Genomic DNA, 121,896 nt, shown 5'->3' on the forward strand with positions numbered 1-121,896 from the left:
TTCTAGGAGCTAGGAACGGGAAGGTGAACAAACAGACATGGGGAGCAGCCAAAGGCCAGCAGAGGAAAACTCCAAAGTAACCTGTGATGGAAAGGGCTGGAAGGAGACAGAGCTGTGATGGAGAGTAATGGTGGGGGAGAGACTCCAGAGGGGAAGCAGGGAAGGCCTTGACAGTATCTGATCCATACCAAGAACTCAATACATACACTTGATAAAGGGGTGCATATCGGCAGGACGTGCTGATGCATGGGAGGTGGAGGTATAGGAATGGAATCAAAGATGCCTCTCCTCCCTGGGTTTTGGTCTGAGAAGGTAGCGGGTGGTGGAGCCATTCGCTCAGCTGGGGCAGGCTGCTGGTGGAGCAGGTTGACCACCTGGGGGATGGGGCTGGCTTCACTCAGTTCAGCTGAGAAGACCTGTTTCTTCTGCTGATGCCTCAGTGAGGGTAGCCTACTGAACTTCTCAGAGCCCCTGTTTCCTCCCCCAGGGCTTAGCTGGATGTCTGGCAGACCGCTTAACCAGGGGAACCCTGATTTCCATGGCAGGCAGGATGGCTAGGTTTGTATAAATGACTTGCTCAGATGGCCTTGCCAAGAGGCAGTGTGGTACAGTGGCAAGGGGCTGGGCTCTGGCACCAGAGAGACCTGGGTTTGGATGTGCATCAGTTGCTGTCTAGCTGTGTGAGCTTTAAAAAGTCACTTTCCCTCTCTGAACCTCTCTCTTCATCTGTGAAATGAAAGCTGCTGGAAAGATGAAATGGGGTAGCAGGAACTTGGCAGAGGCCGGTTGCTTTCTTGAGATCCTGGTGCTGGGCTAGAAGCTTCATAAAAGCAGGGGGCTTGGGGACTGCGTCGCAAGATTGGTCCCTCATTCTCCATATTGCTACTTGGCATTTAAGAGACTCCATCCTCTGAGCCATCTGGGAAGGAGCCGCACCTGCCGCTTGGTCCATGGTCTTCATGGGGCAGGAGACCAGAGGAAGCTTCCTTCCAAACCACAGAGGATGTGGGAGGCCTCGCCTCTGCCCAGGGTTACCTTTGGGGAAGCGGCTCTCCCTGTGGTCATCTGGGCGGTCTGCGGGCTGGGCTGCAGTCATCTGTGGGCTAGGACCCATGGAGGAGATTCCCTTCTGGGGCTGTTGCTCCCTTGGGGGCCCACAGGAAGGACATAATATGCCTGGTCCTGCAACCAGGTAGGGTAGGGAGAACCCGGAGAAAGAAAACCAGGCACGGCTTTCTTGACATAAGAGAAGCCGTCTTTTGTGATCTAAGCCTGGCCACAATGCTTGCCCTAGAACAGGTCTCAGTAATTAATGATCTTAAGGGAACAAAAGAATAGACGACTGTTATCAGGCAAGAGAAGTAACAATAGCAAAGATTCAGTTGTAAAGACTCCCAGTTCTGTTTCAGTGGTGAAGATTAGCCTGAAATGCTCAACCACCAGATCAACTGGAACCTGAGGGATGATGATGTTGACCTTTTCTGACCCTCGTGACTTCAATCAACTAAAGCTTGGACTCCGTCGACCGCCCAAGCCCCTTTATGAATAGGTATGTACCCTTAGCTTAAAACTTCCCCAATTTTGCTGTTGGGGAGACACTGCTTTGGGAGAGATCCCAGTGTTCTCCTTACTTGCTGCAAAGAATAAATCCTTCCCTCTCCTGATCTTTGGCTTGGTTGTGTCTTTTGCCTCGACACCTACCAAGAGGTAAACCCAGTTTTCGGGTAACAGTCCGAGTGGCAAAAAGCTGGAGAATTCACTAATTTGTACTGGTTTATTCTAGAGCATTGCCAAACTTCTCAGTTTCTCTAGTTTCACTAGATTTTTGCAACAAAAGGGATTTTCTCACCTAGTGACAAACCCCATGACAAGATTATGGCTGTCTAGACACATAAGGTGCAGTTTCAGCAGTCTGTGTTGTATATAGTTTCCCGGGCAAGGAGGAGGCTGGAAGAGAATTTGAGTGTTGGGAGTCAGCAGCACACCCTCTGGCACCCAGCAGTCAGTGTGATGTGGGAGACGAGAAATGAGCATTTTTAGTCTTGCACAGATAATCCATCCTCTGAACAGGAGGTCTCTAACTCTGGCCAGCTGTGTTGGAAATACACCAATTTTCAAGTCCAGAGAGCTGGGAATTAATCACCTTTTTTCTTTTTTCCTGGCTGTGCTGCGTGGCTTGTGGGATCTTAGTTCCCTGACCAGGGATTGAACCCGGGCCCTCAGCAGTGAAAGCATGGAGTCTTAACCACTGGACCTCCAGTGAATTCCCAGGGAATTAATCACCTTTGTAGTAGGATTCAGCCTTCCACACAGTAGGTATTTGAGACAAATCAGTTAAATTGAGTTTATGGAGCATTTGCTCAACTGCAAGCTAGATGCTTTTCACATTTATTATTATTATTTTTTAAACTCATATATGTTAAGAATTTATTTTTAAAGTTTTTTTTTTTTAGCTTAAGTATAATTGACAACATCGTAAGATATTTAAAGGGTATGATGTGGACTTCCCTGGTGGCGAAGTGGTTAAGAATCCACCTACCAATACAGGGGACACGGGTTCGAGCCCTGGTCCGGGAAGATCCCACATACCGAGGAGCAACTAAGCCCACGTGCCACAACTACTGAGCCTGCGCTCTAGAGCCGGCGAGCCACAACTACTGAAGCCCGCACGCCTACAGCCCATGCTCCACAACAAGAGAAGCCACCGCAATGAGAAGCCCCCACTCGCTGCAACTAAAGAAAGCCCGCACACAGCTATGAAGACCCAATGCAGCCAAAAAAAAAAAAAAAAAAAGTGTGTGATGTGATGATTTGATATATCTATATACATTGTGAAGGGATTTTCCCTCATCAATTAAGACATCCACACCTCACATATTTACTTTTTTTTTTTCTTTTTGGTGAGAACTCACATTTATTCTTTTTTTTTTTTTTTTTCAAAGGATTTTCTTATTTATTTATTTATTTATTTATTTATTTTTTTGGCTGTGTTGGGTCTTCGGTTCGTGCGAGGGCTTTCTCCAGTTGCGGCAAGCGGGGGCCACTCTTCATCGCGGTGCGGGGACCGCTCTTCATCGCGGTGCGCGGGCCTTTCTCTATCGCGGCCCCTCCCGTCGCGGGGCACAGGCTCCAGACGCGCAGGCTCAGCAATTGTGGCTCACGGGCCCAGCTGCTCCGTGGCATGTGGGATCTTCCCAGACCAGGGCTCGAACCCGTGTCCCCTGCATTAGCAGGTAGATTCTCAACCACTGCGCCACCAGGGAAGCCCCTCACATTTATTCTTATGTAGACTTTACCCACAATTCTGAGAGGTAAATGCTCTTAATTCCCACTTTACAGATGTGAAAATAGAGGCTCAGAGGTTCAACAACTTGCACAAACACCGGGTAAGAAGGGATGGCTGGCTTCAGCCCTAGAGAAACTTGAAGCATTCCACAGGATGATTTTTGTGAGTGAAAGCACATTGTCTGGACAATATCAGAGAACAGAAGTAGCATAAAGGACAAAACACTGTCTTTCTCTGCTCAAGCCTGCAGTTTTATTAGGAAAGTCTTTGTGACTTGAAATAGAACATTTGCCTGCAATCCAATGAAAGATTAAATAAGCAGTAAGCTAAACTATCAGTTGATAACATATTCTAATTTAGCTCGAGTTTAAATGGGGTGAGTGACCTACAGTTGCAAACTTGACGTCTGATGAAGCTGATTTGAAGTGGCAACTCCCCAGCCTCTCATCAGAAGCTGGCTGGTGCAGAACTCATCTTTACAAGCCATTAAATTAGTCATGAGAAAAAAACCCATCTTTCTCCCTACAGGTCTAGTGATTAGAAGCAAAGTCAAATTACCCATGAATCCAAGGAATGCGACCTTCAGCGGGGCTGTCTGAAACCAATTAGGTGTGAATAGACCTGGAAGGCAGATTTCGCCCTACTGCCCTCCCAGCCCGGGTATGGAGGGCTCCCTGAGGGTTTTTCAGTTCTCACTTCCGAATCTGGAGCTTTAACATCTGAGGACTGTGTACTGTGTGGTCTTACTGAGGTGGCCGAGAATTTTGAGATGCTAACATAAGAGCAAAGACTGTGTTCTCTAAATTTCTAATAATTTAATGTTGGTTCCTTTTTTTTTGGTGAACTTGGCTCCTAGGTGGGAGGGGACAAATCTTGTTCATCTTTACCCCCGGCACCTCACCTCTCACAATGCCAGACACTAGTGCTTTTGAACCATCCCCTTTTCAAGCCAGAAATGCTCATTAAGATTCATTCTTGGTGAGTCAGATGTTTTTCTTAGCCTCCTGACACAAGAAGCCTGTTTCTAGGATGATCTCAATGCTACAACTTAAAAACAGCCTTGGAGTATTCCTAAGAGTGAAAATAGGGTCCACCCGAATGTGCGTTAACAGGGGAAATGGGTAAATAAGTAATGGTGCATCTACGCCACAGAGCAAGAAACCAGTGGTTAAAAAAGCTAAGGTTGAAAATTCACACACACACAGGTAGATCTTTAGTAGCACCAGAGGCCCTTGTATATCGTGGGGTAAAAGTAGAAAGCTGCTGTTATTCACAACAGCTAAAACATGGAAGCAACCGAAATGTCCATTAATGGATCAATGGATAAACAAAATATGACACGTACATACAATGGAATATTATTCAGCCTTAAAAAGGGAATTCTGACACGTGCTGCAACAGGGATGAACCTTGAGAACTTTATGCTAAGTGAAAGGTGTTACAAAAAAGACAAATACCATATAATTCCACTTATATGAGATAGAGTAGTCAAAGTCACAGAAATAGAAAGTAGAAGTATGGTGGCTAGAGGCTAGAGGAGAAGAAATGGGGAGTTAGTGTTTACTGGGCAGAATTTGAGTTTTGCAAGATGAAAAAAGCTCTGGAGATAGACTGGAGTGAGGGTTGTATGATAACGTGAATGTACTTAATACCACTGAAATCTCCATTGAAAAATGGCTGCGGTGGTAAATTTTGTGTGTATTTTACCACAGTGAAAAAAAAAAGACAAAATAGAAAGTTGCTAATATCAATATTTTGTACCTTATTTTTGAAGGGAAAAAAAAACTTTACATATGCTGTGCATTGTAATGACATAAAGGTCTGGAGGAAATGTGTGAACTGTCAACAGGGGATGTGAAACTTGGGGAGTTTGAGGGGTTTCCATTTTTAACTTGACAAACTTTTACACTGTTTGCTTTTTCAATGTTACCGCTTTTGTAGTAAGTGTCAGAGCCAAGGCAGCAGTGGTGGGAATTCATGCTTCCCGTGCGAGGTCTCTGGAGGTCATCTGTGGAACTAACTGGAGTTTATAGCTGTGCTGGAAGTATCTGTAACCTGGCCTCAATGAGACAGAAAAAGACTTACCAAGATTTGGTTTGAAGTAATTCTAATACTGAAAGCTGTAGAAACTGGGATGCCGTATAATGAATGACGAGCCGCTGTTTACCGAGCGCCCAGAAGTGCAGGCGTCCTCACACCAGGTGGCTGAGGGTGGCACAGCTAGGAATCCCATTTTACAGATGGGCAAATGGAGTAGCAAAGAGAAGGGACTTGCCCAGTGTCGTCCAGCTGGTGAACGGCAAAGCTGGGAACAAGCCCCAGGTCCTGCGTGACACCAATTCTATGCTTGTCCCCATCGTAGCCACCCCCAATGGTGGCTCAGTTCTGGAGCCCTGGCCCCCTCTTCAAGGACAAGGACTCCTCCTTCTGGCACCTTCACATCCCACTGCAGCAAGTACAAGGAACAGGCTTGCTTTTTTGTTAATTAAGTAGAATAATATTTATTTATTTATTAAAATTTTTATTATACATGCTGTATTTGTGGGAAATCGAGGCCTTTGAAGGAACTCAGATTAGATACAAATTACATTCAGCTGAGCTGGTTACAGTCATGTTTAGCATGGGAACACTTAAGCTGAAACTTTCTTTTCCTTATAGGTTGCCATCATTTTCTTGATTTCAGCAATAGCTTTCCCTGGATTCAGCCCCTTGAAAAAAGAGAAGAGAATCAATACCAAATGGTAAGTGAAACTGAATGGAAGAACCCCATGACCTTGGGCGACCCAGGACCTCCTGACCTAGCTGGTCAAAGCACGGTGATTACAAATCAAGTCCTTTAATACCCAGGGGTTTGGGCTAAGAGCTCTCTTCTGTTTCCACTCTTAGACGTTTGAAAACGGCCAGCTCTCTCTGGCAGGAGCCCTGTCTCACTGAATTCCTGCTGCTGAGGCTCACTGTGGCAGGTCAACGAGCCCAGGGAAGAGTCATCTCTTCTACGACTACAGTGTCAAAATCAGCCAGTTATCTCTGAAGGTTTCACATCATTACCATTATCATTCAATCATCATCACCAGAAATCTGCATCTGCAAGCCCTCAAAGGTATGTGGGAGAAAGGAGCCTCTGTTAACCTTCCTAAGCACCACTGGTTAAGTGGCCCACAACACTGGATTAGCTGCAGTTGGCCTCACAGCTGTACATCTGTCCTGCACGAGGTATGGCAATTAAACCCAGTGGGGGCCAGTCTCGTAGAAGCAGGAAGTGAGATCACCAAATATTTGGTAAAATTAGACAAGTACTCATCTGAGGCTAGTGAAGGGTCCCCTCGTTCAATTTAATTTAACTAATTAATTTATTTTATGTGGCTCTGCGCTGAGCGGCATGCGGAATCTTAGTTCCCGTGCCCCCCTGCAGTGGAAGCGTGGAGTCTTAACCACTGGACCGCCAGGGAAGTCCTGGGTCCCCTCATTTTAGAAGGACAACTTTAACTCTGAAATTAAAGTGTGGAAAGAAAGAAAAAGAAAAGAGATCTTCAGAGAGACAGAAAGGGAAAGAGAAAACACTCTTTAAAACACTGATATGGAAGGAACCCCGAAATGTGTTAAGTGAGAAAAGGCAGACACCGTGACAAAGGACACGTGGAACATTTGCGTGTAGCACAAACTATCCCTGGAAGGACACACAGGAAGCTGATAACACCACCAGGGAGGGGGCTGGGGCTGGGGCAGGAGGAAGGCCCTCCACAGTATTTCCTTTTGAACGCTGAGCCGTGTACGTACCTGCCGCATCAAAAGGAATTTAGAGTCAGCAACCAGACTGTACCCAGTCCCAGCGCGGGAAGGAGGCACTGGGAGGCGGGTGGCCCGCTTCTAGGCCTGCCCTGCCCCCAACCTGAGAGTGACCTTGGCAAGATGCCCCCACCCCCAACTCCCGCTCATGGGCTCAGCTTCCCCACCTGTAAAAGGGGCTGCACTTGACGATTTTTGAGGTCCCTTCTAGTTCAAACAATCTGAGCCTATGTCTAGCTTCACAGCCCCAGTGTCCATCCCTGCTTTACTGAAGGGGAGGGCAGGACAGAGAAGTCTGTCCTTGGTTGTCTGGTCTGTCTGCTGTCCTCTGCGATGCAAACATTCACGCCTAGGAGCGCACCGCAGGATCCTCTGCGGAGCTTTTGAAGGAATACACAAGCCAGGCCCCAGCCTTGGAGAGGCTGTCTTCTGACTGACCGGCTCAAACGGGCCCAGAACCCGTTTGTTTTGCTAAATAACAGAAGGTCCCATTAAGTGCTTACTATGCGCCAGGCACTGTCCTAAGCACTTCAGTGGCATAAGTGGCCTCAGAAGCCACAAGGCTCGCTGAGCAGAGCTGGGTAGAAATGCAGGCAGCAGGATGCAGAGCCTGAGCTCTCCCGCACTGTTCGGGACCCCACCAGGCCCCGTGGCCCACCCCAATGCCGATGTCACATGAGAAGCACTCTGGCAGGGGAAGGGGGGGGGACCTTGAAACACTGTGGAATTACCCAGTCTGGATTTCATGTTTGTTAAGATGTGCTGCCTTTTCTTTCTTTCTTTCTTTTTTAAGCTGCTAACTGGTCGTGCTAGAGTTTTCCATCTCGCTGCCTGCTTACTCACTGCACCTTTAAAATGAAATTGCTCTGCCCACGGTCTCTGCTCGAAGGGCAGCTCTGGCCGCTCCCCGCCCACTGACGGGACCAGGGCTGGCACCTGACGGTAGCTGGCCGGCCAGCTCTGACGTGGGCTGCGCCGTGGAAAGCTAAGCTGGGCCAAGGAGACTCCCTCCGAGGAATGTGAGCTGAGAAATGCGGCGAGAAGCCAGGCAGATGCTGAAGCCGCAGGCAGGGCGAGTATGAACAGGAAGCAGGAAGTATGAACAGGAAGAGGGAGTGAAAGCTAAGCAAGCAGGAGCTCCGAGACTGAGGAAAGACACGCAGAGGAGAAAGCACAGGCTGGCTGCCAGGGAGCCGAGCGGACCGGCAGCCATGTTGCCACACAGAGACCTTGGGGCCCGAGAGGGAACGTAGCCCTCACAGCTGCCTGTGCCCAGACGGCTTTCCCCCCGTGCTTCCCACAAAGTCAGGGCAAACCCAGGTTCCTGTTCATGGGTCCTCGTGGCATCCTTGACTCCCACCAGGCCCGTGTGAACCCGACTTGGAAACCCTTCTCAAGGGGGCCTGAGTGAGCCTGTGCCCCGCAACGAAGCGCCAACACCCGCAGGCTCACACGGAGGGGAGAGAGCGCTCTGCTCCCCGCCCGCTGCCTCCTCACGAGCACACGGCAGCGCTGGGCCGCGCGGGGCGCCACAGCCCGCGTACCTTGGGACAGGTATTCGTGCAGTTCATGATGGTGTGGCAGCGGTACAGAGAGAACGGGTCCTGCAGCTTGGCCAGGCGCTCCTCTGTGAAGTCGTCTCTGGAGTCGATCATCCAGCGATAGGCCTGGGGGAACCGGGGACTGGTGGGCTGAGCTGTCACCTTAACTGGCCAGAGCAGCGCTCTGGGTCAACTCAAAGCTCCAGGCGCGCAGAGGAACAGGAATTCTCAGCTTGGAGGCCATCTCCACACTTTACTTCTTGCCATCTTTCAAGGAAAGCCTCCCAACTCTTTTGTAACATCTCTTGATCACCTTGACTAATGAGCCCCACCAACTTTTGAACCACATGCACCTGGTCGCTTAATTATATACCATCAGGCATGGTCTTCTACTGATTTCGTGTTGCTCATTAGCTTCCTCCCTAGATCATGAATGAGTGAAGGCAGGGGCGGTATCCTTGACTCTCTTTCACTGCCTTCAGAGCACCTACCCACTGCCTTTGAGTGAACTGATAACAGACCTGCACAGAGAGAATATCTGTTCTACTTATTGATTCTTTTGATTAGCGTATCCGTCGCAGAAGCCTGAGATCAGCCAGCTGAAAGCTGATTAAGCTCCTGATCACCGGGCTGGCTCCAGCAGTGTTACCGACACCACTTTTACATTTCCCAACAACTCAGATCACTGGTACAAGCGCCAGCTACAAATGTACCTCATTACTCGATCTTTAATTTGGCCAGGAATCAATCAGTACAGCTGCTAACTGGTCACACAACCACAGAACTTCTCTTTTTGTGGGAAAATGAGAAACAAGAAGTTGTTTTTTTTTGAGTTGCTTCAGAGTCTATGAAAAGCACTGACCACAAATCTAAAAAGTATGAGCTTTCTGCGAACAATGACAGTGACTCTGTCTGCAGTGAACTACACATATAGTGAAAGACAATGAAAAACAATACTACTTTTTTTCCAAGCAACCCCTAAGCCCAGTACTGCAGGCCTTCACCAGCCTGGAAACAATTTCCAACCTTGCAGCTGGGTAACTGCTCCTCAACGAAATTTCTCTCTCCCGCTTCCACGGTAAAAATCCCCTGAGAGGGAGATGGGGAGCCTTCTGACGGACGCAGTCCGGGGAAAGCGGGCAAGTGGGCAGGGAAGAGCCAGCAGCACAGGGAAACATCTGAAACATCTGCAAGGCATGGTGTGCCAACCCGCAGCCACCGTCCCTTGGCATGACCCTCACCACACTAAATGAAGGCATTTTGCAAATGAAGCCCCAGATTTACTGAAAGCCAAGTGAAGGTGATGCAACCAAATACCATTGGTAATGGATGCCAAAGAAGGAAGCCATCACCCCTCAGAACATCTGGTTTCCATTTCTCTTACAGTAATGAAGGAGCACCTTACCTGCATAAGAACCGCAGGTCCCAAGTACTTGTCTCCATTCCACCAGTAGCTCGGGCAGCTGGTACTGCAGCAGGCGCAGAGAATGCACTCATAGAGCCCGTCCTGTGTGGGGAGAAAGGGCAATCAGGAGTCCACCATGGAAGAGATGGTCGTGTCCTGAGCTGATTAAATGTGAGGTCTGGGGTCGGTGCACGAACAAAGTGCCTATTCGCACGTGAGTTTTCTTGGCAAAATCCTAGGAGTGGTTTGCAGAGATTTATCAGATTCATAAAAAAGATCTTGGAATTGAAATTTAGACATTTGCTGGATTAGAGCCCAGAGTTCTTAAGTCCAAGTACAGTGTACTCATCCTTTAATAAATAACTCCTCACTTATCTTAAAAAAAAACAAAAACAAAAACATGGGAAGAACTTACCACCTTGCATGCAGTCTAGCAGCAATTAAAAAGGCCCTGAGTGCTGAGGCATCTAGCGTCTACACCAGTCTCTGCCCTGGCTCAGCAGACACCTCAAGTTTTCGATAGGAAGATCAACATCATCCTAAACAGCCAACCAGCACTGAGTACCATGTGCCTTACTGACTACCTCATTTGATTGTCACAATAATCCTGGGGTGAGTGCTATTAGATTCCCATTTTACAGGTAAGGAACTGAGGCTCAGACAAGTTAGGTCACTTGCCGAGGGTCACACAGCTGCAAACAGCAGAGCTGGGATGGGCCCCCAGGCGGCCTGACTCTGGAATCCCTCCTCTAACACTGCCACACTGACTCAACATGCCCAACCAGTTCTAACTGGACTTTCTGATTTGGGGAACAACAGAAACTGATTAAAAGTGGCAAAACAGGAGGGGACGCTGACATCTGAAGTGACAGCTGAAAACAGATGACACAGAGTTGATGGTCATGATTGTAACCACGAGTCTTCAACAAAAATTATGTTCTGTTCAGGCAGCTGGTGAGAGTGTAAACTGGCCCCACTGTCTAGAAAGCATAAGGTCACAGGATTAAGAGCCTTCACGATAGTCATATTCTTTACTTATAAAAGGGTAGTTGTCGATAGAGATTACCTTTGGGTGGTGGAATTATAGATTATTTGAAAATTAGTTCTCTTTTCCAATTACCTATAGTGAGCATTATGGCTTTTAAAATCACGAAAAAAAGTTAGGTTCAGCAATATTAATTGGAAGAAGTGAAAAATGCTAAATAAGCAAATGTTTGGTATTTATTTTAAATGAGTGAATTTTGACTACCTAGAAAACATGCTCAGGGGAACCCTCCAATCCCTAAAAATAGTACATCAAGGAGATGTTTATAAGCTACAAGCTTTCCTACCTGAGGAAAGCTGGGCCAGGGTGGCCAGTTCCAACCTGGACCCTGGGATGCGTCAGACTCCCTGGAGTTAGAAACTGGGGCAGAGCTATGTCCTGAGAACAAGAAACTCTTGGAAGAGAAGGCAGCTCTGCTTGCTCTGAATTACAACATCACCATGCTGACCCTCAACATCTCGATGACGACAGAGCTGGGCATTCTTACCAGGACCTTCCTTTCTTAATATTTTATGGGGAAGAGGAGAGGGGCTAAATGTTCCCCCAGACCTAAAAGGCAGAATTCATTTATTCATTCACACAACTCATATTTGTTGATAAGATAGCACATGCCAGGATCCTGGGATCCAGAAAGGGTATAAGACACAGCCCCTGCCCTTGAGGTGCGCTCAGTCTGCTCACGGACTGTCATGTAAACGAATGAAGTGGTGACCGAGACAGCACGAGTCCTTCCCTCGTGCAGGCATGATGTTGGGACCTATCTCCATCTGGTCCCCTTCCCACTTCTTCCTCTCCAAAGGACACCAAGTGTGCAGGGAGTGAGTGTGCGTGCCTCCTTCTTAGAGGAGGTAGAAGTGTACACGAGAAAGAGACTACAAGCTTGCTAATAACCCCTTCACTTTCAGAGACTTCATAGCCTGTACCCAGGGTAGCAACTCCAAGAGTAAGTGGGCCTGTCACAAGCCCACACCGCGTCACTAGACGTGTGGTGTCAGGAAAGCACAAAGTTCTAGTTCCAGTTTTGCTATCGCTTCTCTCACTCCCATGTGCAAACAGGGTGGTGGCAGCAGGACTGCAAACAGCCGGCATGTGTTTTATTTGCCCACAGGGTTAAAGAGTAACTCTGATTTAGCTGTCAACTTTTCAAGACCTGGCGATCTACATACTGGTTTCTTTTGAAAAAGACAAATATCCGGCAACATGGCAGCAGTGAGCCCCTCTAGGCAGAGCACTCCAGGGCCTTGGTCCTCTTTGGGCCCTTCATAGGTTCTCACTACCCACCCGGCCCCGAAAGGATGGGTGTCCAACCCTTAGACAGATGGTTCTGAAGTTCCTTTCCAGAAGACGCTGAATGGTCTGCATCATCTCATGCTGTGCACCCCCCATCCCCTCTGCCCCTAAGCCCCACTTCCTGGCAAACATCTTTGCAACAAAATTCCTCAAGTCAAGACAATGAACAGGGACTAATGACCAGTTTCTCACGATCTTCTATGGACTGCAGATACTGCTCCTTGCCTTCCTGGGATTCATCCTTCTTCTTTAAATAAGGCTCAATGGACTTGTACTGGGCATAGAAGTTGCTCAAATCCTGAGGTTGACAGGAAGAAGAAGAAATGGGTCAGATTCCACCACCACTCCTTAGCTTTCCTCCTTATCCCATTTTTGGGACACTGCCCTCTTTTCTGCCCTGTGACAGGCAGTAGTCAGACTCTCTTCCTTTGGCATGGATACGTGCAAAGATCACGAAAGGAGAAATGGTCACATGTAAGTGTGGTTAGGGAATTTCTCCTTCACCCACTTGGGAAACTTTCTCCCCAGATGCCCTTGAAAACACCCAGTCAGGGAAAGGGAAGGTGGCCAAATATAGGGAGGTAGAAATTAAAACACATAAGAACGGCTGCATTCCCAACTAATATTTGCCTCATGAATTCTTTGTTGTTATGGCCAAATTCTTCATTTCTGAAACTGTTCCAAGTCTAAAATTCTGTGCCCTGTTATTCCCAAACAATCCTCACCAAATGAGCTGCTGGATGATCTAGGCCATTTACCTTCTGCCATTCAAATTCCTTAACTAAACTCAAGACAGGAAAAAAAGCCTGCCCTGAAGAACTATAGCACAACACACATACCTCCTGCCCCCCTTAAAAAAAAAAAAAAGCGGGCGGGAGGTGCTGGGGAGGTGGGGAGAGAGACACACACACACGGGCAGGAACTCACAGGAACAAGATCCTTTATCACATACATATGTGGAAGAGGGTAGATTTTTGAAACTTTGTTGAGGTTGGTGTCAATCCTTCGGGTACAAGCGAGAGTGTTGCCTCCATTGATGTTCATGGCACAGGAGCCGCAGATGCCTGAGACACAGCACAGTTAACACTCCCCTACCCAGCTGCGGGCAGTCCAGCTGCAATCCTCCCTTCCGGACTGTCCTTGCTCTACCAGCAGGAGCAGCACTGACATGGAGTACACCTGTGCAGAGGTGCCCGCTGCCTTTTCTCCTTCCCATGCTTCTTAGAACGTAGATCTAACGGCTGTAGTTCCAAAAACCACGTTGTGAAACCAGGAGGCAACCCTGAGGTTGGAAGCTATCTGCTCAGGATGGCACTGGAGCACAGAGGAGCCTGGGGTGCTGCTGGCATCGCGGAGGGCCCATGCCAGTCCTAGCTCTTTGCTTCATATATTTTGAGAGAAAAACCAGCCTTTGTTTTCTTTTTTTAAGTCACTGTTATTTGAACTCAAACTCTATTTTTTTAAAACTTTTTTTTTATTTGGCCACACCACAAGGCTAGTGGGATCTTAGTTCCCTGACCAGGGATTGAATCCAGGCCCGCGGCAGTGAAAGCACAGAGTCCTAACCACTGGACCGCCAGGGAATTCCCTGGACTCAAACTCTTAACAGATATAACACCCCAAAATAAATCAACACTGTCTTGGTCATCTTCAAGTTGAGGCCTGGATACAGATTGTCCAGAGACAGCTCTCATTCTATTGTCTCCACAAAACCTATACTGGGGACATGAAACCCACAAAAGCTGCCTTAGCACTGACTTTTCAAGGAGAATGAGCTAATGTGAAACCAAACCAAAGTCAGCAAAATAAGGTGCTGACCAAGGACCCTGAAATGAGAATTTTCTTAGCCTGGACTCATTTCCTGTGTATGGACTTTCCTAGGTATTTCAGAGTTACAAATGACTACGCACTCTAAGCCCCTGCTACCACTTCTTCTGAAGCTGTTTTTTGAAGGTAGTTAGGCCGGAGAAATGTGGTTACTTGTGAAACTTGAACTGGGTTACCACTTTCTCTCCCCCTCCTGTTAATCTTAATAAAGGTATAACAGGACACAAATATCCATCTTAAGCAAATACTCCTATAGTTCCCCAAGAGATCGAATATTATCAGCACATTTATGTGTGCCTGGCATACAACAGAGCAGTATGCTTTTATAAGAAATGGTATACAATAATAATAATAAAAAAAAATCCAACGAAACTTCTCTTAAAAAGGTTCCCCTGGAAATTCTCTTCACAAACTACAAGGGAAACAAAAGTAGCCGCAATTAATATCATTCTGCCTCATTTTTAAATTTTTGCCCACATGGGCCACACCTTGTGCTCTTGGCTCTGAAAAAGTCTTATGGGGAAACTTACTGAAAAGCGTCTATTTCCTGTGTTGTCAGGACTTATGTGGGAAGGCTGGTACTTAATTACAGCAGAATGTTCCCTAAACAGCAGGATTCAGCCAAACTACCATACCCGTTAGCATCTGCTACATTGAATCCAATCCTGTAAGATTAGCTGAATCAAAACAGATGTCTTAGAAGTAGGACTTTAAATGCTTGAGATGTACAGCAGAACACAGATAAAGAGCGATGGGCCAATAGCTATAATGACTTTTTCTTTTATGGAAGGTTATTTTAGGGAGAAAGTTCGATCACGGCCCTTGGTCTTGGCCCCAGCTGTTTTGGTTTTATCCCAGGTTTTCCGAGCCCGGCCAGGGAGTGTATCACCTGAGAGTGCAATTCTGGAATCTGACAACTTTGGCTGAGTCCTGGCTCCCAACTCACCATCTCTGTGTCCTTTCAGAAGTGCCTTAACCTCCCTGGGCCTCAGTTTCTTCACATGTACGCTGAGTGTAAATGGTAACAGCACCTGTCTATCTCACGTAAAGTGCGCAGAATGGAGTCTGCCCAGTCTGTGTTCCACAGCCATCAGGATCAGTTAGCCATCATAGCACCCCGTGTGATTTTTCCCACACCTGAGAACCATCTGAATGATTACTTAGGAGTTTACTTTCAATCAACTCATTTTACCTTAAATTCATATTTAAAAATCATTTCTATCACTGTTACACTGTCATTAGTAATTATATTTTTCTAGTACATAAAATCAATACATAGCTATTAAGGAACGTCGGTATGCACACTGCCTGGAATCAGCAGCACACTGTAGGAATCGCTGTTTCCATCCAGAACATTCCTACTGACCACCTGCTCTGTGCACATGTAATGCTGGGAGCTGGGAGGGGACGCATGTCCCCCTTGTTGGACAAGTGTCAAGTGTGCACGAGCACCAGCGAGAAATTCCCCACTACCCCCCTAAAGAACGAGCTCCGCGGTGACCAGCTAGCATATCTGAGCTGGTCCTTGAAGGGTGCAGCAGCTCACAGGGACCGCCAGAAGCAGTAACCATGCAAGTGAAAGCTCCTGAAGGGAAGCAAACTTAGAAACCAGAACTTATACCACAGTTCAAATTTCCAACACTTCTGCCCAAGAAAAGGAAGTGTGACTTGTGGCAAGGTCACCTGGCAGAGCGCTGCAGCCATCGTCCAGGTATCCCCTGGTATCAGTTCTGGCCAGCCCAGGCCTCTTTTGGGAAACAGAACAAAAGTGTCCAAGCCTAACAACAGGGAAGGAAATGCTTACCTTCTCTGCAGGATCTTCGGAAGGTCAAGGTAGAATCAATTTCATTCTTAATCTTGATTAAAGCATCCAACACCATAGGACCACAGCTGACAAAAAAAGAAAAGAAAAGGAAAGAAAAAAACTCACAAAAATAACAAACAGACCCAGTTGTATTTATGTGAAGTTCAATCTCCCTACACTTTATCAGAATATGATCTGAGACAGCTGCATCTATTAGCTGCTCTTCTTATCCATGGCCTTCTCAGGTCACATTCAGAATTTTTTCCATAGTTTTATTTTTGCACATTCTTACACATTTTAAGTACAGCAGAGTTCTTACACATTTTAAGTGCCACACTGCATGTACATTTCTAGGAAATGGAAAGCTAAACACGAAGAGAAATATTTAGGTTAGGAGACAACTTCCATATACTGGCAGTTTTTATTTTTTCTTCTAAAGCTCCCTGAAAAGTTTTCCCAAATAATTTATTTCAAATTTTAGTTTTATTTTTTTGGACAAAAATAGTAAGTAGCTTTATATGCTTAGTTAACAGCTTCCCATCTACAAAGCACAGAGAGCAACGCCCACATCTCACAGGACTGCTGCAGGTGAATTAACATACAGGAAAATGAAACACTCAGAGCAGTGTCTGCCACATACATTCGGTCTCACTATGATTATTATCATGCAGAGACTGTGACTCTATGGAAATGGCTTATTCTCTCTGAGCCTCAGTCTCTTTATCTGTAAAATGGAATTATTATTTGTATCACAGGATTATTATGAAGATTAAATAAAAACATGCAACAACAAGGTCCTACTGTATAGCACAGCGAACTATATTCAATATCCTGTGATAAACTATAACGAAAAAGAATATGAAAAAGAATATATGTATAACAGAATATATGTATGTATAACTGAGTCACTTTGCTGTACAGCAGAAATTAACACTGTAAATCAACTATACTTCAATAAAATTAAAAAACAAAACAAAACATGCAATTGTCATAGCACCTGGCACAGAGAAGCGCTCAGCAAATCTATTTCCTGGTTGCCACCCCTACCCGCGGTCCTCTCAGTAATTTTCTATGAATGGGATTTAAAAAAATATGCGCCCCCCCCCTCCAATTTCCTTTGTCTATTTTTTTCCCCTCAGCTTTGAGATTACTGACAAATAATAGTGTGTAAATTTAAGGTGTATAACATGGTAATTTGATATATAGTGAAATGATTACCATAATAAGGTTGGTTAACATACCTGCATTATCTGTACGTATTTCTACCAACAATATGCTATACCCTTTTCACTGTACCTCTGCTAACACTGGGAATTGTAACCTTTGAAAACCTCTGCTATTCTGAGAATGGAGAAGTGTTATTACTGTCAGTGTTTTAATTTGAGATCTCTGAATACTACAGTGGTTGAATATTTGTCATAAATTCACTGAGCTTTCCTCACTTACCAGTTATTTACTGAAAGCCTGCTCTGTACCAGGTTCTGTTCTAGGTGCTAGAGATACACCAGAGGACAAAACAGATGCAAATTCCTGCCCGCACAGAGCGTTCATTCTAGTGGACTAATTCTATAGACTCATTCTGTCCATGTTCTTTGCCTCTTTGTTTACTGAAGTCTCGGGATTTTTTTTTTTTCTTTTAAAGATCTGAGCCTACCATCTTCTAAAACAAAAACTCTTCTGTTTTTCTGTACTAACTCCCAATACTTCACTTCTAGTCACCAAATGTGTGGGTGTCTTTCCCATGCCAAGCAATTCTGCAACACCAAGTGGGTGTCCCACAGTATAACTCAATTCTGCTACTATCAATCGGAGTGGCTCACAGAATTAAAAAAAAAAAGTTTACTGACTAGATTACTGGTTTATTATAAAAGGATCAACCCTGCAACAGCCAAATGGAAGAGACGCACAGGGCAAGGTATGTGGGAAGGGGAGGAGAGCTTCCATACCCTCTCCTGCAGGCCACTCTCCCAGCACCTCCTGGAGTTTACCAACCCAAGTTCTCTGAACCGTGTACTTCAAGGATTTTTATGAAGGCTTAATTACGTAGGGATGATTGACTATACCATTGGTCTCTGGTAACTGATTCAACCTCTACCTCCTCTCCCCTCCTGGGAGGTCAGGGGATGGGCTTAAAGTTCCAGCCCTCTAATCACATGGTTGGATTCCCTAGCAACCAGCCCCCATCCAGTGGTTATCTAGGGGCTTTTAAGAAATCACCGCATTAATATAAACTCAGGTGTGGTTGAAAAGGGCTTGTTATGAATAACAAAAGATATCCATTTCACCTTTATTATTTTCTGAAGCTATTTCAGGAACTGGGAACGAAAACAAAATATAACAAAAGATGACCCTACAGTTCTTATTCTTTAGGATTACAAGGGTTTTAGAAGACAGAAACCCAAGACCAAATATATATCACAGTATCACACATCTAATACATCTGTTGCTAATCTTGCTCCCGCCCTCAACCAGCAATTGGCTATCTGACTTCTGATTTTGGTAATCACATTTTTTTTTTCACTTTTATTTTTTTTAAAGGTCGCTCCACGCAGCATGTGGGATCCTAGTTCCCCGACCAGGGATCAAACCCGCGCCGCCTGCACTGACACCGCAGAGTCTTAACCACTGGCCCCCCAGGGAAACCGCCAGTAATCAAAATTTTAAAACACACATAAAATTTAAATGTTTACATTGTTAAAAGCTGACCACTTTTCCCCTTATGATACTATCCTCTTTTAAGTCTAAAAGACCACACTCCTTCCTGAGGTTTGATGAGTATTTTGAATTTTCTTCCATTTTAAAATTATTTCCCCCAAATTGCAAAAATTGCTAATCAACTGCCCCAAATCACTGACTGACTAAAAACCCTCTTTTGCTTCTGATTTGTGATACTCCCCTTCCAACCACCCCATTCTATACTAGAATTTTATATATAATGTAGTCTATTTTGGAACTCCTTTTATTTTGGCCATGCCGCGTGGCTTGTGGGATCTTAGTTCCCTGACCAGGGATTGAACGTGGGCCCTCGGCAGTGAAATCATGGAGTCCTAACCACTGGACTGGCAGGGGATTCCCTAGAACTTTTTTTATTCTAATGATCTGTCTATTCTTGTCCTGGCATGTTTTAAATTACGTACATCAATTCTATTTATTCATTTTCTTTAAGTTACAAAAGCTAGTATTTGCATTTTATAAAAATTAAATATAAATAGCTAAAAAGCTAAAGCTCTTCCTTTAAACTGTCTCATGCTAAATTTCATAATAGGTAGGCAATATTAAGAGTTTGGTATAAATTTTCTCAGACTTAAAAAAATGCAATATATATATATATAATAGTATCTTGCTTTTTTCATTAAAAACAACTCTGCCAAGGGACTGTAATTACGTAACCATTTTCCTATGGAAGAACACTTAGGTTGCTTAAAATCCTTCCCTGTTACACACAATGCTGCAAATAACATTTTGGTACATAGAAATCGATTGTTTTGGCTATTCTTTGTCCCTTGCACTTCCATATGAATTTTAGGATCAGCTTGTCAATTTCTGCAAAAAAGGGCTACTGGGGTTTGAGAGTGATTACAATGAATCTGTATATAAATTTGGGGGTGCACTGCCACCTTAAAAATATTAAGTCTTCCAACCCAGAAACATGAAATATCTTTCCATTTATTTAGGTCTTTGTTAGTTTCTTTCAACAATGTTCTATAGTTTTCAGTCTTGCATTTCTTTTGCCAAGTTTGTTCCTAAGTATTTTATTCTTTTTGATGTTACTGTAAATGGAATCATTTTCTTATTTTAGGATTGTTCATTGCTGGTGTACAGAAATACAATTGATTTTTATATACTTAACTTGTATCCTACAACTTTGCTGAACTAATTTATTGATTCTAATAATTTTTTGGTGTGAATTTGTTAGGATTTTCTATATACAAGGTCATGTGATCTGTGAAAAGACAGTTTCCTTTTTTTCTTTCTTGATAATTTGGGTTTAATTTTGTTTTTATTGCGCCTGACAAAATAGTTATTCAATTTGTTATTTTAATAAAATAAATTAAATGTAGGTTTAATGGCTGTTTCCTCCTTTTAAATCCTGAGCTCACAGCTTGAACTCCATTTGTTCATGCCTTTGGGAGCAGAACTCAAGAAACAGGAAATGGGCCCAGAGCCTCTGCTGGGAATTGAACTCAGCCTTTGTCATTCTTCTTATTCCAAATCAGGTAAAGAGTAGACTTTCTTCTGTAATAAAACATTTGGTGTCTACAGCTGTCTATAAAAATAATTTAGGCTTGGATTGAGTTCTGATTCACAAGGTTATGTTCGTTCAATTAAAATCACTACTGATGACAGAACTCAGTTCTCTTCAGGACCACCGCTAGATCAGAACCAGAAACTGTTGTTGGGTGTTGTTAAGTATTTATAAAATTTCAAATCAAAGCCAGGTTTTACAGATAAAAACACACATGAGCCCTCGGGGCACAAGCCAGCAGGTGAGAGTTTCCCTGGAGGCATGTGTGCAAGATTACTCCGATTGTGACCCTAACACAAACCGTAAAAGAGGGGCCGTTCTGCTTCCTGCTACTTCAAGAGCCCCCACCCCCACCCCACCCCCAGGTAAGAAGGTTTATACCTGTCTGCTGAACGTCCCGCAGCAAGACTTCTCCCCTGATTTGGGACACTGCAGAGCCCTAAGTCAAGTTTTGTGCTAAGGTGTGCAGCGTGGTTTTTAAAAGCAATATACAAATCCAGTGTTGACCACACTATTTCAGTATACTAGGGAGGTTCACCACACAGGAATCCTTTGGTAAGATAAATGAATCTGCTGCTTTTAGGGGCAGCTGCACAGTCCTCGAGGACGGGAGCCAGGCTGGTCTGAATCAATCAATGAAAACTCTGGCTGGTCAGCTGGCCCCCCTGATGAGTTTGAGGTGCAACTAAGATAAATAGCAACTAGAGAAGCAGCGATTCCATATATGTGTTAAGGTTATTTTATATCCTCACTCTTCCCATGGCTGTAATAATGGAGTGGATGAGACCGAGGTTAAATACAACCCCACTCAAATCCAAGTGACACGCCACCCCAGGCTGCCGTGAAGGAAGCTCTGCACACCCTGGCTTGGGGAAGGCTCGGCTGGTGGAGCCAAAGACACAGGGCGACCACCTGCTCTTCAGGGTTCTGATGACTCCACTCCGGAGTGGTGCATGAAGAGGTCCCCAAGCTCTGTCATGTCGACGTCTTCAGTGTTGTAGACATGCTGGCTCTCTCAGTTCTCAATGAAATCCCAGAGCCGCACTGAATTAAAGAACCTCACGGTGCCTTCAGAACTGAGCTGTTTCCGAGGTTTCTCTGGTTCCGCTAGCCGCCCATCAGGGTAAGCATGGCGGTAAAGGCATTTGCTTCCGAACGGGCAGGTCCCTTTGCCTTGCTCAAAGTATTTACAAACTTTTTTTCCCATTCCCTGTTTGAAAGCTTCAATCAACTCGTTCCTTTTATTCTGATCTTCTACCCAATACACACTTGGAATTACAAACTCTGATATCACATGGCACTCTGGACAAGACTTGATGATTGGGTTCTCAAACTGCTTGGCACACCTCCACTGCCGGATGCAGGACAGGCAATACGTGTGGTTGCAGTTGGAAAGGATCCCGAACCTCCGCTACGAGGCTGACGCCTTCTCGAGGATAACCTCCATGCACATGCTGCACACTTTGTCCTGACTGGCCTGGAAGGCAAAGGCCTTCTCCATCTCGTGTTCGAATGTTGACATGCAGATCTTCTCGTGAGCTTTCCTTTGCTCTGGGTCGAAGGGGTGCAGGACTTGTAACCTACAGATTTCACAAACTTCCCCATTCAGGTAGACACAAGCGTCCCCAAATCGGCACTCCCCGGCAGCTGCGTAGGGGCACAGCTGCTGCTCGCTGCTGTAGGAGATGCTAGCTTCTAAGTTGTCGCGACCACTCCTGATTGCTTCTAGGTAGGAATGCGGCTTCAGCTCTGGGCTGTTCTGCAGGTCGCTGCAGCCTCCGGGATTACTCACCACACTTGGGCAAGTCTTTTCTTTAGCCATGCCAGAGAGATTTCGGTCTCTAAGTACCAATGTCCTCTTTTCACGTTTCCCAGGCTCGTGTAAGTTAGTTTTCACGATTGATGCAGTGAGGTAAGAAGGAGGGTGAGGACTGTGGAAACCGAGGGAGGGCACCCCGTGGGGAACAGTGCCCATGGCCCCACCAGCTGCAGCAGAGGGCCTCGTGTGATCGTTATCTGCAACGAGTTCCGTAGGCGCAAGAGCCCTTCTGGTAGTATTTGCAGATGGTAGATGGCTTGCTGTTTGCCAAGTCATGTGAGAACAGGCACTGGTTTCCTTCCCGACACACACCACGCATAAAATACCTGCAAGTGACATGCTTGGTGCTCATGGCGGTCGGGTGGAAGGGCCCGAGAGTTTCCTTCTTACTTTCCAATTTCCTTTTCTTTCTTTTTCTTGCCTAATTTCCCTGGTTAAAGCCTTAAAATTCTGAATGGTTGATGCTAGTATAAAAAAATTATTTTTGCATATTGACCTTGTATCCTGCAACCTTGGTAAATTTACTTAGTATGTTCTTGTAGTTTTGTAGATTACTTGGAATTTTATATGTAAACAATCAAGTTATTTGTGACTAGAGACAATTTAATTCCCTCATTTTCGATCTTCATGTCTTTTATTTCTTTCATTTGCCTTTAATGCACTAGTTAGAATGTATAGTAAAATACTGAATAGAAGTGGAGAGTGGACATCTTTGTTTTGTTACAGGTCTTATGGATAAAGCATTCAATATTTCACAATTAAGCATGTTGTTAGCTGTAGCTTTTTCCATACATACTCTTTTTTTTAAAAAAAAGATTTATTTTTATTTATTTATTTACCTGTCTATCTATCTATCTTGGCTGTGCTGGGTCTTAGCTGCAGCATGCAAACTCTTAGTTGCGGCATGCATGCAGGATCTAGTTCCTTGACCAGGGATTGAACCCGGGCCCCCTGCATTGGGAGCGTGGAGTCTTACCCACTGGACCACCAGGGAAGTCCCTAGATACTCTTTATCTGGTTGAGGAAGTTTCCTTCTTTTTCAAATTTGCAGAGTTATGGCTTTTCCCCTTTATCCTTTATATGATGAATTACAATGATTGATTTTCCAGTGTTAAGCCAACTTCATATTCCTGAGATAAACTGAAACTTGGTCATTAAGGCATTATCCCTTATTATAGATTGCTAGATTTGAACTGCTAAAATTTCTTACGGATTTTTGTGTCTATGTTCACGAATGATACCAATTTGTAATTTTCGTTTTTGTAATGTCTTTGTTAGATTTTGGTATCAGGTTATGAGGGCCTCATAAAATGAACTAGGAAATGAATATTCCTTGTTTATTTTCTGAAAGAATATTGGTGTTAGACTTTTCTTAAATGTGTGATATGATTCACCAGTGAAGCCACCTGGGCCTGGATTTTTCCATGTGAAAATGTTTTTGATAACACATTTAATTTCTGTAACATAGAACTATTCATATTTTCTATTTCATCTTATGTCAATCTGGTAAGTTGTATTTTTTCAAGGAATTTGTCCATTTCATCAATTATTGAATTTGTCATAAAGTTATTCATAATACTCTCTTGGTATCATTTTAATATCCATGGGCTCTCTATCTTGATATTGGGATTTTGTTTTCTCTTATGTTTCTCCAGTCTGGCTAGGAGATGATCAAATTTGTTGTTTCCAAAAAAACCAACTTTTGGTTTTATTTTTTTCTACCAGCTGTCTTCCCCCCAGCCCCCATCCTATTTGCTATTTTTTTTTAAAAAAATATTTATTTATTTATTTATTTGGTTGTGCTGGGTCTTAGTTGTGGCTCGCAGGCTCCTTAGTTGCAGCATGCGGGCTCTTTAGTTGTGGCATGAGAACTCTTAGTTGCGGTATGCATGTGGGATCTAGTTCCCTGACCAGGGATTGAACCCGGGCCCCCTGCATTGGGAGCGTGGAGTCTTAACCACTGCACCACCAGGGAAGTCCCTGCTCTTATTTTTATTATTTCCTTTTTCTACTTGCTTTTGGTTTACCTTGCTCTTATTTTTCTGCCTTCTTAGGGTAGAATCTTAGATCACTGATTCTAAACCTTTCTTCTTTTAATGTATGCATTTGAAGCTATAAATTTCCCTCTAAGCACTGCTTTAGATGCATCTTGCGTATTTTGAAATGCTATATTTTCATTATCATTTAGTTCAATATCTTTTCTAATTTCCCTTGTGATTTCTGCTTTGATACCTAAATTATCTTGCTGTTACTGCTTTAAATTTTAATTCCACTGTGGTCAGAGATTATACCCTATAAGATTCCAACTTTTTGAAATTTATTGAAATTTGTTTTATGGCCCAGTATCTTAGTGAATATAGCATGTGCACTTAAAAAGAATGTGTATTTCATAATCACATTTATGATTGTTATGTCTTCCTGATAAAATGATCCCCTTATCATTATTAAATGTCCCCTCTTATTTCCAGTAGTGTTCTCTGCCTTGTAGTCTACTTTATCTAATATTACCATAGCCACTCTTTTTTATGTTTAATGCAGATTGCATGGATATTGTTTTCCAATCTTTCACTTTCAACCTATCTGTGTCTTTATATTTAAAGTGCACTTTGGGGGACCTCCCTGGCAGTCCAGTGGTTAAGGCTCCACACTTCCACTGCTGGGGGTGAGGGTTCGATCCCTGGTAGGGGAACTAAGATCCTGCATGCCCCACAGTGTGGCCAAAAAATTTTTAAAGTGCATTTTTTGTAAATAGCATGTGGTTGGGCTTCGCTTCTTTACTTATCCTGACAATCTTTGCCATTTAATTGGAGTGTTTAGTCCCTTTTCATTTGATGTACTTATTGATATGGTTGGATTTGGGTCTATCATTTTACTATCTGTCCCAACACTTTTCCCCTGTTCTCTCTTTTCTGCCTTCTTTTAAGTAGTATTTTTAGATTAAGTAAATATTTTCAGAATTCCATTTTGATATATTTAATTTATATATTCCAATTCCATTTTAGCTATATATCTCTCTGCATTAAAAAAAAAAAGGTTACTCTAGAATTATATGTCCTTAACTTTTCAGTCTATTTAGAGTTAATATTGTACCACTTCACGTAACAACATTCCAACCTCTATATAAGTTATATTTTATGTAAGACAATGTTATAATTTTGTTTTGTTTTTTTAAAATGTTATTATTTATTTATTTATTTAGGCTGTGCTGGGTCTTTTAGTTGTGGCATGTGGACTTCTTACTTGTGGCAGGCGAACTCTTAGTTGCGGCATGCCAACTCTTAGTTGCGGCATGCACGCGGGACCTAGTTCCCCGACCAGGGATCAAACTCAGGCCCTCCGGACTGGGAGTGTGGAGTCTTACTCAATGGACCATCAGGGAAGTCCCTATGATTTTGTTTTAAACAGTCATATCTATTTTAATAAAGTTAAGATGAAAAAATGGTTTTGTATTTATCATATATGGTGCCTTTCATTACTTTTCTAAGAGTTGAGTTTCCACCTGGCATTATTTTTCTTCAGCCTGAAAAACTTCCTTTTTCATGTGGCACAGGTCTCTGGCCCACCTAGTATTATTTTTCTTCAGCCTGAAAAACTTCCTCTTTCACGCAGTACAGGAAGCTATGACTTCTTTTACTTTTCGTTATCTGAAAATATCTTAATTTCATCTTCATCTTGAAGATCTTTTGCTGAATACGGAATTTCAGTTGACAGAGCTTTCCTTTTAGTAACTTAGAGAAGACATTCCACTGTCTTTTGGCTTCTGTAATTTCTGATGAGTAGTAAACAATCATTCATATCCCTGCATGCAATGTGTTTTTTTCTCATAGCTTTCAAGATTTTGTTTATCTTCAGTAATTTGATTATGATGTGCTTGTGTGGTTTTCTGTGTATCTACCCTGCTTGGAGTTCACTAAGATCCTATTTATTATTTATTTATTTATTTATTTATGTTGGGCTTGGAGTTCACTAAGATTCTTTTTTAAAAATTTATCTATCTATCTATCTATTTACTTATTTATGGCTGCATTGGGTCTTCGTTGCTCTGTGAGGGCTTTCTCTAGTTGCAGCGAGTGGGGGCTACTCTTCATTGCAGTGCATGGGCTTCTCATTGTGGTGGCTTCTCTTGTAGCAGAGCACAGGCTCTAGGCGTGCAGGCTTCAGTAGTTGTGGCACATGGGCTTAGTTGCTCTGCAGCATGTGGGATCTTCCTGGACCTGGGCTCAAACCCATGTCCCCTGCATTGGCAGGTGGATTCCTAACCACTGCGCCACCAGGGAAGCCCTCACTAAGATTCTTGAATATGTAAATTATGTTTTTCACAAGCTTGAGAAATTCTTGGCCATTACCTTTTCAAATATATTTTTTGCCCATTCCCCCACTCCACTCCTTCTGGGACTCCAATTCCACATGTGTTAGACCTTCTGATACTGTTTCATGGATCAATGAGGTTCTTTTTTAAAAATCTTTTTTTCCTTTTTGTCTTAAGAATAGACACTTCCTAGTAATTTACTTTCAGGTTCACCAAATCTTCCTACTGTCATTTCCAATCTGCTGTTAAGCCTATACAGTGAATTTTCTATTTCAGATATTGTATTTTTCAGTTCCAGATTTTCCATTGGTTCTTTTTAAATATCAATAGTTTCTCTCTGCTGAGATTTCCTATCCCATCATGAGCGTATCTTCCTTTATCTATGAACACAATTATAATTGCTTAAAGTCCTTTCTGCTAGTTCCCACAACTGGGTTGCTTCAAGGCTGGTCTCCACTGATTGTCTTTTCACTTTTCACTGTTTCTTTGTATGATTAGTAATTTTGGGTTGTATGCTGGACCTTATGAATAACATGCTGTAGTAACCCTGGACTGTATCATGCTTCTCAGAAGAGTGATTTTTTTTTTTTTTTTTTTTTTACACCTTCAGAGAATGTTTCACTAGAGAATTTCAAAGCACTCCCCAGCGCCTCACTTTCTGTAACTGGACAAACACAACACAATTATGAAACTGGATGGCAACAAATCTCAAATGGGCTGAACCAAAGGTGGAAACTCAGGATTATTAGTGCTTCTAAGACCCACAATTTATCCTCATTGGAAAACACGCCCTATGCAACGTGAAAAGTAAAGTTTCATATAACACATGATTTTACACCAGGCAGTCTCAGTGGTTAAAAATAAACAAATTCGTTAATATCTTAGCATTTAATATATGCAAAAATGTGAATTATTTAATAAACAAGCTAAAACACACTGTGTTTTGGATTTGAAAATGTGCTGTCAATTTGAAATCACACGTTCGACCTGTATCAGGAGACAAACCATCCTGCCTTATCAGGCCTGCATGTGGCAGAGTGAGCCCTGCCCCCTCACCACTCCACCCACCCCCCCAAAGAAGAGTCCAACCACAGCACAGCCAATATAATGATTAGACGTATCAAATGTAAACATTATTTTCCCTTTAAAGTATTCTCTAAATTTGGCCAAACTCAGTATTTAATATGAAAACCCTGCCTCACAGCAGTGATGCCTGCGGGACTACTTCTGGCATTCTCTTGCCTTATCAGATCACCCATAACAAAGACAGTCTAGAAAGAGGCCCGTTCCCTCTTTCAATTCAAAGGTTAGAATTGAAGTAAAGGCAGAGCAAAAGGAAACACACAAACACATCCTCAAACACACCCACACAAATTGGGGCAACTTTCACATCTGACATGACTGAATTTCATTCCAAGAAGGTTTTAATGAGAGCTTTGCTATTTAAAAAATTCAAGTAAAATGCTCAAGTAAGGATGTTTCAATGCAAGAGGAAACAGCAGCTACAATCTTAAAATTTTACTCCAAAATGGAATCAAGACCGACTCTGGCTGGTGGAGACCAGGAGGCAGGGACAGGCAGGTCCCATCCTCCCAAACCTGCACTGCTGAGAACCACAAGCTCCAGGCACTGCTAAGGGTATTTGATCTCCACCATAAACTTAAGGTGTAATGATTTTCCCTTTTCCTCTGAGAGATCAGTTGGAGAGGACATGACACAGGAATAACAGTTTTACGTTCTGGGTGAGAAAGTGCTATGTCGCACAGATTTGCTTAAAAAATTTGATTATGGCAAGCTTCAGGTAAAAATCATGTTAAAAGGGTCAATTTTTCATTTACATATAACCAATACATCTTATTTACATATACATGACCCAATTTTCATTCAGCTTTCTTCATATGAAGTCTACCTTTTAACTGGTATGTAACCGTTATATACTGTCTTTATAGAAAGACTAAATATCCTCTTATTCACAAGCAGTTCTGATGATAACAGTTTGTCTCCACATTGAGAACTGAATATAGTTAAAACCTCAATGAATAACAAAGATGAAGACCTAGTGTTAAATCTGTGGAGGGCCGCACCAGCTATTCAAGGAGTCAACAGCTGCATCTGAACACAAAGCAAGGATGACTGAAGACATGGACCACTGCTTAACGCTGCTACTGACACGAAATTCTTATACTGGATTCATTTTTTCTTTTCAAAAAACACTGATTTTCTAGTGATGTTTAACTTTAAAAAGTTATCTCAGTTCTTTAACCCTCAGAGGACTGCTATATTTAGGCTGCTAACCAAAAAAATATTCAAGAGCATTTACCTTTGTCCATAGTCTCCAAGGGTTAAAGTGCAGGAACTGTCTATAGCCTGGTATATAAGGCACCTTATTCCACTTTTTTCTTAAAAGAAACCTTTCCTTTGGTTTCTTGCAGTTTTTCAGTGAGCCTGTCCTTTGTCTCCTCCATCTTCTCTGTGAGGAGCTCCTTTGTCTCCTCCATCCTGTCCTGCAGATACTCCTTCACAGGAGGTGGCGTTGACATGCAGCCACGGCTGCGCAGATACTTCACAGTGAAAGCAGTCCCCCCCCCGGGTCACAGTGTATCACGTAGGCACTGCAATCTTCAACAGGGCATATGCTGTTAGTGCATTTCCACTCTGGGAATTTTTCAGAATGTTTGCTACGCTGTCAGGTAACCCAGTAAGTTCTAGAAAAGGAACGACATTCACTCCTTTTATGGCTGCATAATAAAACATTCCAAGCCAAACACTGGAAGTTATTAGATGCACTGGAATCAAAACTTTCCCATATTATCTAAATTTTTTTTAAAAAATAAATTTATTTTTATTTATTTATTTTATTTTTGGCTGTGTTGGGTCTTTGTTGCTGTGCGCGGACCTTCTCTAGTTGCAGCGAGAGGGGCCTACTCTTTGTTGCGGTGCGCCGGCTTTTCATTGTGGTGTCTTCTCTTTGTCTTAGAGCACGGGCTCTAGGTGCACAGGCTTCAGTTGTTGTGGCTCGCAGGCTCAGTAGTTGTGGCTCGCGTGCTCTAGAGCGCAGCAGGCTCAGTAGTTGTGGTGCACAGGCTCAGTAGTTGTGGCTTGCAAGCTTAGTTACTCCGCGGCATGTGGGATCTTCCCGGACCAGGGCTTGAACCTGTGTCCCCTGCATTGGCAGGCGGATTCTTAACCACTGCGCTACCAGGGAAGCCCTAAATGTTTTCTTAAATCGTTGATAAGGACCAACTGATCTGTCTTGTAAAGGATCAGGTTCTTCCTTTTTTTGGAGGGAGTTCCTGGGGATGTAGCACTGGATGACAGAACCCTCTTGGATAAAATATCCTGCTCCCACTGTTTAGGGTGAAGGACCCCTGGTTGGGGTGGATGAGCAATGAATGGCTTCCTTTCCTTTGCAACACTGGGTAGCAGGTAAGTGCAGCCATCGTTTCTGAGGGCCCGGTACCCAAACCACTCTGGATTCCGACGTATATAAAAGTAATGGTTCCTTTCTGTTTTGACAGTGTCCCCAAAGACCAGCTTTATCTGGTTCCATGCATGTCCTACGTGCCAGTCGGAATACAGTCTTTGGTACATTTCACTGCATTTTGAAGAAAGGGGATTGATGGATTTCAGCTTCTATAGAGACTCAGGACCTGAGGCTGCCGCCGCCGCTCCCTGCTGTGCGGCCACTTGGAGCCCCCCCACCCCGTATCCCTTCAGAGTGACCAGCTGAGTGTGGGTCAGGATGCCAGAAGCCGCGGGCTCAGGCGACCCAGCTTCCGGCCTGCCCACCCGACACACCAGCCCCACCAGCCACCCGCTCGCACCCGCTCTTGCCGGTGCCCTCAGCACGGCCTGATTTTTTTTTAAAGCAACAATTAGTATGGCTGAACTCAAGATCTGGGCACGGTTCGCAAACAGAATTTGGGGCTCCCCCTCTGTACTTCTTTCCAGGATTTCCCCCTCATTTTCTGGTGCTATGGTAGCTTCCAAATATATCATCTGGTTATTCAAGCTAGTGACCACACTAAGACTGTGGGGTTTTTTTGTTTTTGTTTTCAATAAATTTATTTATTTATTTATTTTGGCTGTGCGGGCTTTCTCTAGTTGCGGCGAGCGGGGGCTACTCTTTGTTGCGGTGCGCAGGCTTCTCACTGCGGTGGCTTCTCTTGTTGTGGAGCACGGGCTCTAGGCGCGTGGGCTTCAGTAGTTTTGGCACACGGACTCAGTAGTTGTGGCTCGCAGGCTCTAGAGCGCAGGCTCAGTAGCTGTGGCACACGGGCTTAGTTGCTCCACGGCATGTGGGATCTTCCTGGACCAGGGCTCAAACTCGTGTCCCCTGCATTGGCAGGCGGATTCTTAACCACTGCACCACCAGGGAAGTCCCTAGACTGTGATTTTTTTTTTAATCGAGTTTTAGCCCTTGCACTCCCACATCAACCAGGGCTTGCCCTCAGGTAAAAAAAAAACATGCAAAAAGTTTATTTATCCAAGCAACACTCTATACTTACAGGTGTCAACTCCCTTCCAGTGTCTGCCTGCTTTGGTCACTCTCCTGTGCCTTCAGGTCATTGCTTCTTATATTTATCTTATAAACCAGAGTGTACAGTTATTATTTGTTGAAAGGTTAGTATGAGGGAAACTATTCTGCCATTATTGGAAGTAAACGCAATCACTTTAAATTTTATCATTAAAAATAGTTATGAATTTAACTCTTCCAGTTTTTTTTTTTAAATTATTTATTTATTTATTTATTTATTTATGGCTGTGTTGGGTCTTCGTTTCTGTGCGAGGGCTTTCTCCGGTTGTGGCAAGCGGGGGCCACTCTTCATCGCGGTGCGCGGGCCTCTCACTATCGCGGCCTCTCTTGTTGCGGAGCACAGGCTCCAGACGCGCAGGCTCAGTAATTGTGGCTCACGGGCCCAGCCTCTCTGCGGCATGTGGGATCTTCCGGGACCAGGGCTCGAACCCGTGTCCCCTGCATTGGCAGGCGGATTCTTAACCACTGCGCCACCAGGGAAGCCCCAACTCTTCCAGTTTTTTTTTTTTTTTTTTTTTTAAAGGATTTTCTTATTTATTTATTTATTTATTTATTTATTTTTGGCTGTGTTGGGTCTTCGGTTCGTGCGAGGGCTTTCTCCAGTTGCGGCAAGCGGGGGCCACTCTTCATCGCGGTGCGGGGACCGCTCTTCATCGCGGTGCGCGGGCCTTTCTCTATCGCGGCCCCTCCCGTCACGGGGCACAGGCTCCAGACGCGCAGGCTCAGCAATTGTGGCTCACGGGCCCAGCTGCTCCGTGGCATGTGGGATCTTCCCAGACCAGGGCTCGAACCCGTGTCCCCTGCATTAGCAGGCAGATTCTCAACCACTGCGCCACCAGGGAAGCCCCAACTCTTCCAGTTTTAATCACATTCTCTAGTTTTAATTTGCAATGTTTTTATTTTCTAAGTATCTGATAATAATATTTTTATTATTCCTTAATCAAGTAGTTATTTAAAAGAGTGCTTTAAATTTCCAAGTAATTAGGGTTTTTTTGTTCTTGATATGAATTTTTAGTTTTATTGTATTATGGTCAGAAAATGTGGCCTGTACAATTTCCCTTTCTTTGAATTTTATTAATAATTTTTGGTTGCTGAATATTTGATAATTTTGTCTGAGAAGAAGATTATGTATCAATTAACTCTATCTTATTAAAAGAGTTTGTGTGTTGATAGAGTTTAAAAAAAGCATTTAAAGTACCTGTGGTTTTCAAATAACTTTTTTGGTGCCATGGAAGCTTTTGTTCAAAAGAAATACTTATTCATTTACAAATAAAACAGATCATAAAACAGAGCAGCTCTGGTTCTACTTGGGAGGTGGAGGTGTGGAGTGGTGGGAAGCTAGAGCCCAGCCCACTAGATTCTTCTTTCCTTCTGGCTACCTGTGGAGATTCTTTAAAGATGGAAGAGGGGGCTTCCCTGGTGGCTCAGTGGTTAAGAATCCTCCGGCCAATGCAGGGGACACGGGTTCGAGCCCTGGTCCGGGAAGATCCCACATGCCGCGGAGCAACTACGCCCGTGTGCCACAACTACTGAGCCTGTGCTCTAGAGCCCACATGACACAACTACTGAGCCCACGTGCCACAACTACTGAAGCCTGCGTGCCTAGAGCCCGTGCTCCGCAATAAGACAAGCCACTGCAATGAGAAGCCCATGCACCACAACGAAGACCCAATGCAGCCAAAAATAAATAAATAAAATTAAAAAAAAACAAGATGGAAGAGGAGTGGTTCAGGAGTGGTAATGTGAAGGACTCAACGTGCTGTTGTTGGCTTTGAAGATGTGGACTATGAGCCAAGGAATGCAGTTTCTCTAAAAACTGGGAATGGCTCTCAGCTTTCAGCCAACAAGAAAACAGGGACCTCGGTCTTACAACCATAAGGAACTGAATTCTGCCAACAGCTCGAAGGAGCAGAAAACGGATTCTCTAGTCTCCAGAAAGGAACAGAGCCTGCTGACACCTTGATTTTAGTCACGAAACCTTTACCAGACTTCTAACCTACAGAACTATAAGATAATAAGTCTATGTTGTTTTAAGCCACTAAGTTTGCAGCAATTATTACGACAGAAACAGAAAGCTAATACATAGGTATGGATCATTTTTAATATTTAAACTACACCCCTATCTTGTCCTATCACCATTCCAGCCAAGTTTACAGTGCTTATCATTATTATAGAATACATAGGTCCATATACATAAATTAACATAAAAACATTGAGTATTTTTAAATTGTTAATGTGTTAATGACTTCAGATACTATGCATAATGCTATCTCTGGCAGTGTTCCTAGAAACTGTTATACTTTGATTTGCGGGAAGGAAACGAATTTTGTAAAAGTTGTTCTTCTTGGTATTATGTTTTTGAATCAGGTATCTACCTTGTTGTTTTAAAAATAGATGATAAATTCCAGAGCCACTGGATAATCTGTTTTTAAACCTTCCAAGGATGGGAAAAGCATGTCCCTGAAATAGATCAAGAGCTCACCTTCATTTATCAAATACCTAGCTTTCACAGAGATACTCACTTATTCAAATCAATTTCGTAAGTTTGCATATGAGGTTTATCTCCAGTCTTGTCTGGGTCCCATCGATAGATGGCAAATTTCTTGATTCGGGGAGCTGTGGCTGCAGCTGTCTGGGCCCCACGGCAGGCCTGAAATTTACAAAGTTCATAAGAAGGAGAAAAAAAAATCATTAAAAATGCAAGATAAATCCTTCTGTTTAGTTGCCACTATAAACTGCAATACTGGATACAAACCCACACATTACTGACACAGTCTTCTTGGGATACGCAGTCATCCAATATCCAACACACAATACTAAGTACCTGTAATATGCCAGACATGGTGCTGGGGGCTGGTGAAATGGTGCTTAACAAAAGAGACATAGCCTTGGCCCTTATAGAATCTACTTTGTAGTGAGCAAGAAGATAAATGAAATATTCACAATAAAGTGTAGAGAGGGAAGAATGCAGCAGAGACTTGCACTAGTCTAAGTGGTCGGGGAAGGCTCTATAAATGATATTTAAGCCGAGGCTTGATGTATAGGGATGAAGGGGAAGGAGAACAGGGTGTTATAAACCTAGGAACAACACACGTAGAGGCCCGGGTTGGGGAGAGCACAGGCACCTGTGAGGACCGAGAGAAGTCCACTGTAAAGCAGGGTGACTTGACAAGGGATGGAAGAGTGGCAGACTCGAGGAACTTAAGAAAGACTTGTAAGTTTTGATTTTATCCTAAGAGCAATAAGAAGCTAATAAAAATTTATCAGGTAGGTGACACAATCATTTTTATTTTTGAGAAGAACATCACTGGCTTACAAGGGAAGAACTGTCACATGACATCTGGGGAAACCAGTTAGAAAGCCACTGCAGTTGTCAAAATGAGATGCTGGTGCTTTTCGATTAGGTGTCTTAGTCTGGGCCATTGTAAGAAAATACCGAAGGCTGGGTGGCTTAAACAACAATCATTTACTTCTCACAGTTTTGGAGGCTGGGAAGCCCAAGATCAAGGTGTCAGCAGATTCGATGTCTAGTGAGGACCTTCTTGGTTTGCAGAGAGCTACATTCCTGCTCTATCTTCACATGTTGGAAAGAGATCTCATATCTTTTCCTCTTTTTATAAAGGCATTAATCCCATCATACAGGTCCTACCCTCATGACCTAATTTAACCCTAATTCCCTCTCAAAGGCCCCATTTTCAAATACCACCACAGTGGGGATTAGGGCTTCCACATATGAATTTTGGGGGAACACAAGCATTCCGTCCATAGCATTATGGCAGGAAACAAGATAAAGAATATTGTATCTTAAAATAAATTTAGGGAACTAACAAACAGCTGAGACCTGCTCTCTCTGATGATTCTGTTCCATCTCCTGGGCACTTGCAGTCTCTGCCAGTGGGTTTCACACAGCGAGCCAAGGAATCCTAGAGTGCCACCCAGGGGCTGCTGGGATAGGATAAGGTTAAGAGGGTGGGCCTGACTTCCCTCACGCCTTCAACCACAACAGCCTCCCCATAAAAACATATTTGCAAAAAGAGTGCTGTTGCTCAAAAAAAAGTTTTATATTTAACTTTATACTCATTTAAAAAACCACTATTTATTATTGTCTGGCACCGAATTAAATGCTTTATATTAATTACTCCACTGAATCTTCATTTTAAAGACAAGAAAAATGAGGCTCAGAGACCAAGTGATGGGCCCGTGATTACAGAGCTGGTGAGTGGAGCCAGGATTGGAACCCAGGTCTGTCTGTCTGGCTCCAGAACCCACGTTCCTAAACACTGTACTATTCATTTGTGAATATTCTCAGGTCTCTTCTTGGTGCTGTTTTCTTCTCTTTATGTCTTAACTCCTTAAGAGCAGGTGTATTAGTTAGGGTTCTCCAGAGAAACAGAACCAATGGTGTGTACATATATATACACATATATGAAAAGAGACTTATTATAAGGAATTGGCTCACGTGATTACAGGGGATAACAAGTCTCAAGATCTGCAGTTGGTAAGCTGGAGAGCCAATGGTATAGTTCTAGTCCAAAGGCCAGCAGGCTCAAGACCCAGGAAGAGTCGTTATTTCAAGTCCAAAGGCAAGAAAAAAAATCAATGTCTTGGGCTTCCCTGGTGGAGCAGTGGTTGAGAATCTGCCTGCCAATGCAGGGGACATGGGTTCGAGCCCTGGCGTGGGAAGATCCCACATGCCGTGGAGCAACTAGACCTGTGAGCCACAATTACTGAGTCTGCGCGTCTGGAGCCTGTGCTCCGCAACAAGAGAGGCCGCGATAGTGAGAGGCCCGCGCACCGCGAAGAAGAGTGGCCCCCACTTGCCGCAACTAGAGAAAGCCCTCACACAGAAACGAAGACCCAACGCAGCCATAAATAAATAAATAAATAAACAAACAAACCAAAACCTGTGTGTGTAAATATTTAAAAAAAAAAAAAATCAATGTCTTAGTTTGAAAGCAGTCAGGCAGGAGGAACTTCCTCTTATTCGAAGGAGGGTCAGCCTTTTGTTCTACTGAGGCCTTCAGTTGATTGGATAAGGCTCATCCATGTTAGGGAGGGCAATCTGCATTACTCAGTCTATCAATTTTTTTTAATTTAATTAAAAAATTTTATTTTCTGGCTGCGCTGTGTGGCTTGTGGGATCTCAGTTCCCCGACTAGGGATTGAATGCCGGTCCTCGGCAGTGAAAGCGCGGAGTCCTAACCACTTACTGTATACAGTAAACCCCCTACATAAGAACCTTCAAGTTGCGGACTTTCAAAGGTGCGAACGTGCATCTGGTTCCAGCAAGGAACCATCTCCCACCTCCTCTCCCTCCTCCTGTCAGTAATTCTTCTGGCCTGTTCACTTGATGCCAGCCCCTGTATGCCAGCTGTTATACTGTACTACTGTACTTTTAAGGTACTGTACTGTAAGATTAAAAATGTTTTCTTTATCTTTCGTGTTTGTTTGTTTTTTATGTATTATTTGTGTGAAAAGTACTACAAACCTATTACAGTACAGTACCATATAGCCGATTGTGTTAGTTGGGTACCTAGGCTAACTTTGTTGGACTTCCGAACAAACTGGACTTCCGAACGCACTCTCGGAACGGAACTTGTTCGTACATAGGGGACTTAACTGTAATGCTAAGCTGCCCCCATCCCATAGTCCTTGAAGCCCTTCTGCATTTAGGCAGATGAAACAAGGTCTCAACAAGTCCTGCTGAGCTTCTACTGTGGTGATGAGGGATCCTGCCAGTCCAAAGAGCACTTATAAGTTGAAGATAGAAATATTCAGATGGTATTCCAGGCCAGCTAATTCTCTTATACACTGTTAAAGAAAGTAAAAACTCTTAAGGTTAATTGAGTAATTACAAGAAATGCAATGGAGTTTATTACTTGCTCGCAAAAACCGCCCCAAATTAAATGAAGCTGAAAATATCGGCTCTCAGTATAAAAGAAGAAAATGTATGAAGAAAATGAAAGTGAAGGTGAGGATGAAAGCTGTATTTTATCTTATCACCAAGCTGGCTAAGATCATTAATAAAAGGAAAGTCATTTCTACAAATGAACACTTTTCACTAGGGACTCCATTGTGAAATGACAGGAACGTTTGGCTAATGCCACCTTGTGGTGTTTAAGAGGAAGTGGAGGAAGTGAAAAGATTCCTGAAAATATTATTATTATTATTTTTTGGCCGTGCCGCATGGCTTTAGGGATCTTAGTTGCCCGGAACCTGCAACCTCGGCAGTGAAAGCGCGGAGTCCTAACCACTGGACCACCAGAGAATTCCCTCTTGAAGATATTAGCTCCAGAGGCCTTTTGCTTGCTTAACACACCCCCTTTTTTGTTTTTGTTAGATTTAATGAGGTATATTCATTACAATAAAATTCACTAATTTTAAGTGTATAATTTGATGAGTTTTGATAAAGTTGTATAACTTCTACCACAATTATGACAGAATATTTCCATTCAGAAAGTTCTCTAGTGTTTCTTTGCAGTCAGCACCCTCTCCCTACCACTGGCAACTGATCGGCTTTCTATCACTACAGATTTGCCTCTTATAGAATTTCATATACATGCCATGAGATAATACATCTTGAGTCTAGCTTCTTTCGCTCAACATGATGCTCTGAGAGTCATTCATATTGTTGCATATATCCACAGATTGATAGTTTTTTAAATTACACTTTTCATTTGGAAATAACTGTAGAATCACATGTATTTATAAGAAATAATACTGAGATCCCATGTACTCTTCACTCAATTTCCCCCAGTGGTAACACTGTACAAAACTACAGCACAATATCATAACCAGAATATTATCACTGATATAGTCCAGGTACAGAATATTATTTCCATCCCCGCAAAGACCCGCTCTTTTACAGCCATAGCCATGCCCCTCAGGCCTCCCATTCCTACTCCTTCACCCCTTGCAATCACTAATCTGTTACATTTCTGTAATTCTGTCATTTTAAGAATGTTATATAATGTAATCATCTCATATGTAATTTTGGGAGACTGGCTTTTTTCCCATTCAGCATAACTCTCTAGAGACTCAGCCAAGTTGTGTGCCTCAACAGTCATTTCTTTTTATTACCAAGTAGTGTTCCATGGTCTGATGCACCTCAGTTTGTTAAGCCATTCACCCACTGAAGGATATGCAGGTTGTTTCCAGGTTTGGGGCTATTATGAATAAAGTTTAATGAACATTTGTGGACAAGTTTCTGTGTGAACGTAAGTCTCCATTTCTCTGGGATAAATGCCCAGGAGTGTAATTGCTGGGTTGTATGGTAGTTATATGTTTAACTTTTTAAGAAACTGCTAAACTGTTTCCCAGAGTGGGCGGCTGCTATGCCTGAGGCAGTAGTAGGGGGAGAGGGATAAAATGCCTTTAAAAAATATACAGGGACTTCCCTGGTGGTGCAGTGGTTAAGAACCTGCCTGCCAATGCAGGGGACACAGGTTCGAGCCCTGGTCTGGGAAGATCCCACATGCCGCAGAACCACTAAGCCCATGAGCCACAACTACTGAGCCTGCGCTCTACAGCCTGCGAGCCACAACTACTGAGCCCGTGAGCCACAACAAGCCTGTGCGCCTAGAGCCCATGCTCTGCAACAAGAGAAGCCACCGCAATGAGAAGCCCTGAGAAGCCTGCGCACCGCTACAAAGAGTAGCCCCCGCTTGCCACAACTAGAGAAAGCCTGCGTTCAGCAACGAAGACCCAATGCAGCCAAAAAAAAAAAAAAAATTAAAACAAACAAACAAAAAAACCACACAACAGAGTATCTGAACGCGATAAAGCCCAACATAAGTTTTGGGGTACCCCAAAGTGTCACTAATTTTTTTCCAAAACAACTAATTTAAATTCATTTTGAGTTTTTTATACAACGTATTTTATACAACATTTGGTGGGGTAAGGGGGGGCTAACAGGAATGAAGAGAGAAGATACTGAAATCAAAATGGCCAGGGCAGGTTGTGGTTCTAAAAGTGATGGAACTTTGTTCATCTTGAGGGCTGAACTAAGAGTTAATCCACAGGATTTTTGGGAGCTGTGATTAAAAAAACATTCCCCAAAGAAATCTAAAAATTTGTTCTGTAGGTGTATGCAGTAGAAGTAATAATAATAGCTTTCATCACTCAGCCCTTACCACGTGCCAGATGTTGTACTAAATTATGTCTAATCTTTACAACATCTCTACGAGGAAAGTTTTTTATTCTTAATTAAAAAATGAGAAAAAGGTCATATAACAAAAGAGCCAGGATTCAAACATAGGTCATCTGACTCCAAAGTCCAACCTTTTAGCCGCTATATAGTGGTGAAAATGCAAATCCAAAACAGAACAGCACAAAAAGATAATTCCTCTCCCCCAAAAAATCCATAGAGCAAAAGTTTTTACTCTACTTAAACAATCAGCAAGATTTTAGGCAGTAGTTGGTCTAGATATAGTCATTGACTTATTTGTTCGACTACTATGCTTCAGGGACTGTTCTGGGCTTTGGGGGAGTCAAGGACCAAACAGACATACATCCCAGTCCTGTGCAGCTTACACAGTGATTGGAGGAGACGCACACAAATAAAACCTACAGTTTGTCAGGTGGTGATAAATGCCATGATGGGGGTGGAGGGAGGGGTAGAAGGGGAGTAGGGATCCTGGAGACAACTCTAAACGGGGTGGCCAGGGAAGACTTCACTGAAAAGCTGACACTTGAGCAAAGACCCGAAGCAGGTGAGTAAGCAAGCCACACATAAATCTAGGGGAAGAGCACAGAAGGCAGAGGGAGCACGGAGCACAAAGATCTTCAGGTGGGAATGTGTTTGAGGAGAAACGAGGCGCCGGTGGTAGCTGAGAATGGAGTGAGTGAGAGGGACAGGAACAGGAGAGGAAATCAGGACGTTAATGGAAGAACCAGACCACGCAGGGCCTTGGAAGGACTTTTGCTTCTACCCCGAGTAAGATGGGAAACTACTGGAAGGTTTTGAGGAGTGACAAAGACAAGTTTTGAAAGGATCACGTTGTCTCCTGTTTTGAGAACCAACTGTAGAGGTGCAAAGATGAAAGCAAGAAAAGCAGGAAGTAACTGCGATAATCAGCTAAGAGATGATGATGGCTTGAACAAGGCTGGTGGCTGTGGAAATGGTGAAAAGCGGTTAGTTTTTAAATAAACTTTAAGAAGGAACTGACAGATTTGCTTACAGGTTGGGAGTGAGGCAAAGAGCAAGGATGACTTGAAAGTTTTTGGCCCACGCCACGTGAAGGATGAAGTTGCCATCAACTGCGATGGGAGGGAAAGTTGGTGTGTGTGTGGCAGGGGAGTAGCAGGATTTTGGTTTTAGGCAAGCAAAGTTTATTAAATATCCATAAGGAAATTTTGAGAATATAGTTGGGTGGCCATCTGAATCTGAAGATTTGGGGTGAAGTCTGGGCTGGAGACATAAATTTAGGAGGTATCTAAAGCCCAAAGGAGTGTCTATAAAGACGAGGCCTAAGGACTGAGCCACAGCATTTAGAGTTTGGGGCAAAAAGGAGAAATCAGCAAAGGGAGACAGAAAGAACTGCCAATGTGCAAGGGGGAAAATCTGAAGGCTGGGATGTCCCGGGAGTCAGGCCAAAAAAAGTGTTTTGAGGAGGGAGTGAACAATATGCTTCAGAGAGCAAAGTACCATGAGAACTGAGGACTGACGTTGGATTTAACAAAGCCAAGGTCACTGGTGACCCTGACCCAAGTACTTTCCGTGAAGTGGTAAGCGTGAAAAGTCTGACTGGAATAGGTTCATGGGAAGATGTGGGGAGATGAACTGTGGTCAGCGAGTTTAGACACCTCTTGAGACATTTTTCTATAAAGATGAGTGGAGAACTGGGGTGGTGGCTGGATCTGGCTTTTTATTATTTTTTTTAAGACGGAAGAAATTACACCATGCTTGTGTGCTGCTGCTGCTGATCCAACAGAGAAGGAAAACCTGATAAGGCAGGGGAGAGGGGAGACTTTCTGGAGAGCTATCTTTGCCTTTTTTTTTTCCCATATGCATCTTGTGGGGTCTTAGTTCCCTGACCAGGGATTGAACCCAAGCCCCCTGCAATGGAAGTGTGGAGTCTTAACCACTGGACTGCCAGGGAATTCTCATGGAGAGCTATCTTTTTTTTTTTAACTTTAATTAATTAATTAATTAATTTATTTATTTATGGCTGTGTTGGGTCTTCGTTTCTGTGCGAGGGTTTTCTCTAGTTGCGGCAAGTGGGGGCCACTCCTCATCGCGGTGCGCAGGCCTCTCACTACTGCCACCTCTCTTGTTGTGGAGCACAGGCTCCAGACGTGCAGGCTCAGCAATTGTGGCTCACGGGCCTAGTCGCTCCGTGGCATGTGGGATCCTCCCAGACCAGGGCTCGAACCGGTGTCCCCTGCATTGGCAGGCAGATTCTCAATCACTGCGCCACCAGGGAAGCCCTGGGGCTACTCTTCATTGCAGTGCACGGGCTTCTCACTGTCGTGGCTTCTCTTGCTGCAGAGCATGGGCTCTAGGCGCGCAGGCTTCAGTAGTTGTGGCACGTGGGCTCAGTAGTTGTGGCGCATGGGCTTAGTTGCTCCGCGGCATGTAGGATCTTCCCGGGCCAGGGCTCGAACCCATGTCCCTTGCATTGGCAGGAGATTCTTAACCACTGAGCCACCAGGGAAGCCCTGGAGAGCTATCTTTGAACAAGCAGTGGGACAGAGAACACGAGTGAAGGGCAGCCACTGGAGTGCTGCTGGTTGTCCCACAGTAACAGGCAGAAAAGGAGAATATACAGGAGGAATTGGGGAGGTGGGCAAAAATTTGAGGGTTTTTTTTCTTTGTAGCCTGTCCAGAAATTTATACCACAAACCCATGACCAAGGTGGCGGGGGGGGGGGCGGTGGTCCTTCAAAAGCATTTCTACCTCAATCTACAAAACTAGTGAGTATTCAAGGCTTAGTGCACCTTTGTAGGAAATCTTGGATAAGATGAAACCCACAGTTTATAATTTAAGGGAAGAAGCAAGATCATCAACAACTGGACTGAATCTGGACGGAGGATGAGAAGGGTGAATTCTGCATCATGCTGAAGGCAGCTTGTTATGTCCCTAGGAAAGCTTCCTTAAGGAGCAGGCTTGGAGCTAGATAGATGTGTGAGTGGCATGGGTCCAAATCCAAACTCTACCACTTAGTAGCTGAATGTTCTTTGGCAAATTACTTAACCTTTCTGATTTTATTTCCTCTTTTGTAAGAAGGTTGGGAGTATTAAAATCTACCTCATAGGATTAACTAGAGGGCCAAGTTTCTAGCATGGCTCAGAAAATAAGTTCTGCTTTTCAGCACTGGCAACCGTATCAGTTCTTGTATTATTCTGATTGGCAGATAGGTATCCTAAGCCCTGCCGGTGCTAGGAGCAATGATATACACAACTGAAAGTAGGTGGTAATTGCCTTCAAAGAATACAGAGTCTAGACGAAGAAATGAGGCAACAACACAAACAACAGTTAATACGTTACAGTTAAATACTTACAGGCAGAACTGTGGTTCAGTGGTGCAAACTAAATAAAAGGAATTCAGAAGAGAAATCCTACTGTGTCCTAGACTCCTAGGAACCTGAATGTACCCAGAGCTAATACATCAAGCTCATTACTTTTTAGGTGGCTTTTGTGGGTATGAATGCATATTCCTACAAGGGGGTGCATGTGTGGGGGAATCTTCTATTTTCTCTGCCCTCAGGAGACCCTACAATGGCCTCACCTGGAATTACAACACTGACCTATGAAACCAGCCTTTTCTATAATTCATGCTTGGAAGAGGGACCTGAGCTTTAGAACTCACTCTCATTGGTGGGGCTCCCACAACTTAATTGCTTGCTCAGCAGCTATAAAAGGAACTGGTAAACAATGTCGCTATCAATCACCAATTTAATGTTCAGAGGGCACCAGCTTGAGGCTCCGGTAGGCAGTCCTCTTTCTCATCCCTCCTTCTCAGAAAGACTGTAAAATGACTTGTCTAAGTTTACGTATAGCATATTGGAAAGAGCTAGCATTAGAAGATGGACCATATGCACTGTGCTGTGTGGCCAGAGCAGTTACTTAAATGAGACGTATTCTCATGGGAGTGCAAGAAGAGGAGAGGACCGAATATTTCTTGTACACCTACCATGTGCCCAGATCTGTGCTAGGAGTTTTTCACACATTATGTTCAAAACACTGCGTTTAGGTCCTGGATCAACTGGTTCTTGGCTGTGATATTTTTGAGCAAGTAAAAAAAATCTTCTTTCTGGGGCCTCAGTTTTCAAATCTCTAAAAAGGAGGTTAGAATTCCTGCTCACCCACCTTACAGGGTTTTTTCAGGAGCCCAGAGGAGGAAAAAAGATTTGAAACGGATTTGTAATACCTCAGTCCCTGATATACACAGATTGCAATGGCAGTTTCCCTTCCCCGTCTACCTGTTCCCATTCAGAATGCAGATCAGAAGTGTGTAGTTTCCTGACAATACAAGGGGCGTGGAGGAAACATATCAATGCACCCGGAATAATATAAATAAGAGCAGCGACAAGCTCTGTACCTGTGATCCAAGCCCAAACTCTGTCGGTATTATGATACGTCTTTTACAGACAGGGATACTGAGAGGATGACGCTGCTTTAAGGAACCCAGATCCTCAGGGGGCTGAGTGGATTTTCCTCCATTTCTCCCTTCCCCTCTTTACTGAGCCCTCAACCTTGCACCCCGGAGGAGTGCCTCGCCTCCCAGTCCCATCCTTCACGCTCCGGCGGTTCTGTCTTTCTCAGAGGTGATGGTTTGGTGGCAGAAAAAGGGCTTGGCGTTCAAATGTTTGGATTCGAATTCTGCTTCCAAGTCAGTCGTCACTCGCTCGCCATGTGACCTTGGGCAATTCAAGTCCCCTCTCTGAACTTCTTTTTTATTCTTATGTCTAAAAAAATCCTCTCCGCCCAGACCAACTCACAGGCTGCAGAAAGATAACCAGCAGGTATGCTCCCGTCCAAAATCAGAGCCCTGAGCAAGCGGGAGCTGGTATCTTCCTCCCTGAGGCCTGGCCCTGTGCTCCCCTCAATCTCCTCCGCCGCCCCCTCAACTGCAAGCCATCTCCGTGATTTTCATCCCTGCCCTTCCCACCCCAGAGCCGAAGCTCACCTGCAGGCAGGCTCTGCCAAGGGTTGTGGCCGGGAACCGGCGCCTCAAGGAGACTGCGACCACCGCCGCCATCTTGGATCCTGACGTCGAGCCCCACCCCTTAACCCCGATGTCACTCTCCGCCGGCGTCCCGCCGAGCACCGCGGCACCGAGCCAGGCTCCACCGAGGACCCGCTAGCCGCGCAAGAGCTACCGAGGGGGAGGCGGCTTCCGGTTTTCCGAGTGGGAGGAGGGAAGGCGGAGACAGTCAACAAGAGCGTGCGCAGTTGCGGTGGGCTCAGCGCATGCCCACTTGGCTTCCCGCGTTGGAAGGTGACCTTCCCCAAGGAAGGGGGCGGAGTCTGAGAGGGAGGGCAGTGGAAAGGGGTGGGACAAAGAGCATGATGGGGCGGAGCCATCTGATCCAAGTCTTATCCCGATTTTAACCCCTTTCTTCCTGAAAATTTATCAGTCAATCACGTCACTCAACTCTGTCGCTGAGTTCTGTCAGACACAGTGCGGTTTGCCTGAGACTGTCCAGGTTTCAGCACTCCCACATCCTGAGAAACCCCTCAGTCGCGGGCAAATCAGGAGGGTTGGTGAATGAACCGAGGGGACTTCAAAGATGACTGGCAGAAGTGTCATTCATTCATTCATTCATTCTGATCTCGGGTGGCCTCCGCCTTGCAGCGGCTTGAAAGAGAGTTTCTGTTCCTGGCCAGTGATTGAGATTAGGTCGCAGCAGTGAGAGCACGAAAACTAGCCACTAGACCACTGGTCAGTGGAAAGGCCTTGGTTCTTCAGCTTTGGAGAAAAAGAATTCCCACAAAGACGGAAAGTAGTGAAACAAGTAAAGTGTTTATTAGGAGAAAAAAAAGAGTACAGTACCTGTGGATAGACACACGGGAGGACTCAGAGAGAGAGTCACACCATTTTGGTTTGAATCGCTTTTATGGGGCATTTCTTCCGGGTTTCCTTTGACCAGTCATCTTGCTTTGCCTGGTTCTGAGTCGGTATTTGGTGTATCTCAGGGTCCTCCCCTGTGTGTGTGCACATCTCTTAGCCAAGATGGATTCTAGTGAAGAGGCCTATGGGTACTTGACATCACTTACTATGAGGTGGCGCCCCCCTCCTCCCTTTTTGACCTCCAAGGAGCCTTTCTGCACATGTGTAGTCAAGGAGGTCTCCCTGATTCCAAGAATGAGGAATAGTGGTCTTTTATCTCTTATCTGGGCAGGGCCCAACTCCTCCATCATCCTGTTTTTATGGAGTTTCTGCTATTATGGAGTTTCTGTCCACAGGGGAGAAACTGTTCAGCCTGGGGCCCATCTATCTCCTGCCTCAATTCATTTGTTTGTTCGTTCCTTCGTTTGTTCAAAAATCTGCATGGAGCACCTATTATGTGCCAGGAGCTGGGGTGCTACAATGAGTGAACAAGCCAGGCATGGTTGCCGCCCTCACTGAATTTACTCTCAAATAGGCAAGCAACTGGACAATTGCAATACAGTAAGCTCTGTTCTGTAAAAGAGGGGTGAGAAGGGAACCAGGCCCTTCATGGCTTAGCCATTTAGTGTCAGAAGCCATTTCTTGAACACCTGCTATGTACCAGACGTTATGATCCATCATCTTACACAATCCCCACAACAGTCCTATGAAAGGGTTGTGTGTGTGAGCGTGTTTTTTTTTAAATTACTTTTTATTGGAGTATAGTTGGTTTACAATGTTGTGTTAGTTTCTGCTGTGCAGCAAAGCGAATCAGTTATACGTATATATATATCCACTCTTTTTTTAGATTTCCTTCCCATTTAGATCACCGCAGAGCACTGAGTAGAGTTCCCTGTGCTATACAGTAGGTTGTGTGAGTGTGTTTTAAGGCTCCATTTCAGTCATCTCAGCTGCTTTTTCCAGACCCCTGCTTAGGTCATCTCAGACCTGGGACCTGGGACCTGACACCCTTTTCTGCAGTGCTTGCACCTGGACAAACGGCTCCTAGAGCAACAAAATATAAAGAAACTATAAGGGACTAAAAATAACTGCATTCATGTGCAGTTTGGGCAAATTATGGACAACAAGATACAAAAAGACCAAAAACCCAACTGCCACTTCTGAAGAGCTGGGAGCAAAAGCAGGGTACCGCGCATGCCCCCTGCACACAACACCACCAAAGGGGAGGGCAGACTCCCTAAGCCACCCCTCCGGCCTGACCCCTGGACACACCCCTACCTAGCTCACCCCTCCTCAGGGAGCCAGCAAGGGAACTTGTTACTTGTTCTCGCTCCCCGGTGCTGCAGCAGGAACCCCAATAAAGCCTTGCCTGAATTTCTTGTCTGGCCTTTTATCAATTTCTATTGATTAAGGAGGCCAAGAACACTGGTCGGTAACAACTCTGGGGGCTTGATTACCTTGGGCAGGTGTGACCTCTGTCTTCCAAGTCACATGGTCTCTTCAGTCACCTCCCGCAGTTTATGTAGTTAGCTAACTTTGCAGGTACCTGTGTTTCCCAGGATGATGTTTTTCCTTCTCTGCCCACTTGTTTTTGACATATGAAAGGCAGGTTTTTATTTTTATTTTATTTATTTATTTAATAAGTTTATTTATTTATATTTTATTTTTGGCTGCGTTGGGTCTTCGTTGCTGCGTGCAGGCTTTCTCTAGTGCGGCGAGCGGGGGCTACGTTTCGTTGCGGTGCGCAGGCTTCTCATTGCGGTGGCTTCTCTTGTTGCGGAGTATGAGCTCTAGGCGCGCAGGCTTCGGTACTTGTGGCTCGCGGGCTCTAGAGCGCAGGCTCAGTAGTTGTGGCATACGTGCTTAGTTGCTCCACGGCATGTGGGATCTTCCCGGACCAGCGCTCGAACCCGTGTTCCCTGTATTGGCAGGTGGAGTCTTAACCACTGCGCCACCAGGGAAGTCCAAGAAAGGTACCTTTTTATTTTTTTATATATATTTTTAAAATATTTATTTTAATTTATTTGGCTGCGCCGGGTCTTAGTTGCGGCACATGGGATCTTCATTGCCGCATGCAGGATCTTCTTTGCCGCACGGGAGATCTTTAGTTGCGGCATGCAGGATCTAGTTCCCTGACCAGGGATCAAACCTGGGCCCCCTGCATTGGGAGCGTGAAGTCTTAACCACTGTACCACCAGGGAAGTCCCTAAAAGGCACCTTTTTAAAACATTGAGGGAGTTCCCTGGTGGCCTAGTGGTTAGGATTTGGCACTTTCACTGTGGAGGCCAGGGTTCAGTCCCTGATCAGGGAACTGAGATCCTGCAAGCTGCGTGGCATGGCCAAAAGAAAAAAACAATTGAGGTTATAGTTTATGTATAATATTATATAAGTTTCAGGTGTATGATGTGAGTCACAAAATTTAAAGGTTATGCTCCATTTATAGTTATTATAAAATACTGGGTATATTCCCTGTATTGTACTATATATCCTTGTAGCTTATTTTTCTTAGTAGTTTGTACTTCTTAATCCCCTACCCTTGTGAAAGGCACCTTTTTATATTCTTTGGCTTCCACACTCACATAATTTAGATGCTACTGGAGAAATTAAGGTGGCCGAATGAATTGGTGGATGAGCCTTAGTTTCTGGAGTCCTGGGCTAGAACTGCCATGTGGTCTCATTAGAGGAGGTGTGTAGTGAGGCCACAAGAAACAGCCAGGACCCCTGGGTCTAACCTTGAATCTTCCCCTGGAGACTGTGTGACCTTGGACTAGTCCCTCCCCATCTCTGGCCTATAGTTCCCTTGCCTGTATCATCAGGGTGTTGTGCCAGCTGATTTAAGATTCTGTGATTCACATGGCTGCCTTGGGGGGCTGCCTTGGGTGGCTGCCCTAAGGGTAACTGGTGACAGGGCTGTGGTCACCTTGACTTTTCACTGGGGCTGACCCTGCACTGGAATAGGGCTCCTCCAAGTCTGCCTCAAGGGGCTACCCAAATTGGATGAACTCCTGGGAAGATTATCACTCTCCCTTGAAGTCCTCCTGGTTGCATTACCTTCTGAGGTGAAGGAAGAGTGACCTCTCCTTCTGAGGGATGTGTTTCTAGAGAATTGGTCCTGTAGGCATTTGCAGGGTTCTTTCTTCTCAAAGGCAGATGCCACCCCTAGGTTAGTGACTACCCTTTTACTTTGTCCAGTCACCTTGGAAAAAGCAGTCTGAGGCCAGCGGGAGTGAGACCTTGATTTATGGAGGTGCTCTTGGTGCCAATGGGCCCACGCGCCCTGCAGTCACATCATTCCTGGGCTTCTTGGGGATTTGGGGAGCTCAAATTTATGGAGAAATAAATTCCTGGGCAGCTGTACCTCCGCCCTGAACTTTGGGATTCCAGAAAGGCACAGCTACAGGAGGACTTAGAGATTTTCACGGCCTGCTCCTGACGTATCTTCCCAAGGTGTCTGTGATAAGACCCAAAGTTATTTGGTTTGTTTCCACTTGTCCAGCTAGTGAAGTACTGCTTTTCGCCGGTTAGCTAGAGGCTTTATGTTTATTCTGAACTTCAATCACTCACAAATGTGTTTACATAAGCAGTCTCCTTTAGTCCTCATAACAACTTTTTTTGGGGTTGGCATAACTAACTCCATTTTACAGACTTAAGTCTTTGGATAACGAGAAAGCTGAACAATTATGGGTGGGGATCTTGCTTCAGGACCTCTTTCTTCTCCAAGGGCTGGAAATTAAAACTTAAAACCAAAAAGCATAGAATCAATTGTCATTTGTACACTCAACTATGTTTTGAGTGTCTTGTCATTTAGGGCAACCAGACTGGATTCCCTCCAGGCAGAGGGCTAAGGAAGGTTGAATTTAGGGGGAAAAATACCTGATGATTTTATAGCCTGGGAGATTTTTGTCTCTGAGAAAAACTCACTCCACCCCAATAGATCCCTGTGCTGGGACTCAGGGGCCTTCTCATCTAAAATTCAGAATTTTATTTGCTTTCGACTAATGGGCCATCGTCTTCCATCTCTCTGGCTGACCCTCTCTCGTTTCCAGCCATCTTCTGAGCATTTCCACCTGGGGTCCCAGTGGCCTCCAAGACTGGCCCCTCCTGTCTCATCTCTCCCTGTGATAAAACCAGCTCCGTTCCCCTCCTTGTTCCTCACCTCCCAGCCTTTGCTCACTTCCATAATGGGATCTGGGGCGCCATTTCCTCCTTTTCTACGTGGCCAATTCCTCACCATTTAAGATTCAGCTCTGGGGCTTCCCTGGTGGCGCAGTGGTTGAGAGTCTGCCTGCTAATGCAGGGGACACGGGTTCGAGCCCTGGTCTGGGAGGATCCCACATGCCGCGGAGCAGCTGGGCCCGTGAGCCACAATTGCTGAGCCTGCGCGTCTGGAGCCTGTGCCCCGCAACGGGAGGGGCCGCGATAGAGAAAGGCCCGCGCACCGCGATGAAGAGCGGTCCCCGCGCCGCGATGAAGAGTGGCCCCCGCTTGCCGCAACTGGAGAAAGCCCTCGCACGAACCGAGGACCCAACACAGCCAAAAATAAATAAATAAATTTAAAAAAAAAAAAAAAAAAAAAAAGATTCAGCTCCAACTTTCTCCTCCCTAGGAAATCACCCCTTGACCACCGCCATCGAAACATCCTCTGCATCTGCCATCCATGTACATAACACCTGGTTTAACAATTACCCATTTATATGTGTGTCTCCCCAGACTGTGGGCATTTTGAGGGCATGGCCTATTCGCTTTATTTTCCTTGTAGAACTTATTGCTATCTGCAAGTTGTTTTTAATTCTTTACAAATATATTTATCATCTGAACTTCTCACACCAGAGGTCAAGAACAATGTCTATCTTGTTCACTGTTGTGTCCCCAGAGCCTGGCACAGTGACCCGGCACCCAGAAGGTGGCCAAAAAACATTTAATGAATGAACAAATTCGTCTTTGTCTCCAAAGTGCCTGGCTTGGGACCTAGCGCATAGTAGGTATGTAGTCAATATTGGTTGAAGAAAGGAGTCAATAAAAACAAAGAATAAGCTGTCCCTGTTCCTTGTAGAAGGTGAAAAGAGAGATGGGGTTAAGGGTGGGTTGTGTGGGGAGAAGGGAGCCCAGTGGAGACCCAGGCAGCTTTAATCTCTGGGCCAGGACTAGAGCAAGGTGAGTGCATGGAATTTAAGGTGGTCAAAAAACTCGGTTCGTTAAGATAAGTAATATTTTAGTGCACTATTAAAAAATGCAAAAAAATTCATGATGAGCAAAACATCAAAATTTTAAGTAAAGGAAGTATTCTCCAAGAAAAACCAGAGAACTGAGTCAGTCAGGGGAACTGGGAGCAATCACCCTGGTTCCTTTTTGTCCTGGTGAAGACCAGAGACTACTCTTCCTTTACTTATTTTCAGTAACTTCTCCATCTTGTCTTCGTCTTGCTAACCCGTTTGTTTCCCTGTAGTTAGCATTAGAGACCTTTTAGGATACGTCAAGAGGGTTGGGTGCTTTTGCAGGGACCAGAGTGAAGGAAGGAGTGAGCCTGGGTGGGCAGGAATGGTGGAGGAAAGGGATGGTGGTGATCACAGCCCAGGCCTCCACCTGGTCCAGCCCTCTGATCTATGGGGGGTGGGGGGAGGTGGGGAGGTGGAGGGAGGGGGAAAGCAGGACACCCTTACAGAGAGGCTGGGGGCTGAGTCATGGTAGGAGACAAAGTTAGACAGAAGGGGCTCCTTCCTTCCCTTCAGCTGTGGAAAGAGTCCCTTCTGTGGATCAGTGTGAGCAGGTCCACCACCACTGTGAGATTTGCAAGCATCTGGGCTCCTCCAAGTATATCCCAGCTCTCTGCCTGGGGTATTTTGCTTCCAGGGAGCAGTGTAATTCAGCACCGTGGGGCTCTAGGGAGAAGAGGAGGTGAAAACTGTCTCCCAGAATTGGAATAGACATAGTTGGTAAATCAAAATGCTTTTGGGCTGCCTGGCCCCGATTTCCTCCAGCCCCTGCCCCAGCCCTGCCTGTGCTTGCTCTCAGAGAAGCCCTTCTCCCTCTGCTAGATCACTCCGTCGTCATCTTTACTATTGTTCAAGATGCCAGTGACAGTGATAATGGGGCTGTTGCTGCTACTGCCTCTGCTGGTAGTAGCTGCCACATTTGGAAGACTTACTGCGTACCAGGCCCTCTGCAGAGCAGTTTGGGTGCATTTTCTCTCTCTGATCATTACAGCAACTTCACGAGGTAGGGGTTTTTGTCCTTTACAGTTGAAGCAACTGAGCCTCAGAGAGAGTCAACAACTCACCCTAAGTCACACAGCTAGGAGGTGAGCATCTTCTGTTAGGGGGATGGCTGGGCTATGGACATGCCCCCAAGGCCCATGGGAACACAGTGGTTGCAGCCCCTCTGGTTTACCTGCAGAGGGCGCCCCTGCCTCGCAGAACTGCCCAGGGCTCCCTACCAGCCCTTTCCAACCTGCCCTTAGAAAGGGCTTATCTAAACCTTCTCCCTTCCACGCTCACTATATAATTAGACTTCTCAAAATATTCTGTCTGAGTGGGATGGGGACAATCATATGCTACAAACTTCTCCAATTTCATGAGCAGTCTCTATGAAGTCCCGGAGCAAAAAAGTCACAAGCCACCCCCATTCCAGACGGGGCTGCGTTTCACACAGCTGAAGTCAGCTCAGCTGCTGGGACTTAGCAAGTGGCCTGAGGCCTTCTGGGGACTGCCACGTTGGTGGACCCTATAGCACCACACACACACAAACAAATTAGAGCTCACCCACACTGCTAACCTCTGTCTCGCTCTCATCTGCCTGCCACATCACCAGCATACTCTCAAATTAGCAGTTAATTTGGTCCTCTCATGTGTGTGGGTGTGTGCTTTTTAAACACAGTATGTGATAAAACTCCCTTTCCAGCTGAATCTGAATTTTGAACACCCCTTTGTATCAGAGACAGAACAATGTAAATGAAATGCAAAAAGCGAATGGTGGTAAATTTCATTTGTAATGGCTAGATATCAACTCAGTGAAAGCAAAAGAAGTCAGAGGGATGCAGAATATTAAAAGCAAGTTGACTTTCCAGAGAGGCAGGGAGATGGAATGGTTAAGTATGCAGTCCTTTGGGAGGTTCAGATCCTGTTATATCAGCCATTTATTTTTATTTATTTATTTATTATGGAGATTTTTTTCTTTATTGAGAAACTTAAGACTTGGGTACATCAAATAAAACCAATTTCTGGGGGGAAAAAATCAAAACTCACAATAGAAAAAAAAAAGCTAACACTGTCTGGGCCATATCAGAACCCAGAGAATATATTCTTTTAATTGAAAAATTCTAGGCACGTCATAATTGACCTTTTGATACAAAATGACCTATTAAATTTGCAATTTGTGGTTCTTGGTGTTGAGGTCCATAGGACAAGCTAGGAAGTCTTCAAACCTTGAGCTGAATTCCATGAGGGCTTATTTGGCTTGTGAATCATTTTGTCCTTGTCTAAGAGGTAGCAGCAGCGACAGCGCCCACCTTCTGGGCACCTTCTTTCTTGGCATGATGAGCCTGTAGGACCGCCACAGCTTCACCCACGTGGGAGCGGAGAGACTCGGGGACTCCAGCATGTGCAGCAGCTCCGAGCTGTCAATCTCCAGCAGCATCCCCGTAATCTTCCCGGCCAGGTTTGAGGTGCATCGTCTGGATGAGCAGGAACAAACGTTCACCCAGCATCTGCTTCTGTTCCTGGGGGGGTGCTGCGGCCAGCATGGAGGCGGTCAGCGGCTCCTGCCCCTGCACATGGACCACAGGCTGGGGTGCCTGCAGGGGCCGGATGGCAGAGTGAGGGCTGCAGACACCGGAGGCGTATTTGTAAGGTGCAACAGCCCAAGGAGCAGTGACAGCAACAGCAGCACGAAGCGCTAGGTTCTGCACAGCTGCGGAAACACCTCCAGACTGGCAGCTGTCAGTCAGCCCTTGCTGGGCGGCACCAACCCCACCAAAGTCCATAGCCAAGCGGTCTGGGCACTCAGATCCGACTCTCTGAGCGGTAGTAGGGAGGCCGCGAGAGGCCAGAGCATTACCAGTTGGAGCCAGATGGCGAAGAGCTGGACGAGACCCAGACTGGCGTATAGCACTTGGCATTCCTTGGAAGCCTTGAGGTCTCCCCCCTTGCTGCGGCGTGGATTAGGCCTCATCTGTGCTAACTGGTTAGGTAATACGGAGGTCTTCCCTGGGCCTGTGCAACTGCTGGCACAAAGTAGCCCCCAGCTGCTGGAAATGATTTAAGATGGCATTGGCGGGGACTGCTCTCATCCTGGCCACCCGCTGCATATACTGGTTGGTCAGCTGAGCCTTTCTCTCTTCCTTTCTCTGGGCCAGGGCGACATACAGTGGCTTGAAGCCCATGATGCGTCCGTTCATCTCTGTGACTGCTTTGGTTGCCTCTTCAGGGGATGAGAAGCAGACAAAGGCAAACCCTTTGCTTCTCCCATCCTCCAGCGTCACCTTAGCACTGCTGATTGATCCAAAAGGAGAGAACTTTTTCCTTAACTTCTCATCATCAATGGTGTCATCCAAGTTCTTAATGTAGAGATTCACCCCCTGACAGCGACTAATTCTCTCCTGTTTCAGCTGTTCAAATTTTCGCTTTAACTCGGCCTGCCGGTCCGCTTTCTTCTGTGCATGGCCGACGAAAATGACTTTCCCACTGATTTCTTTTCCATTCATCTCTTCCACGGCCTTACTGGCATCCTCGTGTTTTTTGTAACTCACAAAGCCAAAGCCTTTGGATTTCCCACTAGGATCTCTCATCACCTTGACACTTAGAGTCTTACCAAACTGGCTGAATAGCTCTTTCAGACTCTCATCATCCACCTCTTCCCCAAAGTTTTTGATATAAACATTGGTGAATTCCTTGGCTTTGGCTCCAAGCTCAGCTTCCCACTCTTTTCGATACTTGAATCTGCCCACAAACGCTCTGCGGTCATTGAGGAGCATGCCGTTCATCCTCTCGGTGACCTTGTTGGCAGCCTCCTGGGTCTCAAAGTGGACAAAAGCATAACTCTTAGAGCCGTTCTCATCACACACCGCCTTGCAGGACAATGTTTCCAAAAGCAGAAAAAGTATCATACAGTGCCTTGTTATCTATAGATTTGTCCAGGTCCTTGATGAAGGTATTTCCCACACCAACTTTTCTCAAAGAGGGATCCCTCTGAGCTCACATGATATGGATTGGCTTTCCCTTAATCACATCAAAGTTCATGGTATCCAAGGCCCGCTCCGCGAAAGCTGTCTGCTGGAAGTTGATGTAGGCATAACCCAGGGAGTGGCAGGTGAGCATATCGCGGCAGACCCAGATGGACAGCACAGGCCCTGCAGGACAGAACTTTTCGTTCAGCATGGCCTCGGTGACGTCCGAGTACAGGTCACCCACGTACAGGGAGGCCATGGGGTAGCTGCTGGCCGCAGCGTTCATCTCCCCACCACCCCGAGCCCCGCCAGGAGGACTTCTTAGAGGGACCACACAGGACAAAGGGGGCTCCCCTCCGAGCCGTGGCCGGTGCCATGGCTCACAGGTGGCAGTGACGCTCAGAGAAGCTGGAGTCGGCTCCGAGGGGAGGGCCGGAGCGGAGTTCGGGGACGGCTCAGACGAGACTGCCAAACCCCAGACAAAAGGCTTTCAAAAACAGGGCTTCCCTGGTGACGCAGTGGTCGAGAATCTGCCTGCCAACGCAAGGCACACGGGTTCAAGCCCTGGTCTGGGAGGGTCCCACATGCCGCGGAGCGGCTGGGCCTGTGAGCCACAACTACTGAGCCTGCGCATCTGGAGCCTGTGCTCCGCAGCAAGAGAGGCCCTGATAGTGAGAGGCCCTGATAGTGAGAGGCCCGCGCACCGCGATGAAGAGTGGCCCCCGCTCTCTGCAACTAGAGAAAGCCCTCGCGCAGAAACGAAGACCCAACACAGCCAAAAATAAATAAATAAATGCAATTCAAAAGGCTCTCAAAAACAATATGGCCCTCCCTGGGAGTTTGTAATTTTCAGCTGTCCTGGTCTGAAAGCTCCCAATTTCAAAAAATGAAAAAAATTAAAACGGGGACTGTCCTCCAAATTACAAAAATTCTTCCAGAGGTAACCCCGTGGTGCCCACGGTGGCCTCCGGAACGTGTGTTTCTCTATAAATATAGGCCTCGGGCTCCCGGCGGTTTAAGATTACAGCAGCCCGGGGAAGAGGGAAACCAAATACTTGTTGGTGCCCACCGGGCAAGCCCGGGGCGACTGGAGCGCGCAGCCGCCTGCCACGCCGGGCGGGAGAAGGGCTGCGCGGACACGTGGGGCGCGGAGGCCGGCGCGCCGGGGGCGAGGGCGGCAGGCGCGGGGCTGCCACGCTGCTCGGCGGGGCGGCGGGCGGAGGCGCGTGAACACGGGCGCGCGAGCGGCTCACCACTGCACCGACGGACGGGGACCAACGGACGCCTAGGTGCGGCGGGGTTGGGCAGGCCGGAAGCGTGCAAAAGTGACTGCCCCGCGGGTCCTCCGAGGAGGATTCGCTCTTTTTTTCCCTTTCTTTCTTTTCTTTTAAGATTAAAACAAAATGTTTATTTATTTTTGGCTGTGGTGGGTCTTCGTAGCTGCACGCGGGCTTCTCTAGTTGCGGCGCGTGGGCTTCTCATTGCGGTGGCTTCTCTTGTTGTGGAGCACGGGCTCTAGGCACACGGGCTTCAGTAGTTGTGGCTCGCGGGCTCTAGAGCGCAGGCTCAGTAGTTGTGGCGCACGGGCTTAGTTGCTCCGCGGCATGTGGGATCTTCCCGGACCAGGGCTCGAACCCGTGTGCCCTGCATTGAAAGGCGGATTCTTAACCACTGTGCCACCAGGGAAGTCCTTTTTTTAAGATTTTAAAGCGTTTCTGGTTTTTTGTGGGTTTTTTTAATCCTTTTCTCTTTTTTCTTCAGGCTGCTAGGCCCGAAAGCGGCGGAGGCTGCAGCGACCCGGGGCGGAGACAGGACAGCCATTTATTACGTGATCTTCAGCAAGTTACTTAACCTCTCTGTGCCTTAGTTTCCTATTGTGTAAAACGGGGGAAAAAATCATAGTCACCTTACAGGGAGGAGGAGAAAATGAATTAGTATCTGTAAGGAGCTATCAATTTTCAACTGGTGGTGGGAAGCCCAGCTGGGGGGAGAAAAAAGGTACAAGAGAACTGTGAATTATTAGGAGGAAGAGATTATGCTAATCAGGATGGAAAGACTTCAGCATAAATAAGATGTCAAGGGTTTCAGGCAGCTTTAAAAACTTATTTAAAAGTACATATGTAATTAAATTCTCACTGTGTAAAAATTTCAAGCAACACAGATAAATTTTAAATCCCCTCGGTCACGCTTCTTTCCCCAGAGGTGATTACTATTGTCAGTTTCATGGGATTTCTCCCATACCTTTTTCTTTGCATGTGTATACATATATATGTTTCTACAGAAATCCATGGCTTTGCTTGACTTTTTTTTTTTTTAATTTTTTTAAAATTTTTTAATGCTATTCTTGTCTGCTTACATTCTTTTTATGTATGTATGTATGTATGGCTGTGTTGGGTCTTCATTTCTGTGCGAGGGCTTTCCCTAGTTGTGGCAAGCGGGGGCCACTCTTCATCGCGGTGCGCGGGCCTCTCACTATCGTGGCCTCTCGTTGCCCAGCACAGGCCCCAGACGCGCAGGCTCAGCAATTGCGGCTCACGGGCCCAGCCGCTCCGCGGCACGCGGGATCTTCCCAGACCAGGGCTCGAACCCGCGTCCTCTGCATTAGCAGGCAGATTCTCAACCACTGTGCCACCAGGGAAGCCCTTTTTTTTTTTTATACCAACATCAAGTGCTCTGTCTTGGAGCTCTTTCCATGTCAGTACACATAGATCTATTTCATCTTACATGCTGCAAAATATATAAATGGGATGTACCATGGTTTGATCATTCCTCAGGTAGTTTCTTTTTTTTTTAAATTTTATGTTATGTGTATTTTTAAAAAATATTTTATTTATTTACTTATTTATTTAGTTGCGGCAGGCGGGCTCCTTAGTTGTGGCATGCGAACTCTTAGTTGCACATGCATGTGGGATCTAGTTCCCTGGCCAGGGATCAAACCTGGGCCCTCTGTATTGGGAGCACGGAGTCTTAACCACTGCACCACCAGGGAAATCCCTCCTCAGGTAGTTTCTTAATAGCAACAAAGAAATATATGTTACTGTCCTCTTTCTAAAATACAGGATTGGTCATGTGACTGCAGCAGCCCCAAACCTTCAGGGGGTTCCCATTGCTCAAAACCTAGTATTTCCAGTATGACTTCAGTCCATATCTTTGCCATTCTCTATGATCATCATTTCTCAAGCTTGTCATATACATACACCCCTTTGTATCCTTGCTCAGCTTGGCAGCCTTTCCTCCCTTCTCTGCCCAGTCATGCGTTCCTGCGTTCATTCAACAGTCTAGCCCAGATGAACACCAAGGCCACCCTTGGTCACTCTCTTAGTTGGAAATAATTGTGTGTATGTGCGTGCACGCGTGTGCGCGCGTGTATGTATGATTCCACAGCTGTTGTGCCTTATTCATTCCTCCATTCAGCAAATATTTATCAAGTGTCTATCCCATCTGTTTGCCTCTTTGTTCTCCTGTCTCCCTGACTCTCTCAGTTCCTTGAGGGATGAGATCATGTCTCAGACACAGGGTTTTCAGGGAGAAGAGACATCCTGGTTTGCTCAGCATGGTTCCAGTTTTCATCTGTTAAACTGGTAGAATTATTAGTAGTGCCCCCTTTCATTCTGGTCTAGATGAAAAATTATATGATCACTCTAGTTTTACACACAATAGATGCTTACAGTAATATTAACAAAAAAGAATGAATGGGTGGATGAATGAATATGATTTACATTTCATGATTTTGAGATGCCATCTGACTCCGAGTGGAAGACTTGAGAGCATATTCTGTATTATGTAGAAGTTATTTCACTTTGGGCTCTATTGCCTTTGAAGGGTTTATAGGAATCCTATAATCTTCAGACACTTGCTTGCAGGTAGCAGGTGTTCTCGTTATAAGATTCGAAATAGTTCATCTAGTATGCTAAAAAATGACAAGTGCAGAGGTAACATTTATGAAGAAAAGAATGATGACTCATTGAACTTAGGTTAGAAAGTTGTTCCTAAGATGAGGTAGTCAAGAGCAGGGGTTCAGCGGGTGAGCTCTGGAATCAGACCACTTGGGTACAAATCCAGGTTCTGCTGCTTCCTGCTGTATAAACTGGAGCAAGTCACTTCCTCTCTGAGCCTCAGTTTCCTCATCTATAAAGTGGGGATAATTCTCATAGCTTTGTTGTGAGAATTAGATGAGATGATGAATGTAAACTATTAGGCTGAACCATATGAAATCATCTCTATTTGACCCTTGTGACCTTTAAAAATGGCATTTCATATAGTTCAACCTGGCAGGTGCCTGGCAGGTAGTCAGTGTTTGAGAAATGGTGGCTATTATTACCTCATCTGATTGGACTATTTCTGCTTCCATTGCCTAGCTGAACAGGCGTTTCATTGTTTTATTCAAAACATATTTGCTGAGCACTGACTATGTGCCAGGAATTGCCATCGGAGGAAAACAAAGCAGTCCTTTTAAAGGTATCTTTTAACACTTCAGTGGCAGAGAAGCGTGTGAGTAGGGCCCTAGAATGCCGGTCAGAGACTGTCCTTAAAGGGTCATCATGGGGTTTACCCATGATTGTGATAAAGTGGGCCTTAGCTTGCAGACCGTGAGGGGCTGAGACAAAAGCAAACTGAACTGGGTAGTTCGCTTATAGACTAGCTGGAGACCAGGCCTTTGCTTTCTCAGAAATCAGGGCTGAACCGGAGCCCATCTGGCTGGGGGGTGAGGCATAGGTAAAAAACCAGATTGCCACATCAGCCAGGCTTGAGACAAGGCTGCAAAGCTGAGCTTTCTGCCTGGACATGTCTTTTTCTGGTAGCCCAGCTAGAGGAAAGATTCCACATGCTGCCATTTGGTGTCACCGCACTATATTGAGTTACCAGTAACATAGTCGTCAGTCCCCTGGAGCTGATGCCACTTGGGCAAGGATCCTGGATAAGTCCCAATGGGCAGGCAGAGTTCATCCCTGGCTGCTCTTTTGTTTAGGGAGGAGGGATCCCACTCCCACAGGCTTTTGGCTATGTCAGGGTCTGGATCAGATCCTATCTGGAATGAAGGGGCTGAGATAATGGGAACCCCAACTCCCCTCACCTGGGAACCAAAGACATCTTACATTAAAATGCAGAATGAAGTTGTATCCCAGGGAATGATGAGGGAAAAGAGGCTAGAGGTGTGGGAGTTATGTTTTCCCTTTCCAAGGGGCTGGTGGGGGTTCGCTTCCTAAAGTGGGCAGAGGGGACTTGGCCAAAGGCACTCCCCTTGCCAAGAGAGAGGTCAGTACTGGTAACGTGGCAGCAGCCACGTTTCAGGCAAGAGGACCTTCTGAAGGGACAAGGCTCTGTACACCAGGGCCAGGGAGGGCCGATGTCTATCTTCTGTCTCTCTCTCTGGTATTATAACAATCAACTTTTAGGAATTCCCTGGCAGTCCAGTGGATAGGACTCTGCACTTTCACTGCTGAGGGCGCGGGTTCGATCGCTGGTCGGGGAACTAAGATCCCGCAAGCTATGTGGTGCAGCCAAAAACAAAAACAAAAAAACCCACAATCAACTTTTGTTAGCATTGCAGTTGGCCTAGTTGGATTCTGGGGATTTAAGGAATGTACCTATTTCTATAACTGGGACTCAGCCTGGTAGAGAGGATTCTACAACTGCGCCTTCCAATATGGTAGCCGCTTGTGGCTATCGAACACTTAAAATGTGGTTAGTCTTAGGAGAGATGTGATATAAGTACAAAACATATCAGCTTTCAAAGACTTACTACCAAAAAAGAGAACGTGAAATATTTCATTAATATTTAAAAATTTTGGTTACCTGTTGAAATGATAATTTGGATATACTGCAATAAAGAAGACATTATTAAATTAACTTCACCTGTTTTTCTCTTTTTAAAATGTGGCTACCAGGAAATTTAAATTACATCTGGGGCTTGCATTTTATTTCTTTTCTTTTCTTTTTTTTTTTTAAGGGGATGGGGAGCTCTCTGGGAACTCTTGTTTTGTTTTATAAATTTATTTATTTATTTATTTATTTATTTATTTATTTATGGCTGTGTTGGGTCTTCATTGCTGCACACGGGCTTTCTCTAGTTGTGGCGAGCAGGGACTACTCTTCATTGTGGTGTGCTGGCTTCTCATTGTGGTGGCTTCTCTTACTGTGGAGCATGGGCTCTAGGCGTGTGGGCTTCAGTAGTTGTGGCACGCGGGCTCTAGAGCGCAGGCTCAGTAGTTGTGGCACACGGGGTTTGTTGCTCCACGGCATGTGGGATCTTCCTGGACCAGGGCTTGAACCTGTGTCCCCTGCACTGGCAGGCGGGTTCTTAACCACTGTGCCGCCAGGGAAGCCCCTTGCATTGTATTTCTATTGGAAGGTGCTATTCTAGACGTCTCAGGGTGACTTTCAGCAATCCTGAGGTGAGTGAGTGGCCAAGATGTGAAAACACCAGCAGGTTGGGTTTAACACACCAGCATCCCTTGGGGAGTCTCAGAAATAGGTGCGTCAGGAAAACCCCATAGAAGATTGGCTTGGGCCATATTAGTTGAGTATAAAAGGGAAGAATGACCTCAGAGGGCTGGACCCACGGGCTAAGTCCAGGCATAAGAGAACTAGTGATTTTCATTTTGCAGTGGCCTTTGAAAATGGCTGCGTCAGAACATCTGTCCAGAAACCGAAGATGGGGCTGAGGGGTAAGAACCCCCCAGGTGCATTCCAAAGTGCTTGGAAGTGGCTTCTAGGTGTAGCAACCAACTAGGTGGTTCTATTTTAGAGCCTCTGGGGTTTGTTCACAAAGACCCTGTTAGATCGTGGCTATGTTGTAGGGATTTTATACCATGGGTCAAATCATAAATACCCACGTGCAACAATTCCATATTACGAGAACATGATATTACTCAGAGCAGTGGACACAGTTGGTTCTCTGCCCAGATCCTTTTCTGGCCCATTCCCCAGCTCTTGTGACTCTGCTGCTAAAAACTACAGCTGTGGGGAATTCCCTGGTGGTCCAGTGGTTAGGACTCTGTGCTATCACTGCCGCCAAGGGCGCGGGTTCAATCTTTGATCAGGGAACTAAGATCCTGCAAGCCATATGGTGTGGCAAAAACCAAAACAAAAAACAAAACTACAGCTGGATGATTGCCCGTGGGCTACGGGTGCCCCCCTGCCTCTTCGGAGAGCCAAAGTCCCCATAGCTAATGACCGACTCGTGTAGGTACACGAAACTCGGCCTCCAGATGGAACAACTGAGCTGCCACTTATGCTCTAGAGCTCTCCTGTGACCAGGCTGAGGCTACATCTGAAATCACACTCTTGGCTTCTTCCCGTTCCTGGTCCTGTTCCCTCCACTCCCTGGTTTCTCCTGGAGGCTCTTCCTTAATAAGTCACTTGTTCCCAAATGCTCACCTCAGGGTCTGCTTTTGGGGAGCCCCACCAGAAACACTGTCAGACTTTATTGTGGGTGTTGGTCTTGACCTTGGGTGGTGGCCATTTGATACACACCTACTGAATGCGTGTGGGATTCCAAACCCTTGAGATACCCTTGCTGAGAGCCCTGACCCTGTGTGCAGAAGGGCAGGGGCTGGAGGACCAGGAGAGGGCCCGCGTATGGCCTGCCTCCTTGCAGGCCGTGGCCGTGAAGCAACCATGAACATCACACCAACAGCCACATGACTTCCCCTCTGACCGTTTATTTTCTTGCTGTTTACTCAGGTTCTTCCCCAAGCATCTTTTGATCTCCAGCATGGCGTCTCGTCCAGAAAGCTGAAACTGCCCCGCTTCTTGCCATCTTCATGATACCCCCTGCTCTCTTATACAAAATATTTCAAAATAAAGATTGAAACAGGAACTTAGCTGAGTTTTGCAACACAGAAGTGTATTCTAGGTCTACATTTATAGAAAGTGGTGGGTGGGGAAGAGTGATGAGTCCAGGGGGGACTGGGGGAGATGTCCACGCCAAGGGTAGTCACACGAGTGGGCAAGCAAGATGGGAATGAGTGAGTCCTGGCGGCTCCAGAATCATCAGAAGTTACTGACTTATTGATGGGGAGAGCCTTAGAAAAATCTAGAAACACACACTGTCTCCACCTGGGAAGCACTCACTTCCCTTTAAGGCAGACTAGAAAAAAATGAAAGAAAGCCCCAAAACCCACATTAACCAAACACACACACACACACACACCCCAAAGTCTAAGTCTCCAGATAAACATCCACAAATAGGCACTTGGTGTCTTCAGCTCTGGGGTTGGAGAGATCTGGGGCTTTGGCCCCAAAGGCAGGAGCCACTGTCCCCAAAGGGGGGGGACAACAGCTTCTGAAGGCCCTGGGGTCTGATCTGTTAGGTGGTACTGGCCCAGCTGGATGGGAAGGAGGCCTGTTTAAAGAAGACCCAACCCCCTCATTTCACTGAGATAGTGACCTCCTGGAAGCTCTGTGTCCTGTGCATTTCCTGAATATAGCGAATTAGTATTTCTAAAGAGCACACCACTGAAAGGGCAAATGCTGGCCATTTAAGTCTGGGCATCTCAGGTTGGGAACTGACCGGCTCCATAAGGCAGGGGCCAGATGCAGTTTGCTACTAAACACTGTGTCCTCGGGGCCCACCACTGTGCCTGGCACTTAGGAGGCATACAATATATGTTTGTTGAATGAGTGAATAATCCAAGAAGAAAATCCCATTCTCCAAGAATACAAATTCACAACCTTTTCATTGGTTATATATCAGTTCCTCTCTAACCCTCAAAGTGGAATTATAATTCACTTATTCTCCTGAATCAGCTGGCCTTAAAGGAATTTTTTTTAGCTGAAACTGAGTCTTTTCAGTTGGAGCCAGAGAATGAATCCGATTATGTCCAAATTAGAGGGTCTTCAGCAAATGCACTGAGAAACTTCAATGGGATAATCAATCCGTCTCTAAGGCCAGCAGCTGGCCCAAAACTGGCTGTTCAGGCTGGAGGTTAGGACAGGGTCTTTATGTGTTGGATCTGAGGTCTGGAGAGGAGGGGCAGGTCTTTAATTGTGTCCTGGGGGAAGGTCTGAGCCTGGCTGGTGGGGAGGAAGTCCTTGTCTAGCTGTCTGGAGAGACGGCATTGGAACAGGAAGTGGAGGCTGTGAGAGGAGGGAGGTCAGGGACTGGCCAGAGAATCAAGAACCCAGCAAGAGAAGATGGATATGGCTCACCCTGGGGCATCTTTATACAGTGAACTCTCAGGCCACAAGGATGCTGGTGTGGGGAGAAACCCCCAAGCATCTGGGAGAGCCTGGGTCCATGGGAAAGAAGAAGCATAAGAATCTTGTAAACAGAGAAGGCTGCTCTGATAAAATCCACTTCCAGGGAAGGTTCTAAGCTCAATTACTGGACCCTCAGGGAATCTAAGTCTAAGGAGGCTGGCCAACGGTGTCTACACTGCAGACGGAAAGCCAAGGGGATCTGACGGAGGCTGTTAAGCATGAATAATTGGGGGTGTCCAGGTGGCCAAGGGAGGTGAAATTCAAAGGATGATGACAGTTCAAGGTACACCTGGGGTTCCAGAATCCCTTTCCATGCCATCTACCTTGACCCACAAGGCATGGCTACAGGGACAACTGGTCATCCCAGAACCTCCTTCCCTTCTCCCCTCATTCAATTTTGGACAAGAGACTAAAGATTCTCTGGGGAAAGGTTTGGGTAAAGCGGTTTTTGTTTTGCTTTGTTTTTCACGTCAGGGCTATACAGACACTGGCCAAATGTCCAGCTATTTTCAGGAAGGACAGCATGGAGGCCCAGGGGGTGACTTCGTGGACCCTGAGGCCCTTCTGAGGGAAGGCAAGGTGCAGATATCCCAAATCCCCTCCCACTGCCTGAAGGCCCCTCAATGGCGGCCTCCAGTGCACGTCAGGAAGGGGGATCCTCTGGGGGTGCGAAGAGTCTGGAGAACTCAAGGAAGGAGGCAGGTGCCCAGGCCCCTGTAGTGTGAACACTGACAGTCAGATTTTCTCCTTCTCCTGATACGAGTGCCTGACTCAGCTTTGCTTGCTGAGCAGCCACTTCAAACACGGCGATCTTGAGTAAACACGTTGCCAGCCACACAACTGGACGAAGAGCCAGGCCGCCTCCCCCCACCGAGGCTCCTTTCTTTTAGAGATCTTGATTGCTTTTGATAACTGACCATTTGGGCCACCTGCCTTTTTCCTCTTTCCTCGCTTTAAATTCCCACTCTTATGCTTTAAATTCACCAATAAAGAGTGAGCCCTCGAAATCCTAGGCCCTCACCCTCAACTCCCATAAAAGCAGAACCCCAGTTCCGTGGGTTCTCTCTCTCTCTCCCCATGACCTCACTGTGTGGCCCCAGGTGTGCCAGGTCCTGTAAGTAAAAATCAAACGAAAAGTAATAAACGTTTCCCCCCAAGTTTCCTGATAGTTATTGCTGAAGGGCATTTTGCAATCATAATAAAAACCACAAGCGTTGGTCCAGCCTCAACACTGGTTGCTGATGGGCTGTGACAGGCACACAACAGCCCCCTGCAGGTCAGGGCACCATGTGCCACCACTTGAAGGTGAAGGGCTTCCTGCGCACGTTGGTGCCGCAGTGCACCTCCCCCAGAAATTTGTGGTAGGCGGAGATGTCATCCACGAAGGTGCAGCAGAGGCCCAGGGGCTCCAGCAGGGAGCGCACATGTGTCTCCAGGCAGCACACCTCCTCAACCTGGGGCCCGAATGGCTTGGGGATGCCCAGGTCCTTGTTGAGCACAATCATGTTCACCTGCAACAGGGAGGCGGGGGCCACAGCCCCGTTTAGTGAGCACCTACTACGCCCCGCCCTGTTCTAAGCTCACTGAACCTTCCCAACAACCCTATGAAGTGGGGATTGTGATTATCCCCATTTTACAGATGAGGAACTGAGGCTCGGGGGTGCTAAGCAACTCATACATGGCAGAGCTGAGTGGAAAACCAGGCAACCCACCCCTGTATTATGTGTATGTCCATGCATGTGCATGCGGCTATATATGTACGCATCAGCGTGTGCATTGCATGCATGCGTCTATGTGTGTTTTCATGTGTGTGTATGTGTGTATATATGTATCTATGTGTGTGTGTATGTGTGTTCTAACCTCCTTCTGTCACATAGAAGACTCTCCTCTATGATAACAAGAATCCCTCCTGTCTATAAAAGGCTTTTTAATTTACAAAACACTCTCCAATCTGTTAAAGGATCCCCCAGGACCCCAGGGGGCAGCTAGAATAAGGATATCACCCCAGAAGGGAATGAGGCCCAGAGAGGGTGAGTGCCTGGGGTGGGTGGGAGGCCACACAGCAACTCAGCCAGGACCGGGCCTCCTGATCGGACAGCCTCAGCCGAGGTGTCCCTCTGGATCTGGCTGCCCCTGACTGGCCTGGATGAGGTTTGGGGTCCAGAGCGCCTCACCATGTTTGGGAAGAAGGCTCTGGCCTGGCGGCTCTCGTCCATCTTGAAGAGGGCAGGCAGGTCGATGATGTCCTGCTCTGTCAGCCCCAGCTCCTTCTTGAGGATGTCGCGGTTCCAGTCCAAGCAGCGCTGGGCAATGGGGAAGAAGGGAGGGCAGCCGAGTGAGGGGACACCCCTGCCACGTTTGTCAACCTCACCCCTGCCTGCAGGGGACCCGGCACTCCAGGGAGAGTGTCAACCTCACCCTGGCACTCCAGCACGCCCCCTCCCACCAGTAATGGTAGTAATAAAGAGAACGAGAGAGAAGATTACAGAAATAATACTAGAAAATCACAGAAATAACACTAGTGAGGGCTCATTTACTGAGCACCACCTACTACAAGCCAGACCCTGTGCTAAATGCTTGCTATGCAGTATCTCATTGAATCCTTAGGCTGTCCTGTGTGGTGAGAATAACAGTGACAATGATTTTGATTAATAATAATTAAAATTAATATGTACAAGAACCCTAAGTGTACTGTTCTAAGGGCTTTACATACATTACTTATTTAAGCCTCAACCTCATGAGGTAGACACTATTATTAGCCCCTTATTAGAGACTCTACCCAAAATGTAGAGTCCTTAGTGAGTTGCCCAAGGTCCAACTGCCAAAACGAGGGGCCATGATTTGACCTGAGATCTACCCGATGCCAAAAAATGTCCACCGAGGGGAGTTACAAAAATGTCAACTTTCAAATAGCCAGTGAGGCATTACGTGAACTTTGGGAAACTCTGCAGTTGCTTCTACAGCATCCACTCCGCCCCTCCCCCTGAAATGTAGCAGCCAGTTATTGGGTTGGGTTGACTACACCCTGCCCTCCTGGTGACAGCTAATTAGTGGACCCTTGCCCCTGCCTCTTTGCTCCAGTGATTGGTTCAAGGATGGGCAATAAACCAGGATTAAGGGAATCAGTATATGGAATTCCCCTGGCTACAATAATTGGTTCAGGTTGGCACAATCAGAGTGAAATGCAAAGCTTTTGTTTAATTGTTGGGGGCACAGACCTCCCTCTTTGTGGATGGTGTGCTGGATGGATGTGAGACCTTGAACTGTTACAGCTATACTCCTGCCATGAGGGCACCTGTAGAGCCCAAGAAGTGCAGAGAAATGGAGCTGGAGCCCTGATCAACCTGTGCCTGAAATCCATACCACTGCTGGACTTTCTACTCATATGAGTCAATTAAGCCATTTAAAAAAATCAGTTTGAGTTTTTAAATTTAAACTTGATACTCTAAATGTGCCCATGCAGGGCTTCCTCGGTGGCACAGTGGTTGAGAATCTGCCTGCCAATTCAGGGGACATGGGTTCGAGCCCTGGTCCAGGAAGATCCCCCATGCCACGGAGCAACTAAGCCCGTGTGCCACAACTACTGAGCCTGAGTGCCACAACTACTGAAGCCCGTGCACCTAGAGCCCGTGCTCTGCAACAAGAGAAGCCACCGCAGTGAGAAGCCCACGCACCATGACAAAGAGTAGCCCCCGCTCGCCGCAGCTAGAGAAACCCCGCGTGCTGCAACAAAGATCCAAAGCAGCTAAATAAATAAATAAATAAATAAATAAATAAATAAATAAATATGCCCATGCAAATAAAGAGAGATCTAATTCAACTAAATATGACCCTTTTGACTGGTATCTACTTCTGGATACAATCTTTGAGATTTAGGGACTCAAAAGGTGGGATTCATCCATAGATAGAAAACTTCAGGGATCTCTGATCCCCTAAAACAAATAAAAATTCATGGCATGTGTTTACATATGAGATTTTCTGGAGAGCAGGTCTGTAGTTTTCATCATATTTTAATGAGTGTGGGTCTCCCCCAGATGCTGTGGGCTCTAGCCTTACAGAGCCCTTGGTTCTTTAGTACTGCCTGATAAACCTTCTTTCCCAGGTCTCCTGTCTGCTTCTAGCCTCCACTGACCTGCACATCCCAGCTTTGTCACCCCATTCAGCCTCCAGTTTAGAGGCGTAAACCAGGAGGGCTGGACCAAATGCTTGTTGAGGCCCTTCCCTCTGTCATGTGTCCTGAACCCTTGGCCATTTCCCATGGAAGCCCCGAGGATGTGACAGGTGCCATTGGTCATAGCCGTGTCCCTCCCACGGGCCCCTGCCCCGCCCTCACCTGGAAGTACTGGTTCTCCTGCACGAGGCTCTCATTGGACAGAATCTTGTTGATGGTGATTCGCTTGCTGCTCATCCCGCCCAAGCCTGCGGGGGTCAGAGGACAGGAGACAGTCTAGCTTTAGGTGTCCAGCCTGGGCGCTCCCCTTTGCCAAGGCCCCCAGCTTCTGGGCTAACTCTTAGGATGAGGGAGAGGGGCTGGGACAGGCTGGGGCACAGGAGGGCAACCCCTGGGGTAACTCCTTTCCCCAGGGTTGGCCATGTCACCTGGGCCAGGGAAGGAGTGGCAGCTGTCTTGCTCTCTCTCTGGCCAGAGGGTAGGGTGGCACAAGAAGCCTGCTTCTAAGGATGAGCAGCAGACCAGAGGGAGTGTGGCAGAAGCAGGATGCCAAGGGGTGTCACCCTTCCTGTTTTCCATACCTGCCTCATGCTTGGCCCTTGTCCTGGTCTATGCCTGCATCTGCCTCCTATTCCATCATGATGGCCCACGGGGCTTCTGGCTTGATTAGTGATACCTAATGCTCATGGAGCGCTTGCTATGTGGCAGGTAGTCTTCTAGATATTTACATGGATTAACTCAATAATCCTCCCCACATTTCTATAAGGTAGCTTCCAGCATTAAAGATGAAGAAATGGAGGCACAGAGAAGTTACATGACTTGTCCAAGGTCTTACAGCTAGTGGCAGAGCCCGTAAGCAGACCAGGCAGTCTGATTCCAGAGCCTAAGCTATTAACTCTTTTTTTCCCTGCCTGATGCTGGTCCACTGTGTTTCCTAGTCTTATAGCTTGTTAGTGGCAAAGAGATCGGTGCTGTTGCACCCTGTACCTGAGCTGTCTCCACACCACCCCTTGGACCTATTTGTACAAAGATAATAGTTCCTATATCCTTATGGGTAGCTTTGAGGGGTTAATATAGAAAGAAGCCTCCAGAAAGTCAAGACTCATGCCTGCCAATCTAAAAAAAATTTCCTATCAGTAGGAATTAAAAAATGACAGTGGTCTTAAGTTGGTCTTGTCCATCCCAGACACCAGTCACTATCAGGAATACTGCCTTTAGACATGGAGGGTGGTAATGTATGTAAGTATCAACCAGCCTTAGGGATGCAGACTTCTGGGAGCAGGTGGATTAGAGATGCCAACCTGAAAAGTGTCAAAAGGGAATGTAGGAAGAACACATAAGAAATTGTCATGGCCTCTCTAACCTGGCTCACTGTCTGCACCTGATCAGCTTTGTCTCTTTCCATGATTAATTTAAGAGCAAAGCTCATCCCAGTCTGTCTATCCCAGTTATGTGGATGTCTAAATTAAGCAGATGATTTCTCACTCCGGGACTGACGGTGATGATGTCTGACTGTACGTCACGTCTGTCGACTCCCACTTTTCTTCCTTCCCCTCAAGTGCATTATGTATATTCTTCTCTATCTCCCTTCCGAAAACACAAGATCCTTGAACACAGATTGCGTGTCAGTTTTGAACCATTTAACTCTCCTTGGGGTCTGGTGCCATTTGAAGTACACACTGGGTCCCGAAGAAGCACTACGCACTGTTGATGATCATAAGGGGCAGCGGGCAGCTCGATGGTCCCGTGGGCCACAGCGAGGGTCACAGAGCCCAGGGCTGCTTCCCAACACGGTGACCTCACAGCCCTGGAGCAGGCCGGATGTCCAGGAAGTGGAGCTGGGTGTTCAGGGACAAGGCACTCATCTGCCCTGTCCTCCCAAGGGTCCCTCTGGGGGCTCAGCTCCCTGCTCCCTGCCAAGGCCCTGCGGGCACTCACCTTTGAACATGATGGCCTCCCCATGGCCCTCCTTCTGCTTCTCTCGGAAGAGCTTGTAGCAGGCCGAGGTGCTGGCCATGAGCATCCGGAAATTCTGTGAGAGACCATCCAGAGGGCCAGTGTCAGCAGAGAGGAGGTGGCCAAGAAACGTGAAGAAGCCCCCGCTCTCAGGACCCGAGGTCCCACCTGCATATTGTCTCAAGCCACTCCCTGCCGAGCAAAGGCCACCGGGCAGGGTTTTCTCTATTTCAGAGGAATATTTCTCACCCTTCCTGCTATAGAAATTCCTCCACCTCAGCAACGCCATCGAGTCAAAGCTCAGAGTCAAAGGTGACCTTGGACAGAGAGGAAGAGCTTCTCCAAGTGGCCAAGAGGCCAGGCCATTTGCACCAAATTTCCAGGGTTTGAAGTTGCAGCCGTTTCTTTTCACTTCTTGGGAAATGAAAGAACCTCTTTCCAGAGCCCCAAGCCCAGACACCATTGCTCTCTAGAGCATTATGGCCAGTACAGTAGCCACTAGCCCTGTGGGATTATTGGACACTTGACTTGTGGCTGGTCTGAGTTGAGATGTGCTAAGAGTAAAATACACACCAGATTCTGAACACTTAGTATAAAAAAAGAATGTAAAATCTCTCATGAATAATTTTTATAATGACTACATGTTGAGGTGCTAATATTTTGGATTTATTGGGTTAAACATTTACCTGCTACAGCAACAACGTACAAACCAGCTTCAGCCTACTTCCTTCTTCCTCTCTGCAGTCTGCTTCCTCTAGATACCCCTCTCTGTTGACAAGAGCTGGTAGTACAGGGGTTCTGCACTATCCTATTCACTCCAGCCTCAGGGGCCAGCTCACCTTTGTGCCTGAGATGGGGACGAATGTCATGAACTCATCTACATGGCCCACGGTCAGCCAGTCCGAGTAGAGCTCCACGGGTGCCTGCACCTGCTGGGCCTGCAGGAAGTCCCTCACCACCTTGGTCATCCTCCGACCACCAGACCTAGGGTGGGGTTGGGGAGGAGACAGTTCTTCAGAAGGTTGCCCACTGTGCCTGTCTCACCAGAGGGTCTGCAGGAGGAGTTCAGCGTTTAGAATCTAGCCTGGACCCAGAATAGCATTGGCGGAAAAGTCATGGGAAGGAGCCTGAGTTGCAGAGACCCTGGCACAGGCAGAAAGGTGTTTGAGCCCAAGGGGAAAAAGGAGGAGTTAGCTGTAGCCATGGTCTGTGTGAAGAGCATAGAGCCCAGCCTTTGGCCGCTGAGGGTGTCAGTAGGTGTAAGAAGCTTCTGTGCTCAGGGGTCACTCATGGACTGCTGGAGGGGGCTAGGACACAGGCATGATTCCAAAATCTTCCCTAGCCTATGTACCTCTTCGCTGTTAACTTCTCAACTTCAATCATTTCAAGTGACACCTCTTCCAGGAAGCCCTTCCTGACTTCCACACTCCCTGAGGTCTTCAATCTCCCTATTACCCTTATAATATAACCCAAAAACCTCACAGTGGCCAACAAATGCCTCTCTGATCTGGCCCCTGCCTGTCCCTCCTACCTCATCTTCCTCCCTTCCTCCTTGTTCTGTTTGCTCTAGCCACATGCTAAACTTGTTACCAAGGTTTTGTCCTTTCTATTCCTTCTATCTGGAATGCTCCCTCCCTTTGATCTTCCCATGGCTGCTTCCTTCTCATCATCTGAGCCTCAATTCCAAAGTCACTTCCTCAAAACCACAAAAGCCAAAGTGCCCCTGCCCCATCACTCTTTATCATGTACCCTATTTTATCTTCTTCATTGCACCTATTAGCACACAGAAGTATCTTATTTATTTGCTTGCTTACATGTTTATTGTCTATACTGCCTCCACTCCTAATGGAAAACTTCCCGAGAGCTGGGACTTTGTTTTGCTCACTGCTGTCTCCCTGCAGCCCAGAACAATACCTGGCCCAAGGGGAAAGACTCTCAATAGATATTTGTCTCGAAGAAGACCCCCGTGAACTCCCCTAAGGGGGTTAGGGACCCCTCCTTGGGTTTCCCTGGCTCTGTATCATTCTATCACTGTACACACCCTCTGTTTCATGCCTGTGATCTCCACCATCTCCTGGAAGGTGGGGGCTGGGCTTCATGTTTGGAACCCCATGTCTGACATAGGGCTTGGTGCTTGGCTGGAGCCTGGGAAATACCTGTTGAATGGATGAGTGACTGTTGAGTGGAGGGAGAAGGAGGGCAGGGTGAGCAAATGGTCACTGTCTGTGTCAGTGGCCTCCCACAGAAGGTAGAGAATCCCATGTGGTTATAGGGACTTGGTGCCCAAATCCTGGCTGGTCCCATATGTGCAGGTTCCTGGCAGCCCTTTTGTGAAGTGAGGACCCACAGTACTCACTCTCTCCCTAGCAACTGCTCTAAGGAAGAATCTGTCTTCTCATCGACTGGTGGGTGACCTGGGGAGGGAGTGAAGGTGTTGTTGATAGGACAGGGAGCCAGGGACTCAGGCTTTGGGGCAGAGCCATGTCTTCTCATGTGTCTTTTGTGAATGGGCACCCCCGAGGATTTGTTGGTGTGCTCCCACTGATCCTCTTTCGGTACTCCTTCTCTGAACTCCTTCATCCCTTCCCCACTTTCTTTATAATCTCGTTATATTCCCTCCCATTTTGGGAAGAGGGTTATTTATTTAGTTTTGTATTAGATCCTAATTCATACTAAGATGCAAAGGCTAACTTGGTTTTCTTTCCAAGAGTGTCTGTATCTTGTCAGAGAGTCATGGGAGAGGTTAATTCTCCCAGCCAATCACTCCATGTATGAGCAACCCAGTCTGCTCCTAAAGGGAAACAATAACTCCCCCCACCCAGCCCGCCACTGCCCGCAGGCCCATCCTGGCTTCTCTTACAGAGGAAAGCTGCTCCCGATGAGGATCCGGCCCAGGGGGTATGTCTTGCCATTCACGGTCACTGGCGGACTGACCTCTAGGTTCCCAAAGGAATCAAGGCTGGTGACAGGCTCAAAGAGGGGCTCCCGCATCACATAGCCAAAATCTGGGCCCTGGGCAAGAGACACCCATCATTAGTCTCTTGTGGCCAGGAGCCCTTAGCCCCAACCCAGCCACCCTCTGATGACCACTTTTCACTACCTTTGGTCTGGCTCTGTGGGCACTTAGCTTCTAGGGGGGTCACCCATGCTCTTCTTATTCCCACTGATGAGCAGGACCCTGGCATGGGGAAGCTGAGTTTGTGAGCATGTCAGTATGAGTGTGAGAATGAATGTGAATATATGAGTGTCTGTACATCTGGGTCTCTGGGTGTGCCTCTATTTCTTAAATACGGAGACATATTGGTGATTTCTGGATTGGTCCTCATTTTGTGCTATTGACATCCCCACTCATCTCTTAATGTGAGCAAGAAATGGACCTTTGCTGTTGTCAGCTATTGAGATATGGGGGCTGTTTGTTACTGCAGTCTTACCAAGTGAAAGCTGACCAATACATGCAGGAATGGCAGATATGTAACATATATACCATCCCAACCCATTCCCAACTAACCATATTTATTCACGGAGCCCAGATATAGCCTCAGAATCCTTCTTAGCACAGAGCTCCAACAGACTGCAGTTACATGATATAACCCCAGTGACGCCCCCTGAATTTTAAGTTTCCTTTCATGATTTTTTGGTAAAAAAGTAGGGATCTTGCTTGGGAGCTTGCACTGGGGCTGGAACTAAGCTTGTCTGACAAAAATCCTTGCTAATAAAAACCAAAGAGTGAGAAGATGTGGCTTATCCTGGCCCAGCTTAGAGGCTCAAGGGACAGCTGTGCCCAGTAGGGTGAATGACTGCAGCTTAGTGCTTTCTTGCCTGCGAGCCCCAGATGGCAAGGTGAGACTCGCCAGAGGCTGGGGCAGCTGCGGCTTTACAGCTTCACATGGGCAGGCAGGCATGCAGCACAACGCTGGGCTTGGCCCAGGCCTCCAGGAACAACGCAGTCCGGGGGCCTTGGTACCAGGCCAGCCTGGAACATTGAAGGCAGGTGGTGACCCGGGAAGAAAGAGTAAGAGTAGGATCTGAGAGGCCTTGGTTCTCCTGCCTGCAGGCTGGTTTGACTACCCCTCATGTTGGAGAAAGTGGACAGTCCTCACCGGGGACAGTGTCCAGGGCTGTGGAATGAGAACCAGAACAGCAGCTAATAATAGTCATTGTATCAGGAGCAGCACGGATGCCTTATATAATGCTTTCAATCTTCGCAATAAGCCTGTGAGATGGATACTGTTTCTATCCCCATTTTACAGATGAGCAAACTGAGGCTTGAGGAGGTTAAGGTGCTTGCCCAAGGTCACATTGCTGCTAAGGGGTGGAACTGGGACTCAAGGTCAGATCTGTCTGGCATTCCAGGGCTTTGTGCTCACACCACTGGCTCTGCCATCTCCCTGTGATGAAGGGACTAGGTTAGTGACTGTTCTCAAGAAGCAGGTGCGGACCCGGCAAAGGGTTCCCTCTGAGCAGCCCTGATGTCTCACGGGAGGCTGCCCTGTGTGTGACCTTGGCAAAGCCACCTGATCTACCCAGTCTCTGTTTTGTGTTCTGTTCAAGCCTCCCCCTGCCTGTTCAGGGCGGAAGGTGAGGACAAAGACAACTGATTTTGGTTCTGTCCTCATTCACTTGGTTGTTGATGGCATAAAAGGAGAGTGGTAATGACCTCTAGAATCGGGGGTGGGGGTCAGATTGCTTTTAAACAAACCCATGAACTGAAAAAAATCACAGCTTTAATGAGCTTTGAAGTTGGAACCATGCTTTTTGACAATTGCTTAACTATAATATTCCTCTTTGAAACTTACTTTGCTGTAAGTTGGAGGTGGGGCAGTGGCAGGAGTCAGGCCTCTATCTCCCATAGCTCTCATTTCCCATGAGAGAACTCTCCATGTTTTGGAAAAGCATCAGTTATCAGAGCAGGAAAGGATGTTAGAGATTACTATCCCAACTGACCCATTTTGCAGATGAGAAGATGGAGGCAACAGACTTAATTTGCAGTAAACTGATTTGCCAGGGGTGCCCAAGGCCTCCCGATCACTCTGTCCTGTAAGAGTCCCCAGGATTGTGCCCTCCCCCATCCCCCAAGGTGGTCCTCAGCATCTCACCAGGAGCTGCTTCACTGGGAAATCCTTCAGGCTTCCGTCTCTGGGGGAGTCCAGAACCACAGGGAAGCCTTTGTGGGGGGCCTCGATGTAGCCAAACTCGATTTCATCCTGTGGGGACACGGGGAAGAGCCATCAGACGAGCCCAGGGGGCCACCAGTGAATATTAGCCAGCCTCCCCAATTCTCCTCTCAAGCACATGATGGCAGTGGTTTCTTATATATCCCTCCCTAGATAGTCTCTGCACATCCCCAGCATGTTTGTACTCATACTGACCCCATTTTAAAAAACATAACTGGTAACATCTGTATACATTTTCCGGCAAGTAACACCTTAACTGGAAGCGCATTCTTTATTTATAGATTGGCTTCTTTTTAGCTGATGTATAGTACTCCACAGAAAGGCTGTCCAATCATATGGTCACCCCCTTGCCCCGTGGATGGACATTTAGGTTATTTTGCAGTCTTCTGCTACCCTAAGAAGCTGCAGTGAATTACCTTGTACATTTCTGTCCCTATGCACACATGCACGTGTGATCTGAGGACAGAACTCGCATATGTGGAGCAGCTGGGCGCCAGGGCATTGACATTAAGCTGCCTCTTCTTGCCTGAGCCCTGGACCATGTCCTTCCCAGCTTGGGGTTCCTTACCTGGATCCAGCGATCTCCCCGGTTCATGTACTGGAAGCAGACCTTCAGTTCACAGTTGGTTTTCTCAACCAGGTTCTTCACCTCTTTCAGAAACAGGTAGTTGTCTTTCATGCTGAGAAGTGTAGGAAGAGGGGGAGGCCAAGAGGGAGGGTGAGAAGGGATGAGGGCCAGCCCACTGAGGTGGCAACAGCAGTTGGCATCTCTGGGCTGCGCTGGGCAGATGAGGCCACATCTGTGTTCAAAGGCACCTTTGCAAAGGCCACTGGAGTCAAGGGCCAAGCAAACTCATCCCTTCATGCAGTGTTTACCAAAGTCATGAACAAACAAAACGAGGGGGGGAATTCTCACCCTCACCTGCCCCAAAGCCTTACATCTCTGACTCCCTAGATTTCCAAGGAAGAGCTATGCCTAGCATGGAGGCAGGGGATGGGTCCAGGACAGCAGGGGTGTGTGGCCAGGTGATGTGGCCAGTATCACCAGCAGGCACTTCTTTCCCCTGCTTCTCATTTCGCTGTAGCTGTCTAGCACACAATAGATGCTCAGTTAAAGAATTGCTGGATGAATAAGATGAGTTGAATATCCATTGTAGAGAAAGATTCCTGACTACATGGTATGGGCCAAGAAGATATGGGAAAGAAATGCTAGCTATTATTTTTAGAGCACAAAAACTCTGTGCCAGGACCTTGGATGAATACTTCACCTGCTTCATCTCACTTAATCATCACAGTGACTCTGTGATGTGAGCGTCTCAGAGAAACAGAGGCTCAGAGAGGCCAAGTGAGTTGCTCGAGGTCACACAGCTAGTAAGTAACAGAATATGATCTGAACTCAGGTCTGTCTGCCCCTAAAGCCCCAGCTTTAGCCACTCTCTGCGCTGTGCCTACTGCTTACCAGCACACAAACACCGACAAGGGAGGCAGGATGTTGGGGGTCATGATCCACGGAGCAATCCGGAATGTCACGGTGTCCGTGAAGATGGGTGTCAGGGGGATCTCCTGGGCGTGGGAGAGAAGAGGAGGGGATCAAAGAGTCTTGTCAGGGTGCTTTTCACTCCTGCCTAACAAAGTGGGTGAAACCGATAACAGTATTACCTTAGGGAGCACTTACGGTGCGCCAGGTCCTATTTTTACATGCGAGATTTCATTTCTGCCTTACAATAACCCCAGAGGGTAGATAGTATTATAATCCTTGTTTTACAGATGGGGAAACCAAGCCACATAGCTGCTCAAGGTCACATGGTTAGTAAGTGGTAGAGCCTGTATTTAAGCCCAGGCAGTCTGGCTGCCGAGCCCATACTCTCAACCACTGTCTGATCTCGCTGCATCAAAGTTCTCTTCCTGAAATCGGCTCACATGATGGCTGAGCCAGCCCCGGCCTTCCTCTGTTTTTGCTCTGAGCACCTTGCCCTTTTCTATGTGTGAGTGTTATAATGTTATTGGGGAAAATTTTGATATGTCCACATTGTTCTTTAAGGAAAGGTTCGGGCAGCTTGCCTGCAACTTGAAGGAAGATGAGATATGATTCCTTTGCATGGCTGGCTTTGGAAAGCTACAGGAAACCGGCCCCTGCCCTTGGTGGGGAGGATGGAGGTGGCCTTTCCTGCATGGGTCTGCCTTTTTAAAAAAATTATTTATTTATTTAAATTTATTTTTGGCCACACTGCACGGCATGCAGGATCTCAGTTCCCTGACCAGGGATCGAACCTGTGCCCCCTGCAGTGGAAGCGCAGAGTCTTAACCACTGGACCACCAGGGAAGTCCCCCGGGGTCTGCCTTTTGAGTGTCCACTGGAGGGGGCCAATCTGAGAGACCCTGATGGCCAGGTTTCTCCAGGCACTGGGGGAGCAGGAGAAGCCCTCTCCCCACCCCTCCTGTTAGCTCTGCTTTTCCTGCCTTTGCCTTTTCCCAGTGACCTGAGGCTGCTTTGTGAATGAGATCTCACAAGCTTGTATGCTCTCAGCCACCCTGGGAAGCAGCAGTATTTGTCATTTCTGTTTTCCAGATGGGGCAACTAAGGCACAGGGAGTAAATTCACTTGCCCAATGTCTCATGGGCTCAAACCTGGGCCGTCTGACTCCAGAGCCCCTTCTCATAAATCTAAGCGAGACCTAGCTTCACCCTTGGCAGAGCCCACGGCCTCCTGCCTCAAAGCGGTCCGGGGATGGAACTGGGGAGCAAACCTTGTGTCTGAGAGGGCAGCCAGGTCCCTCCCTATATCTGAACAAAGCGGGGTGGGCCTGAGGGGCAGGGGTCTGGGGCTGCAGTTTTTGATGAGAGGTCCTTGTGGGCAGGACACATCCTAGGCTGGGGGGTGGGGGGCTTCTCCTCGGGAGGGGAAGGTGCTCTCCTCGTCCAGTTTCCCAAAACCAAGTGCAAAGGTGGGTGAGATGTCTGGCCACAGGGAGGGGACATGGCCTGCGACTGGGATTTGGGGTTCGGCCTGTGGTCAGAGTTGGTAGAACCCACAGCTAGGGTGTGGGACCAGGCAGGGAGGGAAGAACAGGGCACACGTGTGTGGCCTACTTTGCTTCTTGCGCTAACCATTGGCACTCTGTGCCTCAGAACTAGGCCCGCCCTCTGCAGGGAGAAGGACAGACGAGGGACAGGCATGAGGTAAGAAAAAATGACCTGGAGGGAATCCGGGGGAGTAGGTACAGTAAGGAGGATCCCCAGAGCATAGCTCAGTGGACGCTGGCAGACACATGTGGACGGTGGGGCATCTAGGTCTCCAAGCCTGGACCCCCTCCCCTTGGAGCTTTGAGGGGAGTAGAGCATCCTGGGGACCCCCCTGGGAGTGGCCCTCTAGAAGGAGCCCCACCTGGCCCGCAGCGCAGCCCCTCCTGCTAGAGGCCCGGAGCCCTCACCTCGGCCATATACTCCAGCAGGCTGACGTGGATGGAGACCAGGCCCGAGAAGCCCTCGTCGGGAAAACGTAGGCCTTCCACGAAGAACAGCAGCTCGGCAGAGCCACCCGTGTACTTGACCACGTGGTAGAGCTTCTGGCGGCCCAGGATGTGGATATAACGCTGGCCGAAAAACGGGTCTGGAGGGAGAAGGACCAAGGTCAGGCCCCACCCACAACCGTCCGTGGGGCGGGGTCACTGATGGGGGACGCGATGGCAGAGTAACCTGTCCTCTAGACACAGAGAGAAAAGCACAAGCAGAAAATGCCACCAGAAGGGCCGTGGCCTGGTCATCTTCCCAGCACTGTAGGGCCCTAGCCATGTGGCGCTCAAGCAGACACCCTTCCTGGCTTCTGGCTTCCTTGCCTATAAAGTGAGCTAACTCTCCCAGGAAGGGGACATGAGATGATAGCAGCTGAGGACCGGGCAGCCAGTGGTGTCAAGGAAGGGAATTATTGTTCCCATTTTACAGAGGAGGAAACAGTCCCAGAAATAAGAAATGGCTTGTCCGGAGTCACATAGCCAGTAAGTGGCTGAGCCGGGACTCAAATCCCTGTCTAGTTGTGAACCCCGACCTCTCCTCTCCTTTATATAAATAAAACACCAAAGTGCCCATTTGTGCCCCAAATTCTCCTCCATATAATGCGAGCCACATTGGCGTGTGGGCCTCTGGCTGCACGTTTTTGTGGCTGGTTTCTCCCGCGCTCCTGCCCCACTGAAACCACCCAGCTCTTCACAGCGCTGTTCCCTCTGCTTGGAAGAGTCATCTCCCTCCTTCTTTCAGGCCTTGATTTGTGTCACTTCTGGGAATCGTAGCCAGATCCCCCAGAGACCAAGCCAGGGGCTCTGTCTGGAGTTTCCGCAGCCCCCGTCCTTCCCCATCACAGCCTTTAAATGGACATGATCTCAGTGTTTAGTTGTTGGCTCTGAGAGACTGTCACCTGCATGGGGGCTGAGACAGGCCCGGTCCAGGGCAGGTTGTATTTAATAAATATCTACTGAATGAACCAATGGCTCCCACACCACTCCCCATGGGAGAATTTTCAGGCCAATTTGGAGCACATGTATTGAATTACTACTCTGTGACCACATGGGCAAGGACCTCTGGGGGACACAGAGACGGGCAAGAAGCAGCCCCTCTGTCTAGGAGCAGTGCTCAGCTTATGATAAGATGGCGCAGACGTGGGAAGCGTCATAGTAGAGCTACGGGGTGAGAGAGCCCGTGGGGTTATTGGGGTGAGGAGGGCAGGGGAAGGGAGGTGGGGTGGGAGGCGTTTGAGCAGAGAAAGGCAGCCTTTGAGATGCCCCTGGGGGCGGCAGAGGTGGGGTGCAGTGAGGAGAGGAGATACTTGCATTGCCCAAGGCATGGAGGTAGGACCCTATGCAGTTCCAGAAGGAGTTTCTTTATGCCCTGCAGAGCTGGAAGGGCAGAATCAGGCTCAGCTTAGTACTGTTGTCAACAACAATGGGTATGATTATTGACCAGTCACCTGAAGGCTAGAGCATGTAACTAGAACAGTCCTGGCATGAATAGGGTGCTTGATTAAAACTTGCAAAATGAATGGAGGAACCAGCAAAGCCCAGGCTCAGGATGGTTCCTCATGTAGGACAATGTGCTCAACTAGACCCTCGTTATACATCTCATTAAGGGTGGGTTACCTTAGTGGTTATGACTTCCAGAGTCAGAGAGATGCGGGTTCATGTACCTCTTTGGCTTACAAGCTGCAAAACCTCAGGGAATTCACTTAACCTCCCTGAGCCTCAGTTTACTCATCTGTTAAATGGGGGATAATAACACTTATGCCACAGGGTCCTTGCAAGATGAAATGGCAGCATCAGGAATTGAGGTAAACTCGGTAACCAAGGGTAACCATCGGTAACACAGCTGGGACTTGCTGGTATTACTACTATGAGAGCCCATGAATGTGTCAACACACCCCTTACTGCAAAATTCATGACCTTTTCATTGAATGGCTTAGGAACAGAAGGCAAAGAAAAATACCTCACCTCACCTTCCCTTAGGTGGGCCCAAGAAATGAGGCGTAAAGACTCAGACACTGGGTGTCCCAAGGAACAGCTCAAGACAGAAGGTGAAGTCCTTCTCACTCAGAAAAGACAACATATGCCTTGTGTCCCAATCACTAAGTAGATCCAGATGGCTCTGCATAATTTAAAAAATTCTCCCCCAGGCACCCAGGCCCTCCCATGTCCACCTGTCCCAGGTTGCACTTGAACTGGTGCTAGGAAAGAGATCCTCAGGCCTAGAAGCTGACTTGTCTTTGCAGAAAACTCCAAAACTTTCCCAGGGCTCTGGGCAGCTAGGTGGTGTGTGTGTGTGTGTGTGTGTGCGCTCCACCTGGGCCTGGGAGGATGGGGGTCTGGCAGGGGAGCTGGGCCAGATGGAAGGATGCGTTCTTGCCCATCTGCATGCAGATTTTTTCCCTCTATGGCCTGCAATTTACATGTGCCTCTCTTTCCGGTGTCTTGGGCCAGCTCTAGGCAGATTGATGACTTGGTGGGAACAATCCAGCCACTGTCCCGAGGAGCCTCCTTCCCCCATCCCCCGTCCCAGCTGGGTGCAGTCCTGCCTGAGTGTGACCAGCTCTCCCTGCAGGAACCAACAATGACCCTCTATTGAGCAGCCCACGTGCCTCGGGCTGGGCCCTGCCAGCCACCCTGACTTCTCCTTAGCCCCAGGCATCGGCCCCGCAGGCTGGCACGTGGCATAACCCTTCTGGTCACTTTGGAGCCATTCCACCTCCCAAGGAGACTCTTTGATAGGTGACCATCTGTCCTGGTTTGCCTGGGATTGAGGGGTTTCCCGGAATGAGGGCTTTTTAGTGCTAAAACAGGAAAATCCTGGGCAAACTAGGACAAGCTGGTCACTGCACCCTTGTAGGAAGAGGTCAGGTCCCAACTTTGGGATCCTGAGGCAGAATCTGAGGCTGGAGCACAGGCACCTGGGTCTTCCTAACAGCACTGGAGACACCTGTCCACTGCAATCATTATACAGTAAGTCCCCTACATACGAACCTTCAAGTTGCGAAATTTCAAAGATGCGAATGTGCGTTCCATCAATATCAGGCGTAAGTGAAACTGCAGCTTGCCCTCTGATTGTGTTAGTTGGGTACCTAGGTTAACTTTGTTGGACTTATGAACAAATTGGCCCTACGAATGCTCTCTTGGAACGGAACTCGTCCGTACGTAGGGGACTTACTGTAATTAATAATCATAATAATAACCCCCCCAAAGCAACAAGTGCCATCTATAGAGAGTGTTCCACGGGCCGGCTACTGAGTGCTGACACATGTTCCTTATCTAATCTCTATCACCAGCAGGAACTGTCAGGTCTCTCCTTAGCCCCACATCACATCACAAAAGAGGAACCCAAGGCCTGGGCTGGTAAGTAAACTTGCCCAGATCCAGGATTTGAACCTCCTGGGCTCTAGAGCTCCCTCTCAGGGTCCCTCAGCCTCCAGCCCAGCCCCCTGCCCTTGGGGGACACAGGTAACACATGACATTCATGTAACACAACATATTCTTATCCACAGGTGTACATGGATTTTGACGAAATGCCTGCATGGAAGAAAAGGAAGAAGAGGAAACTGTACCACAGATGAATTATTTTTCATCCTGTTCTTTAGTGTGGCACTGAGTATTCACCCAGGATTCCAATTTTGTGGGAAACTGACTATTCTGGGATCATCGCTGCATCAGTAACACCGCCCCTCCCCCCACATTGCAAGATGGCAGCCCAGATAAGACAGACTGGGGAACAGCATCTCAAAGCACTCACAGCAGTGGTTCCTCCTTTTCTTGTCTGCTCAGGACCCATCTCGATGGCAGTGAGGGAGAGGGACGCGATTAAGGGCCAGATCTCAATCCACTGCCATCAACAAAAAGACGCTCTAGATAACGTCCAGGTGTCACTCGTAGCAACAGGTTGAGTGTCACAATACGACACAATGTGGTCGAGAAGCCGAGATCCTGCTTGTACCCTTCCTGTCCGGCCGGCAGCCCCATCCCCCGTGGCAACCCTGGCCTGGACAGGGTAAACATCAACATCTCCGGCCCGCTTAGGCGGTGGAGCCGGCCTGACCCTGGGGACATTCCAACCTGCGTGAGGTCACTGCCCGAGCCCAGGGTGGATCCGGAGGAGGACTGGCTTCAGGTGGCAGCTGGGTCCACTGCTGTCCTGGCTAAATCCCTCCCTGAGGTGAGAGGGTCCAGGGCCACTGGGACCAAGTCCTCATGGCAACTGCTCTTAGTGGGCCTGGTCAGAGGAGGGGCCCAGAGCTAGGCTGGAGACCCTGGGCCCCCCAGAGAGCTGGGCATGTGGGGGAAGCCTCACCCTGCACCACAGCAAACGATTTTGCAGAGACAGCTTTTTAATACATAAATCAGACCTTGACAGTCGCTTGCTTAAAACCTTCTAACGGCTTTCCAGTGCACTTGGAATAAAATCAAGCCCTCTCCGCATGCCCTGGCCCCTGCCCAGTTCGCTGACCTTGACTCCAACACATGCCCCTCTTCCGGTCTTCTGTCTATTCCTCCAATACTGGTTGCTTCCTGCGGGCTTTATACGCGCTGTTCCCTCTGCTTACAACACTCTCCCCTCAGCTCATGAACGGCTGGTTCTTCCTCATTGTTGCTTTGGTTCTCAACTCAAATGTCGCCTGCTCGGAGAGGCCTTGCCGGACCATCTAAGCTAGCGGTGCCTCGCCTCTGCCCCTGCCGTTCTCTACTACTTGGTCTGTGTCATTTCCTCCAATTGTGCTCTCCGTTATGTCTCCCTCATTAGACCGTCTCCTTCCCGAGGGCAGGGTGTGATGGCAGAGTTCACCCAGGGATCCCGGCGCTGAGACCAGCACCTGGCACTGAGGGGGCTCAACAACGATTCACAGAAGGAACGAGACAGAGCAGGCAGCTGCGAGGATTAGCTCCATGGCGGAAGCACGTTTCTGACTCATTGGGGACCCAGGAGGCCCTGTCCTTGGCAAGAGGAGCAAGGGGTCCGCTCCTTGGGGGTGCCCACAGCATCATCAGGGGCTCTTTAAAAGTCAGGGGCAGTTCTCATGTTCAGAAAGTCTGAGATGAGCAGAAAACACCTGGTGGGGGTGGGAGGGAGTGGGTACCTGCCTCAGGTATGAAGGTGATGTGATTCTGGGAAAGATGGACCTCAAAAGCCCTTCCTCCCCTGGTTCATGTGGAACTCCTCTGGGTTCCATATAAATCTGTCACTGCCAACTCCTTTGAGGGAGGAGAGATCTATCCCACGGGTCCTCCTGACTTCACAGGACAACGGTGGTCCTGGTTACCATTACCAAGAAGCCAGTGCTGGCCCTCTCCAGTCACCTGCACCTGTGACTATTAAGGGAGGGGTCTGGGGAGCCTTAGAGGGAGGAGCTGGGCCCCCGAGGGGTATCTCAGAGGGCATTGACTGGATGGGAACTGCAGGAGGGCCAGGCTGGGGACACTCACTCTCCACGTAGAACACGCCCACTTTGTCCGAGTCCGACATAGAAATGTAGAGAACGATCTCGTATCCGGCGGGAAGGTGGTCGGGGCCTTTGGTCCGCAGGATCATCTGGGACATGTCCTTGAGGTCTGAAGGGTGGATGCATGAGGAGGTTAGAATTAAGAGAATTGCATTGGGGCGGGGTGGGGGGGTGGGGGAACTGGATGAAGGTGGTCAAAAGGTACACACTTCCAGTTGTAAGATAAATAAGTTACCAGGGATGTAACGTACAACATGATTAATGTAATTAACACGGCTGTATGTTACATATGAAAGTTGTTGACAGTAAATCCTAAGAGTTCTCATCACAATTTTGTTTTTCTATTTCTTTAATTTTGTACGTATATGAGATGATGGATGTTTACTAAACTTATTGTAATACTTACTTCATGATGTATGGAAATCAAATCATCATTATGCTGTCTACCTTAAACTTAGACAGTGTTGTATGTCAATTATATCTTAATTAAAAAAACAAAGGAGAATTGTGGCTAGAATGTTGGCCTGTTACTTTTATAATCAGGACAAAGCAAACCCCAAACCTGTGTATTGTGAAAAAGCATAAGAAGTAGTTGTCATCTCCAACACTACAGATGACTTCCTATAACCTTTTGGGAACTCCCTTCTGCTCCTTTTTCTACATGTGTACAACTTCTTAAAAAACGTGGTTCCTGGGGCTTCCCTGGTGGCGCAGTGGTTAAGACTCCGCCTGCCAATGCAGGGGACACGGGTTCGAGCCCTGGTCCGGGAAGATCCCACATAGAGCAGAGCAACTAAGCCCATGTGCCACAACTACTGAGCCTGTGCTCTAGAGCCTGTGAGCCACAACTACTGAGCCCGCGTGCCACAACTACTGAAGCCCGCACGCCTAGAGCCCGTGCTCCACAACAAGAGAAGCCACTGCAATGAGAAGCCCGCACACCTCAACAAAGAGTAGCCCCTGCTCACCACAACTAGAAAAAGCCCGTGCAGAGTAACAAAGACCCAATGCAGCCAAAAGTAAATAAATAAAATAATTTATAAAACAAAACAAAACAAACAAAAAAACTTTAAAAGAAAAAAAACATGGTTCCAATTGAACTATATCGATAGTTTTATCGTCTGTTTTTATCAGGAGTGGATACTTGAGTCCACCATCCTCAGGAGACCCAAGGTCACACCTGCCTCACCCTTGGCCCAGCCCAAGACTTATCATAAGTGCTTTCATTGCTCCTCCCTGCTCCCCACCCCAAGCTCAAGTGTGGATCCTGTGGTACCTTCCTTGCTGTAGACCTTCTCATCGCTGCAGTCCTCTTTGGGCAACCAGGGTGTGTCTCGGTCACAGTTCACCAGCAGGATGGCTCCTTGCCCCTCAGGGCCCCAGGTCCAGGATGCCTGCATTGGCGAGGAGAGAGGTCAGTGCTGTCTTCTCTATCTTCTGACAGATATTCTCAACCCCAGCGCAGACCCCATAGGACACTGGAGAGACAGCTTCAGGGTGAGACTCTTGCAGCCACTACCCGGGAATGTAAATTGGTGCAGCTATTATGCAAAACAGTATGGAGGCTCCTCAAAAAACTAAAAATAGAGTTGCCATATGATCCAGCAATCCCACTCCTGGGCATATACCCAGATAAAACTATAATTCGAAAAGATACATGTACCTCTATGTTCACAGCAGCACAATAGCCAAGACATGAAAACAACCTAAATGTCCATTGACAGATGAATGGATAAGGAAGATGTGGTATAAATAAATAAATAAACAAACAAACATAATACATACACACACACACACTGGAATATTACTCAGCCATTAAAAAGAATGAAATAATGCCATTTGCAGCAACATGGATGGACCTAGAGATTATCATACTAAGAGAAGTAAGTCAGAAAGAGAAAGACAAATACAATATGATATCACTTATATGTGGAATCTAAAATATGACACAAATGAACCTATCTACGAACCAGAAACAGACTCACAGACACAGAGAACAGCCTTGTGGTCGCCAATGGGGAGGTAGGGTGGGGGAGGGAAGGATTGGGAGTTTGGGGTTAGCAGATGAGAACTATTATATATAGGATGGGTAACAATGAGGTCTTACTGTATAACACAGGGAACTATATTCAATATCCTGTGATAAACCATAATGGAAAAAGACTATACATATGTAATATACGTCAAACTGAGTCACTTTGCTATACAGCAGAAATTAAACACAACTTTGTAAATCAACTATACTTCAATAAAATAAAATTTAAAAAAAAAGCATCTACCCATTGGGGCAACTGCGACCAGGCAAATGTGAGTCCTACATCTGATGCCTGGAGAAGGTCAGTGTAAGCACCAAAGGCAAGTTCAGGAGGGGGCAGAGAGAGACACAGAGACAGAAGGCTGACTTGAGCATTTCCAAGCCTCATGTCTGGTGTGCCATCGCCTGGAGTAGGGAGAAGGCAGGGAAGTGGAGGACGGCCAGAGAAATGAACAGGCAGACATTCTATGAAAGATGCTAAAGTATCCGAAGAGGAGGCATCACGCACCCTGATTTCAGACTATACTACAAAGCTACAGTAATCAAAACAGTATGGTGCTGGCACAAAGACAGACACGTAGATTAATGGAACAGAACAGAGAGCCCAGAAATGAAGCCACAGTTACATGGGCAATTAATATACAACATTGGAGGCAAGAATATACAATGGGGAAATGACAGCTTTCCAATAAATGGTGCTGGAAAACTGGACAGCTATATGCAAAAGAATCAAACTGGACTAATTTCTTATACCATACACAAAAATAAATTTAAAATGGATTAAAGACTTAAATGTAAGATCTGAAACCATAAAAATTCTAGAAGAAAACATAAGCAGTATGCTCTTTGACATCAATCTTAGTAGTATGTTTTTGGATCTGTCTCCTCAGGCAAGTGCAACAGAAGCAAAAATAAACAAATGGGACTACCTCAAAATATATAAATAGCTTTTGCACAGCAAAGGAAACCATCAACAAAATGAAAAGGCTGCCTACTGAATGGGAGAAGATGTTTGCAACAGATATATCTGATAAGGGGTTAATATCCAAAATATACAAAGGACTCATACAACTCAACATCAAAGAAACAAACAACCAGATTTTAAAAATGGGCAGAAAAGCTGAATAGACATTTTCCCGAAAGAAGACATACAGATGGCCAACAGGCACGTGAAAAGATGCTCAACATCACTAATCATCAGGGAAATACAAATCAAAACCACAATGAAATATCTCATCCCTGTCAGAACGACTATTACAAAAAAAGACAACAAATAGCAAGTGTTGGCGAGGATGTGGAGAAAGGGGAACCCTTGTGCACTGTTGGTGGGAATGTAAATTGGTGCAGCCACTATGGAAAACAGTACGGAGATTCCTCTAAAAATAAAAATAGAACTACTATGTGATCCAGCAATTCCACTCTTGGGTATTTATCCAAAGAAAATAAAAACACTAATTAGAAAAGATACATGCACCCCTGTGTTATTGCAGCATTATTTACAATAGCCAAGATATTGAAGCAACATAAGTGCCCATCAATAATGAATGGATAGAGAAGATGTGGTATATATATACACAATGAAATAGTACTCAGCCATAAAAAAGAATGAAATCTTGCCATTTGCAACAACATGGATGAACCTACAGGGTACTATGTTAAGTGAAATAAGTCAGACAGAGAGAGACAAATACTGCTGTATGGTGCATATGAAAGTTATTTATTTATTTTTGGCCTAGACTTGGCAGTGAAAGCGTGGAGTCCTAACCATTGGCCTGCCAGGGAATTCCCTGAAAGTTATGTTAAGAGAGTAAATCTTGGTTCTCATCACTAGGAAAAACTATTTATTTCAATTTCTTTAATTTTGTGTCTATATGAGATGATGGATTTCCACTGAACTTAGTGTGGTAATCATTTCAGGATGTATGTAAGTCAAATCACTACGCTGTACTCCTTAAACGTACACAGTGATATATGTCAATTATATCACAATAAAACTGGAAGAAGAAGAAAGTACCCAGAGGGGCTTAGGGGGAGTCTTCTGGATGAATGGACACCCAGCCATTTTCAAACATGCTCTGAGTGTTCCAAATGAGACCTGTAATATGATCCATTTTCAACATTGCAGCCAGAGTGATATTAGAACAAACTCCAACCAGATCATGTTGCTTTCCTGCTTTAAGCCCTGTCAGGAGCTCCCTGTTGACTTAGGATAAAGCTCCAATCTCTCACTGTGGCCCGCAAGGCCCTGTGAGACCTGCCAACCTCTGCATCTGTTCCCTTTCATCTTCCACCTCCCTCACTCTGCTTCCCCCATGCTGGCTGTCTCTTGGCCTCCCCCCGAAGACTCCAAGCTCAGGCTTTCGCATGCTGGTCCCTCTGTTACAAACCAGGGTTCCTGGCCTCCTTAATCGAAAGAAATTGATCAGAGGCCAGACAAGAAATTCAGGCAAGGCTTTAATGGGGCCTCTGCTGCAGCCGGGGGGAGCGAGAACAAACAGCAGGGTCCCTTGCTTGCTCGCTTGCCCAGGGGCGGGCAAGTTGGTTCCTAATACGGGGTGAGGGTGGGGTGTGTGCAGGGGTCGAGCCAGAGGGGTGGTTTGGGTGTTTTGCCCACTGCTTTGGTGGTGTTGAGTGCAGGGGGCATGCCCATTACGATGCTTTTGTTCGCGACCCCCTGCTTTTGCTCCCTGCTCTTCAGAAGTGGCAGTTGGGCTCTTTGGTCTCTTTGAATCTTTTTGTCCAGAATTTGCACGCAGTTATTTTTAGTCCCTTATAGTTTCTCTGTATTTTGTTGCTCAAGGAGATGTTTGTGCAGGTGCAATCACTGCAGTACTGCAGAAAAGGGTCCCAGGTCCCAGCCTGTCTCACCTCTGCCTGGAATGCTGTCCTGTCTCCCTTCACCTGGCCAACTCCACCCCTCCTTCTAGTGACAGCATAACCATTCCTTCTTCCTGGAAGCCTTTCTGATATTCCAGACCAAAGCAGTTTCCCTGGGTTTACACTCATGACACCGTACACGTTCTTTCTGGGGCAGACTTAGGACAATTGTGATGAAACAGCCACCCACGTCACTCTCTTTTTAACGTGGGTCCCCCCCCACTGGACTTCAGGCTCCCTGAGGGCAGGAGCTGCATTTCTCTCATTCTTTCTGCATCCCCAAGCCCTGACCCAGTCCTGAAATAGGAGATGCTGAACAAATATTTATGGGATAAATCAAAACAACAATGAGGTATCACCTCACTTCAGTCAGAATGGCCATCATTAAAAAGTCTACAAATAATAAATGCTGGAGAGGGTGTGGAGAAAAGGGAACCCTTTTACACTGTTGGTGGGAATGTAAACTGGTGCAGCCACTATGGAGAACAGTATGGAGGCTCCTCAAAAAACTAAAAATAGAACTACCATATGATCCAGCAATCCCTCTCCTGGGCATATATTGGACAAAACCATAATTCAAAAAGATACGTGCACCCCTATGTTCATAGCAGCACTATTCACAATAACCAAGACATGGAAATGACCTAAATGTCCGTCGACAGATGAACGGATAAAGAAGATGTGGTACATACACACAATGGAATATTACTCAGTCATTAAAAAGAATGAAATAATGCCATTTGCAGTAACATGGATGGACCTAGAGATTATCATACTAAGTAAGTCAGAAAGAGAAAGACAAATACCATATGATATCACTTCTATGTGGAATCTAAAATATGATGCAAATGAACATATTTATGAAACAAAAAACAGATTCACAAATATAGAGAATAGACTTGTGGTTGCCAAGGGGGAGGTGGGGTGGGGGAAGGAAGGAGTGGGAGTTTGGGATTAGCAGATGTAAACTTGTAATATATAGAATGGATAAACAACAAGGTCCTACTGTATAGCACAGGGAACTATATTCAATATCCTGGGATAAACTATGATGGAAAGGAATATGAAAAAGAATATATACATGTATAACTGAGTCACTTTGCTGTACAGCAGAAATTAAACACAATATACTTCAATAAAATTTAAAAAAATATTTATGGGATGAGTAAAGAACGTATGAAACTTCACTGGCCGAGATGGAGGAAGCCTGGGCAAGTTCAGGCCCACAGGGACCGGGTGAGTCCCCAGCTCCTCAGCGGAGGTCAGATACCTCAGAGGCCTCTGTGGTGCCTACCGGCACGTAGCTTGGCCATGGACACACGGAACATATGTGTGGGGCTGCCTTGGCCTCAGGAAGGCAGGGCTAGGGCAGAGCCCCCAGAGAAGCCTGGGGGAAGGGGCTCCCCTATAGGCCTGAGGACATGCAGAGAGTCTTCAGCTGGCTGCTAGGCCCCAGGCTTCTCACTGGGCTGTATTTATTTAGCTTTTTAAAGTATCCATCTCCATATAATTTAAACCAGGCTTTAGGTTGTTATTATAAAAGTAATGTATGGCCATGGCAAAAATTTAAATGCTATACAAGGGCAGAAAATGGAAAACAGAAGCCTGGATGTGCATAGAGCGAAACCAGCAGAGCTTAAAAACGGGGTTGAGGAAAAAGTAGGAATCAGCGACTTGGAGAACACAATGCTATCTGTCTGCACAAGTTAAAAATACACACACGCAAACCACACCGCATGTTTTGCAAGAATCACAGGAACAGAAAGTGACGTGTTAAAACCATTAAAGTGGTCCTTTGTGGGGGGAGCAGAATGGGAGTGGGGAATGCAGGATCAAAGAGAATAAATGAATGAATGAACAAATGAATGAATGATGAATGAACGAATAAATGAAAAACTAAAAACAGGAGAGGGGTTGTGCATGCACCATTAAAGATGATATGCCTTGACTTGGGAATGATTAATGCAATCTTCTGCTCCTGATGGTCAAAAAAAAGGCAAAATAATAAGAGCAAATGCTTTGGCAGTACTTCCTCTGTGGCAGGACATTCATCCTTTCCACCAACTCTATGAACTGGGTGTCCCCATCCTGTGGATGGGGCCCACTGAGACTCGGGAACCTGCTGCATAGCTGTCCCTCTAAGGAGCTTGCTCCTTGGTGGGCTCTGTCATTGGAGTGTGTGTCTGGGAACCTGTCTCCTCATCTGTAAAATGACAGTTGTTGAAGCTTGCTGCGAGGACCACGGCTGCCTGCAGGACCCAGCCTGGGGCTCTGGCCCCGGAAGCCCCCCGTTCAGTCCGCCCTTGTAGTGAGGTACCTTTCCTGGGTTGTTCTTTTCCACCACGCCGTCCCGGTCTGCATCCACATCCAGGGAGATCTCTGGGGACAGACACATGGGTGAGTTGCTGAGCCTGCCAGACTGGGTGGGGCTGGGACAGGAGGAAGATTAGGGTGGGATTAGGGTGCAGCTCACCCATTTGCTTGGTTCCCAGAAGGGGAGTGCCTTGCTGAGGGCATCTTAGCCAACCCCCTACCTCAACACCCCACTGCCGGATGGAAACACGAGCAGATACCGTGCAGACTGCGCAGCTCTTGGAGGGGCTGCCAGGTGGGTCAGGGATCTCTCACCCCTTTACTGTTCCTCAGTCAATTCTGGGTGGTGGATGGGATGAGCCTCATTGGACAGATTTGGGAGCCTCGGTTCAGAGAGGCCAAGTCACATGCCCAGGGGCACACAGGTCGCATTAGCAGAACTGAAGCACACACTGCATCTGGTCTGAATCGAAGCTCATATTTTGAAAACTTTCATAAGATTCCCTACCTGCCTTTCCTACTCTGCCCTAGGCGTGTGTGCACACGTGCATGTGTGTGCGTTTCTCTCCCAGAACTCCTGGTGGTCTAGGGCCCACCTCTAAGGACTGAGGGTTTTACTTTGGGTGGGAAACTGGGTCTTCAACCCCTCTTGATCTGAGGGTGCCCAAGAGGCCAGGCCGCCAGATAGAGGATCCAGAGCAGGGTCCCTGTTTATCCTTTCTCTTGGGGGAGGGACCTTCTCTATCCCTCGGCCTGCTGTGGGGACCGTGTGGGGCAGTGAAATGAGCCCAAGGTTTAGTACCAGACGGTGCTGGGCTTCAACCTTGGTTCTCTGCTTATAAGCTGTGTAGCTTTGGGCAGGTTAGACAGCTTCTCTGAGCCCCAGTTTCTTTATCTGAAAAACGGGGCCCTTTCCAGTGAGATGAGTTGCCCTAATTGCAATGGTGGGCACGACTGCCATTTTGAGCCGGATTTTTCTTGTCGTTGCTGTGGGAGCCGTCCTAGGCACTGTGGGGTGTTCAGCAGCAGCCCTGGCCTCTGCCCCCTGGATGCCAGTAACACCCCCCAGGTGTGACAACCAAAATGTCTCCAGATATTGCCAAGTGTCCTTTGGAAGGCAATATGGCCCCCTGAGTTACAGACCGACAGGGCGGGGCAGGGGAGTTGTTGGGAAGGTGATGGGCAGAATGACATAAGCTGGGTTCAGGCCCCCGAACTGCCCAGAGGGCTCGGCCTCATGCTGAGCATGACTTGGACGGAGGTAGGAGTTGGGTGGGAATGAATGGATTCCTGGGCAGTCCCCTTGGCAGGCGTGCTCTCTCCCTGAAGAGGCAGAAACATCTCCTCTCTCTCTCCTAAGTCGGGGGATTATATTCGGGGCCTCCCTTTGCCCACAGCCCAGTTCCCTCTTAACCCTGATTGTGGCTCTTCTGGGTCTTGAAGGAGGTGGGAGTGGGGGGGCTTTAAGGGCACCTGGTCCTTGGAGAGGCAGCACTCCCCACCTCTGCAGCCCCACTGTCAGATGCTATAGGAAATAGTTATATAAACTCCTCCCATTGATCCCATTCACGCAGCAAATCACTGTTGAGCATCTACTGTGTTCCAGGCACCACACAAGTCATGGGGACCAGTGGTGGGCAATCAGGGCCCCTGCCTGCTCCCAAGAAGCCCTCAGTCCTATGAGATAAATATTATTGTTCCCATTTTACAGGTGAGCAAACCCAGACTTGGAGACGTCACCTGTCAGCAAATTGGGCTGATGAGCTGGGAGGCTGGTGCAGGATAAGAATTCTAGGGAGAAAGCCAAGAAGGTGGCACCAGCAGCTACTGTTAAAGAGGCTGAAGGCTCAGATGGAGGAACATTGATTTTGGCTCCCAGACCTTCATGAACTTTCCAGCGGGACACTCCCTAGGGAACGCTGCCGTTTGGGGAGGCTGGCTTCCTGAAGCTCCTGCCTGGGGAGCAGCTGCAGACCCAGTCTCCTCCAGGAATCACGCTTTTCTTTTCAAGATAACAATCTCTCCTGCGCGTATAGTTCTTTGTGGACGGTACAGCCCTTCCCATGCGTGTTTTCCCTTCAATTGCCCCCCCTCTCCACCCAGCCACCCGTACCATACAGATGAGGAAACAGAGGCACCCAGCAGGGCATTGACCATGAAGTCCCCAGAGAGTGCAGAGCCAGGGGTCCCACTCGGGTCTCTGACTCCAGACTCCTGCCTTTGGCCGTTCCCTCCACTGTCTGAGGCTGACCTCTACCCTGGGCTGTTTCCAAAACCCAAGCCTGCCTTTCAAGACAAGGACTTGCTCCCCTGAAGTTCAGGGAAGTTGGCCACCTCCCCACCCTGGCAGCCGTCTGGCTTTGGTCTCTAGGCTGCAAGGTGGTTCCGCATCACGGATCCTGTGGTCCATGAAAGCAGTGCGGCACAGGAGAGAAATTATGAAGCGCTTCATCGTGCTTTACTTCATTACTTACTTTTTTTTTTGGCCGTGCAGCGCGGGTTGCGGCATCTTAGTTCCCTGACCAGGGATTAAACCCGGGCCATGGCAGTGAAAGCGCCAAGCCCCAACCACTGGACTGCCAGGGAATTCCCCACTATGAATTTCTTAAATTAAATTTTTAAAATCAATGTAATATTTGCACAATTCCAAAAAAAAAAAAAAAAATCAAACTACCAAATAGCTTCTGAAAAAATCCAGGAGTTCCTTGCCCAGCCCGTCCCCTCAGCTGCCTGAGGCAATCTCTATAATACCAAATAACATGTTTATTGCTCTTTCTTGGTTTATTAAATTCAGACAAGTTTCACTGACTTCCCATTATGAAATTCAGGCATTGCATAATGGGGCTCCCTTATCACCCACCTCCCGACCTCCCACGGTGCTTGACACGTTCTCTCTTATGACCCATGACCCAACTTCACAGTCAACTGGAATGGCTTCCTCTCCCCTCCACCCTCCCTCAGAAACCCTCTCAAGCTATAAGCCATCCCTCAAGGACTTCTCCCCTTCAAACCTTCCCCCAATGTCCAATTTAACTAGATTCCAAGGGATGATCTTTGTGGGGACGGGAGCAGGGCTGGCATGGCCTGCTCAGGGCTCTGGCCTCCCGGGATGGCTCTGTCTTCCCCGGGGGAGGAGGGAGAGGACATCTGTTTCAGGGCCGCTGGGGTCCAGACATTTCCCAGAGGCTCTGAATCCTACCTCAGCCCCCCAGAATAGCCCCAAGGTGTCTGGTGGCACCTGTGGTGTGGGGCAGATCAACTGGAAATGTCACTGGGACTGGGTTCAAGGCAGTCTGACCTGAGAATCAAAACACTGCCTCGGCTTCGACGCAGAGGCACAAGTGTTTTGGCTGGCTGCCGGCCCCCATGGGCAGTGGCAGGGTGCCGGGCCTTCTTGCCTAACAGGGCAGCTTGGGGAGGAAGGATTCTCTTCCCCAACAGCCAACTAGGGCAGCTATCCTCAGCTCTCCGGAGGGGGTGCAAGGAATGAGGGCCTTAGGCTGATGCTAAAAATTCTCAAGGCTCCTGTACGTGTACTGCTCTCATTGCCAGGACCACAGCAAAGAGGGTGAGATTATTCCTCCCTCCGCGATCCCTCCCCTCCCACTTTCCCCCTTAACCCGGAGGGCTTGGCAAATCAGCCCTAACTGGGGGCTCGGAGGCCCTCAGGGATCAATGAGTTCAAAACTCTCATTTTATAGCTGGGAAAAAGTGAGGTCTAGGGAATTCCCTGGGGGTCCAGTGGTTAGGACTTTGCACTTCCACTGCCGTGGGCCCGGGTTCGATCTCTCGTCGGGGAGCTAAGATCCTGCAAGCCGTGTGGTGCAGCCAAAAAAAAAAAAAAAAAAAAAAGAGGTCTGGAGGGGGATGGGACCGAGACCCACAGTCTGATTTGGCCAAGGGCATCATAGTTTTGTTCTTGAATCCCAGGAGGAAGACTGAGGCACAGGAAGGTTCTTCAGCTTCACCCAGGCAGAGAGAAAATGGGCTGCCCCGAGAGGAAGGGAGAAAAGCAAAGAGCATCGACTGAGCACCTAGCCCACGCCAGGCCCTCGGGACGCACCATCCCACTGAACCCTTGTAAACACTGCGCAAGAATGCACCGTGAATCGCACTTTGCAGATGAGGAAACAGGCTCAGGGTGGTGGTCACAATGTGGCTGGACGGGGCAGAGCCAGAACATTGTCCACTCTGAAGTCAGGGATTTTTTTGGCTCAGCGTGGACTCAGCACAGAACTAGGGTTAGACAGACTCAGATACATCCTTCGGGGGCAGCCCCACCATCCTGGGACATTCAGAGCGTTCCTGCCTCTGAGGTGTTGCCCCTGCATGATTACTCAGGGCATGGGGCTCAAGGGCTCCTGGGGTAGATGCCTGAGGGAATATGGGACCCGGAGGGGTCAGATAGACCAGTGGGTCTCAAAAGAAACCCAATTTTCACTAGGATTGCTGGTGGAACAGGAAACACAAGTTCAATGGGGTGAGTTTTTCATAAAGCTTTATTTCCGCAATGTAAACGACTGTCTTTTGTTCTGAGATTATGCCCTGCCTACTTTTTAGGTGTTAAAATGATGGTGATGACTGATGGTAATTGTTTTATTCCTGTCTTTTCTTTCTGGCCAAGTGTCAAAATGGTCAGGTTTACTATTTTTTGGTGGGGGGGAAGAGGGGACATTTTATTGACCCATGGAACCTAAATATCTGGAACTTGTGGCAGTTAAAGAAATAATTGTTCAGTGAGACCACAGCCTTGGAACCCCAGAAGGATGAGCCTGGTCATTCATCACGTGCGTATTTGGCATCTTCTGGAGTCTCATGCCTGCAGCACCGTGAGAAGCTTGCTCCGAGCACAAGCTTAGAGTCTTCTAGCAGAGCCCTGCCTCCTTACACGGCACTATTTTGCCGTCCATCCTGAGTCCGCCGTGATTTAGGGTGGAAGTCTCGTTAGTGGTGCTTTCAGCCCCTGGGCATCTCCCTTCTCTGCCAGGCCTCTGGCCACTGCCCTTCCTGCTAATGTCCTCAGGTGTCCTTGTCTCTGTGGGGTTAGGTTTCCTCAGGGACGGTCACCTGAGACAATCTGGGGGCACTGTGTGCCCGTGAGGTGGACACATGTGCCAGCCCTCAGCTGCGACTTGGGAGGCTTGGGTTTCATCTCCCAAGGCCCCCCGAGGTTGTCCTGAGGACCCTCTCACCCCCAAGGCCGGGTACTCACTCCCTCGGTGTGGAAAGAAGGGCAGGTGGCCAGCAGTCAAGCCCGTTTGGGAATAAGCTCAGAAGCAGGAGAGCACTGCTGTTGAGCCTATTTCAGTGGCTAAAGACACAGGGTTGGAGAAGGAGGGGCTGGCTTGGGAACTAGTTGTTTTGTGGGGGCAGTTCTGAGACCCCTGGAAGATGTGAGATAATTGAAATGGCGGGGTGTCCCACAAACCACTTTCAGGGTTTGTGGCCTCAGGCAACTTTTTGTTTGTTTTACTTGTTTTAGGAGCCTTGATTTTTCTCATCTGTAAAATGGGGACAATACTAGTATGTATTCTCAGAATAGATGTAAGAATAGATTGAGATCATGACAGTAAACCACTTAGTACTGGAGCCTGGCACACTGTAGGTGCTCAGTAAATGCCACCTCCTCACCAAAGTCCTGGACACAGAGCAGGCGTTCAGAAAATAGACATTGTTATTTTTAAAGCACTCAGCACATAGTTGACTCTCAGTAACTGGTAGTTCCCTCCCCCTGACATGTGGCCACTCTATCAATGTGAAACTGAGGCTGGATGGACAAAATGACCCACTGAAATGTCCCCCTGGCACATAAAAAAAGTAATACCTCCACTGCAGAGGAGTCGAGTGAATGAAGCTTCAGAAGACCACATCCTATGTGCCCTGGCATCCAGGGCAGGGGAGTGCATTGCAAATGGAAAGAACCCAGGAGGGGAATGATCCTGAGTTCTGGACCCAACCTGCTACTGAGTTGCTGTGTGACTTTGAACAAGTTCCCTAAGCTCTCTGGGCCTCAGTGTCCTTGTGAATCAAATGAAGGGCTTGGACTAGGTGAGTTAAGGACCCAGGCTGCATCTTTGTGTCCCTGGGCTGGGTCTGGGGAAGGCAAGTGTGTAGCTTGGATTGTTGAGGACAGCACAGGTTTTGTAGACAGGCCATTCCCCTCACTATGAGAGGCAAGCTCTTCTCCAGGCTGCAGGGGAGAGGCGGGAGAGGAACAGACTTTGCTCTTTCTCCTCCATGGCCCCCAGAGCCTGCGATGGGGACCCTGACATTGGGGTGAGTCGCTGGCAGACCAAGGCATGCCTCCTCCTGCAGCATCCCCACCCCAGGACAGAAGGGCCTGGGCACGTGTGGCATCACTTTTCAGGCCTGCATTATTCAGAGGAAGCTCTGAGTGCCAGGTCGGCAGCACTGAAAACAGCCCAAGTGCCGCTGAGAAGAGCAGCAATGCCAGCCCCTGGGAAACAAAGGCACCCAGGCCATAGCCACGTCAACTCACCAATGGCCGTGAGGAAGAGCCCAGCCTGGTCGATGGGGGTGATCCCCTCCTCCTCATAGTAGTTGACGGTGACCTTGACAGGGAGGGGGCACATTGGGAGGGAGAGAAGAGCAGAGATCACAGATCACAGGCAGGAAGATCTGCAATGACCACCTCCCTCCCTCACACCTCACAGCCTGTCAAGCTGACCCTCTCTAAACATCTGAACCCTCTCCTCCAGGAAGCACTCCTGGGTTGGTGGGCTGTTTCTCTCAGATTATCCAACTAGATAGGGGACTCCCCTTTCTCAGAGGGCATCCAGGGTGCCGACCTGCCCCCTGGTGCATTCTGCTGCTTGTGGGGGCCCCACATCTGCCTTGGTGTGTGTCTAGCTGCCGCCAAGCAACGAGGGGGCTTAGGTTGCTCTTACTGGATAACGCTCAGCGCCATCACTGACATGGGGCACACAGTGAAGTTCATAATTAGAGAACTTAGGGAAGAGAAAGTCTGGTCTCGGCTCTAGCACTTGGGCAAATCATTTTGCTGCGTGGGCGCTCAGCATCCTGTTTGATACACGATGAGACCAAGGATGTTTGTGGCTGTAACTTCCAATGATTCTAATAGTTCGTCATTCAGCAGCACACGATTTTAACCTGCTATAAAGTTATCATTCTATGATCTAACAACATGCTGTCTAATACCATAGCCACTAGCTGCGGACATTTATTGAGCACTTGAAATGTAGCAAGTCCGAATTGAGATGTGCTACAGGTGTGAAATGCACAGCAGATTTAGACTTGATGTGAAAAAAGAATGTAAGCTAGCTTGTTAATTTTTTTACATTGATATCATGTTGAAATGATAATATCTTGATGATGGAGTTAAGGAAAAAATATTATCAAAATTAAGTCCCCCTGTTTCTTTTTGCTCTTTTAATGTGGTTGTTAGAAAACATAAAATGACGCGTGTGGCCCACGTGCTGCTTCAATCAATAGCGCTGGTCCAGCCTGTCTCGATGCCAGCACTGTCGGTCCCCAGTTCCCGCGGCCCTCGCAGGGGCGCCTCCCCCGCCACGGTACCTTGTCACTGCTGGCCTCGGCGCTCGCCTGGCTCATGGTGAGCCGCAGCGTGGTGCTGGGCGACAGAGGCCAGCGCTGCTTGCCGTTGGTGGCCACCTCCTCAGGCTGCCTGTCGCGCACCACCTCCACCTGCACGCGCTCCGAGTGCTTCAGGCTGAAGGTCTGGGCCCCGGCTGGGGCCGCGCTGTAGGGAGAGAGGAGGGCGGTCATGGGGATCCCTGGGCAGGTGGGACAAGGGGCTTCAGGAGAAGACTCCTGGGGGGACGAGGCTGCAAGGACACTCTCAGGCTGCCTGGTCTCCCTAGGGACCCAGCTGTACTGTAATCACCTGGGAGTGAAGAGGGCACTTGTTAAAATTACAGATTCCTTAAGTGGGGGAAGGGATAAATTAGGAATTTGGGATTAACCACTACACAGTACTATATGTAAAATAAATAAACAACAAGGACTTACTGTATAGCACAGGGAACTATATTCAATATCTTGTAATAAGCTATAATGGAAAAGAATCTGAAAAAGACTATATATACACATATATGTGTAGATATAACTGATATAACTGAATCACTTTGCTGTACACCTGAAACATAGTGAATTGACGGTACTTTAAAAAAAAATCACTGTATTCTAATTAATACATCTTTTGGCCTAAAAAAAAAAATTACCGATTCCTTGGGCCAATCTTGTACCCACTGAGTCAGAATGTTCCAGGGTGGGGCCTGAATTCTTAACATGCTTCCTCGTGTTTCTGACAGGCAACCAGCTTGGGAAGCCACCTGATACTGTATGGGTGGGGGTCTGAGGCTCAGACAGAGGAATGAGTTTGCTCCAAAGACAGTGTCAGGCCTAGAACCCTGTCTCCCAACCCCTGTCCAGCGTCTGAGCTGAAGGCCAGGAGACCTCGGCTGATAGTGAGGAGGTGCTGGGTTTGCACAGACAAGAAGCCTGGAACTCGGGTCTTAAAGGGGCAAGGGTGGGCTGGCTCTTTCACAAAGACCCCTACTTTCTGTCACAGCTTTCACAGCTTGGAATTCTCTCTGAGAGTCATTCCTTGGGGTTCTGGAGTGGTTTTCTATTGAAAGGGAAATAACTTTGGAATTCTTGAAAAGCCATCAAGATTTCAGGGCAGAAAACTAACTGGTTTGAGCTGCTTGCTATGGACTGAACGTTTGAGTCTTCCCAAATTCAGATGTTGAAGCCCTAACTTCCAATCTGATTGTAGTTGAAGATAGGGCTTTAGAAGATAATTAACGTTAAACAAAGTCATGAGAGTAAGGTCCTAATCTGATAAGATTGGTCACCTTGTAAGAAGAGGCAGAGAGAGGGGAGGGAGAGGGAGAGAGAGGGAGAGACAGCGGAAGGGCCATGTGAGCCCACAGCCAGAAGGCGGCTGGCTGCAAGCCAGGAAGAGAGTCCTCAGCAGAGCCCAACCGTGCTGGTACCCTGATCTCAGACTTCCAGCCTCCAGAACTCTGAGAAATAAATTTTTGTTCTTAAGCCACCGAGCCTGTGGCATTTTGTTTTGGCAGCTCAAGCAGATTAAGACACTGGCTTAAGGGGAGATAACAGGAAGGACAGGGAGATAGAGGAGGAAGGTACCCAGGGCTGACAGTTTCGTTAAATCTCCAGCCCCCGGTCTGAAGGTTCCTAAAGGCTGAAAAGGGCTCAGAGGGATTTAGGTGGATTCTCATGGGATTTGGGACTAAGATACAGGTACAAGTGTCTGCCTCAAAGGCACACCTGCTATTTTGAAGGTCTGGTGCTCCTGGGCTCCCGAAGAGTTCTCCACTGTGATCGGGCATCAGAATCATCAGGGGGTGCTGTTTAAATCTTCACTTTTTTGAAGGCTACAGATGTGTGGATCCCATTCCCAGAGAGTTTGGCTGGCAGGCCTGAGGGGGCAGCTGAAGCTGTACACAGTGACCAGGGTTGAATGAGAGCTTTAGGCCAGTGGTTCTCAAAGTCCAGCGGCAGCAGCGGTGGCAGCAAAAGCATTACCTGGAGGGCTTGTCAAAACATGGATTGCCTGGCCCCTTCTCAGCATTTCGGAAACTCAGTAGGTCTGGAGTGGGGCCTGAGAGTTTGCATTTCTACTACGTGTCCAGGAACTGCTGGTGCCGCTGGTCCAGGGGCCACACCTTGAGAACCACTGGTCTCGATGTGCAGCAACGCACGCTGGTGCTTAGAGCCCTGGGATGAGACGGCCAAGGCCCTCAGTGTGAGTTTGCAGAGGCCCCCAGGCAGGGTCTCTTCGATCCAGGCCATAGACTGTGGGAGTTATTGGCAAAGACCACTGGTCTCGGGCATTGGTAGGAGAGACCACTGGGCAATGGTCGGGCAGCCTGTGTCTAGGGCTGGGAAAGAAGCTTGTAAAAGAAGCTCCAGAACCACTCTGTTTCTTGTCTGTCCCCTTCTAAACTCCTCAGTCCATCATGGGGACACTGGTCGGCTGTGGTCTGCTGCCCTCCATTCACATCCATCATTAGGAGAGGCACAGAGTCTGGGTAGAAACCCTGGATTGGGAGCACATGTGCAAAAGATATGGGTTCAAGCCCAATTTTGCCACTGACTTGCCGAGGGGGTCTTGAGTGTGTCCCTCGCACCTTCTGAGTGTCCACTTGCCGACCCATAAGATGCAGGACGACCGCCCATCCCTCCTGTCTCTCATTCTTCGGCGGGGGTGGGGGTGGGTGCCTGCATTTTGCCTCGTGGTGTTACCACCGGGTGTCTTGTCCTCCTCTGGATTGTAAGCCCCCAAGGGCAGGGTCTGGTCTCCTCCAGGGCCTAGCACAGGGCTGGCATACCACACATACTCAGCAAAGAGGGTGGAGCTGAGCAGGACAGAGGTGAACCTTTTAGCAGCTCCAGGCAGCAAATCCCAAACGGAGGTGTGGGTACCCATGTGAGCTGCTTTTAGGTGGCACATGGATGCACAATTTAAAAGAAGACTTATGTATTTATTAAATGTATTATCTTTTATGGCAATTGATAAAGGTTGGGCATTTATGGTAATCATATAAGATCTCCACTTAAATTTATAACAAAAGTAAGAGTTGGTTTAAAGAAAAATTTTAAGTTAATGGTACTAGAGGTAGAATATGCTTTTGGTAAAAATTATGGGAGTCTGGGCAGTTGTAGGCTCAGATCTAGGAAACATTCCCCTAATGCAAGTCCTGGGTTTGACCATCAACCTGCTGGGTGGCCTTGGGCAAGGCATTTGTCCTCTCTCAGTTTCATCAAGTGTAAAATGAGAGAATGGGACCAGGTCAGAGGTGGCTGGAGTCTGGGGAGCACAGAGGGGGCAGGCCTGGACAAAGGGGTAGGGAGGAGGTGCTGAAAAGCTGGGGAGCTCTCTGCCAGATCCCCACCCTCCCTTTAAGCAGAGCCACATTATTTCATCTTGTCTTATATAATGGGTTTCTGCAAACAACTCTATTTAGAAAAAAATGCTTTATAAACTCACAGGGCAGGATAATCTTTAGGGCCCTGATTCTGACAGTAGTGAGATATAAGTGATGCTTCCTGCCACCCTCATTCCTCTGAGCCAGTTAGAAACTAGAGGAGGCCGCAGAGGCTCGGGGGTTAACGCCCCACCCACACTGGAGCTCTGGGGCCTCACACCCTCCCACCCCAGCACCAGTCCTGCTCTGAGCTGAGCAAACAGCTATTCTTCCAGCGGCCCTGGCAGAAGCAACAAAGGCATCTATTGTCCCCCGTGGCTCCTGCTGGCTGCCTCCCTCCCTCCCCAGGAAGAATCTCTCAGAATTCCCTGCAGAAACCCAGGAGCCAGGGGCTGCGGCCACCTTGATTGTCCCTGGAGGCTGCAGGGAGGGGCCTAGGAAGTTACGGAGGGAAGTAGAGCAGGGATGGTGGTGTCCATGACCTCCTGCTTATGGGAAAGAGGCTAAAGATATGTAGATGGAAGGACAGGCTAGGACCACATCTGCACTGTCCCCCATAGCCCAGTACCCAGGACGTGACCACGCTCAATATATATTTTGGGAATAAATGAATGAATGGACCCACCCTTCTTGGTTTCCCAAACTGTATTACCAGTGTGATTAAAAAAAAAAAGAAATCAGGTTACTTGCCTGCTTGAAAATACTCAATGGCTCTTCAGTGTCTACCAAACAATAAATCCAAACTCTGTAGCCTGGTATTCACCCAGGGGCATTTAGCCACCGCAACTCAACTGGACTCCTCAGCCTCACTTCCTGCAACTCCTCCCACCCTCTCAACTCCCTGCATGGTTTCATCTCACCATGCATTTTGCATATGCTGTTCCTTCTACCTGCAGTACGTTCCCCTGACTTCTCTGCCTGGCAACTGCTCATCCCTCTCTGACGACTCAATTGATTTGTCTCCATCCATGTTTATTTCCCCTTGTGGCAGTTTATCTCCTTGAAGGTAGAGACTGGATTTTCTTTTTGTTTCAACACCTGGCTTAGCACAGACACACGGTAAGTAAATGTTTGCTGCAGGAAGGGTTGGAAGAGGGGACTTGCTTATGTGGTCATTCATTCACTCAACATGTATTTATTGAGCACTTACTATGTGCCAGGCGTATACTAGGTCCTGGGGGTAGAGCAAAAAAGATAATATGTTCCCGGGGTCCATGGAGCAAATGTTCCAGTGGAAGGGAAAGACTTTTGATGGATTACACAATTATGTGATTACAGCTGTGAAAATTGCTCTAAAGGAGAAGTATGGGGTTCCATGAAGCCCTGGCCTGGAGGTCGAGAAAGGATTCCTGGAGGAAGTGGCACGTTTGAGTTGAGGTTTAAATTTTACACTCTAAACGACAGATAAGAATTAGTTAAATCAGTGGTTCTTAAATTCGAGTTGCATCGGCAACACCTGAAGAGCCTGTTAAAATACAGGTTGTCGGGCTACCCCCAGAGTTTCTGATTCAGCAGATGGGGGGGAGGGGTGGGTGGGGCCTGAGAAACTGCATTTCTCTTCCCCCCCCCAACTTTACTGAGGAAAAACTGACAAATAGAAGTGTACGTATTTAAAGTGTATGACAGGATGATTTGATACACATATACAGTGGGAGGAAAGTGCGTTGCTAACAAGCTCCCAGGTGACGCTGCTGCTGCCGGTCCGGGGACCAGTGTGAGAACCGCTGAGTTTGGACAAAGTGAAGAGAGGAAGAGGAGCAGGGACTTCCAAGCAGCAAGGACAGCTTGGGTGATGGCCTGAGGTGGAAGTTAGCCCAGCATGTTCAACAAACTGGAAGGAGGTAAATGTGGCTGCAGTTTGGGAGCAAAGGGGAGGGAGAGTGGTAGGGGGAGAGGACCCAGATCATGGCCAGGAGCTGGCCATTCTCCTGCGGGCACCGAGGCTTCTGAGCAGGGGAGACGTGATCATTTTTGCACTGCAGGTAGATCCACCAGGGTGCAGGGTGGGCCATGGATTCAGGAGTCAACCAAAGGAACACTGAGCAAGACTGGAAAGTAGTGTCAGATGTATTGATAGAAGAGGAATGTTCACTGTGCCTGGCCCAGGAGAATTCTGGGTGTTGTGACCTAATATCTGCTCAGCCCCACAAATGCTGTGTGGCCTCTAGGGAGCCAGTCAGCCTCTCTGGTCTTCGCTCAGTCAGTGGGGAGGGTCACCAGCTTGGCCTCGCAGGGCTGGGATGCTCACTCAGCCTGGGACTCGAGGGCAGGACGTGCCTGCTGCTCGCTGGCACCTGGCTCTCCCAGCTTGTCCGCCTGCCCTGGGCCTTGTTAACACCAGCGGGGCTTACTCCACAGTAAGCCCAGCTCCTGGCAGCCTGGGTGTAACACCCTGTCCTTGGGTCTTTGCAGGAATCTGAGGGGGTTTGTGGGTGCCAACCTGGCATGCAACCCCATGGCGAGCACCCTCCAGGAGCCGCCTGGTGTGGTGGTGGCCGGAGGCCTGGGGTGGGTAGCTGGTCTTGACAGGGATGGGTGAAGACGAAACATGACTTTTGTCTTCAGCCAGCCTTCTTCTGTGCCTGGTAAGCTCAGCAGCCTCTCTCACTAGGCACTAGTGCCTCCAGCTGCCCAAGGTCCCTCTCCTGAGGGAAGAAACAATCTAATCTATGGTCACTCCCTCCGCAGACACCTTCAATGACACCCTACTGCCTGCAGAACAAAGTTTAACACCCGAGCCTGGCATTCAAAGCCTCAGTTTAAATGTATCCGCCCTCTAGTCTTATACTCCAGGCTACAGAAACTATGCCCTTTCTGCCCCCATGTGTCCCGACTTTCTTGCCAGGTACACTTGCTCCTGCATGGCCTGTCCTGGTCACACTGTGAACCCCTGTCCACCCTTCAGCTAGGTTGCCACCTCCTCCAGGAAGTCTTCCCTGATCCTATCAGCCAGGACTCATCTCTCCCTCCCTTTGCTGGTGCTTCAAACAACACTTAACACTTGTTCAACACTTCTCTCCCATGAACATTATAAACTTTCTGAGGCCATAGTTCATTATTATTTGTTTTAATAATATTATAATAAACCCAATACTAATTCCTGATAACCACTTACTGAGTATTATGTACCAGGCACTGTTTCAAGCTCTTGGCTCACGTGACCTCAGTCCATCCTTTCGATAACCCCCCGAGGCCTGTATTAATGTCATCTCATTTTACAGATGAGCATGTTGAGGCCCACAGAGGGCAAGCACTTGCTCTGAGTCTCAGGGACGGACTGAGATGGGCAGGGTGTGGGGTAAACTCAAGTGCTCTGAGCTCTGGGCCTGGTTGCTCCCTTCCTGGGAGAAGATCCAGAGGTTACAGTCCTCCTTAAAGGTCCTCCAGGTAGGGACACCTGGCGGGGGAGGGGGACTGTCAGGCCTGGCTCAGGAGAGGATCAAATGAGAAGCCCCCTACTTATTTTGCACGTGGCGGTCAGAGGTCCAGAGAAGGGAGACCAAAGGCTGGCTTCCTGCCCTGGGCTCTTGGGTGAGTGACCAGGATAAGCAGGCTTGGGCCAGTCAAAGCCCCAGGCATGGGGTCGGGCCCGGCTGGGCAGGACAGAGCTGTCTCCGAAAACTGGCCTCCCCCAAAGTTGAACAGGTGTGCCTGTCCAGCTGGGGGTGGGCACTGAGGTGAGCCCCTGCCGCTGTGCTCAGGCCCTGTGCGTAGGGAGGGAAGGCTCTCAGGGACCCCAGCCGTGCAGGGGGCTGTGGGCCCGAACCGCAGGGTGCCAGGTGCTCCTTAGGACCCTGCCACTCCCCGGGAGCCAGTCTGACAGCCAGGCCCTGGAGCAGCTCCTGGCAGGGCTTCCTTTTTAGAGTCGAAGGCTCTGGGTGTTGTTCTAATTTATGGGGCCACCTGACCTGGCCTGACTGCCACCTACTGTCATTCCCTCAGGAGCAAGTGCTGCTCTGGCCAAACTCGGCCACATGCCCTTGACCTTCCACCGGCCCGTCCAATGGTATCCATCCCTTGAGGCTGGGGGTGGAGAGCCCAGTGACAGGCCAACGATAGGCCAGTCCACATGCATCCCGGGCCACAGCCATCCATCCATTCACCCAGCCAAGGAGCCCTTCAGTGACTTGAGGGCAGGAAGTTCACAGGAACAAGGAAGACAGCGAGCAGGAAGAGGACGTGCCTAAAACATGAGTCCTGGAAGGCGGCCCAGAAGAGCGGTCAAGGGCCTGGTCTCCATACCACCACCATTTACCAGCCGTGCCATCTTGGACAAACATCCCTTACCTCAGTCTCCCCCAAAATAGTTCCTAACTCATAAAGTTGTTGTGAGGTTTAAACACGTGTAAATTATTAAGTACACGTGAGATGCGTGTGCAAGGTGCCCAGAAGGCTGCCTGGTACAGAATAAGTTAGCTAGTAATAGTAATATTAAGTAAATAATAAGATCTGCAAAGATAAAAACAATAGTCATGAGGTAGGGAGTGACTGGGGCTTTGGGTCGGGCACTACGAAATGGGAGGGAGTCAAGAAAGCTGCTTGGAGGAGGTCACGTGAGCTGAGACTTGCCAGGCTCGCAGAGGTCTGGGGGACAGTGCTCCAGGCAGAGGGAACAGTGCCTGCAGAGGCCCTGAGGTGGGGATGAGGGGGGTGCATTCAAGGGCCAAGAGCATCCACAAAACCAACGTGGCCGGAGTGGAATGCGCGCAGGGGAGTCAGCAGGAGATGGGGTCAGTGAGGCGGGGCCTGGCACCCTACGGGAAGGCACCAAGTCCTCGTCGCTTCAGACTGGACTGCTGACCCTCCCTGGCCTTTGTCCCAAGGATACCTTCTAAAACACTCAGACCAACCAAGAGACAGAGAGAGGGGGTCTGAGTGAGTTGAGGGAGGGAGATGGGGATGAATTTAGATTCGGCAGGCTCTCCTCCAAGGCAGGATATGTAACTGCCCCGTGCCCTGTTTTTCCAGCATTTTGCTATGCTGACGTCTAGAAACTCCTGCCCTGGTACCCCCTTTCCTATCTTCTGCCAGAGTGATGGGCAAGACCCTGCCGGGAGAAATGGCTGGTTAGCCTCTGCCGTAGGGTATCTCAGGGAAAGGGGCACAGGATCACCCCTGCTTCCTACCTCATGGGCTCATCATGAGGTCAGATGTAACCAGCAGAAAGCCCTGGAGAGGCAAGAGATAGTTGATACCATCATCTCTGCTCTGAAGCTCCTGCAGACCTCAGGGTATGGGTCCTGACCCCTCTCCACCAGGGAGAAGGGGACACCTGCCCAGTTGAGAACTCTCACGCCCCCGGACAGATGCATGAACCAGGGAGGGATAGGAGAAGCTGTCTGCACAGCCTAGTCTGCGGGAGAGTCGGGCAGAGTGCAATCACCCCATTAATTTACTCCGAGGCTGCCCCTTCTCCAATCCCTCCAGGCTCTGGGGGTGTCCAGCCGAGGTGAGCGGGGAGGGTGAAACAGACATGGGGGTGCCGCTCACTCAGTGCCCTCTCTCCAACTCCAAGCCAGAATCAGATGGGGAGCCAGGCCAGCCCCAGTGGAGAAACGGCTGCCAGCTAAAGGGACCATCAGGGGAGATTGTGCGGACAAGGCGTACATGTGCCAGACCTAAGATAAGTACACAGCAAGTATCTTTAACAATGATTGCCAAGAAAATCTCTAGAAAAAAAAATCCTACTTCCTTTTTTCTGCGCATCTATTTATAGCTTGCCAGCACTCAGAATGTGGCTGGGTCAGGTCATCATCCCCAAAGGACCAGTTTTGATGGGAGAGGGAGTGTGACCCTTAGGGCCTGCTGAGGAAGGGGCAGGCGAGGCCCCTGCTGTGTGTCCGGAGGGGAAGGAGGGCGTGTGTACATCTCAGGAAAGGCGGCCCAGAGCCCTTGGGAAAAGGGGTGGGTGTTGAGGTCTCTTCACTCGCCTTTGTGACTCAGGAGTGAGGGGTCAAGACACCACTCCCTCACTAACTGGGCCCAGGGTCCACCAGACCTTGTCCCTTGGCGTCTCCTTGGAAATTGGAGACCCTGGGGGCATCACGTGGGGTCTTGGGTCAGGACCTGTGTCTGGGTGGGGAAGGGCTCAGTGGGAAGTGGAGGGTCAGTTGGAAGTGGGTGAAGTCTCCGGGGGCAGTGGGCTCATGGCCTGGGTGGAGGGTGGGAGGGACACATGCTGAGAGGTGCACCCAGTTCAACCTGCTAGTTTTAGGGTCACACAGGCTAGAGTGGAGATTCAGAGCCTGAGTTCTGACCCACACGGAACTAGACCTGAGTCCTGTGTGACATCAGGCAAATGGCTTCACCTCTCTGAGCCTCACTTTCCTCATCTACAAAATGGGATGATCCTAGCACAGCCTCCAAGGTCTGTGGAGAGGAAGAGAGGAGATAATGCATTCGGTCTGTGAGTGCTCACTAATATCTCCTGCTATTAATACTGACAGTCGCTCTTACCACTACAGCTATCAGGAGTAACAATGGCCCGGTCTCCTTAGTTTCAGAAGGGGCTTCTGTCCACTAGACCAGTGGTTCTCAACTGGAGGTGACTTGGTCCGCCACAGACTGCTGGCATTGTCACAACTGGGGAGTTGCTACTGGCATCCAGGGGTTAGAAGCCAGGGACGCTGCTAAACATCCTACAATGCACAGGACAGCCCCTGGCGACAAAGAATTATCCAGCCCCCAATGAGGTAGTGCCGAGGTTAAGAAGCTCTGCTCTAGACCTGCGCTGTTCAGCACATACAGTGGCCACCAGCTACCTGTGGCTATCGAGCGCCTGAAATGCAGTTAGCCCGCGTAGAGATGTGCTGTAAATATAAAACACACATTGAATTTCAAACACTTAGCAAGAAAAAGAGGATGTAAACTAGCTCATTAATAATTTTTATATTGAAATGCTAATATTTGGGATATATTAGGTTAAATAAAATATATATTATTATAACTAATTTTACCTGCTTATTCTAACCTTAAAAATGTGGCTACTAGAAAATTAAAAATTACACATGTGGCTCTATTTGTGGCTTGCATTCTATTTCTGCTGGACAGCGACAGCGCTGGTCTGGACTGTACTGCTTCTCTTGGGGGTGGCGGAGAGTCTTAGGTGAAGCGCAGGTGGGAGCTGAGGGTCGCTGGGGCTGCGGCTGGTTTCTTGAGAAAGGACAAAGGGGATCGTCACACGTCTGCCCCTGCCAGAGGAAGGATGAGTCCACATCTCCCCTGCTCCCTGCCCCTACGCGGGCTGGGCCTCTCTCTGCCAGGACAGAGGGCGGGCAGGGCGCCTGAGCCTGAACCCCTTCTTTACTCCCCACCCCTCAATGGAGGCACCATGCCAGCCTTTCAGGCTGCACTAAAAGTGCCCCAGTGAACAAACAGGCGGGTATGGTGACAGCTGAGGCTTAGAGACCTGAGTGTCCTGGCTCCCGTCCCACTCCCTGGCAGTGCCTAGTTAGGACTGGGCGGGTGGAGAAGGGAGGGGAGCGCTCCCAGGCCACTGAGGCCTGGACCACACTCCACTTTTGTGTTACGACCTTCAGAAACCACCCCTGAGGTTTACATGTGGACAACTGAAGCCAGGGGCCAATGAGTGGAGAGGGTCCCTGGTCTGCATGGTGACCGGGCCCTTTGCTCTCAGGGAAGACCAGCGCCTGATGAGGAAGAAGCTAGAGACTGGCCAGCAGGGCCGCCAGGGCCACTGGAGGTGACAGAGAGAATGGGCTGGGGAGGATGTGTGGGAAGACACAGGGATGGGGTTTGGGGTGGGGGCGGCCTGAGGGAGGCAGGGCGCTCCAGATGACAGAATGATTTGGGAGCAGTAAGCCACTTTGGCACTTCCAGCTTAGCTCAAGGCACAGAGAGGTTCAGGGGACTTGCCCCAAGGGTATCAGCATTCGGTCCCCACCTCTGGGTCCTGCATGCTCCCTCCTCTCAGCACTGACCCCTCCCACGCTAGCAATGGGGAACATTTCAAATGCTTGGAACAGAGGGCTGCAGGATCCCACCCTGGACTCTCCACCCCTGCATTCACACCAGCCACACCTTCGCAAGGCCTGCCCCATGCATGGTGGGGAGACGGGTCATTGCACTTGGCTGCTTCCTGGGGGCTGGGGGTAGCAGGGGGGCCCTGACTTCAATTCCCCCACCCCAGGTCCTGCTGTCTCAGAAATCCGGCGCCCCACCAGAGTTCGTGGACAGGAGAACAGGGCCGGGGGGAACAGCATCCTGAACAGGAGAGCGCTTCTGACAAAGACTCCACCTCCACACCCTCAGTCTGGGGGAACAAGGTCCCTCCCCGACCCCAGGGTGAAGTCAGGGGAAGGCATCTGGGGACAGGGAGCTCATGGCCAGTGCCTGGCGACAGGCAATCACCAGCAACCCCCACAGGGCGAAACTGGAGACTAGGCAACCCCTAGGGCCAGATGCCGCCCCTGGGCAGCTCCCCTCTGGCCCTGCCCCAGCCCCTGGCAAATCCTGGAGGAAGCTCAGCTGATCTGGGAGGGGAGGGAGGGGCTGGGCTGAGGCGGGTGGTGAGCCAGGAGGGTCTGCGGGCATAAGGGAGGTGCTGAGGGGAGAGCGGGGACGGGGAAGAGGAGAGGATGGTGGGGAAGCTGAGCGGGTGCTGAGGTCGTCCTGGGAGAGGGGCTGGAGAGGGGCAGGCGGTGCGAAGACTGGGGTGAAGGGGCTGGCGCCTGGAAAGGAGTAGTGAGGGTGCTGGGGCTGTGTCAGGGTGTCTGGGAGGGTCTCCGGATTCCGGGAAGGCTGACACAAAGTTTAGGGGCTGTCAGGTTTCTGGGCAAGGTTCTTAGGATTTCTGGGCGCGGGGGCGTCGGATGAGGGACGACTCGGGCTGGAGGCAGGCTGTCCGTGTCCCCGAGTCTGGCGAGGGTCTCAGGATTTCTTGGGCCCAGATTTCGGGCCGAGCCCGGAGTCGGAGGGGGTCTTGGGCCGGCGCGGTGGCGCGGCTCACCTGTAGACATCGGTCCAGAGGTGCGTACCCAGCACGTACACTGCCTCCACGCGGCTCCCGTACTGCAGCCGCACCGTCCGCTCGCGTAGCATCTTCCCCGTAGTGCCCGGCCCCGTGCCCGTCCTCTCTCGTCTGGGTCCGCCTGGAGCACCTGCCGCAGGTGACCCCTCCAGCAATCCGCAAGCGCTGCGGCCTCCGCGCTCCGCCTTTATCCTGCCGCCGGTGGGCGGAGCGGCCCGTCGGCCTCCTCTCGCAGTGGGCTGTGGGCCCGTCCGTCAAGCGTGGCCACGCCCTCCACAACTCTTCCTGTGGGGGCCCCACCCCCAGGCCCCCAGCCCTCCCCCTCCCCCCACCCCAGGCCCCCCCAGCCCCACCCCCCCATGGTCTGCGTGATGTCAGCAGTCGCCAATTTCCTCCTTTCACTGGTTGATTTGCTCATTCTTTTCATTCAACATACTTTCAGTGGGCCCCCAGCTGGCCGGCGCCAGGACACAGGGCCAGCCACCCCTGCGGGCGCCCCCCGGCCCTGCGGGGCAGATAATGCAAATGTGGAGCTGTCATAGGGGCGGGGACAGGAGGCGGTGGCCCAGAGCGAGTGGATGCGCTAAACCAGCCCAGGGTCCCGGACCTGAGCCTTCTTAAAGGAGGGGTTTGCAAACTAAGGGGAACGGAGGAGAGGGAGCTTCCTGACCAAACTGGGAAGCCAGATGCAGCCTGCCCCCTCTCCCCCTTAGCCCCCCAACAATCAGATCAGTATTACAGAGGGGAAGTGGGGAGAGGGGTGGGAGTGGGGAACTCAACAGCCTGCAGGGCCAGAATGCCAAGCCAAGGCACTGGTGGGTGGGCGATGGGAGCCTTGGCATGGCTTCCTCAGCGAGGAATGGTTGCCGGTGGAAGTGAAGGAGGCCATCTGGCTGCCCTGGATGGAGGTGCCCCTGGCCAGGGTCCATGAAGGCCCCTGCTGGGGCTGCTGAGAGCGCTGGAGAGAAGGGGATTGATCTGACCACTGTTGGTGGACTGAAATATTGATGTTCCAGTGGAGGGATAGTGAGGGGCACCGTTCTGGCCTGGGCCACTGGGCAGAGGAGGGTGCCCCTGCAGAGGTCAGTTTGTGTCTTGTGGAGGCTGAGGTTCAGGATGACACCCAGTGGGGGCCTGAAGCAGCCCCCACCGAATCCCAGACCCTTCCAACTCTGAAGCCAAGCCAGGGCCTGTTCAGGTAATTCACATAAGACTGAGTGGTCCTTGGTAGAAGGGGCAGGAACTGAGGTGTTCCTGAGAGGGCAGAGGTTCTAAGAAGGACGTGGCAGGCTGGAGGGGATGCGTGTTTGGGAAGGGGGTAGGTCTGCTAGGGGGATGGGAACCCTGTTACGGGGTGTATCTGAATAAGAGGGTCGGGGCTCACAAGGGCTCAGGGCTGAGACACACCCAGACTCCTGACCCCAGCGGCCTCCTCGAGGCGGCCCAAATTAGGAGATGGCCAAGACCCCACCTGTTCCTGGGTAGCCGGGACCTAGGAGGAGTGTGGGTAGGGAAGGAGGAAGGCCTGAATCAGGCTAGGGGGGCATCTGTCCTCAAGGTGCACAGACCCAGGGAGACGCTGGTAGCTTTTGATAGGCTCCCGCGGCCGCTGAGTGCACCGTCCAATCAGGAGGCAGGGTGACCACCTGCCAAAGAGGTAAAAAACGTGTGCAGCTCAGAGCTGACTTTGAGGCCCCTGAGGTGGGCTCTTGTCCCAGCATCCCTCTACCAGAATTACTTTTGAGCCCCTACTATGCGGCAGATACGGGGCGTATGCCAGGGTCCCCACCTTCCTGGACATCATAGAACACAGCACCCTCATTTTACCCACTGGGGCCCAGGGTTGGGGGAGAAGCACCCCGGGCCTGGGCAGGTCATCCCAGGAGCAGGGGAGTGATAACATCAGGCAGAGGTGGTGATTGCCAGGAGAGAGTGAATAACAGTGGGCCCTTAATGCGTTCTTTCTGCATGCCAGGTGCTGTTCCAGCGGCACTTTTCATGCACTGGAATTAGATCATTATACCCTCCCAATAACCCCGCCACTTTACAGATGAAGAAAGCGAGCCGCAAAAAGGTTCAAGAATTGGTCCTCGGTCTGGTCTCATAGCGCCTAAGAGCGACAGAGCCAGGATAGGAACTTGCAGGGGCGTGGTGAGAGGGTTGGGGGTGGACGGCAGGGGCAAAGCAGGTAAAAGCAGGGAAGGAATGTTATCTCTTAATTGGCAGAAGAGGAATCCCAAATTCTAATCCCAGCCCCGCCTTTGTGGAACCTTGGACAATTCACCCAGCCTGCCATTAGGAGCCTCATTTTCCTCATCTGTGAATGAAGTGATCTCTCCGCCCAGGATGTAAGGATGACATAACATGAGACAATGTACGGAAAACACTAGCACAGTCTCTGGCACAGGCAAGCGCTCAAGAAATGAAACGCCCTCTTCTTAAAAAAAAAAATCCCCCCCAGGCCCGGCTGACACATGCTCAGGGCTCCTGTCCCTGGCTCGGAGACTGCAGTGTTGGGTCACAGCGCCTGGTTGGTGGGATGGGAGCCTCCGGGTGCCCAAGGGTTTAAAATAGCTGAAGTGGTCACAGCTGTTGGTGGATTCAGGGCCGGAGGTCTCAGCCATCAAGGCTGCTCCCCTGGGGCCCGGAAGAGCCACGAGGCATCTCATTGTACCTTTTGGGGAAGGCCAGCAAAGGGCAGGCTTAGCTCGGGCCAGTTCTGACACCGACCTGCACCTCACAGCCCCAACTCAGTCTGGCTCCTACCAAGCAAGTGGCTGGAGAAGCTGGGCTGGGAGAAGCTCGTCTGAGCTGTTTCTTGCTGTGCTAGGCCCTGGGGGGACCGGGGAGATGACCCAGATAATTCACGGGCCTGCCTTGTCCTTAAGTTCACTGATGGCATCATACATGCAAGAATTTAAAAAGAAAGAAATACACAAGTAATACCTGATCATTTTTTTTTTTTTTTTGGCCTCTCCGCTCGGCTTGTGAGATCTTAGTTCCCCGACCAGGGATCGAACCTGTGCCCCCTGCAGTGGAAGGGCAAAGTCTTAACCACTGGACTGCCAGAGAATTCCCCTACCTGATCATTTTGGAAAAATAATTTTAGAAAAGGTCACCCATGGCCCCAGGGCTAGAGAGGAACATTGTGAACACTTTGGCATATGATCTCACAGGGCCCACGCAGAGGCAGTCTGATGCTGCTGTGGGTGACTGCGCTTACTGAGCCTTTAGGCTGGGCCAAGAGCTGCTCCAAGGGCTTCACACCTCTTAGCTCATTTAATCCTCCCAATAACCCTAAGAGCTGGGAGCTATTATTATCCCCAATTTGCACAGAGGCATCGACCAGCCTGGCGGTGAAGAGCATGCATGACCTTTGGACTTGGCAAACCTGAGGTCAAGTCCAGCTCAGCCCCTCAGTAGCTTGGGGACCTCTCTGGGCCTCGGTTTCTACCTCTGTATAGGAGATACTAGCAATACCCAGCCCACAGGGTTGTAAGGAATAACCAGCTGATACACAGCAAAATGCTTAGTGCATTAGGACTACAGACTCAAGTCCTAGTAGATGGTAATTATTTTCTATGCCTGTATATAGTTAACTTTTTGTAAAAATAGGCTTCTGACTGTACATGCTATTTGATATCACACTTTAAAAGCCTCTGCAATGTGTCACAAGCATACATTCATACGCCTTCATGTTGTCCAGAACTTCAGAGTCTGCAAATCAAAGCAAGGTTCTAATTAGCCGAGGAGACTCAGAGAGGGACAGGGATGGTGGAAGGTCCTCCAGCCGGATAGCAAATGAAGGAACCCCGGGCACGGAGTGGACATTATTCAGTGAACCACTGTGTGCCAGGCTGTACCGGGTACCACGTGGTCTGAGATGTGAAAACAGGCAGCCACAATACAGCTGTGGCCTCGAGGGAGTGAGAGGGCAGGAGCAGGGCGGTGCCCTGTGATCACCTTTAGGCCCCCCCGAAGCCACCCAAGCAGATGGCTGTGTCTGAGATCCTCAAATACAGAAGCTCTGGAGGGGCCACTGAGCCAGGGCCCTGGGGGCCCAGAGGAGGGGAAGCAGGGCTGCCATGCAGAATATGGGGATGGAGCTGGGTGTCCAAGGTGAGACCAGGAGGGTGGGCTGGACATAGGGAGGGGAAGATGAAAGAGTGTTCCTGACAGAGGGAAGTACACATGCAAGGCCTGGTGAGTTCCATCTGGCCAGGGCCGGGGATGGGGAGAGTCTGGCCTGGCTATGGCCATGTCACACAATGCCTTATTATATAAGTCATGAAGAGGACTTTTGGCTTTATCTTAAGGTCACAGGAAAGCCTAGGAAGGACCTTGAAACATGGCAATGACATGATACGTGCTTTAGGAAAATGACTCAGGCTGCCATAGGGAGCCGAATTCAACACGTTCTGGTGGGAGGTCAGAGTGGTGAGGTGATGGGGGCCTGGACCATCACAGGAAAGCCTAGGAAGGACCTTGAAACATGGCAATGACACAATGTGTGCTTTAGGCAAATCACTCTGGCTGCCATGTGGAGCTGAATTCGACAGGAGTTTTGACAGGAGACCAGAGTGGTAAGGTGATGGGGCCTGGGTCATCATCCCCAAGGCAGCTACTCTGTGCCTAGGGACCTCCTCTCCCCCCAACTCTGCCCTCAAGAGCAGCTCCCCATACCCTGGGCCTTTCCTTGGTCCCTCACATCCCCTTTTCCCCAGCAAAGCCCACTCTCTCATCCCACTCCTCTGGAAGGGTTCCCTGGCCAGCCAGTGAAGGATGGGCTCTGGTATGGGGCATTAATTCTGCTCCTGTTCCTGCCCTTGGTCCTGCCAGGTATTCCACTTAGGAGGAGGGCAGAGCTGGGGTGTTACATTGTTTTATTTATGCAGTGACTGGAGCCAGGTGGTTATACAGCCGCTAATACCATAGGTATTCAGAATGAGGGACGTGTGTCCTGCTCTATACTCACCCTTCAAATCCTTCCGGGGCTACTGTCACCTACAGAAATTTATTTTAAGGAACTGCTTCATGCCATTGTTAGGGTTGGCAATTCTGAAGTTTGCAGAGTAGGCCAGCAGGCTGGCTGGAATTTGGGGAAGGGTTGATGCTGCAGTCTTGAGTCTGAAATTTGCAGGCTGGAAACTCAGGCAGGGTTTCTTTTTTTTTTTTTTTTCTTAAATTAATTAATTAATTAATTAATTTTGGCTGTGTTGGGTCTTCGTTTCTGTGCGAGGGCTTTCTCTAGTTGCGGCAAATGGGGGCCACTCTTCATCGCGGTGGGCGGGCCTCTCACTGTCGCGGCCTCTCTTGTTGCGGAGCACAGGCTCCAGACGCGCAGGCTCAGTAATTGTGGCTCACGGGCCTAGTTGCTCCGCGGCATGTGGGATCTTCCCAGACCAGGGCTCGAACCCGTGTCCCCTGCATTGGCAGGCAGATTCTCAACCACTGTGCCACGAGAGAAGCCCTATGATGTATTCTTGAGGCAGAATTTCTTCTTCTTCTGGAAACCTCAGTCTTTGCTCTTGAGACCCATCCACAGTATGGGGGGGCGGGTGACTTGCTTTACACAAAGTCTATTGATTTATTTTATTTTATTTTATTTTATTTTTTTGGCCATGCCAGGCGGCCTGTGGGATCTTAGTTCCCCAACCAGGGATTGAACCCAGGCCCTCAGCAGTGAAAGCTCTGTGTCCTAACCACTGGACAACCAGGGAATTCCCAAAGTCTATTAATTTAAATGTTAATATCATCTAAATAAAAAATACCTTCAAAGCAACACCTAGTCTGGTGTCTGACTAAAACAACTGAGGAGCCAGAGCCAAGCCAAGTTGACACTTAAAAGTAGCCTTTATGGTGCCAAAAAGTGGGCTAATGCTCTGATGCACGAGGTCACTATTTATGGAGCACTGACTTCTTACCAGGCATTCTTTTTTTCTTATTGAAGTATATTTGATTTACAATGTTGTGCTAATTTCTGCCGTACAGCAGAGTGATTCAGTTATGCATATATATACATTCTTTTTAAAATGTTCTTTTCCATTATGGTTTATCACAGGATACTGAATATAGTTTCCTGTGCTATACAGTAGGACCTTGTTGTTTACCCATTCCATATATAATTGTTTACATCTGCTAACCCCAGCCTCCCACTCCATCCCCCAACCCCTCCCCCTTGGCAACCACCAGTCTGTTCCCTATGTCTGTGAGTTTGTTTCTGTTTCATAGATAGGTTCATTTGTGTTATATTTTAGATTCCACATACAAGTGATATCATATGGTATTTGTCTTTCTCTTTCTGACTTACTTCACTTCGTATGATAATCTCTAGTTGCATCCACGTTGCCACAAATGGCATTATTTCATCCATTTTCATGGCTGAGTAATATTCCATTGTATATAGGTACCACATCTTCTTTATCCACTCATCTGTCAGTGGACATTTAGGTTGTTTCCACGTCCTGGCTATTGTGAACAGTGCTGCTATGAACATAGGTGTGCATGTATCTTTTTGAATTATGGTTTTGTCTGAGTATATGCCCAGGAGTGGGATTGCTGTATCATATGGTAATTCTATTTTTAGTTTTCTGAGGACCCTCCATACTGTTTTCCATAGTGGCTACACCAACTTACATTCCCACCAACAGTGTAGGAGGGTTCCCTTTTCTCCACACCCTCTCCAGCATTTGTTATTTGTAGACTTTTTAATGATGGCCGTTCTGACTCGAGCATCTTTTTCATGTGCCTATGCTTGCCAGACATTCCTGCTGCAACCCCAGAGACACCCTCACTTTACATTTCAAAGGGTAAATTGACTTGCCCATCATCCTATGTAGTCACTGAGATTCAAACCCAGCTCAGTGGGAGGGCAGAACTTGGATTCTTAATCCCTCCACGCCCCTAAAGCAGAGCTACGAATGTGGACCCTGAAGAAGATGTGATGGGTCAAACCTCTGAAGAGCTGCCATGGGGCCAGAGTAAGCTGACCAGTCTGTGTAGACCTGTGCTGTCCAACATGGTAGGTAGTTGTTGCCACCTGGGGCTACTGAGCGCTTGAAATGTGGCTAGTCCAAATTTAGATGCACTGGAAGTGTAAAATACACAGATTTCGAAGACTTAGTGTGCAAAAAAATAAAAAAGGTAATTAAAAATATATTGACTACATATTGAAATGATAATATTCTGGATGTATTGAGTTACATAAAAATATTATTCAAATTAATTTCACCTATTTCTTTTAATTAAAAAAATGTGACTACTAGAAAATTGAAAACTACATGTGAAATGTGCACTTGTGGCTTGTATTATATTTCTATTGGCAGTGCTGGTCCAGACTCTTCTAAACTGTTAGGCAGGAACTGTGGCCACCTTGTTTGTGATCATCCCTCCTGGGTTGAGCCTTGGTGCCTGGGCATAGTACATACATATTTGGTGGAGAGAGTGGAATTGCTCTGGAGTTCCCAGAGGGCATCAGTGAGGTCTGTGACAAGAAGATACAGAAGAGAAAATGTGGTGGAGGATGGAAGAGGTGGCGACCACAAGGTGGCGCCAGATCCTCATTTTAGAAGCAGGGAGGAGGGAGGTTTTTCTCACCTGAGAAAAGGTACCAGCCAGCGTGAATCTGAGAGATCAAGGATGCCTCCTGTCTCTGTCCAACCTCACTCAGCTCCTTCCTTTAGCTTTTTGGGACCCTCTCCCCCACAGGCATTTGGGGTCAGGGTTCAGGGACTCTGTGTGAGGTCCAGTCCCTTAAAGTAGGGCCCCCTCCCTGGACAGAGGGGCAACTGAGGCCCAGAGAAGGGAGAGTGAGGCCTGAAGAGGGGCAGTGACCTGCCCAAGCCTATTGGTAGCAGAGCCAGGTCCTTTGAGCCTCATCCTTTATGGCTGTCCTGTTGCCTTAATGCCTTGGTCCCTTGAGCCTGGGTTGTTGATTCACTCTAACAAGCTTAATAAATAATCACTGAGTATGTGCCAGGCATTGGGCTGGGCAGGAGAAGGTGTGTGATCTATAAGACATGCGTGTACACACACACACACACACACACACACACACACACACTCTTTTATAAGAATGCTTCTTCGGCATTTATAACTATCTGGACGTAGGTGCTATAATTATTCTTGTTACACTCCATGAGATGGTTAAATTCTCCATCTCTAGAGGAAGTCCTCTTAGATTTAAACCCCAGCTCTGACACTTGCTGGCTTTTGAGACCTTGGACAAGTCATTTTACTTGAGTCTTGGTTTTCTCATCTGTGTAATGGGGTAACCATGACCCCTACTTCCCAGGTTGTCATAAGATTAAATGAGATAATACATATAAAGGGCCAGGCACGTAGAAAGTGCTTGATTCATCTTGCCTGCGGTTTGTTTTTTTTTTTTTAATTTTATCTATTTATTTATTTATTTATGGCTGTGCTAGATCCTTGCTTCTGTGCGAGGGCTTTCCCCAGTTGTGGCAAGCGGGGGCCACTCTTCATCGCGGCACACGGGCCTCTCACCATCGCGGCCTCTCTTGTTGCGGAGCACAGGCTCCAGACGCGCAGGCTCAGTACTCGTGGCTCACCGGCCCAGCCGCTCCGCGGCATGCGGGATCTTCCCAGACCAGGGCCCGAACCCGTGTCCCCCGCATTAGCAGGCAGATTCTCAACCACTGCGCCACCAGGGAAGCCCTTGCCTGTGGTTTTAATGGTCATCAGTCAAGGCCTCTGCTGACCAGTTCTACAGCAAAGGCATTAGCTAAGTACCATGAAGGGAATGCACTGACAGCTTAGTGAGCGTTCCCCGGGAAGAAGATCCCGTGGCAGGAATTCAGTGAAAGTTGTTTGTTTGAGAGGCAGTGCCAGGAAACACCAGTAAGGGAGCAAGGAATTACGGCAGTAAAGGTTAGGGAATAAAGCGATTTGCCTTGGTGGGCAACTGCTGCTTGTGGACCACTAACTCAGTTATCCCAGCGAGGGGCGAGAGAGCTGGGGTGTTCATCCTCCATCCTCCAACTGTATCATAGGTGGAGGGCTGCGCCTGGGTTGGGGCTGGGGTAATTCCCCAGCACTCCTGGTTTGTTGTCTGCTCAAAGAGAAAGCCTTCAGGCAGAGATACAGGTGCTGTTGGAAGTCTGGCTGGTATGCACAGCCTCTGCTTCAAGAGAGAAGGGAGAAGTTAATTCAAGTTGAGGAAAGAAGGGAAGGCTTCATGGAAGAGGTGGCCTTTGAACTCACCTTTGAAGGTTGGGTAGGAGTTTGACAAGCAGAGACGGGGGAAGGGTATTCCTGGCAGGAGGCAGAGCACAGCCAAGGAAAGGAAATGTGGAGGGGCAGGGTAAATTGTGGGGGGATATTTTGGGGGCAAAGCCAGGAAAACAGTCCCGGGATAAGCCATGGAGGCCTCAAGTGCCAGGCCAGAGAGCATTCTGGCTGGATTCTTTGGGCAGTAGGGAGCCATGGAAAGTAGGATCTCTCTCTGCTGCAGGTGAGGGTAGGTGGGAGGGACTTCTGAGAGCAGGTGGGAGGCTGTACTCCAAGTGACAAGTGATGAGGGCCCAGATGGGACAGTGGAACTGACCTTAGGGGCAAACTGGAGGTTGAAAAACTTTCCGGGGTGGGTCCTAGAAATCTCGGAACTTGGAGCCCTTTCTGTCCCTCTGCTGGGTAGAAACCTCAGGTGAGCTCCTTTCTGAGTGGCTGTCAATGGCTGTGCCAGATGCCCAGCTTCCAGCAGGGGGCACCAATGACACAAGGAACCCTCAGCCTCAGCGCTCAAAGAAGGAAGAAGGGGCTCGTTCTGTTAGTTAATTAGACGGATTCCATTCTTTAGGGGGAAGTTTGCGATGACACAGCCAGGAGAACCCTGGAGCTGGGCAGCGTGGATTTGAATCCTAGTGCTGCTTTACCTTTCTGTGTCTTCACCTTTCCATGTTGCCACCTGTAAAATGCGGATGATTGTTAAAACGATGAAATGAGATAAAGCACATAAAGGCCCTGGTACATAGTAGGTGCTGCTGTTACTGGTGGGCAGGGTCTGGATACAGCATTACCTATGAGGGCTGAAGCCAAGAGGCTGGCTGTCTGTAGAAGGTGACATGAGCAGTCCAGAGACCCTGGGCCTCGCCAGAGAGTGCCCAGTCCGTCTGGACAGTCTGGCGACCCCTGCGAGGACCTCAAATCACTGGGAAAGTGGGAGCAGGTGACCTGATTTTAATTTCCACAGCTATTGTTACGTGAGCGTCAACGTGAGTTTTTGGTGTCCTTGAGGGTGGCTTTTCTGAGTAGAAAAAAGTATTCAGACTCTCCTTTGGTTTTCAAAAATTGTTAATTTATGATGTTCAATTTATTATATTTATAAATTCAACAATCTCACTTTAGTCTTTGAGTTAGCTTAAAAATCTTCTTTTATGAATATAGCAACTTCTAAAATAATTTTAAGGGGGCATTGGATGAATTTTATTTTATAATCTTGGTTAATTAAACAGGCTTAAACATCTTAAACTACATTTATAAATTTAATATATTCAGTTTCTTTTTAAAATACTTCACTTGCTTTAATGACAAAACTCTCTCAAGCACTTAAATAGATCTTAGAAATCTAATAATTACGTTTATAAATATGGTGAATTTAAATTCTTATAACTATTTTAATACTGTTGACAAATTTAGTAAGATTTTGACTTAAAAATCACAAGTCTAAATCAATCAATGATTTGTTTATGCATTTTAAATTAGAAACTTAAGGCTGATCTGTTATTCCCGTAGAGCACATTCTTTTAAATATTACAAATACTTAAAATTCCAAACATGCACCCATTATTTTTTTTAACACAAACATGTAACTACTATATGTTTGATTCTCTTAAATTTTTTTTTTTACTCAATTGTTTTCATGCTTAAGAGTTGTGGGCTCACTAAGTCAAGGATTTTAGCACCTCAAGCAAATTTTGGGGTTGACTTCCCAAGCCATTTTGGGGTAATCATCTCCTCTAAGATTCCCTAATGTTCACAGAAACCTCAGGCTTAGACTTAGGTTTTTGCCCATGACCTTGACGGGACATGAGTCCCACTTACCATCACTTGAACAGGATTTCCCATCATCTAAAAAGGGAGTGGTTATGTAGCCTGGCTCTTGTGAGTTCAGTTTACATATTC

At 48.0% G+C, this 121,896-nt stretch overlaps 3 protein-coding genes and 2 pseudogenes across 3 annotated transcripts; all 5 read right to left on the minus strand.

Annotated features, from left to right (window-relative positions):
* Positions 1-5,760: 5,760 nt before the first annotated feature.
* SDHB (succinate dehydrogenase complex iron sulfur subunit B) lies at positions 5,761-44,239 on the minus strand. Its single transcript, XM_007175006.3, has 8 exons — positions 44,026-44,239; positions 33,418-33,545; positions 15,985-16,070; positions 13,281-13,417; positions 12,535-12,651; positions 10,019-10,120; positions 8,617-8,739; positions 5,761-5,994 (listed from the first exon to the last, which is right to left on the minus strand). The coding sequence occupies exons 1-8, from the start codon at positions 44,095-44,097 to the stop codon at positions 5,917-5,919; spliced, it is 843 nt and encodes a 280-aa protein (XP_007175068.1). The 5' UTR covers positions 44,098-44,239; the 3' UTR covers positions 5,761-5,916.
* LOC103013526 (E3 ubiquitin-protein ligase makorin-2-like) lies at positions 20,591-27,397 on the minus strand. Its single transcript, XM_057548505.1, is given in 2 exon segments — positions 20,591-22,244; positions 22,246-27,397. Coding segments are annotated over 2 exon segments (1,251 nt in total). The 5' UTR covers positions 22,402-27,397; the 3' UTR covers positions 20,591-21,149.
* On the minus strand, positions 27,449-29,959 carry LOC103013245 (protein FAM210A-like; annotated as a pseudogene).
* Positions 44,240-52,178: 7,939 nt separating the features above from the next.
* On the minus strand, positions 52,179-54,395 carry LOC103014070 (polyadenylate-binding protein 4-like; annotated as a pseudogene).
* A 7,358-nt stretch (positions 54,396-61,753) lies between these two features.
* PADI2 (peptidyl arginine deiminase 2) lies at positions 61,754-110,869 on the minus strand. The gene is made up of 16 exons (XM_057553339.1): positions 110,734-110,869; positions 98,365-98,548; positions 97,307-97,379; positions 90,812-90,873; positions 84,859-84,976; positions 83,566-83,691; positions 78,046-78,224; positions 76,074-76,177; positions 75,183-75,294; positions 74,537-74,644; positions 72,301-72,452; positions 70,280-70,424; positions 69,423-69,516; positions 67,647-67,732; positions 65,488-65,616; positions 61,754-64,824 (listed from the first exon to the last, which is right to left on the minus strand). Exons 1-16 carry the CDS (start codon positions 110,823-110,825, stop codon positions 64,591-64,593), a joined length of 1,998 nt encoding a protein of 665 aa, XP_057409322.1. The 5' UTR covers positions 110,826-110,869; the 3' UTR covers positions 61,754-64,590.
* Positions 110,870-121,896: the final 11,027 nt, after the last annotated feature.

Source organism: Balaenoptera acutorostrata, chromosome 1, assembly GCF_949987535.1.
Source record: "Balaenoptera acutorostrata chromosome 1, mBalAcu1.1, whole genome shotgun sequence".
Classification (NCBI taxonomy): Eukaryota; Metazoa; Chordata; class Mammalia; order Artiodactyla; family Balaenopteridae; genus Balaenoptera; species Balaenoptera acutorostrata.

What these genes read in the sequence shown, in the direction of transcription:
- SDHB (XM_007175006.3), bottom strand. Translation starts at nt 44,097, where the DNA reads ATGGCGGCGGTGGTCGCAGTCTCCTTGAGGCGCCGGTTCCCGGCCACA. An exon ending in TACGAAATTGATTTGAATAA is followed by an intron (nt 16,071 to 33,417) that starts GTGAGTATCTCT and finishes TTTTTTTGTCAG; the next exon opens with CTGTGGTCCTATGGTGTTGG. An exon ending in CCGAAGATCCTGCAGAGAAG is followed by an intron (nt 13,418 to 15,984) that starts GTAAGCATTTCC and finishes GCTGTGTCTCAG; the next exon opens with GCATCTGCGGCTCCTGTGCC.
- PADI2 (XM_057553339.1), bottom strand. Translation starts at nt 110,825, where the DNA reads ATGCTACGCGAGCGGACGGTGCGGCTGCAGTACGGGAGCCGCGTGGAG. An exon ending in TCCCCATCTCAGGCACAAAG is followed by an intron (nt 69,517 to 70,279) that starts GTGAGCTGGCCC and finishes GGTCTCTCACAG; the next exon opens with AATTTCCGGATGCTCATGGC. An exon ending in AGGAGAACCAGTACTTCCAG is followed by an intron (nt 65,617 to 67,646) that starts GTGAGGGCGGGG and finishes CCCATTGCCCAG; the next exon opens with CGCTGCTTGGACTGGAACCG.